The sequence below is a fragment of the Hyperolius riggenbachi genome, chromosome 1 (assembly GCF_040937935.1).
Source record: "Hyperolius riggenbachi isolate aHypRig1 chromosome 1, aHypRig1.pri, whole genome shotgun sequence".
In the NCBI taxonomy this organism is placed as follows: Eukaryota; Metazoa; Chordata; class Amphibia; order Anura; family Hyperoliidae; genus Hyperolius; species Hyperolius riggenbachi.
Genome location: NC_090646.1, coordinates 129,503,358 through 129,647,536, shown reverse-complemented (window position 1 = coordinate 129,647,536; position 144,179 = coordinate 129,503,358). Strand labels below are relative to the sequence as shown.

The window sequence follows — 144,179 nt, the reverse complement described above, 5'->3', positions numbered from 1 at the left end:
AAGAAGAACGGAAAAGTGAAAGGAAGGTTAATGCAAGTTGTGTTCTATTCATTCATTAAAATACTCAGAATGTAATATCTTGAGTAAGTATATATCTAATATATCTCATGGGATTGTAGTCTTTCCAATCTATTATATTGTCTGCTTTGCAGGACATTTAATGGGTGTAAACACCACATGAACTTCTCCGGAATGCTGTGAAATACTATGTAGCGTATAGCCCTTATTGATATTGCATCTATGTTGGCCCAAATTGGCAGGTCTGACTGTTGCCTCACCCCTTGTCAGGTTTGCCCTGAAGGTTAATATATCATGCAAGTAATCATAGCTGCCCATAGCACAGTGCTATTAAGAAGCAAAGCTTTATCCAGGATTGTAAGTTTCTGCTCCACTAGCATGATCTAAAGCTCAAGGTTATGGGGACATGCCTATCCGGTCAGTACCAGACTAAGGCCTCAATTCACTAAGATCATGCTGGAGATAATACGGTGTAGGGGTCATCGGGGCTGGGTATTAGATGGGAGGTACATTTACCCGGTATTTGGACTGTGGTCCCTTTAAAACCTTGAGTGGTCTTAGGAAAGGAGTCTGGATTTTGGCAGCAAGCAGTTGCTGCTTGGTTTTTTTTCTTTTCAGGGCCGGACTCCTGGGATGGAAGGGAAGGAAGGGCGGGCCTTCCCATCCCACCTAGGTACACACATGGTTGTCAGTGGGGCTGAGAGCCTCACTAATGTGGTGTTAATGAGATGCTAAGTTATGCATAAGGAGCAGCCTCACAGGCAGTCTGAGAAGAGGTGTTGGAGCAGTAGCATGTCTGCTACAGAATCTCCTGACAAGGAATATTGGAGATCACTTGATGGAAGCCAAACCATACGCTGGTCTGTTGTTAGTATGGCATTGGCCTGATGGAAAAATGAACTTTGTTTAAACATGCTGGACTGTATACTACAAAGCTGAAGTAAGCTGACTTATGACTTGTTTTCCACTGTTTACTGCTGAACTGAAGCTGTTTATCTTCTGCTGCACAATAAACGGACTTTATTTTATACATCTGTGTACTGCATGCTGGCTGCGACCCCTCTAAACTTCACAACGGCAAGAGAAAACTTACCTCCACACAGTGAGAGAGTTAACTTATCTCTTCATTCCTTAAGTTACCTCCTCTGTAGTTAAGTTACCTTCTCTGTAGTCTTCAACTTTAGAATTCTGGAGTATTTTAACCTATTTTGGTTCCTGGACGTAGTTTCTACGTCCAGGAACCATGCGCGCTACCGCGCGCTCCCGCGGCCGATCGTGCGCGTGCACGCGCACTCCCGGCCGCGGATTCGGTAGCCAAGGAATCAATGTATCAGGCTATGGAGCCCGATCACTGATTCCTCTCCCCCGCTGAAAAAGCGACAGCTTCTCTCGGAAGCTGTGCTTTTTCTGGCTGTCTCCTTCCCGATGTGTCACTCTAAGCGCGTGCAATGCTTAGAGTGACGTCATGTAAACAAACTCATGGCCGCCATCTTGTGGCCAAAAAGTAATACTACACCTGAAAAAAAAAAAAAAAAAAGAATTAACACACATTTACATTATAAATCTATTGTTTACCTCCCACCCTCCCAAAAGTACCCAAATAAAATGTTTACTATAAAAAAAAAACCATTACAAAAAAAAACAAAAACATGTAAATATTTACCTAAGGGTCTAAACTTTTTAAATATCAATGTAAAGATGAAATATTTCTATATTTTTTTTTATTTTAAACTTGTAAATAGTGATAGATGCAAAATGGAAAAAATGCACCTTTATTTCCAAATAAAATATTGTCGCCATACATTGTGATAGGGACATAATTTTAACGGTGTAATAACCGGGACATATGGGCAAATACAATACGTGAGTTTTAATTATGGAGGCATGTATTATTTTAAAACTATAATGGCTGAAAACTGAGAAATAATGAATTTTTCCATTTTTTTCTTATTCTTCCTGTTAAAATGCATTTACAGTAAAGTGGCTCTTAGCAAAATGTACCCCCCAAAGAAAGCCTAATTGGTGGCGGAAAAAAAAAGATATAGATCAGTGCATTGTGATAAGTAGTGATAAAGTTATAGGCTAATGAATGGGAGGTGAACATTTCTCACGTGAAAACGACGGAACCTGAATGGGTTAAGGATTGAAGAGTTAACCTAAAGACAGAAGCGTTAACTTTAGGTTTGCCTGAGGTAAAATGTTTCCTGAATACTACATGCCTCATCACCATGGTGATAACTCTAGAAACGTTATTAACTATTTGACATTCCTGGACGTGAAACTCACGTCCAGGAAGCCATGTGCGCTCCTGCGCGTCCACGCGGCCGATCGCGCGCGTGCATGCGCGCTCCCGGCCGGCGGTTTGTTAGCCAGTGAATCAGTGAATCGGGCAACGGTGCCCGATCACTGATTCCTCTCCCCCGCAGAAAAAGCGACAGCTTCTCTCGGAAGCTACGCTTTTTCTGCTTCCTATGTCGCTCTAAGCGTACGTGGTACGCTTAGAGTGACGTCACTGTAAACAACTCATGGCTGCCATCTTGTGGCCAAAAAGTAAACTACATCTAAATGTTAAATAAAAATAAAAATACACATATATTTACAAAAAAAATACAATTTCAATCCCACCCTCCCAAAAATACCCACATAAAATGTTTAATAAAAAAAAAAAAAAAACATTACAATTAAAAAAAAAAAAAAAACACAAATATTTACCTAAGGGTCTAAACTTTTTAAATATCTATGTAAAGATGAAATATTTCTTTTTTTTTATTATTATAAGCTTGTAAATAGTGATGAATGCAAAACGGAAAAAATGCACCTTTATTTCCAAATAAAATATTGTCGCCATACATTGTGATAGGGACATAATTTAAATGGTGTAATAAACGGGACAAATGGGCAATAACAATACGTGGGTTTTAATTATGGAGGCATGTATTATTTTAAAACTATAATTGCCGAAAAGTGAGAAATAATGATTTGTTTCCGTTTTCTTCTTATTCTTCCTTTTAAAATGCATTTACAGTAAAGTGGCTCTTAGTAAAATGTACCCCCCAAAGAAAGCCTAATTGGTGGCGGAAAAAACAAGATATAGATCAGTTCATTGTGATAAGTAGTAATAAAGTTATAGGCTAATGAATGGGAGGTGAACATTGTTCGGATGCATGAAGCGAAAAACGACTGAATGCGAACTGGTTAAAGACAGGAGATAAGCTTAGTGAATTGAGGCCTAAGTCTGGTTGTAGCCCAGAGGAGTGGTGAGATTTGGTGGCCATGATATACATCCACTTATTCTACAACTTGTAAATGTACTTTCCAGGACCAAAGCGACATCAAAGCAAGGCTAGATAGAGTCTGTGAAAGATGGCCCTGCGGTGTGAAGTTATATCTGTCCAGTTTATTTTTGGTCAGAGTTAACTAAACATTAACTAAACATTTAACTACATTAAAGAGAAACTCCGACCAAGAATTGAACTTTATCCCAATCAGTAGCTGATGCCCCTTTTACGTGAGAAATCTATTCCTTTTCACAAACAGACCATCAGGGGGCGCTGTATGACTGATATTGTGGTGAAACCCCTAACACAAGGAACTCTGAGGACCATGGTACTCCTGGCAGTTTCCTGTCTGTGAACCTTGTTGCATTGTGGGAAATAGGTGTTTACTGCTGTTTCCAACTGCCAAAAAAGCATGCAGCAGCTACATCACCAACAGTAAAAATGTCACCATGTAATAAATGTCAGAATATAAATCAGGGATTTAAAAGATTTTACAATGGGCAAACACTGACTAAATCATTTGTACATAATTATTGTAAAAATGAAGCACTTTTTTTATTACATTATTTTCACTGGAGTTCCTCTTTAAAGCTAGTGTAATTTCACTTTACACATCATTAAGGTGGCCATACACTCGTTAGATTAGCAGCAGATAGATCATCAGATAGATTTTCTGATCTATCTGATATGTGTAATGAAAAATCCGCAACGCCGGATGGATTGCGGAAATATGGTCGCATCCCGTCCGGCAAGCGGACCTTCCAACGCGGGATGCGGAAATTCGTCCGCATCTGCTGCGCAAACCCGTCCAAGCACTCTGCTCCAAACTCACCAGCATGCTGCTCACCAGGGCTCTGCCATCTTGCCTCTAGGGGGTGTGCCCGCACGCCAGACACGCCTTTATACTCCTAGAAAGCGTGTCAGCTGACCTGGAGGTCAGCTGACATTTTAGCCTGCTCTGATTGGTTGCTGCCTGGGGTGGAGACTTCTCTCCCAGGCAGTATATAAGGAAGTGCTTTTCAGTCACACTTCGTCTGTGTTTGCAATACCCTGTGTCAGCACTCAGACCTAGTCAGCCTTGTCTCTGGTATTGTGTTATATATTGGTTTATCGCCAATATATACACATATTATACTGTTTGATTTATCGTGTATGATTCTCTGCCTAGTCTTGACTACTCTCTTGCTTCCTGATTCTGTACTTCGCCAGCCCGTACCGTAATCGACTATTGGCTTGGTTCCGACTATTCTCTTGTCTCACGTTTCTGTACTGCTGCCGCCTGATCTGTTGCCAAACCTCATTTTGTCTGACCTTTCTCCCTTCAGTGGAACGTCTCCCACTGTAGGGTTCTATCAGAGGCTTGCCTCTTTGAGACGACCGCCAATAGCAAACCCTTGCTGCTAGAGGCCGAGAATCCTCCACTCCGTCCTTTGGAGGATCTCACACACTGGGTTCCCATTCAGAGGTAACCACACCTCTGAGGAATTAAGGTGTGGTGGATATTTCCACAGACTTGAATTTACGCTGTATAGTATTATTGTTGTCTGCTGTTCCAGCTTGCTGGAGGTTGTATCTCTGTGCCCTATAGAGATACTCTATTGTACCAAGCACCCTCTTGCATACGATTGTATCGTGTCACGCTATACTTGCATTATTGGCTATTCTGCAGATCACCATATAATCAGGTATAGCATCTGTATTATTAGTGATACTGCAGATCACCAATAATCAGAATATCTGTGCTTGCTGACACCAATCGTTACAATGTGTTTAGGAACATTTTTTTACTAGGAACAGTTTTACAAGATTCAGTATGAAATCTATTAAAAATCGATCTGATGGCATTTTTTTGCCATCAGATTTCCATTAGGTCCAATGAAAATTGATAAGCAATCTCATCAGATCGACCTAGATTTTCCAGCATGTCAGATTGATTGAAATCGATCGAAATCGGCTGCAAATCGATCGATCGGGCAATGGCTTGGCCGCTAATCGGCTGAGTGTATGGGCCCCTTAAGATAGGAGGTAGCTATACTGGGTGTAGCCATAGTGACTGAAATGAAGCACGGGGCAGAGGGGCCAAATTTTACTCTAATCATATTACTATCCTTTGTTTGTGCTTCCCAACCCTGTTAGATGCAGAGCCTACAGGAAAACTGTGCTAAGTACTGATGCATCTATCTTGACCACACTGGGTAGGGTGGAGTTCTTTTCATGCAGGATGTGACCTTGCAGGAGAAGCACAGGTATGCCTAGCAACACGATATCCTGCAAAACATAGCTTTCATGTCCACAGGCTATTGTATGTATTGTATGTTGCATGTGACTGTACCTTGTTGTGTCCATTTATATCCATGGGGTGAGTACTACTGCTTGAATGTGCTTAGGGCTGGAAAAAGTTAGCTAAGCCGTCCCATTCTGATAACTGCACCTCTGATAGCAGGACACGAGAAAGAATTGAAAGACATTTATGTGTGCCCTGTTATATGATCTGTATATTCCTATCTTTTCTTCAGCAGAATACCCACGCAGCTTGGCGTGACCCAAAACTACTAGGAAAGTATAAGAGACTAAAAGAAACCGAAACGCCTTCCTACTAAAAAGTAACACTCAGTGTAAATTGCCTTCTTAAAGGGAATCTGAAATGAAAATAAATGTATGATATAATGAATTGTATGTGTAGTACAGCTAAGAAATGGAACATTAGTAGCACAGAAATGCGTCTCACATTGTTTCCAGTACAGGAAGAGTTCAAAAACTTCAGTTATCAATACAAAAAAGCTTCTCTGCGCTCTCCAACCCAACCTGGTTGCTAAAGTGCTGTTTTCTGAAGCACTTATCTCAACCTGTCTCTCACTGTTTCCTGTTTATTAAAAAGGTTTTCCTGCAGGGGAATTCAAAGGGTCATTAGGTCTGCTATGTTTCATCATTTAAAATACAGAGTGTAATTTGTAAACTGCAAATATTAGAGAATGATGCAATGTTATATAAAAAAAAGCTATATAACTGAATATAAAAATATGAGACTCTTTTCTTTGCTACTAATGTTCTATTAATTATCCGTATTACACATACAATTCATTATCTCATAACTTTTTTCACCTCAGTGTCACTTTAAAACAGTGGTCCCCCACAATGCATCACTAGTACTGAATATGTATCTCCTTATGCCCCTGAAGCCAGGCTCACATCCTGAACCACTGTTGTATAGCAAGCCTGTCTATCTACCCGGCATGCATTTTCCCCAGTGTCATGTTAGCCTGTGGTGAGTGTGCATCAGGATGTATGCAAATAGACCAGAGCAGGGTTTCCTCCTAACTGATAATGGAGACCAGTAGCTCTTCCTACGCTCACTACACTTGAAGAGTATGCAGGGATGAGAGCACATTCTCCTTGCTAAATGATATGTAATAAAATAATAGAACTTAAGTCCGTAAAATAAAATTTGAAAAATATGATTGAAATATTTACAGATGTTTATGTTTCACAAATACATACTTCCTAAGATCACCATGGGAAAAATATTTCCATCTTGAATGCATATTTTAATTAGACGTTTGGAGGGGGGGGGGGGGGATATAGAGGCTAATATTCTTATTTCTCTTTAACCTCCCTGGCGTTCAATTGATGCGGACTTTCGTCCGCGGGAGAGCTGTTTTTTTAAAAAAAAATTTGTTTTAAATCATGTAACTAGCACTAGGCTAGCTACATGTGTCCCCCGATCGCTCTGGTGCTGTGTCCCGCCCCCGATTGCCAACTGCTATATTTAACGCTCCATAAACTTATGGGATAATGGGATATCCATTGAATCCATTGAATGTGTAGCACAATGTTGACCAGAGTCTCATATTTTTTTATTTTCAGTTTAGGATCTGAATTTTTAAGACAAAATTTTAAACAGCAGCCATAACAGTGTGATGTAAAATCTGCTCCATTCAGCTGCTAAACAAACTGAAGTATAATGCCTCTTTGAACTTTTTAGCACTTACCGTATTTTTCGGACCATAAGACGCACTTTTTTTCCCCCAAAAATGGGGAGAAAAAGTGAGTGCGTCTTATGGTCCGAATGCTAACTTTGCTTCCCCCCCTCCGCCAATCACAAATAACTGCCGCCGCCCCTGCTAATGCTGGACACCAGCCAGCCTACCTCAACTCATGTCCCAGAGATCATCTCCAGCCTCGAGCCCAGGCTTTCACAAGCGGTCCAATTTTTCTTGCGCATCCAGCTCTTGTCCTCTGGCTGCTGCTAGCGGCGATCGGGTTAATCCACGTGCAGCTCTGTTATGCCTGCATCGCCGTCCTCTGGCTGCTGCTGGCGGTGATCGGGTTAATCCTCGTGCAGCTCCATGTTATGCCTGCATTGCCGTCCTCTGGCTGTTGCTGGCGGCGATCGGGTTAATCCACGTGCTGGCTCAATGTTATTTTTGCATCGCCGTCCACTGGCTGCTGCTGCTGGCGGCGATCCGGTTATTCCACGTGCTGGCTCGCATCGGGCAATACCAGCAGTGTCGGATGTGCAGTAGCCGCGTTCTCTCCTGGCTGCTATTGTAACAGCGTGTGGCTGTTACACGCCGCTCATATACCGGGACTACTTCCGGTATGTGAGCGGCATGTAACAGCCACACGCTGTTACAATAGCGTACACCCCCTCTATTGCCGGCCATGCTCGCAAAGTACTTCGGGCTCCCAGGAGAGAATGCGGCTACTGCACATCCGACACTGCCGGTATTGCCCGATGCGAGCCAGCACGTGGAATAACCGGATCACCGCCGCCAGCAGCCAGTGGACGGCGATGCAAAAATAACATTGACCCAGCACGTGGATTAACCCGATCGCCGCCAGCAACAGCCAGAGGACGGCGATGCAGAAATAACATGGAGCTGCACGAGGATTAACCCGATCGCCGCCAGCAGCAGCCAGAGGACGGCGATGCAGGCATAACCTGGAGCCTGGAGCTTGTGAGTGAGTACATCTATGCCTGGCTACCTACACTGCAGGCATCTATGCATGGCTACCTACACTGCAGGCAACTATGCCTGGCTAACTACACTGCAGACAACTATGCCTGGCTAACTACACTGCAGGCAACTATGCCGGGCTAACTACACTGCAGGCAACTATGCCTGGCTAACTACACTGCAGGCAACTATGCCTGGCTAACTACACTGCAGGCAACTATGCCTGGCTAACTACACTGCAGGCAACTATGCCTGGCTACACTGCAGGCAACTATGCCTGGCTACACTGCAGGCAACTATGCCTGGCTACACTGCAGGCAACTATGCCTGTCTACACTGCAGGCAACTATGCCTGGCTACACTGCAGGCAACTATGCCTGGCTACACTGCAGGCAACTATGCCTGACTACACTGCAGGCAACTATGCCTGGCTACACTGCAGGCAACTATGCCTGGCTACACTGCAGGTAACTATGCCTGGCTACACTGCAGGCAACTATGCCTGGCTACACTGCAGGCAACTATGCCTGGCTACCTATACTGGAGGGGAACCTATGCCTGACTACACATACTGTGGAGACCTATGCCTGGCTTCCTTGTTGCCTCAGGCAGCAAAAAGTTGAGAACCAGTCCTCCAACTACTGCTCCAGAAGATGCCCCTGTATCAGACGCACCAGGGTTAGTATAATTTTTTTCCCCCTGGATTTTGTCCTCAAAACCCAGGTGCGTCTTATGGTCAGGTGCGTCTTATAGTCCGAAAAATACGGTAATCTGCATTGCTTCCCCACTCTGATAAGTGTTTTACCTTCTATTAACTTTTCAAGACATCCAGCTAAATTTGACTTTCTGTTTGACTGCCGAATTTGCATAAATAATAGCTCTAGTTTTTTAACACTCACTGTTAGGAACCGGCCCAACGGCAAGCCTGCAGCAACGGTTCCCGATTGGGGGTTTGACCAGGTCGCGAGGGGAAGCAGCCTTATTCAACACAAGGCTGTCACCCCTCAAAAACACTTCTCACTGCCACCACTAGCTGCTGCTAGACACTCCAACAATTCCCACTCTGCTGTCGGGTGGCCTGTGCTCAGTCCAGCGTTTTCGTATTTGGGTCAGCTTTGCGCTTTAGGCCAAATACGGGAAAGCTGCACACACAATACAATCACACAGTAGCAAGGCACAATCAGGCACTGAACTTGTAACGCAAATTACACTGCAGTCTCTTCCCAGACTATGAGTTTTTGGCTAGTACATAAGAAGTCAAGATTATTAAATAAATATTGAATATTTCAGAAAAAAAGTGGAACAGTGCAGAAAGTAATATATACAAAAGCTTTACAAAAACAAAGTAAAAATTACAAACACACACAACAAAACAGATTGCAAAAATAAAAACAAGAATCAAAACAGGAATTGAACTTTTACCAGCGCAAAGGTCCAACTTGGCCGTGGAAGGACACAAATTCTGATTGGATCAGGATCTTCTCTAGCTGTCGCTACCTTCAGGAGAAGATGAGTTGTGACTGTCCTAGGACGACTTATATAGTCCGATTTGTAGCCCAGGGGTACAAGTCCAGATATAATTTAATTTCCCAGATTGTGGCATCACCATTCGCTGAGACCTCTGTAAAATCTTTGCTTGCTGTGATGCAAATTTCGAGTTTTCCTGTTAGCCTTTGAAGTTTCCAGAAGCAGTCAGTCCTGATTGTATATTGGGACAATGGGGCTGTCTACATATACACAGAGTTCAAAGCCATACAGACACAGACTATTCTTCGCCAAATGGCTGCTAATTAGCAGCTCCCTGCTTCCAGAGGAAACTGAATGCAAATGTAATTTTCATTGACATACAGAAAATCACATTAGCAGCTTCCTCCATCTTTACAATTATAGCCCACAGCCTACATGCCAAACTGGCTTTTAGCAGACATACACATATGACATAGATAGAAAATTAAACATGGCTTCCAATGGATACAAGTTATACCAAATGGCCGCTACATTATGTGCAATATCACAAATGGCTGCTATGTTATGACACTCACCGTACAGGAAAATAGAAAGTGTGCCATTGGGGTGAGTGTCATTACTTACCTATGGGGTGGTGCTGCTCCTCTGGTTGCCCATCCATATGGGATCCATGTTCTCCTCCACCACATCTTCCTTATCACCACTGTTCTATGCATCTTTTTCCCCTGTGTTTCTTTATTGCTACCAGCTCTCTTCCCCTACCCTATCATTTTGACCAAACATTACAAGCATGTCCATATGTCTCCTGACATCACTGCCTGTCCTATAGCAATCCACTCAGGTAGATTTCTGTCTCCTGACTCTGTTACACTGAAATTCTGTTCAAAGAAAGATCCTGTAGCATGTTGCCACTTGCATGGCCAACCTCCCCCCTCTCCATAGAACAGTGTACACACTGCTCCACTCATTGTTCACACACTCTCTCTCTCTCTCTCTCTTTCTATCTCTCTTTGGTTCCTCCCCTCCTCTTTTTCTCTGCTCTTTCACCTACTATTTCTCACACACCTATGGCTCATCCTTTTCATTTTTCACCTGTGCCAAATGGACAGACATTAGTTTATAATACAATAATAAATATAAATGATACAAAAACAAACCTGAACATCTGTTCTAGTTATTTAAAATATTTTTTCCCAACATGTAACTCACTTATAGATCTATAAGACTGCGTTGGCACTGTTGTACTGTGTTGTATTGTTTTGTATTGTTCGACTTAAAAACTCAATAAAAACTATTGAAATTAAAATATTTTTTTTATATGTAAGTGTGAAACTTATAAATGGTCCATCCAAGGGGTATTTAGAAGGATGTGACTGACGCCAAGGAGTACACAGTAAACACTGAGACTTCATACATTTGAGAAACACGCCTGTAAGCAAACCAGTCATTGTTTTCCAATTTAAACTCCTAGAAAACCAGTGGCGGACATACGGCCGTGCAGGCCATGCCGCCGCACGAGGGCCCCTGAAGTTCCGTTTTCTTCAGGGGCCCATTAAGTATTTTTTTTTATATATTTTTTTTTATTATTTTATTCCCCCGGGGGGCCCCCCGACTCCTATCCTCCCTCCCTCCCTCCTTCACCTCGGGGGCCCCCCTCCCGATATGCGCGGCGGGAGAGCGAGCGAGCGAGCGGCAAATGCAGGAAGTCTCCAGTTGGAGACATATTGGAGACTAAGCGGCTGGGCCTCTAGCGGATGCCTGGAGAGCCCTGAAGACTTCCTGCATTTGCCGCTCGCTCTCCCGCCGCGCATATCGGGAGGGGGCCCCCCGAGGTGAGGAAGGGAGGGAGGGAGGGAGGATAGGAGTCGGGCCCCCCACCCGGATAGCTACCCACCCGGCTACCTAACCACCTACCCACCCGGCTACCTACCTACCCACCCACCAGGCTTCCTACCTACCCACCCGACTACCTAACCACCCACCAGGCTTCCTACCTACCTACCCACCCGGCTACCTACCCACCCACCAGGCTTCCTACCTAACCACCCACCCAACTACCTAACCACCCACCCGGCTACCTACCCACCTACCCACCCGGCTACCTACCCACCCGGCTACCTACCTACCTACCCACCCGGCTACCTACCTAACCACCCACCCGGCTACCTACCTAACCACCCACCCGGCTACCTACCTAACCACCCACCCGGCTACCTACCGGGCTAGTTACCAACCCACCCACCAGGCTACCTACCCACCCACCCGGCTACCCACCCACCCACCAGGCTACCTACCTACCTACCCACCCGGCTACCTACCTAACCACCCACCCGGCTACCTACCTAACCACCCACCCGGCTACCTACCGGGCTAGTTACCAACCCACCCACCAGGCTACCTACCCACCCACCAGGCTACCTACCTACCCACCCACCAGGCTACCTACCCACCCACCAGGCTTCCTACCTACCCACCCGGCTACCTACCTACCCACCCGGCTACCTACCCACCCACCAGGCTTCCTACCTACCCACCCGGCTACCTACCTAACCACCCACCCGGCTACCTACCTACCCACCCACCCGGGTACCCACCCACCAGGCTTCCTACCTACCTACCCACCCGGCTACCTACCTAACCACCCACCCGGCTACCTACCTAACCACCCACCCGGCTACCTACCGGGCTAGTTACCAACCCACCCACCAGGCTACCTACCTACCCACCCACCAGGCTACCTACCTAACCACCCACCCGGCTACCTACCGGGCTAGTTACCAACCCACCCATCAGGCTACCTACCTACCCACCCACCCACCAGGCTACCTACCTACCCACCCACCGGGCTACCTACCTACCTACCGGGCTAGTTACCCACCCACCAGGCTACCTACCCACCCACCCACCAGGCTACCTACCCACCAGGCTACCTACCCACCCACCCACCAGGCTACCAACCCACCCACCCACTCACCCACCCACTAGGCTACCTATCCACCCAACCACCCATGGGAGCTGCGCGCCGGATGGAGGCTGGGACAGGAGGTCTGCTGTTGCAGGTGAGTAAATGTTTTTGTTTTATTTATATTAGCAGGTGTATGTTCTGGGCAGGTCTGCCACATGATTGCATGTATTTTCTTCGCAAATCTGCCGACATGATTGCATGTATTTTCTGGGCATATCTGCCGACATGATTGCACGTATTTTGTGGGCATATCTGCCGACTTGTTTGCACGTATTTTCTGGGCATATCTGCCGACTTGATTGCATGTATTTTCTGGGCATATCTGCCGACTTGTTTGCACGTATTTTCTGGGCATATCTGCCGACTTGATTGCACGTATTTTCTGGGCATATCTGCCGACTTGATTGCACGTATTTTCTGGGCATATCTGCCGACATGATTGCACGTATTTTCTGGGCATATCTGCCGACATGATTGCACGTATTTTCTGGGCATATATGTGTATTTTCTTGAGAAAACCTGCACAATAATGTGAATTTTCTGGGGAAAGGGTCACCAAAACTTGGGCCCACTGTCTTTGCGTTGCACTTTTCAAGGGAACCTGAGGTGAGAATAATATTGAGGATGCCATATTTCTCTCCTTTTAAGCAATACTAGTTGCCTGGCTGCCGTGCTGGTCCTCTGCCTCTTATTCTTTCAACCATAGACCCTGAACAAGCATGCAGCAGGTCAGGGGTTTCTGACAATATTGTCAGAACTGAGAAGATTAGCTGCATGCTTGTTGCTGGTGTAATTCAGTTTATTACTGCAGCCAAATAGATCAGCAGGGCCGCCAGGCAACTAGTATTGTTTAAAAGGAAATAAACCCTCACCCCGGGTTCGCTTTAAGTTACAGTTAGCTCCGCCCTCATCCGGTCATTGCCACGCCCATTTTTTTGCCTATCCACTATTTTTTGCCGCGGCGCGTTGTAGCCACGCCCATATAAAACAATTGGCTTTCAGTAAAAGGGCTGCTGAGAAAGCAAAACTTCCGGAGCTGAACTTTTCACTGGTAAAAGATTTCACAGCATGCGGATCTTTGAAGTTATCTGTTGGACAATAAGGCAGAGAGACCTGGCAGGTGTTTCAACATTTTCCTTCACATCCGGCGCAGCAGTTACAAAGTACACATGCCAGATCAATGACTGTAAAACCCTGTTGAGAAATAATATGGTCATTAGACAGGGCGGCGGCAGTTATGGAACTTTGTTAGTAATGATGTCACAAGCTCAAAATTCAGTCATCTGATGAGTACCGACTTTCATGAAATTCTGTATATGTCATTGTGTAAGCAAGACCAGCTAATTTTTTCCCACTTTATTTCTGCATAAAATAGGTTGTTAGATGTTATTGATGAGCAATATAAAGAAAGTTGTTTGAAAGTTTGTTTAAGCTTATTTTTTTTGTACAGTGGCAGTCATTAACCTCCCTGGCGGTACGCAGTTTCATAGGCTGCGACCGCGGGAGGATTTTTTTTAATAAAATGTAATTTAAATGCTTTCGCTAGCACTTCGCTAGCTAACTATGCCTCCCAAGCCCCGCCGCACCTCTCTGATCCCCCGATATCTGCCGGCAATATTTACTCCTCCGCGATCCTGCAAGAGCCGCAGCTTCACCAATCAGCTTCACTCGTCGCTATGGCGACGATCGGACATGACGTCATGATGTCATGCACAGTCCCGATCCTCCCCATAGCGAAGCCTGGAGCTGATTGGGAGGCTGCACCATCGTGGGATCCCTGGGGGGGTACGTATAACGGCGGCAATCGGGCGTTTTCAGGGGAGAGTGGAGGGACTTGGAGGGCATGGTTAGCTAGCGAAGTGCTAGCTTAACCATATAATACACAATGGGCTTGATTCACAAAAGAGTGCTAATTGTAAGCACGGCCGTTTTTGCGTGAATTTTCGCGTTTGCATTTTCACGGTTTTGCACGCAAACACGAATTTTCTCGCAAAATCGTTATCGTTTTCGCGCGCAAACGCAATAACGATTTTGCACAAAAATTCTGTTTAATTGCGCATGAAAATTCGCGATCGTGCGCAAACGCGAAAATTCGCATGAAAACGGCCGTGCTAACAGTTAGCACTCTTTTGTGAATCAAGCCCATTTTATTTAAAAAAAGTCCTCCGGGGGCCATGTGATCCTCTCCGGCGGCTAGCCCGAACGTAGGTTGGGCTTACCGCCAGGGAGGTTAATAAAAGTGTTGTCTTGCTGCAGATTTGGATCAGACACATCCAGAGCTGGGACAAGGTCCTCCAGCACCCAAGGCTGAGACACCAAAGTGCGCCCCTCCATCCCTCCCTCTGCAGCCGTCACACACTGACTGCTATTAGGTTAAGAGGCGCCCCAGGGCCCCCAACACCTTGGGCTTGAATCACTAAAGCGTGCTAACAGTTAGCATGCTGGTGAAAAGCCCATTATCACCACGCCTAAACTCAGTTTAGGCGTGATAAAATAAACACGCGCGCAAAGTCCCCCGCGCAATGTTTTGCGCATGCAATCGCGCCCATTAAACCCTATGCAACTTTCAGCGCGCACTGGACTTTGCGCGCAAAACTTTGCGCGCGAGTTTATTCCTCAAAACGGTGCTAACCTACTTAGTGCAATGGTTATCACGCCCAAAAGTCTTTAGGCGTGCTAAGTAGGTTTGTGAATCAAGCCCCTTAAGTCTAGTCATCTGGCTTGCAGTCACTGCTTTGTTTCCCCATTACTTATTTCTCGTTGCTTCAAACAAAATAGGGGAATGATAGCGGAGTGAGTTGTGCACTCCCTCCTACACTGCACCCTGAGGCTGGGGCCTCTCTCGCCTCTGCCTCGACCTGGCCCTGGACACATCTGCCTTCCTGTGGGTTCAAAACCAGCACTCTCCCTTATGTCACTGGCCTCAATTCACAGAGCGTTATCAAACACTTTATCAAACGTTTAATAATTTTCCTCATGGATAAAATCTAATTTTGAATTCACTACGGTGTTATAGATTTATTGATCATTTCATCGATAAAACATTTGATAAATCTATAACACCTTAGTGAATTCAAAATTAGATTTTATCCATGAGGTAAATTATCAAACGTTTGATAAAGTGTTTGATAAAGCTCCGTGAATTGAGGCCACTGTTTACATGACCATCGGTCTTATCCTATTATTTAATCCGCCAGCTTTAAAGAGAATCTGTATTGTTAAAATCGCACAAAAGTAAACATACCAGTGCGTTAGGGGACATCTCCTATTACCCTCTGTCACAATTTCGCCGCTCCTGGCCGCATTAAAAGTGGTTAAAAACAGTTTTAAAAAGTTTGTTTATAAACAAACAAAATGGCCACCAAAACAGGAAGTAGGTTGATGTACAGTATGTCCACACATAGAAAATACATTCATACACAAGCAGGCTGTATACACCCTTCCTTTTGAATCTCAAGAGATCATTTGTGTGTTTCTTTCCCCCTGCAGCTATCTTCCACTGAAGTGTCAGGCTGTTTCTTCCTGCAGAGTGCAGACAGCTCTGCCTGTATGTAATTCCTCAGTATGTGAAAGCCCAGCCAGCTCAGAGGAGGATTTATCCAGCTTGTAAAAGATAAGAGAGAAGAGAGAAGCTGCCCTAATCTAAATAATACACAGGCAGTGTGCAGAGAGGGGCCTGAAGGGGGGAGATGCATCACAGAACCACAACACTGAAGAACTTGGCAGCCTTCCAGACACAGGCTGACAAGTCTGACAAGAGAGAGATAAGTTGATTTATTACAGAGATGGTGATAGTAGAACGTGCTGCAGTAAGCCAGAACATATTAGAATAGCTTTTGGAACTTGTAGGATGATAAAAAACAGGATGCAATTTTTGTTACGGAGTCTCTTTAAGCGCTAGCAAGTCTGAAAATCAGCCATTGATACTATTTCCCTTGGTACAGGGAAAGGTGTTAGAAAACTTGCTTGGTCTATTGTATCGTCCCAGAGTTCTTTACACCTTATCCTATTTTCCCTTTCATGCTGCTGGGAAGTGATGCATTCCATCAGACATGACCATTAGCTGAGACCTGATAAAGCCCCTTAAAGAGACACTGAAGCGAAAAAAAAAAATATGATATAGTGAATTGGTTGTGTACTATGAATAATTACTAGAAGATTAGCAGCAAAGAAAATATTCTCATACTTTTATTTTCAGGTATATAGTGTTTTTTCTAACATTGCATCATTCTATAATATGTGCAGATTACACAACACTCAGCATTCAAAATGAGTCTTTCAGAGAAGTCTGTGAAGTAATGACCTCTCCTCTAGCAGAGGAAAAGTAAATAGTCCAGGAACAGTTGAGATAATAAAAGTCAGATAACAGCCCTCTCCACGACTAAGGTTGGAGAGCTTAATGGCTTGTTTGCATAGAGATAGCAACTGGAGTTTCTCAACTCTTCCTGTACTGGAAACAATTACACTGATGTATCTGATCTTAATGTTTTATTTCTTAGCTGTGCTACACATACAAATCATAATATCATCTTTTTTTTTCACTTCAGTGTCTCTTTAAGGTGCGTACACACGCCATACTGCAGCCAACGACAGGTCCATCAGACCCTCCCACTGGGCGGGCTTTCTGCTGACAGTAGGACGCAAAGTGTACACGTTGTCGGCAGACTGATAAGACTGTTTCTGACAGATCCGCTCAGTGGATCTGTCAGAAACAGTCTTTATCAGTCAAGGCTACATACTCACCTGAAGATTTTGTCACCCACGGGATTGCATAATGATCCTTGCTGGGCAACAGAGCAGCCACAGCGTAGGGATGAGGAGCGCGTGAGGTGGAGCCATTTCCGGCGGGCGGGGGAGCTGTTAGAACAATGGTGTTGTGCACTGCTTGGGCATTGCTAAAGATCAGACATGACAGATCTTTAGCAATCATTGTGCAGTTGCAGCCACCTGCCGATATCAGTATGATCCGTCCTGTATTGTTTGTTACAGGTAATTTAATTGTTCCATGGGTATGGGCCTTAACACACGCCTTCCGCTGCAGTAACTAAGCATCTGGGAGCCTCCTTTACTCAGGAGAACCCCAGAGCTCCCCATCAGTCCCCACCTCTGAAGCCCCTGGAAGCTCAGTGGGGCATCCCTGGCCCCATTGCTACTCACCCTGCATAACCCGCCAAACATCTACCAGCCCATCACTCCTACTCCTTCATTCCATTAAGGGGAACCTTAACTGAGAGGAATATGGATGTTTCCTTTTAATCTCCTGAGCGTTACGCCGCTCAGGAGGTTTTGCTAGCCTGTTTCCCCATGCTTAATTTATTAGATCCAATGGCTGCAACAGCTTTAGCTAGCACTAAGATAGCCGGTATAGGTGGCCAGCACCACACGATCGTCCCCAATCCAGTCACTTATACATTACCCAGCCTGGTTCCATCGATCACTGCAGCCTCACCGCACAGCTCCGGTCTCTCCATCGGGAGGATCGCACATGACGTCATGACGTCACCGACGTCATGTGCAGTCACGATCCTCCCCATAGAGAAGACCGGAGCTGTGCGGGGAGGCTGCAGTGATCGATGGAACCAGGCTGGGTAATGAATAAGTGACTGGATCAGGGGATTGCGGGTGATCGGGGGGTGCCGGCTACCTAGTGCTAGCTAAAGCTTTTGCAGCCATTTGATCAAATAAATTATTAATGGAGGACTCCTGAGGCTAGTGAGCGGTATGCCCGGCACAGTATCGGGCATACCGCTCAGGAGGTTAAACCGTGACACAGCTGAGGGATCAAATTACAACTATTGCTTAGTCAGAGATGAGGGGGAATTAGACAGGCTAAACTCTCTAAATACACACAGGGTGCATTTCTTTATGTTTTCCTTCTGTCCTGTGCAAGAGTTCAGGTCCACTTTAAACATTACTAAAGATATTTTCTCACAGTAAAATTTGAAATTAATTCTTTATCAACAATGAAAACACACACAGTATGTTGCAATATTGATTTTGCTACAATAACTAGGTATGAGTAGAGATAGAGTGACGCTATTTACAATGTCATTTTATGCATACTTCCTGATTCACATCACTGGTATTTACATTGGTGACGTACTTGGATTGTCCATCTTTTACTGCCTAGACATTAGAAGAGGAAATGCTTCATTCTGCAAATACTATGTGACCACATCCTTTAGATAGATAAGTAAATAACAATAAAAATGGTCCATTCAGCTCTAATGTATATATTGCATTGCATTAAGGGCCGGTTCACACTGGCACTTATCTGGTAATCCGATTTCCATTTTAACAAATCCGTTTCTGTTTTCTGAAATTCGGACGCATGAGGCAAGTGGACAAAATGGGCGCCGCCATTGACTCTCATGTTAAATATTGTTTGATGGGCGTCCAACAGGAATTTTTGGGCACCCAGTGAATAATAACGTTTACAATGGGTTCCCAGTGAATAATAACATTTACAAACATACTTACTATTGTAACAACTAGTAGCTCAGCGGCTGCCGACACGCAAGGGGTGTCTGCAGTCTCTTTCTTCCCTGGCTCGCAAGCATTCTCCGATCCCTCGGCGTCTGGCACGCCGGGAACGGTCGGTTCTCTGACTCACAGGAGGTCTGTCTCGCGCGGGCGCGCGCGGAGACAGGACCTTTATGCCAGCAGAAGGCGCGTCAGCTGACCTGCCGGTCGGCTGACTTCAGGGATGACTCTCGCCGCTCGGATTGGCGGCAATCCGAGGTGGGAGTGGCTGAGAGTCTCCCTCTTCCTCATAAGCCTTCACTTGTCATTCAGTCTTCGTCTGCTGTCGTGAATACTTACGTGTTAGCGCTCAGACCTTAGACTAGATCCCAGGTGTTGAAACCAAGGACTTCACACCTAGACTAGGAATTGTTATATTCGGGGCGTGGCCGGAGCACAGTGTGGATGGCAGCAGTGTGAAGAGCTCCTGATCCCAGCCAGCTAAAGCGACATTTCACAGCATGCCAGACGGGGAAATTCAGTCCCAAACCCCAGCAGAGGAGGAGATGGAAGCCTCCAGCACCTCACAGCAGGATATCCAGCGCCCACAACGCATCCCCGACATGTTTAAGCGGAGAAGGCCTGGGCCGCATGGAGAGCAAGATGGCGCCGGCTCCTCCGGGACGCGTAAGTCCGCATTGCCAGTTCGCATGACGAACGCATCCCATAGCAATAAACAGGCGGCAAGCGTACAAAATTCCGCATCCAGCCGCAGAGGGGCCTCACAAATACCCGCAAAGCAGGCATCCAATGTGGCCCTGCCCCGCAGTCCATCAGCCTCAGAGTCCTCTGAACAGGGGATACCCTCCCCCACCTTTCTTAGCCCAGGTAAATCTAAGCCCAGGCTGTCAGGCCCGGCAGACTCACAGGCAGAAGCTCTCTCCCTGCTCACAGCAGTCACAGGCCACAGTAGTGCATTTGCAGAGATCCCTGACTCCAATCAGCCAGTGGACCGTGCTTTTCTTAAGGATATGATGATTGCTCTGGAAACCTCCATGTCAAACAAAATACTGACTATAGCAAATTCTATGCAACAGTTTCATGATGATCTGGGAGCTCGTGTGTCACTTACTGAAGACAGTGTCTCCATGTTAATTGAGGAACACAATAAGACTGTCACTGAGCTTGAACGCCATGACTCAGCTAATGAGGCTACGCAGCTGAAGACTGCTGACCTAGAGGACCGTAATCGCCGCTGTAATCTTAAATTCAGGGGTATCGTTGAATCGATAAACAGCGCACAATTGAAAGGCTATTTGATAGAAATGGTTAGGTCAGCAGTACCTCAATTTTCCAGCATTGAATACACAATCGAACGGGCTCACAGACTGCCTAAGCCCGCCTTTCTACCTGAGAGAATTCCTAGAGATACCATAGCATGCTTTCAGTTTTACCACGTTAAAGATGCCTTTTCTTCTTACATGCGCCAGAATAAACAACTTCTGGATCCATACAGCAACATCAAAGTCTTCACTGACTTGTCACAGTTCACGTTACAACGACGCAGGTCCCTGGCTCCTCTAACAGCCTTTCTCAGAGAGCAACAGATGCAGTATAAGTGGGGATTCCCCACTAAACTTCTACTTTCCCGTAACGGCAAAATCCACGTCATATCTACACTGGAGCAAGGAGTTTCTCTTTTGAACTCACTAGGCCTACAAGTCACTCTCGCTCAATTGGAGAAATATCGTAAACAACCATTGAACAACGCTCCCCGCTCATGGCGCTCTAACACTTAAAATGGCAGGGAAACGGTCCTTCACCGCTGCACCACTTTAACTGTTCTCTACCCAATTTGGGTTTAGTGATACGGGTATTACCCCCCCTCTCAGTGTGGTCCGGGTTAAGCCACTGAGAGTTTCTGGGCCTACTAGTCGTGGGACAGTTAGGAGTGATTGCCCAGAGATAATGATGATTTTATGTCTGTTTTATATGTTTGGTTTAAGTAGCTATGTTCCTGCAATCTCAGGATATTTGAGTCTCTCCTTTCATTTTACAGGAGTCCTGTCTATTCAAAAAGACAATGAGCCACTAAGTGTAAATGCTGTATTTTTCATCGTTACAGTTCTCTCATGCCTAGAATGTTCAATATGATAACACATAATGTCCAGGGGTTAAATGAGCCAGTCAAATGTAGAAAAGCATTTCAACATTATCAGAGCCTGAAAGCCTCAGTCTTGTTTTTACAAGAGACGCATTTTATTAACTCTAAACCACCCACTTTTTTGCACCGGGCATATAACAAGGCCTATTATGCCTCATTTACCAAAAAAGCTAGAGGAGTTGCAATAGTGTTCCATAATTCAGTCTCATTCACACATATTGATTCTTTTATGGACCCGGAAGGCAGAATTTTAATTCTCAAAGGTATTCTGGAGGGTAAAGCTGTTACACTGATTAATTGTTATGCTCCCAATGCCTCTAAAACTGCCTTCTTACAACTTTTATCATCCCAACTGGATAGACTATCCTCAACACACTTGATAGTTGCAGGAGACTTCAACGCGGTAGCTAATCCACTTCTGGATAGATCGGTTCAATCCCCTTTCGCACAAACTTTCCCGAGAAAACTCACTAGCTTCCTTTCTAGAACTAAAGTTATAGATATATGGAGAGCCCATAACATCGGCTGTAGGCAATATACCTTTTTTTCTCACCCTCGTCAATCCTATGCCCGCTTAGACTACATTTACTTGTCCCCAATAATTGCCTCTAACTCTACCTCCTCGGATATTATTACTTGTGGCTGGTCTGACCATCATATGGTTCAGTCCTCCTTGACTGGTTTCGGTATACCCTTCAATCCTGGCAACTGGAGACTCAACGACTCTCTTTTGGCTGAGGATTCAGATAGACAGGCTGTGATGGGAGAGTTGGAGGAATATTTTTTGTTTAACAATGAGGATAACACCTCCCCTATTCTAAGATGGGCAGCACATAAACCAGTTCTGAGAGGTATCTTTATGGCAAAAGCAGCACGGGCAAAGAAACTAAAATCACAAAGAATTCAGGCATTAACTGCCGAGCTAGACTTACTATATAAACGGCATTATGGCACAACAACTAGAGAAATTTTACATGAAATTAACCTGAAAAGAACCGAATTGAACTCTATACTAGATAACTCTCATGCTAAAGCGTTGAAGTTCTCCAAAGCAAAGTTCCTCCTACGAGGCAATAACCCTTCTACTCAGTTTGCACGTAAATTAAACCAGTACTATAAACCCCCACATGTCTATAAATTAAAAAGCCCTGGAGGCAGAGAGGAGGTATTACCTCCTAAAGTCTTAAAAATATTTGAGGACTATTATAAAAATTTGCTAGGAACCGAAATATCATCTAACATTACGGAACTTAAAGCATGGTTGGATACTTTGCAGTTGCCCTCCCTTTCACCAGATCAGCTGCATACTCTTAATGCTCCGATCACCCCCATAGAAGTATCAGCTTCAATTAAGTTACTTAAATCCTCCACTGCCCCGGGACCGGACGGGTTTTCACCCTTATATTATAAAAAATTTGCTGACACACTATTGCACCCTCTGACCTCTATGTTTAATGCTGTTCTCCAAGGTGAAAAACTCCCCTCAGACATGCTATTGGCCAATATGACCCTGCTTTCTAAACCGGATACTGACCCAGAGGCGGGACAAGGTCCTCCAGCACCCAAGGCTGAGACACCAAAGTGCGCCCCTCCATCCCTCCCACCCCAGCTGTCACACACTAATTGCTATTACACTAAGAGGGCCACAGGGCCCCCAACCTCCCCAACACCTTAATATCTAGTTATCTGGCTTGCAGTCACTGCCCCGTATCCCCTTTTCTTATTTCTCTCTGCTTCAAACACAATTAGGAATGACAGCTGAATGAATTCTGCGCCCTCTCCTATACTGCGCCCTGAGGTTGGAGCCTCTCCAGCCTATGCCTCGGCCCGGCCCTGTACTGACCACTCTACCCTGGCAGGATTCAGACCTATATCTATCCTTAACAATATCAAACTTTTTGCTAAAATCCTAGCTTCTAGATTAGGCTCCATGGTGCATGATCTTGTCGCTCCCACTCAAACTGGATTCATCCCAGGTAGGCAAGGCTCTGATAATGTTAGGTTAGCTGTTAACATATTACAGGATGCTGAACTTAAAAACTCTAGATTTATGATGTTGGGTTTAGACATTAGTAAGGCATTCGATTCAGTGGGTTGGCAGTATTTGACCACTGCTTTCAAAGGCTTTGGCCTAACTGGCCCTATAATTACAGCAGTTTCAGCATTGTATGACTCCCCATCTACAGTGATCCGCATCCCTGGTGCATCATCCGCTCCTATTCAGCTCAAACGTGGAACCCGTCAGGGTTGCCCTCTCTCCCCATTGCTATTCGCTCTTGCTTTAGAGCCTCTGGCAGTGGCGATTAGACGACATCCCGACATCCATGGTTATGGAATTGACAACATCAAATTAACTCTGTATGCTGACGATGCTCTCCTGTTCCTGACTAGACTTATAACAACCATGCCCAATTTAATCCAAATATTGGATACGTTCGCCAAATTTTCTGGCCTTAAGGTAAATCCCGCTAAATCCACAGCCCTCCCGATTAATCTCTATCCACATACAATTAAATGGTTAGACTCTACTTACGGGTTCAAATGGAGTAAAACTAAATTTAAATACTTGGGAGTCTTTCTTACACCCAGCTATGGGGATCTGTACGGAACTAACTTTTCACATGCAGTCAATAATATTACTCAACTCCTGAAAACATGGTCCTCATTTAAGGTTTCATGGCTAGGCAGATGTGTAGCATGTAAAATGATTATTCTACCCAAATTGTTATATTTGTTTCGCATGCTCCCAATAACTATAACTAAAAAATCGTTATCTAGCATACAGTCACAAATTAATAAGTTCATTTGGGATGGCAAACCAGCTAGAATTCGAGCACAAGTCCTGTACAGACCCCCTTTACAGGGTGGTATCGGTCTACCCAGCCTATGGCATTATTACTTAGCCTCTAAGCTCAGTCAAATCTTGGATTGGGGAATAAATTCTAACCCTCCCACCTGGTATCAATTTGAATCTACCACAATCTTCCCATTTTACCTATCTACATTGGTCACGGTTGTAACTAAAAGAGACACATCAACTCTTGCTAGCAGGAACAGGATTGTTTTGTCACTGACTAAGCTATGGATCTCGATTGCCTCATCATATAAGCTTATGACCTTTCCCTCCTCCAGGATCTCCATTTTTGGTAATCCTCGCTTTATTCCGGCTTTTAGGAACCCACAGTTGTTTTCCTGGTGGAGGGATAAAGGCCGTTCAACTGCCAATAAATTTTGGATTAGAGATGTTCCAATTACATTTAATATGCTCAGATTTAGTCAAGATGCCCCCCCAGAGGAGGTATTTCGCTTTGATCAGATAAAACATTACTTCTCCTCCATCTTTTCTTCACCCCCAGAGTTTGAACCCTCAATGTTTGAGTCACTCTATTTTGGATTTTCACGACAAAAAGGATTAATCTCATCTCTATATGCCCAGTTGATAGGTTGTGATAGTGAGAATAAACTGATATATATGAGAGCTTGGGAGCACGACTTAGGAACTCAATTTGAGCCAACAGATTGGTCTTATATCCGAACCGCTGTCTCTGGTGTAGTCAAATCTAATATGGTCAAGGACACGGCACTCAAGATCTTGTTTCGCTGGTATTACACCCCGGCTAAAATTTATCCCTCGGTTCCATCGACCTGCTTTAGAGTATGTGGAATGGAAGGAACGATACTGCATGTCTTTTGGGACTGCCCCAGAGCACAGCGGTTCTGGGACTCATGGAAAACCATGATCCGAGAGGGGTTTGGCTTTCTGGTTTCGTTATCCGCCTCCCAGGCTCTGTTATATACTTTTAATGATGAAGTGCCAGGTAGATTTAGGCCTTTATATAGATACATGCTACTAGCCGCTCAGTGGTCAATAGCCTTCAAATGGAAAACCACAGATCTAGAGCTATCACTAGTTACGCAACGTCTAGACCTAATGATGATAATGGATCGGGTTTATTTTTATAGCATTGAGAATATGACAAGATTTGATCTCATTTGGCAATCCTGAAAAACATATAGGAGTTCTTAACTTCCCTTGGACATATGTATTCATTCATTATAGTATGATGTACAGGATTGGAATTATTTAGGACTCTTGTAACCAGATACCTTATGCAGGAATGTATCTTGATAGCTCGTTCTTTCCTTTTTTTCCTGTCTCTTGTTTTTATGTATGTTGTTCTTTTTTTTTAGTTTTATGTATGTGTTAGAGAGAGCAATATAATCTTATATCAAGAACAGATAGGACGGACTGACCCCTGGGATCTCAGAAGGAGGTACCAGGAACCCCATTTCCCAGGCCGGACGGCCCAACTATCTATGCTATGTCCTTCAGATGCTCCCCCATATTTTCTTGATGTTCAGTTGGTATATTAATACCATTTGTTTTATTTGTTCTGCTTTCAAAAGCTTTGTATATTTGTTGATCTGCTCAATAAAGCTTTTTAATACAAAAAAAAGGAATTGTTATATTGTTATTGATTACCTGTGTATGACTCTGGCTATATCTCTGACCCTGCTTCCTGTTTAACATTTCTGTACTTCTGCCTATCTGACTAGTTGCTGAACCTCTACCTGTTACCCGTTATCCCTTTGCCTCACGATTCTGTACTGATACTTACCTCTCTGTTGCCGAACCTTGCCTGTCTGACCACTCTGCCCTCACCAGTGGGCTTAGCCTCTGGTGAGGGATTCTTAGTATCGAATCACCTGCTCCTCAGGTGATCCTTACTTGCAGTATTGTTTGTAACACCTGCTCCTCAGGTGTCCACTAGACTGCAGTATAGTCTTAATCACCTACTCTTCAGGTGATCAGTAGTTGCAGCATTGTTTGTAACACCTGCTCCTCAGGTGTCCACTAGACTGCAGTATAGTCTTAATCACCTGCTCCTCAGGTGATCATTAGTTGCAGAATTGTTTGTATCACCTGGTCCCCAGGTGATCACTAGGTTGCAGTATAGTCTGAATCACCCGCTCCTCGGGAGATTCCATCAGCATCACCAGTTGCTGGGGCTTGTTATCTGTTACACTGTCTGTGTACTGATAGTACCTCACCAGCCCCTCTGGTGAGGTCTCACCAAATTACTAAGTTACTGTCTGTGTATTATAGTACCTTACCAGCCCCTCTGGTAAGGTCTTGCAAAACTAATAAAGTTACGGTTGCACCAAGCACTACACTCTTAGCACCCTTTAAGCTATAATAGTATTATTGGTGATTCTGCAGATCACCACATAATCAGGTATAGCGTATGCATTATTGGTGATTCTGCAGATCACCATATAATCAGACATCTGAGTTGCTACACCCAACCGTTACAACTATATAATAACATTTACAAACATACTTACCATAGTTATCGTTTCTGTCTACGTAAAGTTTAACGACTAGAACAATATTTTCTGGAAAATACAAATACTCCTCAAATAACTAAATATATTGAATGAAAAAAATAATTTGATAAACGATTTGGGAATTTTAGGGTTAGGCACTACTAGTGGAGTTTTAAGGTTTAAAAGGTTTACAATTAAATTGTTATTTATCATATTATTGTCCTATTATTTCGGGGATTGGGGGGTCTTAAGGTTAGGCAACACCAGGGAGGTCTTAGGGTTAGGCACTACCAGGGGGGTCTTAGGGTTAGGCACCACCAGGGGGGTCTTAGGGTTAGGCACCACCAGGGAGGTTTTAGGGTTAGGCACCACCAGGGGGGTTTTAGGGTTAGGCACCACCAGGGGGGTTTAAGGGTTAGGGATAGGTAGAGGGCGGGTTCTGTGTGAGAGTAGGGCTAGGTTTAGTTGTAGTAAAATGATGTTAATATTTACTAATGGTTTACTATAGTTATAACGAATGTTTTTTTTCATTGTTATGATATTGTCTGATTTTATTACATGAAGAAACAATAAAGGTTATAGACAATATTATACCATTACGATTATGCATATATTATCGTTTTCAGTTAGAGATGAGCGTAATGACGTAACTACGATTCCGCGAAATTTCGCGTAATTAGTGTAATTACGATTATGGCCGTAAGTACATAATCGTAATGAAGAAGGATTTTGCGAAATTTCGCGTAAGCGTAATTTTTCGCGTAATTTTCGCATTACAGTGGGTATTACGAAATTAATGCGTATGGCCATGCTCCCAAGCGGAAAAGTTGACGCATGGATCAATGATAGGTAGCTGCCGACTTTAAGGGTTAATAGCAAAGCCCCCTTAAATGCTAAGAGCCTCAAATTTGGAGAATATATTAAGGAGATCAGGAGGAATAAGAGGAAAAAATTTTTTTTCAAAAAGACATTATAGTTTTTGAGAAAATCGATGTTAAAGTTTCAAAGTAAAAATTTATACATTTAAAAACCCGCCGACTTTAACGGTTAATAGCAAAGCCTGCTTAAAGTTTAGGAACACCAAATTCCTAGGGTATATTAAGGGGATCAGTGGGAATAAGAGGAAAAATTTTTTTTCAAAAAGACCTTATAGTTTTTGAGAAAATCGATTTTTAAGTTTCAAGGGCAAAAATGTCTTTTAAATGCGGAAAATGTCAGTTTTTTTGCACAGGTAACAATAGTGTATTATTTTCATAGATTCCCCCAAGTGGGAAGAGCTTTACTTACTTCGTTCTGAGTGTGGGAAATATAAAAAAAAAACGACGTGGGGTCCCCCCTCCCAGACCTCTTTAACCCCTTGTCCCCCATGCAGGCTGGGATAGCCAGAATGCGGAGCACCGGCCGCGTGGGGCTCCGCACCCTGACTATACCAGCCCGCATGCTCCATGGATTGGGGGGTCTTGGAAGGGGAGGGGCAGCCAAGCTTTCCCCTCCCCCTCCGAGCCCTTGTCCAATCCAAGGACAAGGGGCTCTTCTCCACCTCCGATGGGCGGTGGAGGTGGAGGCCGCGATTTCCTGGGGGGGGTTCATGGTGGAATCTGGGAGTCCCCTTTAAAAAGGGGTCCCCCAGATGCCCACCCCCCCTCCCAGGAGAAATGAGTATAGAGGTACTTGTACCCCTTACCCATTTGCTTTAAGAGTTAAAAGTAAATAAACACACAAACACTTAGAAAAAAGTATTTTAATTGAACAAAAAACATAACCACGAAAAAAGTCCTTTAATATTCTTAATTAACCATTAATACTTACCTGTCCCTTTAAATAAATGATCCCACGCAATATCCTCGGAAATGTTCTATCAGTTACAATGTAACAAAGTTATTACAATGTAACAACTTTGTTACATTGTAACTACGCCGCACCCGACGTCACTCGCCGCTCAGCCGCGCATACGCGTCCGTGCAGGACGCTAAGTCCCCGCAGCTCCCGCTGTCCCCCCCGCCCACATCTGTCACCCACATGTCACCCACATGTGGGTGACATGTGGGTGACATGTGGGAGAGGCGGGGAGGGCAGCGGAGCCGGCGGGGACTTAGCGTCCTGCACGGAGTCCGGACCCGACAGAGCTCTGAGCTATATAGCTCAGAGCTCTCTAAGCATCTTTGTATTTGGGCTCCAAGGAGCCCCATTGGTCCTTAGCAGACCAATGGGGTTTCTTCTAATCAGAAGGAACCCCATTGGTCTGCTAAGGACCAATGGGGCTCCTTGGAGCCCAAATACAAAGATGCTTAGAGAGCTCTGAGCTATATAGCTCAGAGCTCTGTCGGGTCCGTGCAGCGGCTGAGCGGCGAGTGACGTCGGGTGCGGCGTAGTTACAATGTAACAAAGTTGTTACATTGTAATAACTTTGTTACATTGTAACTGATAGAACATTTCCGAGGATATTGCGTGGGATCATTTATTTAAAGGGACAGGTAAGTATCAAGGGAGCAGTGCCAGGTGCCTTCTAAAAGAACGCCTTTATACAATCAGCTCCATCACAGGTACTACTAAACCTATACCCAGGTTGGATGACGTTGTTTCTCAAATTGTTAAGAGAACTCAAAAGTGCAAAGTTTCACGGGTAGTTCCCGTCCTGAAAGAGAACATGACATGGGACAAAGGGGAACAGGTTTTGATCCAAGACGACCACATTTTGTTACAAAGGTTAAACAAACAGTACACTAAGTTAGAGGTAAGATTTCACCATGATACAGGTGATCTTCACGAGGTAGAATACAAAAATGAGCAGGTGAGTTCCAGTCTGACCTGGTGGACAAAGGTTCCGGTGATGTTCCAGGGACACTCGGACTGGGCCTCTGCGGTTCCAAAGTTCTTTCTACACCCACTGGTCGTCTGGATGGGGATGACAACTTTAGGCATCATTATCCAGGTGAGGTTGCGTGTTAAAATTACGTAAAACAAATTAACCTGGTCCAGAGATTGGTGCCTCATAAACAATCTCCTGAACCGATATTTTCAAATTAAGGGATATACAGGGTTACGGGTATAGGTTTAGTAGTACCTGTGATGGAGCTGATTGTATAAAGGCGTTCTTTTAGAAGGCACCTGGCACTGCTCCCTTGAGTAACAACCAAACGAGTTTCACTTTTCTGTGGTCATGCAAGTTTGTGAGTGATACGTAAGTGACGCAAATGCTGAGCATGTGGTATAGAGGGACTTAGAAGTAGGGCCTCCCCAGAGAGCCTGGTTACAGGAAGACCAAGAGGTCTTGCTCTCTCTCTTCCAGGGGTAATCGCCTAGAGCAGAGAAGTTGTGTGAGCACGAACATCGAAAAGTGAAACATAAAAGAAAAGAAACCAGGTACTGGGAGGTTCAGACGCTGGGATCTGCGGGTCAAGCCGTTTTAGGGGGGATTGTTATAATTTAAGTAGGCCTCAGTTACTTGGCCTGAGTTTTATGTAAAAGGCTTGTCCGCAGTGTATGCCTTTAAAATAAATAGAGGTTTTGTGATGCAGGCAGAGGCATCTCAGGGTCTGCGTGTAGCAGAGGATACACGCAGATACTGAGAACATGTTCCTAAAAGAAGGCCATCGGACTACTCTGACCTTAACACTACACCACAGGAACAGAAAACATTGGCCATGTTTACTAAACATCCACGTTCCTGCATATGGGTCAAATGCCTCATTGATTATTAATCAAGTAGGTGTGTATGATGACACCACGAGTGGGTCCACCAATAATCTGGTCTAGGGGGGGCGAAGATGATGTCATATTTAACGCTTTCCTAGTCGGTATAAAAGGCTGAGGGAGCTACGAGAGCTCACTTCTGCTTCTGCTTCTTCCTTCTGCACTAGCTAGCAAGGCTGACTGGGACGACTTCTAAGCATGTTCTTCCTTTCTGTAATCTGATATAATGTATGCTGTACATAGGTAGTTTAGTGTAACGTAGTTAGGAAGAAGGTACCTGATAGACTCCAGCAGGGAGTCTAATCACGAGCTTGTAATGCAACATGAAGATTGGCATGGCTAGGATATGATGTATGTATCTATCTGTATTCCTGTTTCCTGAATAAATAACGTAAACATTGAAGAAGCCTGAGAAAGTCTATATCCTGTTTGCGGTGTGGAGAGTCAAGTGATCTCACAGTCTGTGAGACAATGGTGTCGAAGCAAGGTGATTAGAACAGTTTATAACAACACACACACACACACACACTACACACACAACCCTCCCTGACAGTCTGTGTGTCTCCCAATCTGCAGTGGCAGCGTGACAACTTCTCCCTGGCCTGGATTACGTCGCCCTTCAAGTATCCGTCCTGCATGCATCAGGGGACGGGGAGGGGGGCCGAGAAAGGATCCAAGCAAGACATTCAGGAGGAAGAAAAAAAGGATGCCTCCAGGTACTAGTGCCCGCTGCCGCACACTACAGCAACAGCCTAATAGTCTAATGCGTCCTCGCGCTCATTAATGCAAATGGGCAGGCGGTGGGCCCCAGAGCAGCGGGCCCCTTCTCAGGCTTCTCCCCTTTAGGCCACCCCCCTGCATATACATCCCTTGCAGGTGTGGTCGTTACGCCAGTGCCTACCTCCCAATTCTGTATTATGTATCAGTGTCTATATTTGTGTATACCACTGTCTGTATTTATTATGTATGTATGTTTGTTTCTTACTCTGTACAGCGCCATGGAATATGTTGGCACTTTATAAATCAATAATATTCTTGGATAACTGTAGTGTTGTCCAACTTACCTGGGGTACCAATGAATATCACATTGTCTTATATTACTAATATATGACTATACTGTATTTATTAATCCTACAGGTTTTATTTTAGCCTTGAACTTGTTTAATCCCAATTTTATGATAATATAATTCATTGTGATTATATAGAAACCATTACCCCCCACCCTTCCCTGGTTATTACATATATTGAGAGGAACTGTAAAGTCTTGCTGACAACCCCCTACACAGCGTCAGGAAAGGGCGGTGTCACGGAATAGCCGTGAGAAACGCAGGTGAATCTAGAGAATTCACAGTCGCTTTCCTGATCACTCCCTGTCGGATCTGTGCAGTCATGCAAGCGATCAGAAAGCGACAATTTTGTGTTTTTTAATCCAGAGACCTGTTCCCCTGTGAGCAAAGCATTCCCCTCAGGAATGTCGCACGTGGCTGGATTCCCTGCAGGGACCAGCTCCTTTTCCCCCACAGCCAGATGGCCCCATGAAAAGAAAAAGGAAACTGGCTCTCCAGGGGGCCATGACAAAGCAGCCAGAACGGCACCGACCAGGCAGATAGGAAAACCTGGGGGATAGGGTTTCTTACCTATTAAATGGAGACCGTATATCGCACAGCTATAAAATTCATATCGTCTTGTTCGGTAAAACCTGGCTATCGTGCTGATATGACATTCATGGTGATAGCCTGTCCGGGTATTGAGATATGAATCTTCTCAGGAGCCTGACCCGCTGGCTTAGCCATGTCTGATGTCATATTAATCTGTATTTTCCAACAAGTATGAATCTCTTACCCCCCTAAATATAACGTGTATGGTTCAGGAGTTACAGCATTTCATAAGTTTAGCCCTAAAATCTCTCAGAGGGAATGAACTTTCATTTGTTGGTAACTCAGAGGGGGCCGGCATTGCCACACCCCCAAACCAGCTTCATCAAAAGCACAGAGCCAGCAGGCGGGCTTCAGTCCTCCCAATTCCATCTCCCTGAGAGCACCTTGCCAGCCAGAGGACACAGGGCTGGCGGCCATCTTGTCTAAGCTGAAGCAAAGGACACATGGCTAGCGGCCATCTTGATTGGCCATCTTCTGTAACCTGGAACAAAGAATTCTGCTGAACTTGAAACAAAGGACTTGATGATTTTCCCACAAAAGGACATATTTCCACAAACCCTAAGTATTTTCTCCCTTTTATTTTTCATGCTGGCTATTACTGTTTTAATAATTGTTGATTTTAATAATTGTCTGTATATATTAATTATTTATATTGCTGTGAATAAAAGACTTCCTCCAAGTCATTCACTGTTCCGCTACCCTGCTTATCAGCCGCACAACTGAACCAGACTTCCGAAGAGACGCTACTCTTGTATTGTGGTTAACTAGTCAGAATAGAGTGTGTTTAACCGTTTTATTCGCAGGACTAGTCAGTCAACGGGCTCCTCTGTCCAGACCGCAAATGGCCTTCCAAACGGTGCCAGCGCACGGATCGTGCAAACTCTGGTCGCAGTCAATGCGTAGGAACCATTGGGAATGGGCCGCAGACAAACCAGAAGGGAGCCTGTGAGATATGGGTGATTACAACTTTAAACACTAGTTTTGGGTATCTGCCACCACCTCTGTTACCATGGGACAGAGGAGCCCGTTGACTGACTAGTCCTGCGAATAAAACGGTTAAACACACTCTATTCTGACTAGTTAACCACAATACAAGAGTAGCGTCTCTTCGGAAGTCTGGTTCAGTTGTGCTGCTGATAAGCAGGGTAGCGGAACAGTGAATGACTTGGAGGAAGTCTTTTATTCACAGCAATATAAATAATTAATATATACAGACAATTATTAAAATCAACAATTATTAAAACAGTAATAGCCAGCATGAAAAATAAAAGGGAGAAAATACTTAGGGTTTGTGGAAATATTTCCTTTTGTGGGAAAATCATCAAGTCCTTGGTTTCAAGTTCAGCAGAATTCTTTGTTCCAGGTTACAGAAGATGGCCAATCAAGATGGCCGCTAGCCATGTGTCCTTTGCTTCAGCTTAGACAAGATGGCCGCCAGCCCTGTGTCCTCTGGCTGGCAAGGTGCTCTCAGGGAGATGGAATTGGGAGGACTGAAGCCCGCCTGCTGGCTCTGTGCTTTTGATGAAGCTGGTTTGGGGGTGTGGCAATGCCGGCCCCCTCTGAGTTACCAACAAATGAAAGTTCATTCCCTCTGAGAGATTTTAGGGCTAAACTTATGAAATGCTGTAACTCCTGAACCATACACGTTATATTTAGGGGGGTAAGAGATTCATACTTGTTGGAAAATACAGATTAATATGACATCAGGCATGGCTAAGCCAGCGGGTCAGGCTCCTGAGAAGATTCATATATCAATACCCGGACAGGCTATCACCATGAATGTCATATCAGCACGATAGCCAGGTTTTACCGAACAAGACGATATGAATTTTATAGCTGTGCGATATACGGTCTCCATTTAATAGGTAAGAAACCCTATCCCCCAGGTTTTCCTATCTGCCTGGTCGGTGCCGTTCTGGCTGCTTTGTCATGGCCCCCTGGAGAGCCAGTTTCCTTTTTCTTTTCATGGGGCCATCTGGCTGTGGGGGAAAAGGAGCTGGTCCCTGCAGGGAATCCAGCCACGTGCGACATTTCTGAGGGGAATGCTTTGCTCACAGGGGAACAGGTCTCTGGATTAAAAAACACAAAATTGTCGCTTTCTGATCGCTTGCATGACTGCACAGATCCGACAGGGAGCGATCAGGAAAGCGACTGTGAATTCTCTAGATTCACCTGCGATTCTCACGGCTATTCTGTGACACCTTCTGTTCTCCATTGCTCTACCTGTGTGTCCCCTTCTGTCTCCAGTGTGTCCCACTGTGTCCCCTCCTGGTCTCCCTGTGTCTCCTCCTATGCCCCCCTGTGCCCCCCCTGTGTCTTTTTCCTGGTCCGCCGTGTCTCCTCCTATGTCCCCCTGTGTCTCCTCCTATGTCCCCTCTTGGTCCCCCTGTGCCTCCTCTTGTGTCCCCTCCTGGTACCCCTCTGTCTCCTGGTCCCACTTTGCCTTTTCCCAGTCCCCGTGTCCCTTCCCCCCTGTCCCCCCTCTTCTGCTAGTCTCCTCTGCTCCCCTGTTTAAATTAAAATAGCGACAGCGTGGCTTACCTTCCTAGCGCTGGGTGATCTCCTCCATCCCCGGCTGGTCTTCTCCGCTCCCTGTCGAAGATAGAAACAAGATCACATCATCAACAAAAGCTTGCACTAGAGGCAGCCACGTGACGCAGGAGATGTCTGCAGATTGCCAGCGCTGGAATCGCCGGCTGAGGAGAGCCGCTCTGCTGCTATTCTATCTTTGACAGGGAGCAGAGAGGACCAGCCAGGGGCGGAGAAGACCAGCTGGGGACAGAAGAGACCACCCAGCTCTGGAAGCTCTAGGAAGGTAAGCCACGCTGTCCCTATTTTATTTTAAAAAGGGGAGCGGATGAGATCAGCGGGGGACAAAGCAGGGAATCCCCGACATTGCGGCGGGTCGGTGGTTCATATCAGCGGGCGATCGTAAGTCAAGGATTCCCTGCCAGGGACTTTTTTTCTCCATTTTTGGGGAGAAAAAGTGTATCTTTTATTCCAGAAAATACGGTATAGATTATGTAGTCAGTGTTTGCTCATTGTAAAATTCTTCCTCTCCCTGATTTACATTCTGAAATGTAACATTGGTGGTGACATCTTTAGTTCTGACAGGTGATCGTTATGGAATGTTTGTCACTGAGAGTTCTATGCACAGAGAGAGATACTGCTTGCTTGGCAGTTGGAAACAGCCGTTATTTCCCACAATGGAACAAGGTTCACAGTTAGCAAACTGTCAGGACCATGGTCATAACATCACACCGTGGGAGGGGTTTCAACACAATATCAGCCATACAGATGTCCCTCATGATATAATTGAGAAAAGGGGATATCAGCTACTGATTGGGATGAAATTTAATCCTAGGTTAAAGTTTCTTATAAATTGGTTATATATGGAACACCAGTGTTCTTAATATATGCTTATTTATATGCACAATTTATGTCACTTTTTTTTTTTAAATATTCAGTTTTCAGATAAGCATGTTTGACAGGCAATCTTACTGATGTGTTTACAGACACCTTTTTCCTGAGCAGATATGTTGTCCTGAAAAACAGGTTGTATGCTGTTGCATGAATCTTTATTTGATTTTAGAGTCATACAGTATATTAGGAGGTGTTAGACATACACTGCTTTTTATATTTACATTTTTTTTTAATACCACCTAAATCATTTTTACGCTATCCATAATGTTACCAAACAGATCCAGGCTATGTCAACAGTTTAGTGTAAATATTTCATTGGTTAACATGTTGGCAAGTTACTAGAAAGCAGTTATTATCAATGGGTCAACTATTTAGTGGGAGGATAATAAAGTATTTTTTTTTCCATGAAGTTCCAACTTTTACCACAAGATGTCCTCCCGTGAAAGGAAACAGATAAGGAAGCCACTGAATGGATAACAGTGCTGTTATTCTGCCAATGCTGAAATTCTATGCCTACTAATCAGATGATTCCGACATAGCAAAATATGAGTTGCACCGTTGTATCTTTAAATACATAATCAGCACTCATTTGGGAACATCTTTCATTTCTGCTTAATAAATAACTTTCTAAAGGCAATACATTATTCATTCTATTCCATTATGCTTCTATTCCATTATTCCAAAGTGCCTGTACAGGAGTGATCAGATCGGGTTTGTTACATCATAGAAACATTTGTGCACATTTTGTTCCAGTTGTAGAAAGTTAAAGTGGGCTAAAACTCTGACATAACATTCAATAAAAACATGTTTTTCTACTTTGTATTACCCATACAGTTATATTTGCTTGTGTGCACAAGTAATGTTGTCTATCTACAAATTACACATTCCCAAAGTACAGTTTATCTGCTCTGAAAGCTGCCATTGCATTTTATTGCATAGCTGCTGTATTTATATATCAAACTCTATCTAGTGATCACTTCTTAGTTGCACACATACTAGAAGCAGAAAGAGCTTGTTTTTAGCAGTTGCTAATGTTTACTAAATGTATCTGGCAAAAGAATGTAAACAAAAGATAATGTTATCACCTCTTCAGATGCGGCCAGAAGTTGCCCACTAAAGCAAGGAGCTTTCCACTGAAGAACAAAGTGCTGTGTTTAACTGTTTGAATGCTGTTCTGCTACAAATGTTTAGTAGGTTTTATGCTGTAAATAATCTTTTAGCACGAAGAGGAAATGTTGAGTTTTATACCACTTTAAATATTGTTCATTATGGTATCAATCAAAATTTGCAAATAAATGTGATAATTAATATGAATAACGAACATTATAAAACAAGACACATCTTAGGCCTGAGACCTACTAGCAGTGCTCTTCTAAGCTCTTGTGATTTGAAAATATAATATAATGCTATGGGGATTTTTAAAAATCACATCCCCAACTGAGGTCACACACCTTGCATTACACGTCACAAGCATTTAGAAAAGGCTTAGAAAGACGCTAGGGGGTTCCAGGCCTTAGAATGGTTTAAGGGTGCGCCGTTAGGCATAACAGTCATAGGACCACAATGAAGTGTTGGAGCATTAGATCCTCAGTTTGTTCCTAACCCTCTGTTTTGTTTTTCGTTTTTTTGTTTCCCTAACCCTGTGACTACTAACTAGCCGTCATTTGTATTTAAAGGACAACTATTGTGTAAAATGTAAAATACATACATATAATATGTAGATTCCTCCCAGAGTTCCTATGTTGGTGTCACTTACAGAAGGTAGTGATCTAACAGATTGTGGACTAGTCCATCTCCTCAAGAAGGAGGACTCCACCCTCCCTTCTTCCTCTAATTGTCATACAAACAGCCTTAAAGGACCATTATCGCGAAAATCGTTAAATATAAAGTACACGTAAACATATACCAATGAGAAGTACATTTCTCCAAGAGTAAAATGAGACATAAATTACTTTTCTCCTATGTTGCTGTCACTTATAGTAGATAATAGTGATGTCGCGAACTTCCGATTTTTGGTTCGCGAATGGGGTTCGCGAACCGCAATAGACTTCAATGGGGAGGCGAACTTTGAAGAATAGAAAAAATTATGCTGGTCACAAAAGTGAGGGAGAACATGTTTCAAGGGGTCTAACACCTGGAGGGGGGCATGGCGGAGTGGGATACACGCCCAAAGTCCCAGGGAAAAATCTGGATTTGATGCAAAGCAGCGTTTTAAGGGCAGAAATCACATTGAATGCTAATTTGCGGGCCTAAAGTGCTTTCAAACATCTTGCTTATGTATACATCAATCAGGGAGTGTAATTAGAGTACTGCTTCACACTGACACACCAAACTCACTGTGTAACGCACCGCAAACAGCTGTTTGTGTAGTGACGGCCGTGCTGGACTGATGCGCAACATGGCCAGAGTGCAGGCCGTGGCAGTTTTCCAGCCCATATGGTCGCCGGGCTGTGGTAGCTCAATGATAGAACAACAGTGACTGTCCAGCTGATCAAATTTGGTCTGTCCACAATGAAGCAACGACCTTATTATCTTCTTGTATGTAGGTAGGCATAGGTAGGAGTCCCAGTATAGGTAGGTAGGCATAGGTAGGTGCCTCCGTAGTTAGCTAGGCATAGGTAGGAGACCCAGTATAGGTAGGTAGGCATAGGTAGGTGTCCCAGTAGTTAGCTAGGCATAGGTAGGAGACCCACTATAGGTAGGTAGGCATAGGTAGGTGTCCCAGTAGTTAGCTAGGCATAGGTAGGAGTCCCAGTATAGGTAGGTAGGCATAGGTAGGAGTCCCAGTATAGGTAGGTAGGCAAAGGTAGGTGCCTCAGTAGTTAGCTAGGCATAGGTAGGAGACCCAGTAAAGGTAGGTAGGCATAGGTAGGTGTCCCAGTAATTAGCTAGGCATAGGTAGGAGTCCCAGTATAGGTAGGTAGGCATAGGTAGGTCCCCTAGTATAGGTAGGTAGGTAGGTGTCCCCGTATAGGTAAGTAGGTGCCCCAGTAGTTAGGTAGGCATAGGTAGTATAGATAGTTAGGAAGGGCCTGGCTGGCACAGTAATAACAATTACCAAGGTCCAGCTGCAACAGATAGGGCTGTATAATGTCAGTGTCAGTGAGCAACACACCAAAAAAAAAAAAAAAAAAAACACATCAGGAAAACATTAGCTCTCAAAAGAGCTGTTGAGGGGTGCTATTTTAGCAATAACAATCAGCCAGGAGCAAGCCAAGAGCCTAACTAATCTTTCGCTAGGAGAAAAAATCTGCAGCAGCTCTCCCTAGTCAGTCTATTTGCAGCAGGCACACGAGTGAGTGTCATGGCCAGGGGGGCTCCAGGGCTTAGTGTAGCCTGAATGGCTACAATGTGCCTGCTGACTGTGATGCAGAAGGTCAAAGTTGACCCTCATAGTGCATTATGGGGCGAATCGAACTTCCGCAAAAGTTCGCCTGCTCCAGGCGAACGCAAACCACCAAAGTTCGCCTGGAACCGTTCGCCGGCGAACCGTTCGCTACATCTCTAGATAATAGAAATCTGACATTAGACTAGCTCATCTTCTAATGGGGGATTCTCAGTGTTTTCTTTATTTTCAAAAGCACTTCGTAAATGGCAGTTTACTCAATGCAACTGCCAAAAAAGTGTGCAGCGACCAGGGGGGCTGGCTAGCATATTTGTATAAATCCATTTCAGGGAGTGTCTTTATAAAAAATAAAGGCCATACTGAGAATCCCGCATGAGGAAATGAGCTGGTCCAAAACCTGTTGGTTCTGTCAAATTTCCACTGCCTACTGTAGGTGACAGGAGACAAAGTGGTATATGCGCTCCTCTGCAGAAAGACACAACTAGCAGAACTCCTTGTACATACAATTCAGGATTATATTACACTGGCTGGATGGATCGCTATATAATTGGGTGAGTATTTGGCACCCTATAGAAATATGGCTTATTGGATACAGCGCTGTAACACCAGCCAGATACAGTCCAAAATGTGGCTCAGTTCCTTTTCACACACTTCAAAGTCCACTTTAAAGTCCATAAACACAGGCCTCCATACCAATAGTAAGTATCACGCTCACCAAATACGATGGCTGATTGATTATGATCAGCATACACAGCATATAATAGATGTCATCTAACGCTCCTTTGGCCTTCTTCTTATATGTACCTCAGAACAAAAAACACTGCATAGCGTAATACTGTTTGACACAGGTAAAAAGCACGCGTTCACCCATAAGACTGGTCACCCGTGTAAAGTTAATGATCACCACACACCCAGTGTGTAAAATTAGTATAGTTGCGGGCTCACCAGATACAATTGCTGACCATATGAAGGACCAGCTAACATCACTCTGATAAATGACCTCCTTAGTCCAGCAGAGTCTTCTTCCTTAAAAGACTCAAAACGAAGTCGCCATAGTGTAATACCATCTATTTAAAACATTTAAAAGCAAGTAGTGCACTCACATATCATAGTACGAACATGCGCATGTAATAAAAACCTCCTGTGGACGTCCTCCCTGCTGCCAAACTCGCGTCTCCACACAGCGCTACGAGGCCACGCCCTACCGGTTTCGTCATATGACTCATCAGGGGCTGTCCATCGTAGCTACGTGGAGACGCTTTAACCTCACTGATATGCAAATCACTTCCTCCCTAACGGCAGCCAGTGCAGCAGCTCAGTCTGACGGGTGCAGCACAATCTGATAACAGATCGTACTCCGCACTCCTATGCACCTCCTCATTGCTGTGCAACTAAATCTGCTCCTTTAAAACTGTACATTAATAAAGCGTATTGACTAGATACTGTTTTGTAACATCATATCATACCCTAACAACTAAAAACTTAACAGCATATACCTTACATAACGGAAGCAAGATCTTAAAGGCACAAGCTATCATTACGCTGTATCACACCTATTAGCTGGATGTCACTATTAGCTACCCTAATCCAGCATCCCTATTAATACAAAAATTACTTAATTGCATACTATCTCTGACACTGACACCTTCATGTAACAAATGCCCACATAAATCCCCCAATTTTTGTCACAAATGGTGGTGCTATTACACACTATATCATATGTTGGCATAAATAAGCCAAATAGTTACTCCCCATACTAATGATAAAAAAGCATGTGTGACATTTTGGTGTCCATATTTTAAAACACATAATATACATGCAAATACTAATGGTGATAATATTAGTAATACTAAACATCCTTTCTAACCATATTCCTCTACCCGGTGTATATGTGGACCCCATAGGGGTTAATAGCTTCCCTCATCCCTCATCTATGCTACCTCAAACAGTGGAGTACCCAGGAATGCCGCATCTGGCCAATAGACCTTAACGCTATATATGTGTAAACCCCTAAAGGGTTTATTTTTTAATAAACTACCTTATTCCTTATTTATACCGCCACAAATTATGGATTACCCAGAAAAATAGCAGGATCCTGGTGTGCCTAAACCCCGCAACTACTGGGCCCAAGCAACACATCCGTACCTCCGGAAATGCTAGTATATAGAAGCCAGAAGTCCCCAACCTTTACATTAATCATCTGCAATAAAACAATTAAGGTCTAGGTACACATTCAATCCCCCTGGTCTCATTGTTTTCATCAAATAGATCCATTTGGTCTCCAGTCTTGAAATTTCTCGGATCTTATGACATCCCCTCCATTTTGTTGTGAGTTTCTGTAGTGCAGAAAACTGCATTAAGGAGGCATCGCGATTATGTTTCTCTGCAAAATGCCTCGACAAACTGTAGCTTTGAAAGCCTTTCTGGATATTATTGACATGCTCATTTATCCGAGACTTCAGCATTCTTTTATTCCGCCCAATGTATTGGAGTCCACACGGGCACTAAATTAAGTACACTACATGTGTGCTGGTGCATGTAATGAACTCCTTAATCGCGAACTCTTCTCCAGTGATATATGATGTGTTCTGTGTCATTTTTCTAGTGGTGGCAATGAGGCAAGGATTACACTTTTTACACGGATAAAACCCTTTTTGCCCCCACATATCCGTGCGGTTTCTTACCCTTGGTTCGTCTATACAGGTTTTAACCAACGCTCTTTGTAAGTTTTGGGCCTTCCTATATATAAATTTAGGCTATGAAGTTATTTTTTGTTTCAAAACTGGGTCATTAAGCAGCAACCCCCAGTATCTCTTTATGATGCGCTCAACCTCTTTGTGCTGCATATTATAATCCAAGCATATGGCATACTCAAAATTCCCATTTTCTTGTATTTCAGGTTTCTCCCTCAACATGAGTTTTCTATCATATTGTTTAATCATTTCAATCTCACTCCTGAGGGGGGTCTCTTGGTATCCTTTTTCCAAGAACCGATGCAATAACATTTCAGCTTGTTCCTCATAATCAGCAGTTTTCGTACAGTTTCTCCTTATTCTAGTGAACTAGCTCCTCGGAACACTGTTAAGCCAATTTCTATGATGACAACTTTTAATTGGTATATAAGCATTACGATCAGTTTTCTTAAAAAATGTTTTAGTACCCAATCCTTGGTCCTCTTTGTAAATGACTACATCTAGCAGGAATATAATTATAAAAGTGCCTATAAATGGCAGGTTGAACAGAAGAAAAGAAAGAAAGTAGAAGAAGAGGCCATAAAGAAACAAAATTAAAATCAAAAACTAACAGCAATGGCGGACAGGGAGCTCAAGGAAATAATATAGAAATGATCCCTGCCCAGCCAGTCCATACAGATGGCAATGGGTCCAGTAATCAAGAGGGAAGATTAGGGCAGGAAGGTAGGCCGTACGACAGGCCGTATGACAGAACAGCAAGGGCTAGCAATTATGGGCAACTAACCCCACGCGGGAGAATCCAGTTCAATAGAAAACCTCAGGAGGATACTTGGAAACAGCCAAGGTATGCCAAAGGGAGAGGTCTCCCTAGACAGAGGGATGAGGATTGATATGGCCCAACCTCAAATTTCAGACATGAATCTAGACAATACAATGGCCAAAACCCACAATACCCACCTAGAGAGGTGAGACAGAACCCCTTACCAACATTTAATCGGTTTGAACCATTGGATAGACAGTCTGCCGAAACTATTCACCACCATTTTGTTTTGGGGGGGGGGGGTTCACCCAGACTAGTTTGGGAAGATATGGAGTACAACCACAGGTATGTCAGTAAAAGAGGACTAGACGGGGAAGAAGAGGAGGTAGACACTTCAAAAAGAAGGAGATAAATAAAGGGGAGGGTATCTTTAACATTAGTGGGGTCCCATTAACCAACAAAGAGCTGAATATTTTGGATAAAGGCCTTAAGTATGCCCCCAAGCAAGGACTTAATAAGTTCGGAGTATACATTGATGTGAACAAATATGTCAGGAAACTGAATATCAAAAAATATTTCTTATCAAAAGAGGGGCCAAAAGAGGGGCGATATTCAAGAATATAGGCACACTAATTTGAAAAATAGGTCCACATTCAATCCCCCAGATATGTCTAAGGATGGTACCGTGCAGGTTTTTCAAAATATGGAGAAGTCAACTCAATGTTCAACAATGCAGGGCAGAAATGAGGACTATAGGGGAACTCAGTCGGAAAAATGAAATACTGGTGAGACCGGCTGACAAGGGGGGAGGAGTCGTCATGCATGCAGACCAGTACCGCAATGAAATGCAACGCATTTTAGGAGATGATAATACATATAAGAAGTTAAAGGGAGACCCTACAAGGAAATATACTGAGGTGTTACGAACACTGTTAAGAGAGGGTCTGAACAAGGGGGTGCTTAATGATGCTGAGTTTAAATATCTAATGCTGGATGCACCAAGAATTCCAGTTATCTATCTGAACCCCAAAATTCCTAAAAATTTGACCAGTCCCCCTGGTAGGCCTATTATCATTGGGATCGGTTCCCTCAATCAGAGGGTTGGAGAGTACATAGACTCATTTCTGCAACCTGTAGTCAGACAACTGACCCTACTTTTGAAGGATATGAAGCAATTATTACAAACACTGGATGGCATGACGGTGAGGCAGGATGATTTCTTGGTGACGGCTGATGATAATGCCCTATACACAATCATACCGCATGAGGAGGCAATGAGGACAGTAAAACAAGCCCTTGATGTCTATACAGAGTTAAAGGTAGAACAGATTGACTTCATTCTTAAATTGTTATACTTTTCTTTAACACACAATTTTTGGTATGGGGATCAGTTTTACTTGCAAATACTGGGATGTGCAATGGGGGCCAAATATGCACCCAGCGTAGCAAACATTTTTATGGATGACTGAGAAATGAGCATATTGGCACACCTGGAAAGCACCAATGTAATTTCTTGGGAAAGATATATTGACGACTTGGTATGGTTGTGGAGAGGCACAGAAGAACAATTAATTCAGTATGTGAAATGGATCAATCAAAATAACAAGGGCATAAAGCTTACAGCCAATTGAAGTAAGGAAAATATTGAATTTTTAGATGTAGTCATTTACAAAGAGGACCAAGGATTGGGTACTGAAACATTTTTTAACCAGTTCGCATTCAGTCGTTTTTCGCTTCATGCATCCGAACAATGTTCACCTCCCATTCATTAGCCTATAACTTTATTACTACTTATCACAATGAACTGATCTATATCTTGTTTTTTCCGCCACCAATTAGGCTTTCTTTGGGGGGTACATTTTACTAAGAGCCACTTTACTGTAAATGCATTTTAAAAGGAAGAATAAGAAGAAAACGGAAACAAATCATTATTTCTCACTTTTCGGCAATTATAGTTTTAAAATAATACATGCCTCCATAATTAAAACCCACGTATTGTTATTGCCCATTTGTCCCGTTTATTACACCATTTAAATTATGTCCCTATCACAATGTATGGCGACAATATTTTATTTGGAAATAAAGGTGCATTTTTTCCGTTTTGCATTCATCACTATTTACAAGCTTATACTAAAAAAAAAAAAAGAAATATTTCATCTTTACATAGATATTTAAAAAGTTTAGACCCTTAGGTAAATATTTGTGTTTTTTTTTTTTTTTAATTGTAATGTTTTTTTTTTTTTTTAATTAAACATTTTATGTGGGTATTTTTGGGAGGGTGGGATTGAAATTGTATTTTTTTTGTAAATATATGTGTATTTTTATTTTTATTTAACATTTAGATGTAGTTTACTTTTTGGCCACAAGATGGCAGCCATGAGTTGTTTACAGTGACGTCACTCTAAGCGTACCACGTACGCTTAGAGCGACATAGGAAGCAGAAAAAGCGTAGCTTCCGAGAGAAGCTGTCGCTTTTTCTGCGGGGGAGAGGAATCAGTGATCGGGCACCGTTGCCCGATTCACTGATTCACTGGCTAACAAACCGCCGGCCGGGAGCGCGCGTGCACGCGCGCGATCGGCCGCGTGGACGCGCAGGAGCGCACATGGCTTCCTGGACGTGAGTTTCACGTCCAGGAATGTCAAATAGTTAAGAAAACTGATCGTAATGCTTATATACCAATTAAAAGTTGTCATCATAGAAATTGGCTTAACAGTGTGCCGAGGAGCCAGTTCACTACAATAAGGAGAAACTGTACAAAAACTGCTGATTATGAGGAACAAGCTGAAATGTTATTGCATCGGTTCTTGGAAAAAGGATACCAAGAGACCCCCCTCAGGAGTGAGATTGAAATGATTAAACAATATGATAGAAAACTCATGTTGAGGAAGAAACCTGAAATACAAGAAAATGGGAATTTTGAGTATGCCATATGCTTGGATTATAATATGCAGCACAAAGAGGTTGAGCGCATCATAAAGAGATACTGGGGGTTGCTGCTTAATGACCCAGTTTTGAAACAAAAAATACCTTCACAGCCTAAACTTATATATAGGAAGGCCTAAAACTTACAAAGAGCGTTGGTTAAAACCTGTATAGATGAACTAAGGGTAAGAAACCGCATGGATATGTGGGGGCAAAAAGGGTTTTATCCGTGTAAAAAGTGTAATCCTTGCCTCATTGCCACCACTAGAAAAATGACACAGAACACATCATATTTTACTGGAGAAGAGTTCGCGATTAAGGAGTTCATTACGTGCACCAGCACACATGTAGTGTACTTGATTTGGTGCCCGTGTGGACTCCAATACATTGGGCGGACTAAAAGAATGCTGAAGTCTCGGATAAATGAGCATGTCAATAATATCCAGAAAGGCTTTCAAAGCCACAGTTTGTCGAGGCATTTTGCAGAGAAACATAATCGCGATGCCTCCTTAATGCAGTTTTCTGCACTACAGAAACTCACAACAAAATGGAGGGGATGTCATAAGATCCGAGAAATTTCAAGACTGGAGACCAAATGGATCTATTTGATGAAAACAATGAGACCAGGGGGATTGAATGTGTACCTAGACCTTAATTGTTTTATTGCAGATGATTAATGTAAAGGTTGGGGACTTCTGGCTTCTATATACTAGCATTTCCGGAGGTACGGATGTGTTGCTTGGGCCCAGTAGTTGCGGGGTTTAGGCACACGAGGATCCTGCTATTTTTCTGGGTAATCCATAATTTGTGGTGGTATAAATGAGGGATAAGGTAGTTTATTAAAAAATAAACCCTTTAGGGGTTTACACATATATAGAGTTAAGGTCTATTGGCCAGATGCGGCATTCCTGGGTACTCCACTGTTTGAGGTAGCATAGATGAGGGATGGGGGAAGCTATTAACCCCTATGGGGCCCACATATACACCGGGTAGAGGAATATGGTTCGATAGGATGTTTAGTATTACTAATATTATCACCATTAGTATTTGCATGTATATTATGTGTTTTAAAATATGGACACCAAAATGTCACACATGCTTTTTTATCATTAGTATGGGGAGTAACTATTTGGCTTATTTATGCCAACATATGATATAGTGTGTAATAGCACCACCATTTGTGACAAAAATTGGGGGATTAATGTGGGCATTTGTTACATGAAGGTGTCAGTGTCAGAGATAGTATGCAATTAAGTAATTTTTGTATTAATAGGGATGCTGGATTAGGGTAGCTAATAGTGACATCCAGCTAATAGGTGTGATACAGCGTAATGATAGCTTGTGCATTTAAGCGCTTGCTTCCGTTATGTAAGGTATATGCTGTTAAGTTTTTAGTTATTAGGGTATGATATGATGTTACAAAACAGTATCTAGTCAATATGCTTTATTAATGTACAGTTTTAAAAGAGCATATTTAGTTGCACAGCAATGAGGAGGTGCATAGGAGTGCGGAGTACGATTTGTTATCAGATCGTGCTGCACCCGTCAGACTGAGCTGCTGCACTGGCTGCCGTCAGGGAGGAAGTGATTTGCATATCAGTGAGGTTAAAGCGTCTCCACGTAGCTACGATGGCCAGCCCCTGATGAGTCATATGACGAAACCGGTAGGGCGTGGCCTCATAGCGCTGTGTGGAGACGCGAGTTTGGCAGCAGAGAGGACGTCCACAGGAGGTTTTTATTACATGCGCATGTTCGTACTATGAAATGTGAGTGCACTACTTGCTTTTAAATGTTTTAAATAAATGGTATTACTCTATGGCGACTTCGTTTTGAGTCTTTTAAGGAAGAAGACTCTGCTGGACTAAGGAGGTCATTTATCAGAGTGATGTTAGCTGGTCCTTCATATGGTCAGCAATTGTATCTGGTGAGCCCGCAACTATACTAATTTTGCACACTGGGTGTGTGGTGATCATTAACTTTACACGGGTGACCAGTCTTATGGGTGAAGGCGTGCTTTTTACCTGTGTCAAACAGTATTACGCTATGCAGTGTTTTTTGTTCTGAGGTACATATAAGAAGAAGGCCAAAGGAGCGTTAGATGACATCTATTATATGCTGTGTATGCTGATCATAATCAATCAGCCATCGTATTTGGTGAGCGTGATACTTACTATTGGTATGGAGGCCTGTGTTTATGGACTTTAAAGTGGACTTTGAAGTGTGTGAAAAGGAACTGAGCCACATTTTGGACTATATCTGGCTGGTGTTAGAGCGCTGTATCCAATAAGCCATACTGTAAGTGACAGCAACATAGGAGAAAAGTAATTTATGGCTAATTTTACTCTGGAAGAAGTGTACTTCTTATTTGTACATTTATTTATTTGTTTACATTTATTTTAAATGTTACAATTTTCGAGACAGTGGTCCTTTAAAGAGGAGCTGTTAGGTATAAGGTCTCAGAGAAAATAAACACATATATCAGTAGCTAAAGATTGGCTGTACTTACATTACATATGCATTTCACTGTCCATGTTTGTACTTCACATAATTTTTATATAGTATTTGCAGAGAATGATGCTCCTGACAGCTCATGGCAGGCTCCATGTTTGTCTGTCTCCTATGAAGCCAAATGTGTCGTCATGTCCTGCCTGCTTCCTGATGATTCACTCACACAAACGCTGGTAATGAATAAAACTACTGTGCAGTGAATATTAATGAGCCATGTGGCTAGGAACAATAGCGGACTCCTGCAGTGTACTCTGCCCGAGATTTATTAGTGCTGTGAGCTAGACTGTTGCATGCTGTTGAAACTTGAGCCTCACTAGCAGCCGGGGGAGGGCCCCAGAATGCTTTGCAGTATCTGTTATTCGGCTTGCGTCCTCCTTAGGAGCCTGGGAATACGGAGCCTTGCTGTCAGCAAACATCTAAAGTAAGAGAGATTTTTAACTGCAGTATTGCCTTTTTGGCTTCCTTCTAAACTGTTTAACACAGGAGAATAGAGGTTTAAATTAGCTTTTGCAGCCTGACAGTTACTCTTTAAAGAGAGTCTGAAGCGAGAATAAAACAAAAAAAATAAAAAAATCTATTAACCCTTCGCACACTCACATGCAAATGTTCAAACAATTGCATTCACAGATTCACTCATCCAGGCACAACTGTTATCCCTACAGCTAAATTAAAAGCCAGGGTTTTAGTTCACAGAAGAATGCATTCTTATGCTTAATCACATATACTGCGCAGAAGTACCCAGGTAAACATAGGTGTCCTAACTCTGGCCCTGTAACATGCATAGTGCAGACATGCAAACACATTCATTGCATCAAACCTATCAATGGATTAGGAGCACACATCCTAACTTCCTCTCCTGGGAAAGACAGTGCATCTTACCAATCGCACAAGGGAGCTAATGTTATGTGTCCATGTGCACCATGCGCATACACCAGCATAAGCTGTCTGCATGCTGACAAACATACAGGGGAAGGGGGGAGTGCCGATATCCCGCGGCTTAATGGGGGTCCCTGATCCCCCAAATCCCCTCTGTGCAGAGGGGGAGCGCTTCCGCATTGGGGCAGGGCTAACCGCCGCAGCCCTGCCTCCCGCGCGTCTATCAGACGCGTACCTCCGCCTCCCCCCCGCCCCTCTCAGTCTTCCTTCACTGAGAGGGGCGGGGGAGAGGCAGCAATGCGCGTCTGATAGACGCGCTAAGAGGCAGGGCTGCAGCCGTTAGCCCTGCCTCCAGGAAGAGCAAAATTTACGACCAAGCTTTCGTTGATTTTGCAGGGGGGGGGGGTTGGGGTGAAGGGACCCCCGTTCAGCCGCGGGATAGTGGCGTTTTAGCGGGGGCACACATGCCCCTGCTGAATATAAGCACTGAAGCGAGATTTATTCTCGCTTCAGTGTCTCTTTAAGAAAGGTAAAAACATATATATTTTCCATATGCAACATGTACCCCCCCCACCCCTCCCCCCAAAAAAAATCAGTATGTGCACCAATCAACATAACATGTTTAACAACATTAAATTGCAGCTCTAAAACATTTTTACTTCTATATATATATCTATGACAGCAAGGCAATGGTATTCATCTGAAATAAGAAGTACTGTTTTTTTTATTTTACAGTTCAGATAAAAAAAAAATCCAACGTTGCAGCTTTACCATTCTAGAAGCATTGCGGGAGAATTCACGCTACCAAAAATGCCCTAGTGGGTCTTCACCCTAATTGCGTACAGAGAATCGCTACGATAAACTCATGTTGCTGTCCCTACTAGTGAAATGCAATTCTTGCTGAATTGCAAACTCACTGCTGGCTGAATTTTTGGTGCAATTGCAATTCTGCCTCAATGAAATTTTGCAAACACATCAAAAATCCCTCATCAAATGCACAGGAAAAAAATGTCAACTTTGGACATTTCCTGTGCAGTTTGATTTTTTGTAGTAGAAACCAGCCCTTTCTCACATAAGAACACCCTTTATACAAAATCTTTCTCTAAGACTAGATTCTCAGTAGGATGATGAGACGTTCAGGTCGCAACGCAAAATTGCAACACACCAAAAAAGTCGCAATGCAACTTAACGCTGCATTACCGTTGCATACAGGAGATACAGAAGAGCATACAGGCAATGAAAAGTATGCTTCCCTGTACCTGTTAACATTTGCTTTTAGAGGTAACGCACTGTAGGAGTGTGCGTCACAATAAACGCAACATTTAGAATGCGACTTTAACACCGCACTGTGACCGCCGCATACGGTTAACATTGCAGTGCGATAACCTGCATTATGCGACTTTATTAACGCAGGAAAATAACCTCCCACTGTGAATCTAGCCTAAGGCTGGGAACACACATAGCAGAAACACTAGCGTTGCGGAAAATGCAGCGTTTTTGCCGCTAATGGAAATCAATGGGCTGCTTAAAAAAACGCATATAAAAAACGAATATGCGTTTTTGATGCATTCTTCAAACATGCGTTTTTAAAAACGCCGGTTTGTTGTATTATTTTCAAAAACGTGCATAATGAAATTCAATGGAAACGCAATGGTATGCATTTTCATGCGTTTTTATATGTGTTTTTTTAATTGTTTTCTGATGTATTTTTGCTTCCTGTTGTCTTCCTAGTGATTTGTATAAAATGCAATTGAAAAATGCATGGAAAACACGAAACGCATATGTTTTGCATATGCGAACCGCAAACCCATAAAAACTCCCACAAAACGCTAGTAAAACACATATGCGGGGGAAAAAATGCTAACGAAAACGCACAAAAAACGCACACAAAAAGACCCCGCACATCACAGAAAACTCGCCCTTTCACGCCCAGCCATGTGTGCACCCAGCCTTAATGTTTCTCATGTGAATGAATGTTGATTAGTATTGATATGTGTGCGTAAATAATTACTTTTCAGGTATTAAACCTCTAGTTCCTTCCCAGAGTTCAAAACTTGGTTATATTAGCAAAGTATACTGTTGGAAATATGCATACATTGTTAACTACAAATTGTGAACGTATAACATGTAGCCTGAAATTGCAATATACGGCCTTACAATGGTTAATTCCAGCAGACATGTGACAAGTAATGGTAAGCCTGAGAAGGAGTAAACTAATATTGTTAATATGAAACCTGAATGTAATGAACTGTTTCCACTATTCATGCTTTTATTTCTCATCCCGCAGTAGTCAATGTCATGATTATGAGAATATATAGAGATAGAGTGGCCTAATAGGATTCTGCAGTATTACAGGTAGCTGACCAAGCAAGATAAAGGAACAGATTACTGAACTGGTGTAAGCATAATCCAGTGTTTGTACATTTCCTGTCAGCCAAGGTTACAAGCTGGCAAAATGTTCAACAATTTCCTTTATCTGACAGATGAGTTGCATCTAGAAACAAAAGTCTATTTTCCCCCTTACTAAAGATTACCTCACAGTGCACAGTACTTATGCAAAATAAATATATATGTTAATAAAAAAATAAAAAAAACACTTCTTTCGATGACTTTGGATTACAAACAAACGTTCACTATGAATAAAGTTTAAACTAGTGTAGACACATCTCACACATCATGCGTAAAGTTTACTACCTATAAAGTTTTGAATAGTGTAGACGCACTTTACAAACACCACGTGGAAACTAAAAAGAAAGAAACTTGACGCACAGGGGTAATATCAAAGCCCAAATAAGAAACTTTTTCCTTTGCAAAAAAATTGAAATGTTTAAAAAAATAATTCTATAATTATATTGATGGTAATGGTATTTAATAATTTTAAATAATTTTAATTTTATAATATTTACATGTATTTCTGAAAAAAAAATAAAATGCAATTTTTGTTTTTAAATTAAACATGCACTAAAGCATCTGGGAAATATTCAGTATTTGGACAAAATGTAGTAAGCGGTTGTTCGCTTTCCTCACAGTAAACTTCTCTCATGGACAGCAGAACTCCTGATCATATATTCAGGCCCTCATGAATATTCATGGCTGAGGTAAGCCTCTTCTCCACTGGGAGGATAATGGTATCTCAGTCAGGGTGAGCTGCCTCAGTCTCCAAATCCTAAATTAAACCCACTGCTGTGTCAGGAAAAAAATTGTCCTATGCGTAGACAAGAGTGATTTCCCTATTGTGGGAATTGTACAAGTCTTTTATGAAGCTGGATCATTTTGTGACTTTTTGGCTATGGTGGGATTTTATTTAACATGCAACTTAACTGGATGGGACACGGATAAAGGTCACAGCTTTCACTAATTGGACTATAAGGCACTGAGGTGAGTACTGTGCAACTGCCGTACTAATACCCCCAAATAGTGGTATACCATTTTAGAAATAATAATATAATATTTACAGCTTTAATGTAGTATTAGAATAGTTAACATCATAACAGCATTGACAATATTTTACAATGCATAGATAGTATCAAAGGAAATTATACCAAGGCAAGTTGAATCAATCTCATTTATCTTATCGCTCACTGTATTTCCATTGCAATTTGTTTGGCACAGTTGATGTATAAAGTTGTTTGGCATTATTTACTCTTCTCAAATCTGAGGTACCGTATGTTACATGAACAATTCTAGAACTAATGCAGGGTAAATGCAGTGGCTTTTACCGTTTCTCTGTATTGTAGTAGAACAGGTTTTTTTGATGTTCTGGTATTGAAATGGCCAAATATCTTCATGGTTTTGTAAAGATCCACTTAAAAATGTTTAGTGAACTCATAACATTTTTTTTGGTTGATGGAAGATATTTGTTATCTACCTTAGGAATGGAGTAATTATTACCACAGCAGCCAAGACAAATGCTATAGGCTCAGAGGATAGGTGGAGCTAGTGCAGGGGTTAACCCCCCCCCTCCCCCCACCCTCCAGCCCCAAATCCTCTTTAGGTTGAGTTGAGATTGGGAGAAAGTACAGGTGGCACTGCTTGTTTGCAGTAAAAGAATAGAATTAGCCTCCATTTTGGATAGGCATGCAGTTTCTGCTATACAAATTACAGATCATTAAACACAGTGACTAAATCCACCAGCAGTTGTTGTTTTAAATGGTGTAGCCAGGGGTACATTATGGATTTTTTTTATTTGTTATTTCCAGGTTTACTACATATGTCCCACTAGGAAAAGGTTGGATTTACCATAAGGCACTGTAGGCACGTGTCTACAGACGCCTCATGATGTAAAGGCGGCTCACTCTCCTCCCTGAGCACCTCCCTCCTTCCCTAAGCAGAGTCCCGAGAAGAGTGTAGATGAAAGGTTGCTCACCTTGCTCTCGGCATTGCACTGATGAGATCTCCCTTCAGTCAGGGGCATCTCTAGCTACTTAATATTGAGGTTCCTCTAGTTACCTAATACTGGGGACACCTCTAGCTACTTAATATTGAGGGTACTTCTGGCTACCTAATACTAGGGGGCACCTGTAGCTACCTATGACGAGCAAGGGAAGTAAGTGAGAAGTGACAGCTGGGCCAGCCAGCACACTTGTGGTCAGGGGAGGACTGGCCCAGGGGGACAGGGGGCAATTGCCCCCCGGGCCGCCCAAATCTTAAGTAATTAGGGCCAGCCGCTGCTATACGCAGTGGCCGCAGACATACCACAGGTGACAGGTTCGCAGTGGGGATCGCAACCTCGCGCGATATTTCCCGGCAAGTTGAAGTATCCAATCAGAGCAGGGGCTGAGGCGGCCGGCCGAGGTGTGCCCTTGTGCGTGGCTGCGCCTGCGGTGGATGTGAGCGGCACAAGGACACAAATAGCTTAGGTCCTCTCCGACCCGGTGGGTTGACCCCGCTTGACTCCGCCCCCCGCCTGGAGCCATTGCCGCCCGCAACGTGCTGCTGTGCCTGCGGTGTCATCGGAGTGAGCTGTCTCACTCTTCAGCTTTCTGTGCTGGGGGGGCTGGGGGCCTGGAGCTGTGGCTACGAGTGGCTGGCTGGAGGAGTCGGACACAGTCCTCCCCAGTGCTGGTGTGCCTGCGGTGTCATCGGAGTGAGCTGTCTCACTCTTCAGCTTTCTGTGCTGGGGGGGCTGGGGGCCTGGAGCTGTGGCTATGAGTGGCTGGCTGGAGGAGTCGGACACAGTCCTCCCCTGTGCTGCTGTGCCTAAGGTGTCGTCGGAGTGAGCTGTCTCACTCTTCAGCTTTCTGTGCTGGGGGGGGGGGGCTGGGGGCCTGGAGCTGCGGCTACGAGTGGCTGGCTGGCTGTCCTGGCTGGAGGAGTCGGACACTCTGGGGGCTGGGAGTCGGAGATGCCACCTATAGCTGCTTGCTGCTGTGGAGGAGGAGGAGGTGTAGGACTGAGGAGACAGGAGGATAGAGGACGTCGGGTCCAGGTTGCCAGAGGAGAAGGTGGTTTTTATAAATTTTGTTTCTGTACTTCTTCTCCCTTCTTGTCACTGAGTTACTCACACTTTGCTGCCTGCCTGCTACTGCTGTCAAATTCAATTCTCTGCCCAGGCCAGTGCCCTCTGAGTTTTTTTTTTTGTGTGATAATCATCCCCATTCTGACCCTGGCCTGAGGGAGAACGTTTTTTCTTCTTGTGGTGTGATTGGCGACAGGGGAGGGGGGAGGCAGGCAGTTAGGCACTGTGTGTGTGTGTGGTGGGGGGGGGGGAGGGTTGTTTAAAGGAGTTATCAGGTTTAATGAAATAAGTGCTACTTACCCGGGGCTTCCTCCAGCCCCATACTCCCAGCATGTCCCTTGCCGCAGCTCTGCAGTCAGCCATTCGCTGCCACTGCCTCCCAGTCCCCGGCGATGGCACCAGTCCGACCTGGATGTCGGCCTGTACTGCGCCTGTGCGAGCAGCACTGTCAATCACCGCCACGTGGACCGGAGTGTACTGCGCAGGCGCAGTAGTTCTGCGTCTGCACAGTACGCTCTGGTCCATGTGGCGTTGATTGACAGCGCCGCTCGCACAGGCGCAGTCGGCCTGATGTCATCGCCGGGGGCTGGGAGGCAGCGGCAGCGAACAGCTGACTGCAGAGCTGCGGCAAGGGACATGCTGGAAGCTTGGGGCTGGACAAGCCCTGGGTAAGTAGCACTTACGGTATTTTCTACAAAAAAAAAAAAAAAAGCCTGATAACTCCTTTAAAGTTAGGCATCAGACACAGACAGGAAGATTGTGCGGAGAAATGGGGTTAGGCATCAGGTACAGTGTGTGTGTGTGTGTGTGTGTGTGTGTGTGTGTGTGTGTGTGTGTGTGTGTGTGTGTGTGTGTGTCTGGGGCTGTTAGTCATCACAATTTGAAGATTTGCACACAAGAAAGATATGGCTTTGGGCTGGGGATGTCGTGAAACGGGCCTCTAGTTTGTGTTGTCCCCCCAGGCCAAAAGGTCCCAGTCCTCCCCTGCTTGTGGTGCAGTTTGGTGGGGATTTGTAGGTACATGGAGGGTGAAGTATAAGGTGCCAGGACATCTGTGCCTATAGGCTACTGTGAGGTAAATCCGGGCCTGCACTAGGATATAATTGCAGTAGTATTTGTATAATTGTAGTATTTTTATAGCGCCTTTCTCCTGTCGGACTCAAATCGCTTGTGAGGCAGCCACTAGAGCGCACTCAGTAGCAGTGTTAGGGAGTCTCGCCCAAGAAACTCCTTACTGAATAGGTGCTGGCTTACGGAACAGGCAGAGCCAAGATTTGAACCCAGGTCTCCTGTGTCAGAGGCAGAGCCCTTAACCATTACACTATCCAGCCTATATAGGTCATAATACTGATTTAGGGAAGACATAAAAAAAAAAGACAGGACAAAGGCCCCAGCCTATATTGGGGTTTTATTTTAAGTATTTTTCCACTTATTTATTTTTCTCCTACCCTCTTGGTTTGGTCTACCTTGGATATAACACTAACAAACAAACACAGAACATTTATATCGTGCTTTTCTCCTGGCGGACTCAAAGCGCCAGAGCTGCAGCCACTAGGACGTGCTCTACAGGCAGTAGCAGTGTTAGGGAGACTTGCCCAAGGTCTCCTACTGAATAGGTGCTGGCTTACTGAACAGGCAGAGCTGAGATTCGAACCCTGGTCTCCTGCGTCAGAGCAGAGCCCTTAACCATTACACTAAACTGATGTATAATTATAGAAGTCAGTTACTGCATATGCTTCAGTTCTGTTACTTTGGACACAACACCAATTTGATCAAATTGTTGATTTATGACCATTGTGGTGTTCAAGTAAACATGAAATGAAAATAAACTTATGCGACAACTTATTGGATAGTACTAATCATAAATATAGCTTTCCTAAAGTACCATACTTCTATTTTCAATTTGAGACCTGAATGTATATAACTACATTTCAAACCACAGTCATGACAGTGATGTAAAATCTACTTTATTCAGCGGCAAAAAACCCCCCAAAAAACAAAAACAGTCTCAGAAAATAAGTACACCTCTCACATTTTTTGCAAATATTTCTTTTTATGGGTAATCATGGGTCATCAGTAGTCAGTGCACAGCTTGTTAACAATGTAATTTTTCTGTTCCATCAACATAATTCAACACACAGCCATGAATGTCTAAACTGCTGGCAACAAAATTTAGTACACCCCTACCAGAAGAATGTCAAGTTGGTTACTTGTTAAGTTACAACAAGGTCTCAGATGTGAATGACGAGCAGGTGTGTTAAATGTGGCGTTATCACTCTCAACCTCTCTTACCGATCACTAGAAGTTCAACATGGCCCCTCATGGAAGAGAAATCTCTGAGGATCTTAAAAAAAAAGAATAGTTGCTCTATATGAAGTTGGCCTAGGGCAGGGGTCTCAAACTCGCGGCCCGCGGGCCATTTGCGGCCCTCGATACAATATTTTGTGGCCCTCGCCAGCAAAAGCTTCCTTATAGTTCGCTTCAGTGCTCCCAAGTAATCCGCCGCATCCCCGCCGCTAAACGAGGGCGGCAGAGCCCCCAAATCGCTCGGGGGGAAATCCGCCGGCATTTCCTGGAAGGGGCAGAGCTTCCAGCTTCAGCTCTGCCCCTCCTGACGTCAATCGCCGCACGGATCGCCGCCTCTCCCCACCCCTCTCTGTGAAGGAAGCGTGAGAGGGGCGGGCAGAGGCGGCGATGCGCCGTGATTGTGAAATTCCTTATGCGGCCCAGCCTCATCCTGACTTTGCCTCCTGCGGCCCCCCAGGCAAATTGAGTTTGAGACCCCTGGCCTAGGGTATAAGAATATTGCCAACAACCTGAAAATGAGCTGCAGTATGGGGGCCAAGACAATACAGCGGTTTAACGGGACAGTTTCCATTCAGAACAGGCCTCATCATGGTCGACCAGGGGGATTGAGTGCACATGCTCAGCGTCACATCTAGAGGTTGTCTTTTCCAAATACACATGAGTGCTGGCAGCGTTGCTGCAGGGGTTGAGTGGTGGGAGAAGGTCTGTCATCGCTCAGACCATACACTGAACACCGCATAAAATTGGTCTGCATGGCTGTAATTCCAGAAGGAAGCCTCTTTTAAAGATGATGCACAAGAAAGCCTGCAAACAGTTAAAGCAAGCAGACTAAGGACATGGATTACTGTATCCATGTTCTGCGGTCAGATGGTGTGAGGCGTGTGTGGTGGCAACTAGATTAAAAGTACAAAGACAAGCATGTCTTGCTTATAGTCAAGCATGGTAGTGGGAGGGTCATAGTTTGGGTGGGGCTGCATGAGTTCTGCCGCCACTGGGCTACTACAGTTCATTGAGGGAACCATGAATGCCAACATGTACTCTGACATCCTGAAGCAAAGCATGATGCCCTCCTTTTGAAAATTGGCCACAGGGCAGTATTCCAGCATGATAACAACACCAAACACACCTCCAAGATGACCACTGCCTTTCTAATGAAACAGGGTAAAGGTGCAGGACTGGCAAAGCATGTCTCCAGAGCTAAACTTTATTTAGCATCTGTGAAACATCCTCAAACAGAAGGCGGAGGAATAATAATAATAATACAAACATTTGTATAGCGCTTTTCTCCTGTTGGGCTCAAAGTGCTCAAGAGCTGCAGCCACTGGGACGCGCTCAAGAGGCCACCCTGCAGTGTTAGGGAGTCTTTCCTTGAACTCCATACTGAATAAGTACTGACCCTAGCCAGGATTCAAACCCTGGTCTCCCATGTCAAAGGCGGTGCCCTTAACCAGTACACTATCCAGCCACTACTGGATGCAAGGTCTCTAACATCCTCCAGCTTCATTATAGCCTCAACCAGTGGCAACTTGTGAAGCTCTAGTGAAATCCATGCCCAAGTGAGTTAGGGCAATGCTGGAAAATAATGGGGGGCACACAAAATATTGACACTTTAGGGACAATTCTGGCATTCTTTATTTAGGGGTGATTTCACTTTTGTTGTCAGTGGTTTAGACATTAGTGGCTGTATGTCGAGTTATTTGATGGGGCAGCACATTTACATGTTATGCAAACTCTGCACTAACTATTTTACATTGGATTAAAGTGCCATATCTTTAGAGTTGTACCATGAAAAAATATAATACAAAATTTTCTAAGATGTGAGAGGCGTACTCACTTTTGTGAGATACTGTGGCAGCCTTTAAGCTTTAGAGCTTTATTTTGATATTGTTTCCTCAGTCAAACAGAAGTGTTTAATTTTTGTTTACTTTTAATGAGAGACATGACTAAATTCAATCTGTCTAAATTGCATTGATAAGAGCACTGTTTTTTTCTAACCCTTGCAATGAAAAAAAAAGGAACCTTAGACAAGTTATTAGTAGGACTAGTACACTGTGTACCCATCTGTCTTCTGAAAGCAGGAGAGAACAGGAAGAGGAAGTGGAAGAATACAGTGGTTCCAGCGTCTGTATTCATCTTTAAGCTATGTATTAAATACTTTCCCAATATAATTATTACAATATATAACAGCATGAGGATTGGGATTGGTCTTCTTTTTGAAAGGCACAGACACACATCTAGATTTCTAGAGTTGATGGGCACAGTTGTTGTGTTGCAATCTTTCCATTCATTAAATTGTATAGGCAGAAACCCTTCATTCGAGAAATAAACTTGGAGATAATTAGAGTATTTATTTATTTGAAATTTAAAATAGACTTTGCTCTTCCTCTTGGACAGAAGTCTTTCCAGTCTGCTACTTTCCCAGGAATCCCATGTTTTGTTTTAACTTGCAATAGAAGCAAAAGTAAGACATAATCACAAGATTGAGACTAGCCAGTCACACAACACAGGAGTGATTATGTCTATTAACTGATTATGTAGCGGTTAACAAATGGGTTTTGAATGCGAGGGTTAATTCACCTAAGCTGCCACCTCCCTTCTGATATCTCCATGCTGCCTTCCTTTCTTACACTTCTTCCTCTAGATTGCAAGTTCTGGTTTACAAAGCGGAAGTGTAAGAAGATGGAACATGGCAGGGAGTGCTTTAAAGAAAGGTGGCGACTTAAGTGCATTAACCCTCGTGTTTGCACGCTCCGGGACAATTTTGCTTTTCACAATAAAGTTCCACTCATCCCTATCCTGTGGGGCAGGCTTATTAAAACCTTGAGTCAGAGAGTATCTCACAGTGGCACACCATACAGGATATCTGGGTGCATAACAAAGGCAAGAAACAATGTCCCCTAATCTATACAGCAAAGTCCAAAGAAGGCACAACACATCCATTAATTTCTGTTAATGGAAGTTACATTAATGATCATTGAGGAGGAAAAAGAGCAATTAAAGGAAATCACTGAGATTTGTGAGTTTATTTATTTATTTATTTACTGTATTTATAAAGCTCCAACATATTACGCAGTTAGTGAGATTGCCAAGTAATGTGATGCCTTTAAAGACCACCTACTGTATTATGACCTCAATATGATCTTAAAAAGCAGATAGAATATATACAGAACAACATTAAAAAAAAGCAACAACAATTTCAGGATAAAATGGAATAAAGAAGTAGCTCTTGATCCAAGAAGTAGAATGGAGAATGGTTCGGTATTGAGCAAAAAAATCTGTGACCTTTAGATCTGATGTACAGGACAGGAATTCCTAAAAGACAGTTCAGAGACCGATGAAGAGGGGGTCGGGGGCAGAGGGCGGTAACCCCTGTAGCCATCAAAACATCAGTATGCGATCCCATAGCAAATAACAACATTATTAATCTACCTGACTGTGCTAAATCAACATCGTACTGAATTGCCTTGTTACAGAAAGGATTAAGTTTTTCTCCTACAATTGGCAGGGCCGGATTTCTGGAAAGGCCACAAAGGCCAAGGCCTAGGGCGATAAAATTCGTCAGGGCGCAGGACTTGGAGAGATAAGAGGTCACATGTCAAAGTAAATCACTTCTGCTTTGCTCTATTCTGCCTGAATTCCAGAGATCCCTGCATCTCTCTCACTGCAGAGTGTGTGTGATGACAGTCAGCATCTGTTGTCATCTGAAGATCTCGTGCAGTATAATGAGTGGGGACATACAAGCTGCTGTGAGAAAAAAAATATATGGGCTCAAGTAGTAGAACTTTTGAGTTCAGATTAGTTTCTTTATGCACGCATTCAAGGATAGGAATTATCAGCTCTCCTCTCCCCCAGACTGATGTTTTATTACTTGGTCAGAGCTGTTAAAGACCTGAGACCTGTTAGATTAATGGTTTGTTTTTATTTCCTAAGGAATGACAGCAACATTCTCACTGTGCTACTGTTTAACTCTTTCCCGACAAGTTTTAGAAGCAGCAAAGCATTGTACTGTAAGCAGGATGTTTTGAAACAGAATGACAACTGTATTACATTTATTTATATTTACAAAACAATGTATACATCTCCTGCTGACTGTATATATAACTGTATGTCCTAACATCTTGTATACAGGAACAAAGTCTGAAGATGGCTCATTAGCCAAAGGCTCACTATTTTCTTTTGGTTAGCCAATAAATATTATCATTCTATTACAAAACTTCCTGCTGACTGATTAAGATCTGTCTTAACTTGCCCTAAGTGCTAAACTGTCACTGTGAAAAGTACACCTGAGCTTATGCTAGGTATACATGATGCAATTTTCTGACAGATTTACTGTCAGATCGACTATTTCCACTATGTCCGATCTGCTATCCGATAGATTTTCTGAATGATTTTTTTCATAGAAATGAACGGAAAATCGATTGAAAAATTGATCGGAAATTTAGACATTGGAAATAATCGATTTGACAGTAAATCTGTCAGAATTGCATCGTGTGTACCTAGCATTACACTACATCTATGCCAAGTGTCGGATCCTTCTACTTACCTGTTCTCTGGTTTGGATGGGTTACTCTCCTTTGCGCTGCACCATCACCTGTTTGTGACTCTGACTGAAGCAAGTCGCACAAAGGACAAAGAAGCAGTGCATACTCTGTCCTCTCGGGCTTCTTGTTATTACGCACTCCTGTACTGATGTGCACAGCAGCCGAGGCTGGGAGTGTTATGAGTATGTGTACTTGACAAGTGCTGCTCATATATGAGCATCATTTCTGAATTATGCAAGTCCTGAACACTATCGGCTGCTGTGCATCCAGGCTGGAGTGCAAAATTACATGGAGTGGACAGAGCATGCACTGCTTCTTTGAACAGGGGGGGCAAAGCAGAAAAACAGACAGGAGCCCATGTAACCCAGTGATCACTAATAAGAGTTGGACAGAATGGGGGGGGGGGGGCGGTTGGTGACAGCCGGCCTAGGGCGCTGGAAAGTACAAATCTGGCCCTGACAATTGGGGGGACTCCTTTGAACTGCTTAAGGATCTAAATGTTTTTCTTAGAAATATCCAACGGAAGCTTACACATGGGGGTGGTTCAGAGCAATGGCGTGTTTGTGAATCCATGGGGAGAAGGAGGAGGGGGGGCTCCTTTCAGTGGTATTGTTTAACCTCTTGAGGACCGCAGTGTTAAACCCCCCTAAAGACCAGGCCATTTTTAATTAAATTGGCCACTGCAGCTTTACAGCCAAGCTGCAGGGCCACACAACACAGCACACAAGTGATCCCCCCCCCCTGTTGGTGGGGTATGATCGCCCCCCCAGATGTTGTTTGTTTGTTTATTTTTGTTTGACTGTTGTTTTTTTTATTGAAAAATGTTTTTTTTTTCCCACTGTTGTAAACACCCCTCCCTCCCCCTGCCAACCAAACCCCGTGATCAGCTGTCATAGGCTTCAGCCTACGACAGCCAATCACCTCTGTGCCTCAGGAGGAGACAGCCGTGTCACATGGCTGTCCCCAGTACAGCGCTGCTGCAGATCGCAGAGCTGTACGTGTAATTAGATGGCGGTTTTGCCGTCTAACAGTCTCCTGAGCGGCAATCACCACTCGGAGACTGAAAGCGGAGGGCCGCCCACCAAGCAGGAGATGCGCACGCAGCCTGCGCACGATCTCCTGCAAAACAGAGCCCCAGGACTTTACACCTATTGGCGTTAGGCGGGCCTGGGGCTGCGGCCGCGGCCACGCCCCTCGCCGTGACGCTGTCGACTACATGTTAAAAAGAAAATGAATATGGCAGCCTCCATATTCCTCTCACTTTAGGTGTCCTTTAAGCCCTGTACACATGCTCAATCCCTGAGATTGCACGGTTGCCTGGCAGAGGTGGTTGTTATCGCTGCCTTGGCTGAGTTTCATTTAGCGTGTGTATGGAGCTTTATACAAATCCCAGTTTCATGTAATGCAACTAGCTGTTAGACTCTTATTAAATATGCATAATGCCCATTTTATTATAATAAATCTTTGTTAAAGTATCAAGCTATATGCTTTATGTTTGATAATTTAAGGTAGTAAAATGAATTAGTCAAATAATCACATCAGACAACCGCTGAAGAATACACATGCCAAGAGACTATAATGGCAGCCAGTGATTACATCCTCTATAATAAAACCCAAGTGTCTCTGCGTCCCATGTCCCTGTGTGTGTTTTGTTGTACTGCGCATGTGCAGGGAGGGATGCAGAAACAATGAAGGGGAGGGCGTGTGTGCGGGTGCGCTAGACGGACGTGCGGGTGCGCGCGTGCGGCGGACGTGCGGGCACGATGGGCAGGCGCGTGGTGACAGACATAGCCTTTTTTTTTAAATGGGCTAAGGTGGTCACTAGTAATTCTAAAAAAAGCTATTTGCCCAGCTGCCCTCTACCTCTCATGTTTCTGAGTAGCTGACCTTCAGAAAGTATGTCCATCATCTGTTATTATTTCCTGTGACTCCACCAATGCAGGCCACACACTGACAGATCTCAAATTCAATACTCTTAAAGCGGATCCGAGATGAAAAACTAACTATAACAAGTAACTTATCTATATATCTTATCTAAAGTTTTAGCAAATCTAGCTGCAAACTGCAAACAGCTTTAATAGAAAATGATTATTTCTTCCTGTGATACAATGACAGCAGCCATGTTGTTTGTAAACATTACACAGAGGCAGGCTTATCTGTATCTTGTGCAAAAAAACCTAATCCCCCCTCCTCCCTCCTCCCCTCTGCCTCTGAAATCAATGGCTAGTAACACCTCCCCCTCCCCCTGCCCAGACTGAGCTTTCATGAGCCCTTGCTACTGCCGAGGCTCTCTGAAAACCTGTGGGCGTGGTTTATTTAGTTTATAGGGAATTAGAGTATTAAAACAAAAACAAAAAAGTTTTGGCTTGAGGAATGCCCTGTAAACAATAGGAAAGGAACACAATTACGCAATGAGTAAAAGTTCACTTCGGATCCACTTTAAACAGGGATGGTGAATAAAATGTTAATAATTTTAAGTTGATGTAAATTTTACAATAATATGGTCAAGACACTCCTACTTATCAAAATGATTGCATTTGACCTAAAATAATTGAAATAAACGGAAATTTATTTGCATAGAGGTAATCTTTTGATTAAAATGCCATTGAAGGATTGCAGCTGAAATGTTTGTAGCCAGCATAAGTGCATAATTGTTGCAGGGAAAATAAATATTATAGTGTATTTTCTATAGCACTGAACTCTTCTGTAGCACTTTTACATAGTGTAAAGTCCTGTGCCTCAGAGGAGCTCACAATCTACTCCCTACCATAGTCACTCATTGTCATATGTTAATATTGTATGCTAAGGCCAATGTTTGAGGGGGAGCAATGAACTACGCTGTGCTGCCAAAAACATGGGATAAATAAACAGTGTGGTAGTGGATAGCACACTCGCCTTGCAGTGTAATGGTCCCTGGTTCAAATCTGAGCCAGAAAACTAGCTGCATGGAGCTGGTATGTTCCCACCATTTGCATGTTTTTCCTGCAGGCAATCCGGTTTCCTCCCACATCCCAAAAACATACAGATAAGTTCATTGGTCCCCCTAAAAAAATGGCCTTAAAATGCAATAGGAACATCTACATGCATGGTCTCAGCAACTTAACTCATAAGGTTTTTAATACGATTTATATGCAGATGAGACACAATTGAACCTCTCTCATCCCCATACATTTAGTCCCTCCTACACGTGTTCCTGACTGCCTGTCTGCTATATTCTCTTTTATGACCTCTTGCTTCCTAAAATTTAATATGAGTAAAATGGAACTAATCATTTTTCCACTATCTCTGTCCACCTCTCTGCCTGATATAATAATAAATGTTAGTAACACCCCTATAACTTCAGTTCCCAAAGCATGTTGGGAGTATTGTTTGATTCCTCTTGCTCATTTATTCCTCACATTCACTCTCTGACCAGCTCCTGTCATTTCCAGCTCAAAAACATATATAACATCCAACCTTTTCTCACCCAGGACACTACCAAAATGTTAGTGCAAGCTTTTATAATATTTTCTTATTGTAATACTAGTCCTGAAGCCCGTTTAATAACAGGCGCTAGGGAACGCGCTGTCTACAGCCGCATGCCATGCTTTTTTACACCATACTAAGAAACCATTTAAGAAATGTAAAAGCTCCCTTATGAACACCTCATTCAGGTCACCCCATCCTCATAGCCTCATCCTAACATTCCTGGAGTGGATATCAGAACATAAATGTATCAATGAAATGAAGCTCTAACTACTGCTCTGCATTTAGATGAAAACAGTGCTCTCACACATGGATGCCGTGGCGTGAATTCCTAGAATCAGATGACTACAAAGCCCTGCTAGCAGCTCAGACACCTACGTGAATAGCCTATCCAAAACAGTCCTTGGCATCTAACTAAAACCCCATGGACACATGTGTTGCTAACATTAGGCTGGGGTTGGTGGTATGTGCCACAAGGTTTATAAGTCCAAATGCTGTATACTTACCTTATATAGCATTTTATGTACGAAGAAGGATTAGAGCTTTAAAATTAAATGTGCTACTGTAGATAAAACCCACATATTTTATTTGCACATTTGTCCTGTTATTACAACATTTAACTGTGTCTCTAGTACAATGTATGGTGACATATGGTGACAATAATTTATTTGCAAATAAAGGTTTAAGCCCTTATTTGCCAAAAAAATAACAGTAATACACCCTCATTCCATACATATTTAAAAAGCTAAGTCCCTAAGGTTATAATTACATATTTTATATTCTGTCAATTTGGCTTTTTTTGTGTTATATGGGGGTAGGGAGGGGAAGAATGGGTAAATGGGCTTGTGATCGGTATAGGAAATTTATTTAGTAATATTTTTTATTTTCATTTTTTTAGGGGGGGGGGGGGGGCACTATATGTCCCCACACAATCTCCTGTCTGGTTAGAACAAGTGTTCTAGCCAGCAGGAAGTGACAGGGTTTTTTTTTGTTCACAATAGAATGATCACTGTTTCTAATTGCAACAGTGATAATTCATATATTAGACACTTTGATTGGCTTTGATGTTCCCATTCACCAATCTGTGCACTACCATGTGACAGCGCAGGAAGGAACGAGTATCTTCAGTCCTGGGAGCTAAAGAGAAGTTTTCAGGGATGTAGGTACTCATCCCGCGGGAGGGCAAGTGGTTAAAAAGATCAAAGAAAAAATGTTTTTTTGAAGAAGGTAAAATGGCATTTTGCCGAAGTCCGTGCAAATATATATGTATACTATATATATATATATATATATATATATATATATATATATATATATATATATATATATATATATATAGTGGCTTGCAAAAGTATTCAGCCCCCTTGAAGATTTCCACATTTTGTCACATTACTGCCACAAACATGAATCAATTTTATTGGTATTCCACGTGAAAGACCAATACAAAGTGGTGTACACGTGAGAAGTGGAACTAAAATCATAAAATCATACATGATTCCAAACATTTTTTACAAATCAATAACTGCAAAGAGGGGTGTGCGTAATTATTCAGCCCCCCGAGTCAATAATTTGTAGAACCACCTTTTGCTGCAATTACAGCTGCCAGTCTTTTAGGGTATGTCTCTACCAGATTTGCACATCTAGAAACTGAAATCCTTGCCCATTCTTCTTTGCAAAACAGCTCCAGCTCAGTCAGATTAGATGGACAGCGTTTGTGAACAGCAGTTTTCAGATCTTGCCACAGATTCTCGATCGGATTTAGATCTGGACTTTGACTGGGCCATTCTAACACATGGATATGTTTTGTTTTAAACCATTCCATTGTTGCCCTGGCTTTATGTTTAGGGTTGTTGTCCTGCTGGAAGGTGAACCTCCGCCCCAGTCTCAAGTCTTTTGCAAACTCCAAGAGGTTTTCTTCCAAGATTGCCCTGTTTTTGGCTCCATCAATCTTCCCATCAACTCTGACCAGCTTCCCTGTCCCTGCTGAAGAAAAGCAACCCCAGAGCTTGATGCTGCCACCACCATATTTGACAGTTGGGATGGTGTGTTCTGAGTGATGTGCAGTGTAAGTTTTCTGCCACAAATAGCGTTTTGCATTTTGGCCAAAAAGTTCCATTTTGGTCTCATCCGACCAGAGCACCTTCTTACACATTTTTGCTGTGTCCCCCACATGGCTTGTGGCAAACTGCAAACGGGACTTCCTATGCTTTTCTGTTAACAATGGCTTTCTTCTTGTCACTCTTCCATAAGAGCCAACTTTGTGCAGTGCACGACTAATAGTTGTCCTATGGACAGATTCCCCCCACCTGAGCTGTAGATCTCTGCAGCTCGTCCAGAGTCAACATGGGCCTCTTGACTGCATTTCTGATTTGCGCTCTCCTTGCTCGGCCTGTGAGTTTAGGTGGACGGCCTTGTCTTGGTAGGTTTACAGTTGTGCCATACTCCTTCCATTTCTGAATGATCACTTGAACAGTGCTCCGTGGGATGTTCAAGGCTTTGGAAATGTTTTTGTAGCCTAAGCCTGCTTTAAATTTCTCAATAACTTTATCCCTGACCTGTCTGGTGTGTTCTTTGGACTTCATGGTGTTGTTGCTCCCAAGATTCTCTTAGACAACCTCTGAGGCCGTCACAGAGCAGCTGTATTTGTACTGGCATTAGATTACACACAGGTGCACTCTATTTAGTCATTAGGACTCATCAGGCAATGTCTATGGGCAACTGACTGCACTCAGACCAAAGAGGGCTGAAAAATTACGCACACCCCACTTTGCAGTTATTGATTTGTAAAAAATGTATGGAATCATGTATGAATTTCGTTCCACTTCTCACGTGTACACCACTTTGTATTGGTCTTTCACGTGGAATTCCAATAAAATTGCTTCATGTTTGTGGCAGTGATGTGACAAAATGTGGAAAACTTCAAGGGGGCCGAATACTTTTGCACGCCACTATATATATGTGTGTGTGTGTGTGTGTGTGTGTGTGTGTGTGTGTGTGTGTGTGTGTGTGTGTGTGTGTGTGTGTGTGTGTATATACGGAGGTAAAATATCCAATATATACCAAGTTTTTTATATACATTTCAAAAAAACCAGAATTCTAATTGGTCCACTAGGCGGCATATTTAAAGATGCTGTTGCTGGGGCTTGCTATGCATTAGTATTGCAGGTGCTGGCGGGGAGTGACGTGTGTGGTGAGTGTGCAGGGGTGTGGCGGGGATCTTTAAGGTTCATTAAATAAATGTAAGAATTGTATTGTTATTTAAGGACATTAACCATTTAAGATTCCTGGATGTAGCTTCTACATCCAGGAGGCCATGTGCCCTCCCGCGCGCTCCCGTGGCCGATCGCGCATGCGTGCACGCGCTCTCCCGGCTTCGGATTGTTAGCCCAGGAATCAATCAATCGGGAAATGGTGCAAGATGATTGATTCCACTACCCTGCAGAAAAAAGCAACCGCTTCTCTCGGAAGCCGCGCTTTTTCGGACTCTTGCGTCCCCATACGTCCCTCTAAGCGCACATGTTACGCTTAGAGTGGCGTCATGTAAACAAACTCATGGCTGCCATCTTGTGGCCAAAAAGTAAAACTACATCTAAATGTAAAAAAAAAAATACACATATATTTACATAAAAAAATAAATACTATTTATATCCCACCCTCCCAAAAATACCCACAAAATTTTTAATAAAAAGAAAAATTACAATAATAATGAAAAAAAATGTAAATATTTACCTAAGGGTCTAATCTTTTTAAATATCAATGTAAATATGAAATATTTTTTTTTTTTTTTATTATATGCTTGTAAATAGTGATGGATGCAAAACAAAAAAAATGCACTTTTATTTCCAAATACAATATTGTCGCCATACATTGTGGTAGGGACATAATTTAAACGGTGTAATAACCTGGTCAAATGGGCAAATACAATACGTGGGTTTTAATTATGGAGGCATGTATTATTTTAAAACTATAATGGCCGAAAACTGAGAAATAATGAAAATTTTCCGTTCTTATTCTTCCTGTTAAAATGCATTTACAGTAAAGTGGCTCTTATCAAAATGTACCCCCCCAAACAAAGCCGAATTGGTGGCGGAAAAACAAGATATAGATCAGTTCATTGTGATAAGTAGTGATAAAGTTATAGGCTAATGAATGGGAGGTGAACATTGCTCGGATGCATTAAGTGAAAACGACTGAGGGCTGAAGTAGTTAAAGGAGTTGTCAGGGGAAATATAGTAAAATGAATGGTACTTACCGGGGGCTTCCTCCAGCCCCAAGCTCCCAGGAGCCGCAGCTCTGCCTGCAGCCGTTTGCCGGAGCTCCGACCCGGTCCCCGGCGATGACGTCAGAGCAACCTGGAGGTCGCTCTGTACTGCGCCTGCGCGATCGGCGCTGTCAATCACCGCCACATGGGCCGGAGCAGAACTACTGCGCCTGCGCAGTCCGCTCCGGCCCACGTGGCGGTGATTGACAGCGCCGACAGCGCAGGCGCAGTACAGAGCGACCTCCAGGTCGCTCTGACGTCATCGCCGGAGACCGGGTCGGAGCTCCGGCAAACGGCTGTGGGCAGAGCTGCGGCGAGGGAGGTCCTGGGAGCTTGGGGCTAAAGGAAGCCCCCGGTAAGTACCATTTATTTTACTATATTTCCACTGACAAAGAACTTTTCTCATGGTTGCGTTTTTATTTATACTTAACTTTTTCTGCAAGTGGAAGGGTGAACAATAGTACCCTTACACTCATTTCACCTGGGGATCTGCTGGTTAAATGCAACCTAAACTGAGAAGGATATGGATTTTTCCTTTTAATATAACACCAGTTGCCTGACTACCCTGCTGATCCTGTCTCACTAATACTTTTAGCCATAGTCCCTCAACAAGCATGCAGATCAGGTGCTCTGACTGTAGTCAGACTGGATTAGCTGCATGCCTGTTTCAGGTGTGTGATTCAGCCACTACTGCAGCCAAAGACATCAGCAGGACTGCCAGGCAACTGGTATTGTTTAAAAGGAAACATCTATATCCCTCTCAGTTAAGGTTCCCTTTAAGTGTGAGCAATGCATAACAGTCTACTCCTACAATGCCAGATTGTTAGCACTTGAAGGCCCAGGGTGAGAAGTATCAATGAGAAGGTGTTATTACAGTGGAGCAGAACCTCAGTCATGTTTATATTGCTGAATCTTACTTCCTTGTCCAGTCATGCTCTGGGTCTAGATTATAGTCTTGGCATCTCTATAACACGAGGTGAGGCAGATTCTTGCATTGTGGCCACACAGTTACTTGTGAAAGAAGCGATCTTGAGGCAATCTAGTGAAAAGGTGTTTGGAACAAACACTGATGATCTCTAGAGATGGACCGAACCTCCGATTTTTGGTTCGCGAACTGCAAACGCGAACTTCCGCAAAAGCTTGGTTCGCGCGAACTTTCGCGAACCGCAATAGACCGCAAAAGTGATGGAAAAGATGTTTCAAGGAGTCTAACATCTGAGTTTTTGCATGGATGAGTGGGATAGATGCCAAAAGTCCAGGGGAAAAAAATCTGGATTTGATGCAAAGCAGCGTTTTAAGGGCAGAAATCACATTGCATGCTAAATTGGAGGCCTAAAGTGCTTTAAAACATCTTGCATGCGTATACATCAATCAGGGAGTGTAATTAGAGTACTGCTTTACACTGACACACCAAACTCACTGTGTAATGCACCGCAAACAGCTGTTTGTGTTGTGACAGCCATGCTGGACTGGTGCGCACCATGGCAAGAGTGCAGGCGATAGCGGTTTTCAAGCTCATATGGCTGCCAGGCTGAGGTAGCTCAATGACAGAACAACAGTGATTGTCAAGCTGATCGAATTTGGTCTGTTCACAATGAAGCAACGACCTTATTATCTTGGGTGTGCCACCCCCCGAGACACTCATATAGCCGGCGGTCATTGCTTCCAGGCCCGGCCCTAGACTTTTTGCCGCCTGAGGCAAAATTCAAAAAAATCGCCGCCCCTCCCCCCCCAAGCCGTGTGTGTGTGGGGGGCCGCCCGAGCTGGAGGGGATAGCGGGCAGGAAGGGGGTATTGGGCCTAGCGGCGGGGAGGGGGGTCGGCCCCCCCCTCCCTCGCCTGGGTCCCCCGTCCTCCGCTCCCCTCCAGCTTTAAAAGTGAGGTCGCTGGCTGCAGCTATATTGTAAGAGGCAACGGGCGGGGATCACTCACCTCTTCCTCGTTCCAGCCCGAGCCTGCGCTCCACTGACGTCACTTCCTGCGGCGTAGCAGGAAGTGACGTCAGTGGAGCGCAGGCTCGGGCTGGAACGAGGAAGAGGTGAGTCCTCCCCGCCCGTTGCCTCTTACAATATAGCTGCAGCCAGCGACCTCACTTTTAAAGCTGGAGGGGAGCGGAGGACGGGGGACCCAGGCGAGGGAGGGGGGGGTCCGACCCCCCTCCCCGCCGCTAGGCCCAATACCCCCTTCCTGCCCGCTATCCCCTCCAGCTCGGGCGGCACCCCACACACACAGACGGGCGGGTGCCGCCCCTCCAGAAGTGCCGCCTGAGGCAAAAGTTTCACCCCGCCTCATGGGCGGGCCGGCCCTGATTGCTTCATTGTGATACGCAAGCCCCTTCACCACGGCAAGGTAACGATCATGAAGGGGAATTGACACATGTACATGGGGACTGACTTAGTCTTCGGACAGGCCTGAGCGTTCTTTGCAGACCAGGCATCCGTGGTCAGATGGACCCTTGACCCAACGCTGTGTGCCAGAGATGTCACCACTTGCCTTTCAACATCACGGTACAGTTTAGGTATCGCCTTTTTTGAGAAAAAATTGCGGCCTGGTATCTTCCACTGCGGTGTGTGGCTTTGCTTTTGTGTGCTGCTTTTCCTCAGGTGGTCATCCCATTGCAGTTTGTGCTTTGTAATCATCTGCCTTCGTAAGGTAGTTGTCCCTACGTGGGTATTGGACTTTCCACGGCTCAATTTTCAGTGGCAGAGAGTACAGATGGCATTGTTCTCATCTGAGGCTGACACACAAAAAAAATTCCACACCGCTGAGCCCTGGGGTGATGGCACTTTGGTGGTGGCAGCCGACTGAGTGTTATGTGGGGTGCCAGAATCAGAGCAGGAGGAGGAAGACATGTCATGCTTCCGTGCGGAAGCTGAGAAAGATGAGGTGTTCTGTGTTAAATAGTCAACTACGTCCTGACAATATTGGGAGTTGATGCCACGTGCCTTCTTCTGAACACTGTACTTTGGTCGAGGGCCACACGAAATCACGACAGCACGTCCTCGAACAGACCTGCCAGGTGGCCTGCCTCTGGCTCTGCCTTTTGTTTTGTCCATATTGGGGGGGGGGATGAAGTGAAAGGTATGCACTGACTTGACTAATACAATGTGCAGTCACACAGGTGCAGTTAACAGGTATGCACAGAGTGGTATATCACACTGCGTGTGCTCACGTAGGTAGGTGGGTGCACTGAACACAACAGGTAGGTATATGCAGTGATGGGTATTCCAAATGTGCACCTGTCACACAAACGTACCGTGAACAGGTACAGTGACTGGTGGTGTTAAATATCACACTGTGTGCGCTCATGTAGGTAGGTGGGTGCACTGAACACTACAGGTAGGTATATGCAGTGATGGGTATTATAATGTGCACCTGTCACACACAGACAGGTACCGGACAGGCACAGTGATACTGCGTGCGCTCACGTAGGTAGGTGGGTGGGTGGGTGCACTGAAGTGAACAACAGGTAGGTATATGCAGTGATGGGTATTCCAAATGTGCACCTGTCACACAAACGTACCGTGAACAGGTACAGTGACTGGTGGTGTTAAATATCACACTGTGTGCGCTCATGTAGGTAGGTGGGTGCACTGAACACTACAGGTAGGTATATGCAGTGATGGGTATTATAATGTGCACCTGTCACACACAGACAGGTACCGGACAGGCACAGTGACACTGCGTGCGCTCACGTAGGTAGGTGCATGCACTGAGAACAACAGGTAGGTATCTGCAGTGATGGGTATTACAATGTGCACCTTTCACACACACAGGTAGTCACTGAATGTGCTGGGCCTGGCAGTGGCACACACAGTAGGAATTACCAAGGCTGTCTATGCAACACAAGTGTCTGTGGGACACACACACACAAAAAAAACAAGATCACAAGAACAAGATTAGCTCTCAAAAGAGCTGTTGAGGGGTGCTTTTTTTAGCAATAAGAATCAGCAAGGAGCAAGTTAACAAGCCTACAAGAGCCTAACTAAGCTTTCCCTATGAGACTATGCAGCAGCTCTCCCTTCTCTAATTACTGCAGGCACATGAGTGAGTCCAATACCTGACGCTGCCTGCCTTTTTAAGGGGGGAGTGGCTCCAGGAGGGAGTGTAGCCTGATTGGCTACAATGTGCCTGCTGACTGTGATGTAGAGGGTCAAAGTTGACCCTAATGATGCACTATGGGGGCGAATCGAACTTACGGAAAAGTTCCCGGTTCTCCGCGAACCACGGAAGTTCACCGGTGAACCGTTCGGGCTATCTCTAATGATCTCCAATGTAGCGTATGGCATTCTTTCTTTGTAAAGAGGAACTGTACTAAAAAAGGGGTTTTTTTTGTGTACACTATGGGCCTGATTCACAAAGCGGTGCAAACTTTTTCGCGGACTTTTGCGCGCGCAATTTGCCGCGATTCGCGCGATCGCGGACTAATTGCGCGCGAAAAAGTTCGCGATCGCGTGAATCGCGGCAAATTGCGCGCGCAAAAGTCCGCGAAAAAGTTTGCACCGCTTTGTGAATCAGGCCCTATGTACACTGTTTAATGATAAATTATTTATTCACTGTTTGGCTATTGTAAAATTTTTCCTCTCCCTGATGAACATTTTGAAATTTATCACAGGTGGCAAGATCTTTAGTTCTGCCAGGTGATCTCTGACGAATGTTCGTTTACAGAGAGCTCTATGCACAGAGGGAGACACTGCTTGCTTGGCAGTTTAAAACAGTTGTTATTTCATTATATTAATGACGTTCACAGGCAGAAAACTGTCAGGTCCATGGTCATGACATGACACTGTGGGTGGTGTTTCACCATATCAGCCACATAGACTAATCTATTTGATCTATTTGACAAAAAGGTAATGATTTCTCGTGGGAATGTGGGTATCGGTTAGGTGGGTAAACAATGGGGTGAAGTTCAATCCTGGGTTAAAGTTTCTCTTTAAAGAGGAGCTGTCAGCCATACTATCGCAGAAAAAAAAAACATATATAAGTAGATAAATACTTGATCTACTTATATAACATATGCATTGCACTGTCCACGGTTTGATTTTAGTGATTTTTCTACAGTAAAAAAAGAGAAAATCCTTCTTAGCATTTCTCATTTTAACTGTGGCTATTTTGAATCCAATCCTGATGTCATTTCCCCCCTTACTCTCCTCTGCCTGATTGTGTATGCATTGTCCGCCCTTCACTATAGAAAGTGTGAGAAATATTGACCAATCAGTGAGGAATAGAGGTGTGGGAGGGGAAAACAGGAGGAAAAGAGGTTTCAGCCAATCAGGCTGCATTAGTTAAGTCTGAGGGGAAGTAGAGAAGCAAAAAAGGACAACCCAGCGTGCCCTGCAACCTCCTTTTTGTGTACCAAATTTTGTGTGTACAAAATAGGAGTCAGGTAAACTGGGGAATGATCATTTATGAACAAGAAAAGTAATAGAGATTTTAACTTTTGGATTGCCTGGTTAGCATCCTTATTACTTGTTTACCAGATAAAAATAAAGAAATGATTTTTGATTTTATGCCCGACAGTTACACTTTAGGTGGTAATAGCTATTGGGCAATTTATAACTTGGTCATCAGGCTGATTGCCAGATCATAAATATGGTGAATGTCACCTTATTAACAGCAAAGTGTCGTTCATTGAAGAGTAGCAATCATTTAAGCGGACTGTCATGTTTATAAATTGAACTGAAAATTTTGAAGAATTAATGAAATGTATTTTTCTGGCAAACAGTCTGTTATCCAGTTTCATAAACAAACTCTGAAAAGCCTTTCTTCTTAGCTGCATGGACATGACAATATAATCTTTGTCTGCACAGTCATCCAGCCTCTTCCGATTCTGCTTTGTTCATATGTCATTATCTGAACACAGAGGATTCAGCTCATTCACAGAGACAAGAACTCTCAAGCAGCGTACTCACCGCTCAACGGGTCCAACATTGTCCCCTTGACGACAGTCGCTAGCAATGCCTCTTCCTGTCAGCGGGTTAAAGCGCAAGGTCCCGCAACGTGCACGGCGGCGCGACCGAGCGAGACTTCCATGATAGCAGGACTTTACGTGCTATCATCAGGGATCTCAATGATCCGATCCACCGTGTCGGTCCGTCGTCATCAGCATGACGCTAGGCGAAGTTCGCAATCGTGTGTCTGTACCCACCTCACGACATTGTTTAAAAATCGCCAGTCTTTGGGAAAATCGTTTCAAAAATTGCCAGGTGGGTACGCAGCTTTAGAAGTGAATCTAGAGCAGTGGTCCTCAAACTAAGGCCCGTGGGCCGAATGTGGCCCCCTGAGGCTTTTTTACCGGCCCCACACACACAAAATGTATTATAGATCCGGTCAGCTACATCTTTAAATATTGGTGGTCCACATATAGAATGAAGCAAGAAAGCAGTAATTTGCTGGTTTCCAATCAAATTCCACATCAGGTGACACTGTTGTCCAATTGGACTGCAGGTTGTCACCTGGGTATGCTTCACTGTCTGGCCCGCAAAGACTTTTACATCATTTTATGTATACTCCAACAGTCTGAAGTATGTTGACCCGGCCCTCGACCCAAAACGTTTGGGGATTTCTGATCTAGAGGGTGGTCCTCTGACTCGTTCTACTCTAAGTATGTCACAGGAGGCAAAATCAGAACCAGTGGTTTGCAAGCTATAATTGTTCATTCCAATGAAAGTTATTTGTGATATTAGTTTACTGTATATCAGACTAGTCGTGGAAGCTGTACTTTCTCTCAACTCAATGAGTAGGGGGGATGGTGGACCAATTGGAAACCAAGGGTGTTCAATTTGGCAGCCATAACATTGGCCATGTGCGCAGGTGTATTGTCCTGCAAAAACAAAGGATCCATTTGGTCATCTTTCTTCTGCATTTCATCTTAATTGCCTCCTTAGGAGGTTAGCATAACACTGTCCATGATACTAGAGCCCTGAGTTAGGTAGTCAACAAATAGAATACTGTCGTCCCAGAAAATGGGTGCCATTACTTCTATGGCTGATTTCTGGGCGTGGAACTTTTTTTATATTGACCTTTTCCAAAATTCTCTCAGTCAATTTGCCCAAACCTACTTTTCCTGTCTGTGGTCCAGCAAAGAGCTATTTTAAGAAGTGCTCCTCCTGGTTGCATCTACAGCTTAACCATTTCCACCATCTCTTTTTGATTACCAAGACCAAATTAGTGTAATTTCATTGTCTGAGATGCTGCCCACGTGTAGTTTGGCCAGAATATTCTCAAAATTATCTAGATTTACGTTTATTTTGGAAGATTTTTACCATGTATTTAATTTTCTTCCAGCCTTTAATGACAGCACCGCATGGATGTTGCCTTTATAAATCCTTATATCTTATATTTTATTTGTTTTAACTATATTCAGGTTACAAAGCACTCCCATAATTTAGGTAATCCTGCATGTGATGATAGTGAGGACAGACACAACTAAGACAGCAGAGTTCTCCCGAAAGGGAACCTTAAAGAGATACTGTAGGGGGGTCGGGGGAAAATGAGTTGAACTTACCCGGGGCTTTTAATGGTCCCCCACAGACATCCTGTGCCTGCGCAGCCACTCTCCGATGCTCTGGCCCCGCCTCCGGTTCACTTCTGGAATTTCAGACTTTAAAGTCTGAAAACCACTGCGCCTGCACAGCTGCATCCTCGCTTCTGCTGATGTCACCAGGAGTGTATTGCACAAGCTCAGTATGGTCTTTGGTCTGCGCAGTATGCTCCTGGTGACATCAGCGGGTGCGAGGACACAGCAATGCAGGCACAGAGGTTTTCTGACTTTAAAGTCAGAAATTCCAGAAGTGAACCGGAGGCGGGGCCGGAGCATCGGTGAGTGGCTGCACGGGCACAGGATGTCTGCGGGGGACCGTTAGAAGCCCCGGGTAACTTCAACTCATTTTCCTCCGACCCCCCTATACAGTATCCCTTTAAGTGACATGTGACATGATGAGATAGGCATGTGTAAGTATAGTGCATAGCACACGAACAAATGTGCTGTGATGCTTTTCTTCTTTCTTTGCCTTTTCTCCAATCGGGACCCAGTCAGACTTCTGATAAAAAATTACAGCCATAAAATACTTTGCTTTAGGAAGCCCAGGTCTCTGCCAGGAGAAAATTGTTTTTTGAAGGTTTTTAAACATAACATAAAACTGGGATATCTAAAAAGTCATTTTTAGGAGTAGGAGGGTAGATACAGTTGTTTAACTCTTCAGTTTGTCCTCAATTCCCTAAGAGAAGGGCAGTTTGGTAAAATAATGTAGGTCAGTAAAATACCGCATATGGTATTGTACACTTTTTTTCCACATTCACTAAGATTTCCCCCATGCAGTAGAAGTTCTGTAATTTACCGAACAAACATGCTTCAACTCACTAAACTTTGCTTTGTAAGTCTCACTTACCAGCTGTGGAGCAGGTCAGTCAGGAAGCTGTGTACATGAGTTGGGTTTTCAGTCCAGTGCATTCCTGGCATCCCTTTAGATGTGCTGCAGCCACCAGGGGGAGCTCTTCTGTTTAAGAGTTTACCAATATTCACATCTAAAGGGAGACTTAAAAAGTCTCCTTCTCTGCTCTGTCTTACTGAAGTCCTGCCTTCCAGGGTATCGGACCAAATCAGGTGAGAAGCAGGGCTGTGTGGCTCTCCCTATTGGCTGCCTGGTTCTCTCTATTGGCTTACCTCTCTAGTCGGTAATTTTGCTTTTCAGTGCAGTAATAGGTTTAGTGAATTGTATTTGGCAAGGTGATCGGTAAAATCAGCTGTTTGCTGCATTACAGAATGCAGTAATGCTTAGTGAATTGAGGCCTTTGTATTCAATTAAGTTTCACTTTAAGGACCACATCTAACTTAAAGAGGATCTGTAACATGAAAAGATCCCCTGGGGGGTACTCACCTCGGGTGGGGGAAGCCTCCGGATCCTAATGAGGCTTCCCACGCCGTCCTCCATCCGTCAGGGGTCTCGCTGCAGCCCTCCTTGGAGTCCGTGCAGCGGTGACGTCATTATTTACCTTCCCGGCTCCTGCGCAGGCGCTCTGACGGCTGTCGGCTCCGAACTACACGGAAATACCCGATCGCCGTCGGGTCCGCTCTACTGCGCAGGCGCAAGTGTCCTGCGCCTGCGCAGTAGAGCAGATCCGAATGAGATCGGGTATTTCCATGTAGTTCGGAACGGAAAGCCGCCACAGTGCCCCCGCTGGAGCCAGCAAAGGTAAATATTGAACTGACAGTCGGCACAGTCGCCGGCTGTTCGGAGGGCTGCGGCGAGACCCCCGTGGGACAGAGGACGGCGTGGGAAGCCTCATTAGGATCCGGAGGCTTCCCCCACCCGAGGTGAGTACCCCCCAGGGGATCTTTTTAATGTTACAGAGTCTCTTTAAAGCCAGAGTTCCCACTGTTCTTTGTTACATTGAATATCCCATAAATCCACATGGACTGACATGGGCTGATGAGACCATCAGGCTGTATGCATGTTGGACTGATGAGGCCCTGTACAATTTATAAGCTATAGGCTTGCTATACACCAGTGGTTTTAGATGTAAGCCTGGCTTCAGGGGCATAAAGAGGTGATTTGCATATTCAGGAGTGATGCATCATGGGAAACCACAGCTGCTCACTTAAAGAGAACCAGAATTGAAAATAAAAAGTCAAAATAACTATACACAGGTCATACTTACATCCTACATAGTCTACTTCTCAATCTCTTTCTTCTCTCCTGCATCCCATTTGACCACTGTGATCAATGGAAGTCTTCATCCTCCATATTGAAAATGACCATTACCTCATAACAGCTTCCTGGTCAGCACACTGTTAAACTGTAATATCACCCACTTGAGCCATAGGGATACATGGACATTACCTTGCACATTCAGTTGTAACTAACAGCTGCTGATATATAACTGACAGCAACTGGTATATTTCAGTTCTGACAAAATCTTGTCAGAACTGGAAGGGATCACTGTAGAAGAAAATGGTGAGCCTCTGAGAGGAACTGACGGGTATGTAAGTATGTAATATTCATTTGCATCTACGTCATGTGTTTATTTAAAATCATTTTACTCACTTCAGGTTCCCTTTAACCACTTGCCGACCGCGCACTCATACCGCGCGTCGGCAAAGTCGGCAAAGGACCAGCAACGCAGATCTGCGTCGCCAGCTGCAGGCTAATTAATCAGGAAGCAGCCGCTCGCGCGAGCGGCTGCTTCCTGTCAATTCACGGCGGGGGGCTCCGTGAATAGCCTGCGGGCCGCCGATCGCGGCTCGCAGGCTAAATGTAAACACAAGCGGAAATAATCCGCTTTGTTTACATTTGTACAACGCTGCTAACAGTAGCAGTGTTGTACTGGATCAGCGATCCCCGGCCAATCAGCGGCCGGGGATCGCTGTCACATGACAGGCAGGAGCCTGTTAGAGGCTGCACAGGACAGATCCGTTCCTGTGCAGCCTCCGATCTCCGGGGAAGGGAGGGAGGAGAGGGAGAGGGGGAATCCTGCGGTGGAGGGGGCTTTGAGGTGCCCCCCCCCCGCCAGCCACACGCAGGTAGGAGCGATCAGACCCCCCCAGCACATCATCCCCTAGTGGGGAAAAAAGGGGGGCGATCTGGTCGCTCTGCCTGGTGTTTGATCTGTGCTGGGGGCTGTAGAGCCCACCCAGCACAGATCAGCAAATACAGCGCTGGTCCTTGGGCTCTTTCACATCAGAGCTTGCGTTGGAGAATGCTCAAAGCATACGTTTTGTTGTATGTGTTTTAATGCGTTTTGATATGCGTTGCACTGCAGTGAATGTGCGTTTTTAATGCGTTTTCAATGCGTTACAGCACATAGGAAAACGCAGGTAATTTTAGTTTTCAACTTTCTACATTGTTCCTCTGTTGCATTCTGGGACTGATTGCCTGCGTTAATGGATTAAAAAACACGCATAGTGTGCGTTTTACATGAACATTGTAACGCATAAAGCTAGCGTCAGCCGAAAAACTGCACCTGGGTGCAGTGTAACGCAACGCACAAAAAGGCTGCGTTATATGTGAAAGCTAAAATGAAAGTCTATGGACTTTCATTTTACCTTGGGTAACGCAAACTTTACCCGTTGCGTTGAAACGCAGAAAATCTGCCCTAATGTGAAAGAGCCCTAAGGGGGGGTAAAGGCTGGGTCATCAAGTGGTTAAAGCTGACTTATCACAAATACCTTCTGTTTCAGAAAGCAAACTATACTCATTGTTACTTTTTAGTAGGAGGGCTTTTTGGTCTTTTTAGCCCCATATATTTTCCTAGTGGTTCTTGTTCACCATGAGCTGTCTGGGTATTATGTAAAAATAACAGAAGTCTTTGAACAGAATTCCTAGCCAGAAAACAAATCAAAACAAAACAAATCTAAACAGACCACAAAAGTAGTTCAAAAGGAAAGCTGGGAAGGCACTGACCACGTCTCTTTTTTTGCCAAGTCATTTCAAATGAAGACAATAGTTCTTTGTCTCCAAACATGGCAAAGCAGCCTGTGACTACAGAATACCCAGATAGCTCATGACCCAGAACCAATCTGACCTTAGCTTGAACTGTAAACTACTTAGTCATTCCGGTCTGAAAAGGTCACTCATTGTCATGATCACACAAGAAGCAGATTTCAGTGGCATATTTCATATATAAATATATGTTAAATAAATATTAAAACATAACAATTAGGAATTAGGAATTAGGATGGAGGCAGTACACCCAATGTGTGTTCTATTTTAGTATTTTAAAATATACATAAAAATAATAAAGAGAGGAAATTGCTTCGGTCTCTCTCTACTTCTCGCCTAGGTATTCTTGGTCCCTACAAGAACTACTGAAGAACCCTCCCCCCCCCCTCCCCATTATAACTATTAAAATATAGGCTAGCATTTAGAGTGTGTGTAACCTGAATCGTTGGCCCTGCCCTAGCCCCTCTCAGCCTGCTGGTACTGATTATTGTTCAGCTCTTTGAGGCCTGAGGTTATATCTGCCACTACAAATGTGCTGTACCACAACTGTGTACTAGAACAGGAGGAAGTAGTTGGTGCCTGCAAATAGAATGCCCCCAATTACATTTTGCCATGCCCCACCCCAAAAGTTACTGTGGAGAGTCAGACCGCTGCCATTATGTGGTACCCCTACGTCAGAGGATATCGGCATGGCAGCAGAAAGGCTCTAAATCAGGGGTCTCAAACTCAATTTACCTAGGGGGCCGCAGGAGGCAAAGTCAGGATGAGGCTGGGCCGCATAAGGAATTTCACAATCGCGGCGCATCGCCGCCTCTGCCCGCCCCTCTCACTCTTCCTTCACAGAGAGGGGCGGGGAGAGGCGGCGATCCGTGCGGCGATTGACGTCAGGAGGTGCAGAGCTGAAGCTTAAAGATCTGCCCCTTCCAGGAAATGCCGGCGGATTGCCCCCCGGGCAATTTGGGGGCTCTGCAGCCCTCGTTTAGCGGCAGGGATGCGTCGGATTACTTGGGAGCACTGAAGCGAACTATAAGGAAGCTTTTGCTGGCGAGGGCCACAAAATATTGTATCGAGGGCCTCAAATGGCCCGCGGGCCGCGAGTTTGAGACCCCTGCTCTAAACAATCTCAATGTTGTCTCTTTCGAGGAAAAGATTAAGCAAGGGTGGTTTGAGGGAAGTGGGACCCAGAAGAAATGACCAAGGATGACATTCTCATGGACATGAGCTTTAATTCCCAATTTGTTTTGCTGTTTAACTTACTATTTTTTTGAGCATCATTAGAGTATAAAAATAAAGCTGCATTAAAGAGGCACATATACAGTATGGTAGGACCAGTGCCCAGATGCCAGGTGTCCACTTAGGGAAAGGTAGCTGTGGATGATAGCACTTTGCACAACATCACTGCTGTTTGCTCTGCTCATGGGGATTTTCATGTATTTTTTTATTCACAAAAGCTTTTTTTCTGAATGGTAGTTGCTTAGTACAACTGCCCAAATAGTGTGCACATAAGTGTAGGGGATGGCCAGCATCTTTGTATAGAGCCTTTACAATGAGTAATTTTGCAAAGAATAAAGATAACATTGATGCATGAACTTATGAGATGCAGGCTAAGTGAATGCAGATAGCTGCTTTGTCCTTTTGCATGCTTCTCTCTGATTGGTGTGTTAATCCATAAAAGTCACTTCCTGAGTCTGCCCGCCCGACATTTTGTTAGTCTTTGGACTGCAAGTCCTGGGTCAGACTTTAGTTAGATCCTAGTGCATTGAACCCGGCAGGACCCCGGCCTATTTGCACATAGCTAGAGTTATATTTGAATATTATCGTGTATATTGTAATTGACCTTTTGCTTGTTCCTGACTATTCTCATTCACCAGTGGGCCCTTGCCACTGGTGAGGTTATTTCTTATTAGTATATTGTAAATACTTAGTGATAGCTCTCAGACCGTAGTCAGTTCCGTGTGTGGATGACCCGGGAGGAAACCGGGGAGTTCACACTTAGCTAGATTTGTTATTTTTATTGGTTTTGTGATATATATTGGTTCATTGCCAATATATATACACATATTGGCGCTTCTTTGTTATTTTCATTATTGTATTAGTGTGTTCAACTCCTGTTTGTTTGAATACTCTGCCAGCAGTGGGCTCCTCCCACTGGGGCTTACCGCCTTGGTGGCGTTCACCACTTTACTGTGCACTAAACACGTGTATTTCTCACAAGAAATAAAGTATACTGACTTGTTATATCCTGTACTTTTTGTATTGCTCATTGCTGCTTCCGCATTGGGCAATTTCTGTCTGGCATCTGCGGATGCTCTGTGAATGAATGTCTGTTTCCTCAAAGTCTGCTATCAGTTTGACAGACATTCATCTGATCTGTGGAAGATCTGTTCCTGTTCTGTTATTATATTGCTTATCGCTGCATTCGCTTTGTGCAATTTCTGTCTGTCATCTGTGGATGGTTCAGGAGATTTGTCTTGCTGTGCTCCACAGCTCCACCTGCTGGCTGGATTTGTTCCTCCCCAGGTGTATTCCATTACCGGGCTCCTCTGTCTGAGCGTTTGTGGGAGATCTCCTCTGTGTCAGCGTACACGTTGTGCGTTCCCGCAATCGTTACAGTTTCCGTCTCTTCCCTTTTCAGTTTAAGGAGAGTAGTGTGGCGAGTGTGCTGCTCATGAAAGCATAAAGGTGGCCACTAAAGGTCCAATTTCTAGCAAAAAATCATTCGAGTGATCAGGTAATTCTGATCGGAAGTGAAACCGTTCACTACACCATCAACAAACCAATGTTTGCTTCCTATCTATCACAACCAACAAGAAAATCTAAATTTGGTTTGTCGAATATCCAATCGGACAACTATTTTTATAATCATTTTTAATCGATTGTGCCCATCAATGGAGATTATTTACAACCAATCCAATCAGAATTTCTGATTGCTGTAAAGATTTTTCGCTAGAAATTGGACCGTTAGTGGCCATCTTAAAGGTGGCCACTAACGATCCAATTTCTAGCGAAAAATCATTCGAGCGATCAGATAATTCTGATTGGAAGAAAAATCGTTCACTACACCATCAACGAACCAATCTTTGCTTCCTATCTAACAATTTTGGTTTGATGAAAATCCAATCGGACTACTATTTTTATAATTGTTTGTAATCCAATCAGACTACTATTTTTATAATCGTTTGTAATCGATTGTGCCCATCAACTGAGATTATTTACAACCAATCTGATCAGAATTTCTGATGGCTCGAACGATTTTTCGCTAGAAATTGGACCATTAGTGGCCACCTTAACCTTTTTTGGGACCAACATAGGTTGAATCTACGTCCAGCAGGTGGTGCTGCCGCCCTGACTGGACGTTGATTCAACATTAGCGCTAACAAACCGTCCCGACGCCATCGTATGCACTGGAGACGGGAGATTAAGCTGTCATATGACAGGTGACATCTCCCCTCAGTGATCGCGTATGGCTGCTGATCACGTGATCACTATGATCGCCGGCAGATCATAGTGATCACTTTGAGAGTTGCGGCGGTAGGGGGAAAGAATAGTATCCACTCACCTCCATGCCGTTCCCACGACGATCGTGCTCCCCACCGCTCTTGCCGGCATCTCTGATCCTTCTGACGTCATCAAGCCGCGACCCAGAACTGAGCGGCAGTAGGAGCAGAGATGCCGGCCGGAGCAGAGGAGTCCGCTGCGGCTCGTCGCTGGAGCCTGGAAGGTGAGTGATGGGGTCTGCATGAATGGGGGACACCTAGTGGCCACCATGGGAGGACACTGCCCAGCAAGACCCTGCAGGGATCCGGCTGCCCTAACCCACAAACACCTCCCATTTTCAACTAAAACACCTGGTCCTTAAGGGGGGTTAGGCAGCCGGTCCCGAAAGGGTTAAGAATGATCCACCAAATGAAGAAAAACAATAATATTTACAAACAGTGATAAATTTCAAACACAGCATATTAAACCCCCTGAGAAATGAAATATTCTAAGAGTGACAATGACATTCCTTAAAGTGACCCAGAGATGACAGATTCAGTTTTTTTTTACTTACCCGGAGCTTCCTCCAGCATGGATGCGTCCCTCACTGTCCTCCTTTTAGCAGTAATCAACCCCGGTATCTGGCTCAGTCAGCCCCAGTCTGAGTCAGCCAGGGTCCACTGCGCATGCACGGACCTCCTGTGCATGCGCAGAAGACCCTTGCTGATGTCACTGAGCCAGATACCGGGGCTGATTGTCGGTAAATGGAGGACCGCGGGAGGATGGCGAGGGGCGCATCCATGCTTATGGGGCTGGAGGAAGCCCCCGGTTAAGTAAAAAACTGTTTGCTGTACCATTTCTGGTACACTTTAAATTGATTCTGTGATTGTGTGTATGTGTGTGTGTGTGCGTGCGTGCGTGCGTGTGTGTGCGCGCGCGCGCGTGCGTGCGTGTGTGCGTGTGTGTGTTTGGGACACTGCACTAAGGTGACCCTTGGGGACAAATGTCACTTCTACATACCCTGCAAAATGTTGTGCAATATGTTGGTGCTATATAAATAGAAGAAAAAACAACACTAATTCATTGATCAAGACATAACTGTAACGAATAAAATATTTTCAATCCCTACACTGTGTAAATTACATATATACAGTTTTAATCAACTATACTACGTCTGTAAATCCACTGCATATCATTCACGGTGAGTCTCCCAAGCCTCCACAACACGAAGGATAATCCTGTCAAGGTATAACAAGATCACTGTCAGACATGTCTGTAAGCAGATATCTTCTGGCCACAATATCAAGTACTCATGTTGTCACCTAACATAAGCTCAGCATAGTTCTGAATCTCCCATTGGCTACTTACACATGGTGCCAGAGTGAAAACAAATCACGTCAAATCACATCATAAGGTGGTCAGTCTGAAGCTTGTGTGAATACAATATTCAGAATAGCAAAAGAACAACAATACAATATATAAAAATTACAAATTTTAGAAATCCAAAGAAGACACAGATTGGAAAGTTCCAAAACTCTGATGTACCTTCTTTCTGTGTTAGCCTTTGCTCTCCTGAGAGCTTTGTTTAATCCGTAGTTTAGGTATCTTAAAGGACAACCATCAAAGTTAACTAACATTCTACCACATGTATTTCCAGTAATTACTAGCAAATAGCAATGCAAAGGCTTTTTTCATATTTTCATTTTTATTTGAAGAAAATATGACATTTACAGATAAGTTTTCGCTGCGGGCGTTACTATGGAGGACTGTGTCCAGCACATCCAGCACGCAGAGACAGTCTTCACTAGCAGTAAAGCCATGCCTGGAATCTTTTCAGAATGATAGAAAGCAGAAATATAGCTTCAAATGATGTGTGCATAACTCATCATCAGCTGTGTGTTCCTGTGTGTGTTTCTCTCTCTGCCTGGCAGTGTAAAATGTGTGTGTCTCTCTGCCTGGCAGAACTAGGAAGAGCTCATTTTGAAAGGGGGGGGGGGGGGGGAGGGAAGCATACAAGAACAGGAATAAAGTAAGCCTCCTTCTCTTCCGATCTTTCTCTGTATATAAAAACCCCTCAGCTGATCTGTCACAAAGCTGTGTGTGTGTGTGTGTAGTGTGTGTGTGTGTGTGTGTGTGTGTGTGTGTGTGTGTGTGTAAGAAGGGCAGAAACAAACAGTAAATCATTCCTCTGTGAATAGTGACACCTATCTACATAGTACAGCTCTCCCCCCCCCCCCCCCTCCTTTCTCCCGTCGCTGACACAAGTTGTTACACCAGTTTATAAACAAAGCATTTTTTTCACACAGGCTGTGCTTAGAGACCTCTGAAAAGCTTTCTAGTGTTGCTGGCTAATAGGTATATGGGGTTTACAGAAGGACAGTTATTTTGATAGTTGTTCTTTAAGGGGAAAAGCTGAAATATATGTGGTCACTTGCCCTGTCTTTCAAACCTTGTGTGTTACAATATGAATTCATATGAAGGAATTAATGGCTATGATTCATGGTGGGGAATCCCAGTTAGTCAGTGTTTGGGAAAGGTGGTACCACTTTATAACAATGGATGTGTATGAGAAGATCATGGGCAGGGGTTAAGCATGGCCATATGGCTGGGCATTCTGTGGCACTGTATGAATAACTGTATGAATGAGATCTTTCTTGTTTTTTGTATCTCCTCTACTTGGAGGTTTAGAAGGGACTGGGGGACGGGAGGGAGTGATGTGGAGGGACTGTGGTTTTCTTTTTTTCACCCTTCTCTTCTTTCTTTTTTTTCATGTTTTTTCTTTTTTTCTTATTTTTGTATAAGTAGACTTCAAAAGATAAGATTAAAAATGTTATCTTATCTGACACGAGAAACTAGCCAAGAGCAATAAAGAGTCAATTTATCCTGATGCATGATTCTGGCATTAAAGGGGACCTGAACTCTTGCACAGGACAGAAGGAAAACACATAAAAATACAGCCTGTATGTATTTAGAGAGTTTAACCTGTGTGATTCCCCCCTCATCTGTGACTAAGCACAAGGTGTAATTTAATCCCTCAGCTGTGTCAGCTGGCTGCCATGACAGAGAGATAATTGGTAATCATAGGATGTTAACCCTACGTAAGCTTCCATGAAAGCAGAAAGTAGACACACTGCACATTTATTGCAGTTTTTTTTCTTTAAATGTTATTATGCTATTGCTTATCTTTTAGAGCAGAGAGGAATTTCTGAATTCAGGACCGCTTTAAATAGACTGTAATTCTGGATGTAGGTAAAACAATTTTATATTTAAAGACAAAGGTAAACAACTGAGACAGACGCTTGCAGGTCGCATAAATAAAATGTTACTGTTGCCATCTTATGGCCAAATAGTAAAACTACACCCTAAAGCATTTTTCACATACAAATACACTACTTTTACACAAAAAAATTAACTCATTATCTCCCACACTCCCCAATTATTTTTTTTTTGTAATTAAAAAAAAATAAAAAAATTTACAATAAAAAAAAAATACATAAATAGTTACCTTAGGGACTGAACTTTTAAAATATTTATGTCAGGAGGGTACAAAACTGTTACTTTATAAACTATGGGCTTGTAATTAGGGATGGACGCAAAACTGAAAAAAATGCACCTTTATTTCCAAATAAAATATTGGCGCCAAACATTGTAATAAGGACATCATTTAAACGGTTTTATAAGCGGGACAAATGGGCAAACACATTTCATGGGTTTTAATTACAGTAGCATGCATTATTTAAAAACTATAATGGCTGAAAACTGAAAAATAATGATTTTTTTCCCACATTTTTCCTATTTTCCCATTAAAACATATTTAGAATTAAATAATTCTTGGCATAATGTCCCACCTAAAGAAAGCCTAATTGGTGGCAGAAAAAACAAGATATAGTTCATTTCATTGTGATAAGTAATGATAAAGTTATAGACGAATGAATGGAAGGAGCGCTAAAAGGTGAAAATTGCTCTGGTGCTCAAGGGGTAAAACCCCTCAGTGGTGAAGTGGTTAAGGCTGTATTCGCAGTGGGATGTTGTGGTTTAATGCGACCTTGAAGTCGCAACGTGTCTGCGTTAAGAGGAAACACACTGCAAGCAGTGAGTTACCACAACGCAACATTTTTAATGCAACTCTAACGTCGCACTGTGAATGGCCCATAGGATTAGCATTGCAGTGCGGTAAGCTGCGTTATAAGACTTTATAACGTGCGACCATAACGTCCCACTATGAATGCGACCTAATGTAAATGTTGGGACCTAATATAGGTCAAATATTTTGGGTGTTTGTGAAAAATAATGTAATTGTTATATTATTATTATTATTATTAATAATAAATTACAATGTATTGAAAATAAAGAACCTTTTAAAAGATATACATTTTATAATTTTATTTGAAATTAGGATACATTCCAAAACATTCCAGAAAAGTACTATTGGTTTCTATCTATAATATTTTGTTGTCCAAATACAATGGTGCCACAGCCTGGAAACACTTTTGGGGATGACGGAGGCTGTGAAGGCCAATCCTCTTTTGTTTATTCTGTATCCTTTTCCTTCTATCACAATTTAGCAGAGCCAGAATAGGGTTACTTTCAAAATCAAAAATTCAGAATTCTGCTTAAAATGATTACTAAAGCACCTCCAAATATCTCCAGGCATCTCCATCAAGTCTATCATAAGTGATCTAGCAAACACAGGTTTTTTTGTATTCTCTGCTGTTGAGTGATTAGGCACTAGTTATGTCTCATGACCCCCAGTGGGGATCCCTCAGGGAGGGGTCCAAGATTCTACAAACGTGTCACTAACCCCTGGTTAGCATCATGTGCAGTCTCTATGCGGGAGGGGTAGCGGCACAGGAGTGAAGTCATGTGGCGGGGAGAGTAAGTGGGGATGAGTTGCTGTAAGATCAGTAAATTAGCTCGGGTGGTTTTCCATTGAACTACAATTACAATAGGAACACATTTTTTTAAATAAACCTGGATTGTCTTGTTTTTTTGTTATTTACAAGGGGAAGAAAAACAAGCCAAGAATGCTGCATACAACTGCTATCAACCATTCACTAATTTACAGTTTCTTGGGAACCCGGATGATGATGTGATAACCATAGCTTGCCACTGATATGCAGGAGGTTTCCATCAATCAAGTCCAGGTTTGTGTATTATTTATAATAACCCAACTGAAGACTGGAGATCCTAGACATGACTAAGTCCATTAGGTCCAACTATGTGTAACTCACATTCAGATCATTTGACTGAAGAATCTAGGTGTTCCGACCTGAATTTGTTAAAATTTGTTTGTGGTTAAATGTCAAAAGTTGTCTATTATCCAGCTAAAGTGAGATTAGATAAAAGCTTGTATCTTTGAAAATTGCATGCATGTAAACCTTTTGTAATAAATGCTGCTTTCTCAGCTAGGCAGAGTTCCTTTAAGTTCCTTGAAGGAAAAATAATATAAATCTTAATAACCTCAGCAGTGGGAAGCCTCTACATAGTCTAGAGACTTACGATGCGAACCCACTGATCCAGAGCTGGGAACCTCCAAACATATTCAACAAGCTCTTGTTTCTCTCTATGGGGGTAAGTATGTAACTTTTTTCTTATTAGACTATTCAGATATTCAACACAACATTTTTATACATACTGTAGTTTTAATGAAAATGAAAGATGGTTCAGAAATATTTACAGAGAAAGACCTATAAGACAAACGCCACAGTGTCAAATAAAAATAAATTAAAACTGAAAAGGTAGTTAATTTAAATTTGAAATTTAGAAAACAATCACCTTAGTAACCACTGTTACCACTGTTATGGTCTTTTAATAATGATGAAGTCCTTGGTCTATACATGAAAAACAAAAGAAAAGGGCATCCTGGGGGAGGTGCGATGTCACACCGGGAGGGACGGTCAGCAGGCGGGAGCTCATCACGTGATTCCATCTGATGTCACTACGCGTTTTGGTGCTTAACCATGCTACAATATAGAATCTCTGATATTCCAGGCAATCAGGACATTGCAGGTTAGCCGGTGACCGGCCCAGATACCTCCAGCTGTGTGAAAGGGGCATCAGAACTGTGTTTAAAACAAGGGTGGAGGCACCCAATGCATAAAAGATAGGCTAATAAGCTATTAATCTTGTGAACAGAGAAGGAATCTTACCTCTCTTGGAGAATTTGGACCAGTTTATTGAAAAAAGGTCTTTTATTCAAGCACATAAAATTGACAATGCATTTCGCGGGCACTTGCCCGCTTCCTCAGGTCAGTGAAAAAAATAGGCGCCTTAACTGCTATGGCGGTTTTCAATAAACTGGTTCAAATTCTTAAAGAGAGGTAAGATTCCTGTTATAATTTAAGTAGGCCTCAGTTATTTGGACTGAGTTAGTCAAAAAGGCTTGATGAGCAGACCTGCCCTTTAAGGGGATTTTCTCTGAAGAGAGAAAATCTGCAGTTCTGTCAGCAGAACTAGAACATACCAAGAAGCTGTTCTGAACAAGGCCGCAGGTCTCCCTGACCTGGGCCTGGAACAATAAACATCAGTCATGTTTTGTAAATATTCACATTCCTGCATGTATGTCAAATGTCTCATTGATTATTAATCGAGTAGGTGTGTATGATGACACCACAAGTGGGTCCACCAATAGACTTATCTAGGGGGTGGCGAAGATGATGTCATATTTAACTCTTTCCTAGTCGGTATTAAATCTGGAGCAAGCGATGGAGAGGGCACTTCTGCTTCTTCCTTCCTCACTAGCTCGCAATACTGACTGGAACCCAATTATTTCTCTAAGCATGTTCTTCCTTTATGTAAGCTGATATAATGTATGCTATGTACATAGGTAGTTTAGTGTAACGTAGGTAGGAAGAAGGTACCTGATAGACTTCGGTAGGGAGTCTAATCAAGAGCTTGTAATGCAACATGAAGATCGGCATAGCTAGGATATGATGACTGTATCTATCTGTCTTTCTGTGACTTGAATAAATAACCGAAACATTGGAGAAGCCTGAGAAAGTCTATTTCCTGTTTGCTGTGTGGAGAGTCAAGTGATCTCACAGTCTGTGAGACGATGGTGTCGAAGCAAGGTGATAAGAACAGTTTATAACAATTGGTGCCTGAAATCCTTCCCTGCCTAGCAAGACAGGCAGACGGGCCGGGGGCCGAAGAAGTTTTCAAGATATTCCACAGCAAAACAAGCGGAATAGACGGACGCAGACGGTAAAGCTTATCAAGCTGATACTGATAAGTGGGAGTGTGCGGGAGCCAAGCACACGGCGGCAATTCGAGAATCAGCGGCGAAACTCTTGGACGTTAGACTGTGACTGCATTGTGCACTGTAGCCACTAGCCGAAATATGGGTCAGACGGGACACTCCGAGGCCAGCTTGCAACTCGCTGTGGGAGATGTAGATCCACTGAGCCAGTCCAGTGTGGGGACGGTGTTTAAACGCTCAGAAGGTTCCGGAGTCCATGGAAGTTTTGCAGGTGTAGTTGCGGGAATGCTGATGAAGTGCCAAGAATCTGCTGCTCAGGCAAGTTTGTTTACGTTGTTGTATGGCGTTATCTGTATTTGGTGTTATAACAAGGAGAGGTTAATGTGTTAATGTGTACATTCTGTGTTAATTGCAGCATGGTGGCTGCGGGTTTCTCTTCTCTCTCGCGCGTGGTGGGAGGGGGGAGGCTGCTTTCAGAGTTTAGGTGCTTGTTTTTTTTTTCTTCGGATTCAAGCATGTATATTTACGTAGTGGTTATCTCTGCATTTGTCTCAGGCATGTTTTTGCTGGAAAGAAGTTGATTGGGTTTTTTTTTTCTCTTCTCTTCTCTCCCCGTCTCTACAGAGGCTGGGAAAAAAAGAGGGGGTCCCCCGCAGCAGGAGATAAGCCAGCGGTGCTTCTGTTAGTACTGGATGGGAGGGAGAGGTGATAGAGAGGAGTGTAGTGAGAGGTGCAAGCTTATCTAGTTCCAGTCAGCGCCGCTAAAAGTTATATAGGTTTAATGTTGTAGTCATGTCAGACTGATAAATGTGCGTCTCAGAAGTACTAGCTGTTAATATGGTTTAGAGATACGCTGCACGCTTGAATAGTTCTGTGTTATGCTGCAGATGATTTGCGAGGGGAGAGAGGTCTACGTCCCTGGGTGATGCTACGATGTAAAATATTTAGCATTGCAGCTGTGACGCGGTTTGTCTCACTTTTGGCAAGCATCCCAGAGAGTATAGGTAGCGGAAGGCTGACTCTCGGTAAAATGTATAGATGCTGTGTGTAACTATGCATAACAAATGTATGTTCTGTGTGAGTTTTGGTTTCTCTCCTAGGTCTATAGGAACGAGAGGCTGCTATGGGAGCAGCCATCTTGGCTGGCAGTCCAGGACTCAAAATGGCGGCAGTGGAGAGAGCCCGCCCCCGTGAGTCATGGCCCCCACACGTCATGGCAGGGGGGAGGAGGGGCTGGGGGATCCACGTCACGTCAGGCTGTGCTCGCGGCTCCGGGCAGAGCAGCTGAAAGGGAGGGGGGTAGAAATACAGAGACATTCTCCTGTGTGTCTCGGTTCTCAAAGTATTTCCCCAGAGCTTTTCCCTGGGTCCATGGAAAGGAATGCCAGAATAGGAAGGGTTTCCCAGCTAGGTGCAGGGACACACGTAGCAGTACAGATCAGAAATGGGTCTGTACTGTGTTGCTTATGGGATTATTCCTGTAAGTGGGGCACCTTAATGGGTGGTGCAGCATGAGTTCCCAATAGAAGGAAAGGGGGACAGCGCATCAGGGGGGGGGTGCCGGAGTTGGAAGAAAAGGGAGTTGACCAACCCGGGTTTCCGGTTTTTGTCGTGGACAGGGCCAGAGCTGGACTGAGAGGTCTATGCTGGGCTGGGGCTGGTTTTTTTTGTGCGTTTTTTTTTTCGTCCACTGATTGGTCAAATATGTTTTTTTCCAGCTCTTATCAATTGTAGCACAAAGAACAAGGACTGACAGCAGTTCAAGGGGCAATTATACAGATGATAGAATTGCCGTTTACAGTGTGACAGTGTATCAGTACGGTGTTTGCCATGTGACTACCTACCAAGTGGGCATTCAGGGATCTGCATACAGGCATGTGACGCTGGTATGCTTAGCCCTGCACCCTGTGTAGTTTAAGTGCAAAGTGCTCCTTCCGACAGGGAGGCAGCAATTTTTTTGGTAGTTTAGGTGGTGGCACGGCAAACATTGATCAGAGGGTACAACACACAGAACTTCTAGCAGAGCTGGTATCGCAATGAAGTTCTAGATAAGTAAATGCGAAAATGAGTAAGTGCATTGCAGGCTCACCTGCAAAGCAGCAACAGGTGTGGCATCCGTAATCTGTGCATGCGACGGCCGCGCATGGACAGATAGGGGGGGATGTGGAGTGAGCTGCAATGGGGTGAGAGCTTCCAAAGGGGAAGCGAGCTTCCAAAGGTGAAGTCCGCGGGAGCATATGTTAAACAGGTAAGTACTGAGGATAGTACTGAGGTAGGGGGGTGAAGTTTAACTCCAATCTACCAATAAGAGTAAACAGAGTTCATGAGAACCATAAAGCAACGAGATCAATTACGATATATATTGATCAATTTAAAGTGTAAAGAGTACAAGCCGCAGGGCGAATCCCAAATCATTAATAAGAATTGATTTGTTTGTATTTCGATTTCAGGTGTTTGGCAATATGGATTTGAGACAGATGCCGTGCTGGCAGCAAAGCTGGAGATGTCAGTCGGATACGCGAAAGGTTCCAGATGCCAATCTAAGCTTGGAGAACAGCGAGATTCCTGAGATTGGAAAGAGACTAAAACACGAGATTCCTGAAATGGGAAAGAGACTAAAAACCGAGGTTCCTGAGATCGGAAAACGTCTAAAAAAACTGTCTGAGCAAAGCATAGTGCAAATTGCTAATGTTTTTCTTTCCCAAGGTGGTGCTTTTATAATGAGGAGTACCGTGCTGATGGTGATCCTAGGTTGCCATTTCGTCCTAGGAGAACGAAGAGAGGACATTCTCATGTATAATAAGGGGTTAATGAGAATGCAAGGCCCAAGCATGTTAATGTTTGGTGACAAAGGTACTAATCCTTTCACACCTCCCTCCGCTTGGCACAGACGGACCATGCAGGGACGGAGGAAAAGAGCACTTGTGCCAGGAGAAAGCAAATTTCATGGCACAAGGTGGGTGAAAGGTCTGAAGGGTCAAGTGTGCGGGCAGTGGGAATTTAATGGCAGTGTAAATCTGCTATTGAATGCCACACTCCCAGAATCGATGCACCGATCCAAAGGGTTGTTAAAAGGTACATTGCAGTACAATGGGTACATGCAAAAGGTGGAGTGTGTGATTCAGGGGTACCTTGTCTTGGTTATGCAGAGTGAGATGGGTCCAGATTGGAGAGGAACGAGCAGGAGGCGTCAATTCTCGTACCAGAGAGACGCAGGGGACCACATCACACTCTGGAGCTACCAACAGAGAGTGCCTCTGAAACAACTATACACACGTAAAGGCTGGAAAGCCAAGGGTGGGTGGTTCTCGAAACAAGAAGTAAAAATCGAGATCAAGCCACATTTCCAGGTGACAAAGAGGGTGGGGAGAGCGGTCCCGGGGTAGGGAAAGCCCACACAGGGAACCCCATTCACACCACACGGGTCACAACAGGGGACGATATTGCACAGTCCATATGCAGCAGCTTATCCTCATGATAGTTGGGTAAGTGATGAGGTACTCTTAATTGAAAGATTGCAGAGAGTACAGTCTTCCCGACCTCAGGTACATATTGTGCCTCAGGACGTAAGGGGGGAAGAGGTCCAATCAAGACAGCTGGGGACATATTTTGTCAGCGAGAGATTGGACAAGGGGAGGTATATTAATTTTTCTGGAGAAGGATCTTTTGCATGGCAGCTTCGAGATGTTTGGGTGAACAAATGGAAACGGTGCAACATTCCTTTAGGCACCGCTACTTCCTTAGTTCCCACCTCAACCCGTGTCTTACACCAGGACCTGAGAGGTCAACCTTTTTTGGTGCTAGACAGGGAGGTGAAACAAGTAGAGTTGTCCTCATGCGGGCAATTCTTGCAGAAGTACCTGCGTTGGCCGGGGCAAGTCAAATTTAGTGAAGAAGCCTGCAGGCTCAATAACGCAGAATGCGAGGCTACCATTCAAAAGATCCACCCTGAAGCCCAACCGATAGTTCCGGTGGCTGAAGGAAAGGTTTGGTTTTTTAACATAAGGTCTAATGATACATTCAAGGTATATTCTCATAATTGTTCCGATAAGGGGGATTTTCCAAGGGGAACATATTGTGTGAGTGGAGATCCCATATGGATCCTGTCATCCAGGTTTGATGACGTTGTTTCTCAAATTGTTAAGAGAACTCTAAAGGTCAAAGTTTCACGGGTAGTTCCCGTCCTGAAAGAGAACACGACATGGGACAAAGGGGAACAGGGTTTGATCCAAGACGACCACATTTTGTTACAAAGGTTAAACAAACAGTACACTAAGTTAGAGGTAAGATTTCACCATGATACAGGTGATCTTAACGAGGTAGAACACAAAAATGAGCAGGTGAGTTCCAGTCTGCCCTGGTGGACAAAGGTTCCGGTGATGTTCCAGGGACACTCGGACGGGGCATCTGCAGTTCCAAAGATCTTTCTACACCCACTGGTCGTCTGGATGGGCATGACAACTTTAGGCATCATTATCCAGGTGAGGTTGCGGGTTAAAATTACGTAAAATAAATTAACCTGGTCCAGAGATTGGTGCCTCATAAACAATCTACTGAACCAATAGTTTAAATTAAGGGATATATAGGGTTACGGGTATAGGTTTAGTAGTACCTGTGATGGAGCTGATTGTATAAAGGCGCTCTTTTAGAAGGCACCTGGCCCTGCTCCATCGAGTAACAAACAAACGAGTTTCACTTTTCTGTGGTCATGCAAGTTTGTGAGTGATACGCAAGTGACGCAAATGCTGAGCATGTGGTATTGAGGGACTTAGAAGTAGGGCCTCCCCAGAGAGCCTGGTTACAGGAAGACCAAGAGGTCTTGCTCTCTCTCTTCCAGGGGTAACCGCCTAGAGCAGAGAAGTTGTGTGAGCACGAACATCGAAAAGTGAAACATACAAGAAAGAAACCAGGTACTGGGAGGTTCAGACGCTGGGATCTGCGGGTCAAGCCGTTTTAGGGGGGATTGTTATAATTTAAGTAGGCCTCAGTTATTTGGACTGAGTTAGTCAAAAAGGCTTGATGAGCAGACCTGCCCTTTAAGGGGATTTTCTCTGAAGAGAGAAAATCTGCAGTTCTGTCAGCAGAACTAGAACATACCAAGAAGCTGTTCTGAACAAGGCCGCAGGTCTCTCTGACCTGGGCCTGGAACAATAAACATCAGTCATGTTTTGTAAATATTCACATTCCTGCATGTATGTCAAATGTCTCATTGATTATTAATCGAGTAGGTGTGTATGATGACACCACAAGTGGGTCCACCAATAGACTTATCTAGGGGGTGGCGAAGATGATGTCATATTTAACTCTTTCCTAGTCGGTATTAAATCTGGAGCGAGCGATGGGGAACTCACTTCTGTTTCTTCCTTCCTCACTAGCTCGCAATACTGACTGGAACCCAATTATTTCTCTAAGCATGTTCTTCCTTTATGTAAGCTGATATAATGTATGCTATGTACATAGGTAGTTTAGTGTAACGTAGGTAGGAAGAAGGTACCTGATAGACTTCGGTAGGGAGTCTAATCAAGAGCTTGTAATGCAACATGAAGATCGGCATAGCTAGGATATGATGACTGTATCTATCTGTCTTTCTGTGACTTGAATAAATAACAGAAACATTGGAGAAGCCTGAGAAAGTCTATTTCCTGTTTGCTGTGTGGAGAGTCAAGTGATCTCACAGTCTGTGAGACGATGGTGTCGAAGCAAGGTGATAAGAACAGTTTATAACAATTCCCTCTCTGTTTATAAGATTAATAGCTTATTAGCATATCTTTTATGCATTGGGCACCTCTACCCGTTTAAGTGTCTTGCCATACCTCTTTTAGAGGTGATCGTTTTTTAGTTGTCCTAAAGAACTTCTGGAGTGCGACCACCCAGTTCCTGTCAACAGACCTGGGAAACCGAGCGGGGACGGTTAATTTCCCGCCTGCTCTGACGGTGGTTGCAAGGATTTGCAACCTGCATTTGTGAGTATATACATCCTTAGCAATTTGCTTTCCTGAATCTTACACAATTCTGCACCATTGGGCTTCTGGTCTCCTTTTGTCTTTTAGATGAACCTGAGGTTGTTATAATCACAGGAATCATCGATATAAGCTATCAGAACTATGTGGTACTTTACCACGAGGAATGCTGTCTGCAGGAAACCTGGCAGCAAAGCAGTCCGTTGCCCATCATCCCTTGCGGGGTGCTCTGGTGAAGACTCATGGCCACTTAGACCCCACGCCTTCCCCCTGTGGCAAGGTCATTAGGCCAATAGGTTCTGCTCTTTTTGGCTCCATTATAATGTATGGGGGGGGGGATAAAATATGCCATATGCATGCGAACAGACGCAAACATGCATTGTTCGCCACCAAATATTCGCCAGGTGATCAGTCCGGGCCATCTCTACCTGCCAGCCCAGTAAGACCAGTACTACTGAGAATCAGTCTGTTCTAAAACATTAGCAGTAACAAACTCTGTGCATTACAAAATACTTTAACAGCTCTATAACACTGATACCTGAATCAAGTGACAACAATATGCTGACAGATGTGCACCCAGGATGTACTTTGCATTATATTTCTATCCAATTTTACGATGGTTTTAGCTAATAGCTTAAACTACTGGCTCTCAAGTATGGGGTCAGCGTCTCTTATGGACCAGATATTTCAGCTACAGTATAAGCTAGAAAATCAACCATAACTTTAATGTTAGTTTGAAATAGAAGTGGTTTATGTCCTATGACTTTTAAATGTTAAAAAAAAAGGAAATATATTGAAAAATATATATTTTTTCCTCCAGTTTTAATGAGCAATATTGTGAAATGACTAGTGTCCCTATAGATATAAAGTACATGTCCTAAAGCCACAACACCAAAATAATGTGGGTAGTGCATAACAAGTGTAATTACCTGGGAACTTTTTTCCTTAATGTTATTTTTGGTATTGTACTGATAATGTGGAACATATTCATTTAGAGATGACCGGTTAAGATACTGAGCAGAGGTGAGAAGTAGAAGAAAAGTGTAATTTAGATCCCTAATTAACACTCAATTAAGGATTAGCTGGGGATTAGCTAGCTAGAAAAGGAGGACATTGGCTATTTAGAGATGACTCAAAGGCTTATATGCAATTCACTTTTTCTATGAAGTGTTCTCCAAGTCAATATTTTCACACCTTGTCAATAAAATTCCTTTTAAACCTCCAGCAAGCGAGAAAATACAGAACATTATTTTGATAGTACTTTTTCTACTACTATGGGTATTTTTTTTAATTCTGAAGTTATTGTAAAGATAACGTGAAAATGTATCACCTAGGAGAAAAAGTGACTTGCATATGGGCCAAAGTGCTTTATTACAATCCTTTCTTCATTATTCTCTATTATTATTATTATTATATACAGTATGTATGTATATAGTGCTGATATCTTCAGTGTGTTGCTTAACCATAGTCATGTCACTGTCTCCTTAGAGCATACTGTACATGTCAGACTCCGGCCCGCAGGACAAATCTGGCCCTCAGAGCCATTACATTTTGCCTTCAATTGGTTTCCCTATGTTATAATTTAAGTAGGCCTCAGTTACTTGGCCTGAGTTTTATGTAAAAGGCTTGTCCGCAGTGTATGCCTTTAAAATAGATAGAGGGTTGGTGATGCAGGCAGAGGCATCTCAGGGTCTGCGTGTAGCAGAAGATACACGCAGATACTGAGAACATGTTCCTAACAGAAGGCCATCGGCCACTCTGACCTCAACAGGAACAGAAAACATTGGCCATGTTTACTAAACATCCACGGTCCTGCATATAGGCCAAGTGCCTCATTGATTATTAATCGAGTAGGCGGGTATGATGACACCACGAGTGGGTCCACCAATAGACTGATATAGGGGGTGGCGAAGATGATGTCATATTTAACTCTTTCCTAGTCGGTATTAAATCTGGAGCGAGCGATGGGGAACTCACTTCTGTTTCTTCCTTCCTCACTAGCTCGCAATACTGACTGGAACCCAATTATTTCTCTAAGCATGTTCTTCCTTTATGTAAGCTGATATAATGTATGCTATGTACATAGGTAGTTTAGTGTAACGTAGGTAGGAAGAAGGTACCTGATAGACTTCGGTAGGGAGTCTAATCAAGAGCTTGTAATGCAACATGAAGATTTGCATAGCTAGGATATGATGACTGTATCTATCTGTCTTTCTGTGACTTGAATAAATAACGGAAACATTGGAGAAGCCTGAGAAAGTCTATTTCCTGTTTGCTGTGTGGAGAGTCAAGTGATCTCACAGTCTGTGAGACGATGGTGTCGAAGCAAGGTGATAAGAACAGTTTATAACAGTGGTGCCTGAAATCCTTCCCTGCCTAACAATACAGGCAGACGGGGCCGGGGCCGAAGGAAAATGGTTTCAAGATATTCCACAGCAAAACAAGCGGAATAGACGGACACGGACTGTAAAGCTTATCAAGCTGAGACTGATAAGCTGGTGTGAGTAGTGTGTGGGAGCCGAGCACACACGGGCTGCAATTCGAGAGAACCAGCGGCGACACTCGTGGATGTTAAACTTAGACTGAAAGTGCACATCAGTCCTAGCCTAAACCGGATCGCAGGTGTCTGGAAGCTCCGAGGCCGGCTGGCAGCTGCCGCTGGAGATTGATCCGCTGAGCCAGTGTGGGTACACAGAGCTGACGCTCAGTAGTTCCAGAGATCCACTCAGTGTCGTGGGAAGTTGCCAAAAGCTGGTCGAATTCGCAGGCTTACAAAGTCTTCTGCTCAGGCAAGTATGTTTTACGTTGTTGTGTTGCATTATCTTTATTGTATGAGAGGAGGATAATGTGTTAATGTGTACATTCTGTGTTAATTGCAGCATGGTGGCTCCGGGCTTCTCTTCTCTCTCGCGTGTGGTGGGAGGGGGGAGGCTGCTTTCAGAGTTTAGGTGCTTGTTTTTTTTTTCTTCGGATTCAAGCATGTATATTTACGTAGTGGTTATCTCTGCATTTGTCTCAGGCATGTTTTTGCTGGAAAGAAGTCGATTGGGTTTTTTTTTTTTTTTCTCTTCTCTTCTCTCCCCGTCTCTACAGAGGCTGGGAAAAAAAGGGGGGGTCCCCCGCAGCAGGAGATAAGCCAGCGGTGCTTCTGTTAGTACTGGATGGGAGGGAGAGGTGATAGAGAGGAGTGTAGTGAGAGGTGCAAGCTTATCTATTTCCAGTCAGAGCTGCTAACATGCTTGTAAATATCTGCATCTGTTATGTTGTTCAGCCAGCTCATCTGTTGTTCTGTTGTTCTGATGTTTTGTGAGGGGGGAGAGGGTTCCACGTTCCTGGGTGATGCTAGGATGTAAAATATTTAGCATTGCAGCTGTGACGCGGTTGGTCTCAAGTTTGGCAAGCATCCCAGAGAGTATAGGTAGCGGAAACTCTCGGTAAAATGTATAGATGCTGTGTGTAACTATGCATAACAAATGTATGTTTTGTGTGAGTTTTGTTTTCTCTCCTGAGGTCTATAGGAACAAGAGGCTGCTATGGGAGCAGCCATCTTAGCTGGCAGTCCAGGACTCAAAATGGCGGCAGTGGAGAGAGCCCGCCCCCGAGAGTCATGGCCCCCACACGTCATGGCAGGGGGGGAGGAGGGGCTGGGGGATCCACGTCACGTCAGGCTGTGCTCGCGGCTCCGGGCAGAGCAGCTGAAAGGAAGGGGGGTAGAAATACAGAGACATTCTCCTGTGTGTCTCGGTTCTCAAAGTATTTCCCCAGAGCTTTTCCCTGGGTCCATGGAAAGGAATGCCAGAATAGGAAGTGTTTCCCAGCTAGGTGCGGGGACACACGTAGCAGTGCAGATCAGGAAAGGGTCTGTACTGAGTTGCTTATGGGATTATTCCTGTAAGTGGGGCACCTTAATGGGTGGTGCAGCATGAGTTCCCAATAGCGTATAGGGGGGGACAGTGCATCAGGGGGGTGCCGGAGTTGGAAAAAAGGGAGTTGACCAATTCGGGTTTCCGTCGCCGCTTCTGCAGAGCAGTAACGTTTTTTTCCGGTTTTTGTCGTGGACAGGGCCAGAGCTTGACTGAGTGGTCTATGCTGGGCTGGGGCTGTTTTTTTGTGCGTTTTTTTCGTCCACTGATTGGTCAAATATGTTTTTTTCCAGCTCCTATCAATTGTAACACAAAGAACAAAAACTGACCGCAGTTCTTGGGGCAATTATACAGATGATAGAATTGCCATGTACAGAGTGACAGTGTATCAGTACGCTGTTTGCCATGTGACTACCTACCATGTGGGTATTCAGGGATCTGCATACAGGCATGCGACGCTGGTATGCTTAGCCCTGCACCCTGTGTAGTTTAAGTGCAAAGTGCTCCTTCCTACAGGGAGGCAGCCGGTTTTTTGTGAAGTCTGGTGGTAGTGGCACGGCAAACATTGATCAGAGGGTACAATACACAGAACTTCTAGCAGAGGTGGTATCGCGATGAAGTTCTAGATAAGTAAATGCGATAATGAGTAAGAGCATTGCAGGTTCACCAGCAAAGCAGCAACAGGTGTGGCATCCGTAATCTGTGCATGCGACGGCCGCGCATGGACAGATGAGGGGGGATGTGGAGTGAGCTGCAATGGGGTGAGAGCTTCCAAAGGGGAAGCGAGCGTCCAAAGGTGAAGTCCGCGGGAGCATATGTTAAACAGGTAAGTACTGAGGATAGTACTGAGGTAGGGGGGTGAAGTTTAACTCCAATCTACCAATAAGAGTAAACAGAGTTCATGAGAACCATAAAGCAACGAGATCAATTACGATATATATTGATCAATTTAAAGTGTAAAGAGTACAAGCCGCAGGGCGAATCCCAAATCATTAATAAGAATTGATTTGTTTGTATTTCGATTTCAGGTGTTTGGCAATATGGATTTGAGACAGATGCCGTGCTGGCAGCAAAGCTGGAGATGTCAGTCGGATACGCGAAAGGTTCCAGATGCCAATCTAAGCTTGGAGAACAGCGAGATTCCTGAGATTGGAAAGAGACTAAAACACGAGATTCCTGAGATTGGAAAGAGACTAAAACACGAGATTCCTGAAATGGGAAAGAGACTAAAAACCGAGGTTCCTGAGATCGGAAAACGTCTAAAAAAACTGTCTGAGCAAAGCATAGTGCAAATTGCTAATGTTTTTCTTTCCCAAGGTGGTGCTTTTATAATGAGGAGTACCGTGCTGATGGTGATCCTAGGTTGCCATTTCGTCCTAGGAGAACGAAGAGAGGACATTCTCATGTATAATAAGGGGTTAATGAGAATGCAAGGCCCAAGCATGTTAATGTTGGGTGACAAAGGTACTAATCCTTTCACACCTCCCTCCGCTTGGCACAGACGGACCATGCAGGGACGGAGGAAAAGAGCACTTGTGCCAGGAGAAAGCAAATTTCATGGCACAAGGTGGGTGAAAGGTCTGAAGGGTCAAGTGTGCGGGCAGTGGGAATTTAATGGCAGTGTAAATCTGCTATTGAATGCCACACTCCCAGAATCGATGCACCGATCCAAAGGTTTGTTAAAAGGTACATTGCAGTACAATGGGTACATGCAAAAGGTGGAGTGTGTGATTCAGGGGTACCTTGTCTTGGTTATGCAGAGTGAGATGGTTCCAGATTGGAGAGGAACGAGCAGGAGGCGTCAATTCTCTTACCAGAGAGACGCAGGGGACAACATCACACTCTGGAGCTACCAACAGAGAGTGCCTCTGAAACAACTATACACACGTAAAGGCTGGAAAGCCAAGGGTGGGTGGTTCTCGAAACAAGAAGTAACAATCGAGATCAAGCCACATTTCCAGGTGACAAAGAGGGTGGGGAAAGCGGTCCCGGGGGAGGGAAAGCCCACACAGGGAACCCCATTCACACCACACGGGTCACAACAGGGGACGTTATTACACAGTCCATATGCAGCAGCTTATCCTCAGGATAGTTGGGTAAGTGAAGAGGTACTCTTAATCGAAAGATTGCAGAGAGTACAGTCTTCCCGACCTCAGGTACATATTGTGCCTCAGGATGTAAGGGGGGAAGAGGTCCAATCAGGACAGCTGGGGACATATTTTGTCAGCGAGAGATTGGACAAGGGGAGGTATATTAATTTTTCTGGAGAAGGATCTTTTGCATGGCAGCTTCGAGATGTTTGGGTGAACAAATAGAAACGGTGCAACATTCCTTTAGGCACCGCTACTTCCTTAGTTCCCACCTCAACCCGTGTCTTACACCAGGACCTGAGAGGTCAACCTTTTTTGGTGCTAGACGGGGAGGTGAAGCAAGTAGAGTTGTCCTCATGTGGGCAATTCTTGCAGAAGTTCCTGCGTTGGCCGGGGCAAGTCAAATTTAGTGAAGAAGCCTGCAGGCTCAATAACGCAGAAGGCGAGGCTACCATTTAAAAGATCCACCCTGAAGCCCAACCGATAGTTCCGGTGGCTGAAGGAAAGGTTTGGTTTTTTTAACATAAGGTCTAATGATACATTCAAGGTATATTCTCATAATTGTTCCGATAAGGGGGAGTTTCCAAGGGGAACATATTGTGGGAGTGGAGATCCCATATGGATCCTGTCATCCAGGTTTGATGACGGTGTTTCTCAAATTGTTAAGAGAACTCTAAAGGTCAAAGTTTCACGGGTAGTTCCCGTCCTGAAAGAGAACACGACATGGGACGAAGGGGAACAGGGTTTGATCCAAGACGACCACATTTGGTTACAAAGGTTAAACAAACAGTACACTAAGTTAAAGGTAAGATTTCACCATGATACAGGTGATCTTAACGAGGTAGAGCACAAAAATGAGCAGGTGAGTTCCAGTCTGCCCTGGTGGACAAAGGTTCCGGTGATGTTCCAGGGACACTCGGACGGGGCATCTGCAGTTCCAAAGTTCTTTCTACACCCACTGGTCGTCTGGATGGGGATGACAACTTTAGGCATCATTATCCAGGTGAGGTTGCGGGTTAAAATTACGTAAAATAAATTAACCTGGTCCAGAGATTGGTGCCTCATAAACAATCTCCTGAACCAATAGTTTAAATTAAGGGATCTACAGGGTTACGGGTATAGGTTTAGTAGTACCTAGGAGCTGATTGTATAAAGGCGCTCTTTTAGAAGGCACCTGGCACTGCTCTGTTTTGTAACAAACAAAACGAGTTTCACTTTTCTGTGGTCATGCAAGTTTGTGAGTGATACGCAAGTGACGCAAATGCTGAGCATGTGGTATTGAGGGACTTAGAAGTAGGGCATCCCCAGAGAGCCTGGTTACAGGAAGACCAAGAGGTCTTGCTCTCTCTCTTCCAGGGGTAATCGCCTAGAGCAGAGAAGTTGTGTGAGCACGAACATCGAAAAGTGAAACATACAAGAAAGAAACCAGGTACTGGGAGGTTCAGACGCTGGGATCTGCGGGTCAAGCCGTTTTAGGGGGGATTGTTATAATTTAAGTAGGCCTCAGTTACTTGGCCTGAGTTTTATGTAAAAGGCTTGTCCGCAGTGTATGCCTTTAAAATAGATAGAGGGTTGGTGATGCAGGCAGAGGCATCTCAGGGTCTGCGTGTAGCAGAAGATACACGCAGATACTGAGAACATGTTCCTAACAGAAGGCCATCGGCCACTCTGACCTCAACAGGAACAGAAAACATTGGCCATGTTTACTAAACATCCACGGTCCTGCATATAGGCCAAGTGCCTCATTGATTATTAATCGAGTAGGCGGGTATGATGACACCACGAGTGGGTCCACCAATAGACTGATATAGGGGGTGGCGAAGATGATGTCATATTTAACTCTTTCCTAGTCGGTATTAAATCTGGAGCGAGCGATGGGGAACTCACTTCTGTTTCTTCCTTCCTCACTAGCTCGCAATACTGACTGGAACCCAATTATTTCTCTAAGCATGTTCTTCCTTTATGTAAGCTGATATAATGTATGCTATGTACATAGGTAGTTTAGTGTAACGTAGGTAGGAAGAAGGTACCTGATAGACTTCGGTAGGGAGTCTAATCAAGAGCTTGTAATGCAACATGAAGATTTGCATAGCTAGGATATGATGACTGTATCTATCTGTCTTTCTGTGACTTGAATAAATAACGGAAACATTGGAGAAGCCTGAGAAAGTCTATTTCCTGTTTGCTGTGTGGAGAGTCAAGTGATCTCACAGTCTGTGAGACGATGGTGTCGAAGCAAGGTGATAAGAACAGTTTATAACACCCTACTTTGCATTATATTTGGCCGATGCTAGATCACCAGGGAAGCTATATTGGAGGTAAAACCCTTTAACACCAGGGAAGTCATATGGTTGAGGTAGGGGGAAAACATTAAACACTAGGGAACTGTATAGGGGAGTGTGGGGGCCTCTAGACACCAGGGAACTGTTAGGGGTTGAGGGGGGGCATAAGACACCTGGGAACTTTATAAGGGAGGAATGTGGCCAGTAGAAATTGAGGTTGGCCCGCAACTAGGTCCCAGTGTGCAATTTCGGGCCACTTTGTATTTGAGTTTGACACCCCTGCCTTAGTGGTTCTCACAGTCTAATCTTCACCACTCTCATTGTCTAATATTCTTGCCATGGCGTTAGGACAGTTTTTTTTTTTTTGGGGGGGGGGGGGGGGGTGAGTGCGTATGGGTGGTGGGGGTGGTGCAGCCACTCACCGATGCTCTGGTCCCTGCCTCCAGTTCACTTCTGGAATTTCCGACTTTAAAGTCGGAAAACCACTGCGCCTGCGCGGCAGTGCCCTTGTTACCGCTGACGTCACCAGGAGTGTATTGCTCAGGCCCAGTACAGTCTGCACCTGCGCAGTATGCTCCTGGTGACATCAGTGAGAGCAAGGACACGACTGCGTAGGCGCATTGGTTTTTCGACTTTAAAGTCGGAAATTCTAGAAGTGAACTGGAGGCGGGGACCGGAGTATTGCAGAGTGGCTGCACACGGGCACAGGATGTCTGCGGGGGACCATTAGAAACCCCGGGTAAGTTCAACTCTTTTTCCCCCTACCCCCTACAGTAGTCCTTTAAAATATGATTTTCTATAGAATAGTGTGTCATGTTATTCAAAAATAATACAACTATTTTATTCATTCTATGGTGTCTATTAGAAAGAAGAAGCCATGGCTAAATTAATCAACACACACCATACTTATGGAACAGTGCCCAAAGTATCAATACAGGATATGGATGAAGAAATTGTCAAAATGGAAAACGGCGAATGCAGGTACAGTGCATATTTACAGTTTGGCTGCCAAATTCAGAAATACCTAAGCTAGTTATGAGTGAGTTCCCCTTACAAAGATAATTCTATACATACATCTCATTTTAAAATTTGTTGAGAAGATAATGACCCCTTTGGAATCACCTACACACATTAAATTGTTTAAGCTGAGGGAAATCTAAAGTACTGGTAGGTTCCTTACTTAAATGGAAATTCTACCTAAAATATTAGTAGGGGGAAAAATAAATCAATACATTGAAAAGTGAGAAGTTCAAAATAGAAGAGAGATCAAGAAATGACTGATATTCGCCATGTAATTTGTTCATGATGTTTGATCCACAATCAGCCTGCAGGTCATCATCTTTACTACTGGCAGACAAGAAAAAAACTAGACAGCACCAACTACAATTATCCATAACCACACTCCCTAACAGTGTGCTAAAGGGTTGTTATCAGGGCCGGCGCTACCATAGAGGCAAAGGTGGCAATTTCCCCAGGGCCCCAGAGCTTGTAGGGGCCCCCAGTGGCTACAAGTGGAAAAAAATGTTTCAAATCGACCTTATAATTTTTGAGAAAATCGATTTTAAAGTTTCAAAGGAAAAAAAATACACATTTAAAAACCTGCCGACTTTAATGGTCAATAGCAAATCCACCTTAAATGCTAGAAACCCTAAATGCAGGATATGTTAAGGAGATTATTGGGAATAAGAGGAAAAAACAATTTCTCAAAAAGACCTTATAGTTTTTGAGAAAATCGATTTTAAAGTTTCGAAGGAAAAAAGTATATTTTTAAATGCGGTAAATGTCACTTTTAGTAGCAAACCTAACGGTAGTGTAATTTTACATGCATCAAAAGAAAGAGCAATACATTTCCTGACGGGGTTTCCAGGGGGTCCATACGCAGCCGCAGCGCTTTGGCCAGGGATCGCCATACAGCCGCAATATGGCTGCATGAAGATCCCTGGCATTTTTTCCTATTTTCCCAATTTTTTTTTATGTTTAGAGTGTGGGATTTTTTTTTTTTAAATTATGTGGGGTCGCCCCTCCTGAAACTTTTTAACCCCTTGTCCCCCATGCAGGCTGGGGTAGCCAGAATGTGGAGCTCCGACCGATTGGGGCTTCACACCCTGACTATACCAGCTGCAAAAAAGGTCCCTTAATGCCGATTTTTGTTCCGGGGTATCTGTTGGGGGGGCCTCCCAGGTTTATTTTGCCCTGGGGCCCCATTGTTGCTTAAACCGGCCCTGGTTGTTTTATATATATATATATATATATATATATATATATATATATATATATATATATATATATATATATATATATATACAGTGGCTTGCAAAAGTATTCAGCCCCCTTGACGGTTTCCACATTTTGTCACATTACTACCACAAACATGAATCAATTTTATTGGAATTCCACATGAAACACCAATACAAAGTGGTGTACACGTGAGAAGTGGAGCAAAAATCATACAGGATTCTAAACATTGTTTTTTTTACAAATAAATAACTGCAAAGTGGGGTGTGCATAATTATTCAGCCCCCTGAGTCAATACTTTGTAGAACCACCTTTTGCTGCAATTACAGCTGCCAGTCTTTTAGGGTATGTCTCTACCAGCTTTGCACATCTAGAGACTGAAATCCTTGCCCATTCTTCTTTGCAAAACAGCTCCAGCTCAGTCAGATTAGATGGACAGTGTTTGTGAACAGCAGTTTTCAGATTTTGCCACAGATTCTCGATTGGATTTAGATCTGGACTTTGACTGGGCCATTCTAACACATAGACATGTTTTGTTTTAAACCATTCCATTGTTGCCCTGGCTTTATGTTTAGGGTCGTTGTCCTGCTGGAAGGTGAACCTCCGCCCCAGTCTCAAGTCTTTTGCAGACTCCAAGAGGTTTTCTTCCAAGATTGCCCCTCCCAAAAGATAATAAGACAATGTACAAGAGGCATCATTGTGGGAAAAAACATTGTCCATTCCAAAATTATTCATACCCTTTTCAATAATCAATAGAGAAGCCTTTATTGGCTTTTACAGCTATCAAACGCTTCCTATAATTGCAGACCAGCTTTTTGCATGTCTCCACAGGTATTTTTGCCCATTCTTTAGCAAAGAGCTCCAAATCTTTTAGGTTGGACGGTCTTCTTGCCATCACCCTGATCTTTAGCACCTTCAACAGATTCTCAATTGGATTCAAATCAGGACTGGGCCACTCCAAAACGTTAATGTTGTCTGCTAATCATTTCTTCACCACTTTTGCTGTGTGTTTTGGGTCTTTGTCATGCTGAAATGTTCACTGGTGCTCAAGGCCAAGTTTCTCAGCAGACTGACCGATGTTGTCGTTGAGAATCCCCATGTATTGCTCTTTTTTCATGGTGCCGTTTTACTGTGATTAGGTTCCCTGGGCCATTGGCTGAAAAACACCCCCAAAGCATTCGTTTCCCACCACCATGTTTGACAGTGGGGATGGTGTTCTTTGGGTTGAAAGCTTCTCCTGGAACTTGAAAACATTTAAAAATGGCCTTGTAGCCCTTTCCTGACTTGTGAGCAGCCACAATGCACAGCCACAGGTTCTCACTGAGCTCGTTTGTCTTAGCTATGACTGTCCACGAACCAACTGCAGTGGGCTGCTGTTTTTCACCTGATGCGTTGATTTAAAAAGACTCAGTAAGAACATTTTCAGCCTTATTTCTTCTATCCTATAAGTTCCTATGCCTGTTCTAATGTGGTCTGGATTACTGCAGCCTTTCCTATTTGCACAGTGGCTGTATTATCTCTGTTATATAATCTAATCTTTCCTCTGACGGCTTTGTCGGGCTCAGGCACTCAGGCTGGAATGTGCTTTTCTGCTTGTTATAGGCAGAAGCTATTCACACCTTCTCCAGGCCCCCTGCAGGCTCTGTGTGAGTCACAGACTGAGCTCCTCTCAGCCTATCACATGCCATGTCTTATGTTTGTAAACACTGCCTAAAACTGGCAATTACAAGCCAGGATCGCAGCAGGGAGTGGCAAAAACAGCACAGAGGGGCCCAGGAGAACATAATGAATAGAATGGTATGCTTTTTATTATAAGAATTTTAGAGTACAGGTTCTCTTTAAGTAAAAATTTGCCAGGGGTATGAATAATTATGGGCAGCAAATAGACGTTGTTATTTCCTACAATGCAACAAAGGTCTCAGAAAGTAGAAAGCTACTGATTGGGATGAAGTTCAATCCTTGATTAACGTTCCTCTTTAAGACCTCTTCACAAATTAACCTATTTTAGTTCCTGGACGTAGAAACTACGTCCAGGAACCATGCGTGCTCCCGTGGCCGATCGCGCTCCCGGCCCGCGGTTCGTTAGCCAGGCAATCAGTGAATCGGGCTATGGTGCCCGATCACTGATTCCTCTCCCCCACTGAAAAAGCGACAGCTTCTCTCTGAAGCTTAGCTTTTCTGGCTGTTGCCTCCCCCATGCATCTCTCTAAGCGTATGTTACGCTTAGAGTGACGTCATGTAAACAAACTCATGGCCGCCATCTTGTGGCCAAAAAATAAAACTACAACTAAAAGTAAAAAAAATAAAACTCAAGACACATTTACATTATAAAACTATTCTTTACATACCACCCTCCCAAAAATACCCAAATAAAATTTTAATATAAAAAAAACAAAAAACATTACAATAAAAAAAAAACATGTAAATATTTACCTAAGGGTCTAAACTTTTTAAATATCAATGTAAAGATGAAATATTTCTATTTTTTTTTATTTTAAACTTGTAAATAGTGATAGATGCAAAACAGAAAAAATGCACCTTTATTTCCAAATAAAATATTGTCGCCATACATTGTGATAGGGACATAATTTTAATGGTGTAATACCCGGGACATATGGGCAAATACAATACGTGAGTTTTAATTATGGAGGCATGTATTATTTTAAAACTATAATGGCTGAAAACTGAGAAATAATGATTTTTTTCCCCTTTTTCTCTTATTCTTCCTGTTAAAATGCATTTACAGTAAAGTGGCTCTTAGCAAAATGTACCCCCCAAAGAAAGCCTAATTGGTGGCGGAAAAAACAAGATATAGATCAGTTCATTGTGATAAGTAGTGATAAAGTTATAGGCTAATCAATGGGAGGTGAACATTGCTGAAGTGAAAACGATGGAACGCGAATGGGTTAAAGGATACCCGAAGTGACATGTGACATGATGAGATAGACATGGGTATGTACAGTGCCTAGCACACAAATAACTAAAATAACTAGGCTGTGTTCCTTTTTTTCTTTCTCTGCCTGAAAGAGAATGTAAGTGGCTGACTCAGTCCTGACTCAGACAAGAAGTGACTACAGTGTGACCCTCACTGATAAGAAATTCCATCTATAAAACACTTTCCTAGCAAAAAATGGCTTCTCTGAGAGAAAGAAAGAGATACAAAGAGGAATTTCTTATCAGTGAGGGTCACATTGCAGTCACTTGATGACTGAGTCAACCACTTACATACCTGATATTTAACTCTTTCAGACAGAGGAAGAAAAAAAGGAACACAGCATAGTTATTTGTGTGCTTGGCACTGTACATACACATGTCTATCCCATCTTGTCACATGTCACTTCAGGTATCCTTTAATTAGCTAAACCAGGGGTCCCCAAACGTTTGGGGTCAAGGGCCAGGTCAACATACTTCAGACTGCTGGGGGGCCGGAGTATGCATAAAATGATGTAGAAGTCTTTGCGGGCCAGACAGTAAAGCATACCCAATTGGACAACAGTGTCACCTGATGTGGAATTTGATTGGAAACCAGCAAATTACTGCTTTCTGGCTCCATTTTATATGCGAACCACCAATATTTAAAGATGTAGCTGACCGCATCTATAATACATTTTGTGTGTGGGGGTCGGTAAATAAGCCGCAGGGGGCCACATTTGGCCCGCGGGCCTTAGTTTGACGACCACTGAGCTAAACAACTCAGGAGACAATGGAACATGCAGAGGATACCACCTCCCAGTCCCCAGGGCACCTGGATCAGAGGGGACCTCCTTTAACCACTGTATTAGTTCTTCATTGGTGCTACGCTAGTAATAATCACCTCTGTATATGGCTTGATTAGTGACAATCGTTGCTCTCTTTGAATCCTCTTCAATTCCTGCTGTGCTCCTGCATCAGATATTTTTCATCAATGTATCCTGTTCAGTGGCGTAGCTAAGGAGCTGTGGGCCCTGATGCAAGTTTTACAATGGGGCCCCCCAAGCACTCTATACATAACAATTGATACGGCGCACCAAAACCTGCCAATGGCAACTACAGTCTCAGAGGTGCAAGAAGGGGATGGGGAACAGTTTGTTAATGATTACCACTATTCAAAGTATCTATTGAAGTGATTATTATGAGTACAGGACCAATAGAGAGCGAATACTGCAGTTGAGGGAGGCCCTTCGGGGCCCCTCTGGCTCAAGGGCCCCGATGCGGTCGCTACCTCTGCACCCCCTATTGCTACGCCCCTGATCCTGTTCCTTCAGGATAAATGGATGGAAAATATCTAAAGCAGGAGCGCAGCAAGAATCAAAGAGGATTTATAGAGAACAATCTATTATTTGGAACTGTGGCGAACTTGTAAATAGGACATTACTCTGAGTGATTATTGCCTTGATTTAATAAAAAGTACCGCACTTAGCAGCATGGGTTAAACCACCAAGCACACGCTACCCCCAGTGCTGTTGCGTAGCGTGCGCTCTTTGAAGTTACGCACACTCCCTTGAACAGAGATGGATTATGACGTAATAGGGCCCTAGGCAAGGTAGAGGATTTTGAGGCCTCCTTTTGGTAAGTGAAGTGGACAGAGGTCAGAGAAGGTGTCAGGTGGGCCCCTTGCCACCCATTAGGCCCCAGGCACCTGCCTAGGTTGCCTGGTGGATGATCCTGCTCTGCCCTTGAAAAGCACAATAGGATGTAGCAATACTTTAACTAGCACTGCCACTACTACATTAATTAATGTAGTAGCGGCAGTGCTAGTTAAATGCTAGTTAAAGTGTTGCATTTGCGCTACATTCTATTGCAAGGTTTTCAAGGGAGTGCACGTAACTTCAAAGAGCGCACGCTAAGCAACCGTACCGGTGGTAGTGCGCACTTGGTGGTTTAACCTGCGCTGCTAAGTGCGGGATTCTTTAGTGAATCAAAGCCTATAAAAGATATCGCTAAGTAAAGTGTTTTTCAGGTAATAAGTGCAGCACACCTGGAGTGATTGGCCCAACTTACTTAGTAACAATCATTAACAATCTGTTCCCCTCCCCTGCTTATACCTCTCTAACACTGCAGCTGTCCTGGGCAGGTTTTGGTGTCCCATGTTATATCTGCAGTGCTTGAAGGGGCACCATGTAAAACTCCCAATGGGGCCCATAGTCCTTTAAATACTCCACTGTCAACAAACTCCTCAGAAACACAGGCAATGCGGTGCACAAAAGGCTTGTTGAGATAAAACTCACAGGTGAATATAACAGTAGGGCTGGTTCAGATGGGGTTCTGTAGGATGGCTGGCGGTGGCTCGTTTAACCCATGCTAAATGCTTTTTCTGCTAACAAGCATAAGAGCATTCTGCGTTACTGGCATTTTGTCATAGCATTGCGTTTAGGGGCCCTAGGGAGACACAGTAGTACTGGAACTCAGCCGTTTTGAACACTGCATGTTGATGACATGACAAAAAATGTACTGCAACGTTTACATGAACGATGCAAAAAAGCTGTCACCATTGTATAAAAACCACATTCATTCACTTGAATGGAGCGGCAGTTGATCATCTTCAAATTATGCTTTTGTGGCCTGCCAAAAACTACGTGTTTACCGCCCATCTGAACCAGCCCTTATAACAGTGCTTTGCTCTGACTTGTTCCATTGTGAGGCTGTACAAGCAGCAGTAATCCAGGTCAGGCAGGGAAGCAGAGGACACTTTCAGGAAATATACAAAACTTATGATAATAACAAGATATTCCTTACTGAAAACAGCGCTATTCAATGTCTGTGATTGAAGTTTCAATGAGGCAGTGCCATCTGGTGTCCACAGATGGCATTGCCAATACGTACGATACTTATCATTTGCATGACTTCAAAATGTAAAAAAGGACCCCCTGCAAGCCCTTCTCATTTATAGCACTAAGCACTGGACTGTTCTGTCTTTCCACAGGTCTTAATGACCCTTATCCAGTTAAAGTGGACCTAAATTAGAAATACAGGATTTCAGAAATAAAATCTATTTTCTAAATTATAATAATAAAGAGCAGGCTTTTTTTCAGCTGCATGATGACAAACATAAAATATTTTACATGTATTGAAATATGAAATATTCCTTTCATATTGCCGGGACAGAATCCGGCAGACTGGTAGAGGAGATAAAAAAACAAAACACAGGCTGCTACTGATGATGTCACAGGGGAGGGGATGAAGCCCCTGTGAGGGAGGGTAGCTGATGACAAACACACCCATGATCTAAAACCTCCTACCGTACTAAGCTCAGAAGTAATGGCTGCCACCTGTATAACCCTAGTTATGGAAAGAGAAGGGTGAAAGCATGCACTGAAATGCTCATAGGGTTGAAGGAGTGTTTATTTATCTTTGTATGTGTCAGAGTGGGGCAACTAAATATTTTGAATTAAAAAAATGTTTGGTTTGGATCCGTTTTAACTTTTTCTCCTGAACTTTCTCCCAGGAGATAAGTTTGCGTCTTATCTAAAAATAACTTTTCAGCACCTAGCAATTGAAAAAGTACTAAAAAGTAGGTAAATAAGTTATATCAGAATTATTTTGAATATTTTCTTCCAGTCCGTGAAAATAAAATGATGAGACATCCATGTACATGTTTATCTCATCATGGCACATATCGCTTTGGATACACTTTAAGGGCTCGTTTCCACCATAGCGAATCCGCATGCGGCGCCGACATGCGGATTCGCTTGGTACATTGAAGTGGCCGGGGCTGTTTCCATATGTGCGGCGTGCGGGAGCGATTTGGCGGCCGGCCAAATCTGCACGACGGGACCCACAGAATTCGCCTGCGTCGGGAATCCATGCGAATCGCCGCTAATGTATTTAATAGGAAAAACGCATGCGTTTTTTACATGCGTTTTTACCCGCGATTCGCGTGCGATTTCACACCTTTTTCAATGTTATTTTGCCCTGGCAGAGTCATGGTTAATTTCGCATGGCACCCTGCCATGCGAAATCGCGGGTAAAAACGCATGCGAAACGCATCCGCATGCGTTTTTACAAGCGTCGGGATGCCGGCGAAATTGCGTCGCAACAGTGGAAACGGGCCCTGAAGGTGTTTTATTGGTACGTTTTGAAAATATCTCCATAGATAAAATTCAGGATAAAAGTTAATAGGATATAGAACAATGTGCTTAAACTAAAGTTTGTTTTTATTTTAATACAGACTTCTCAGTAAGGAAGAAGAGAACAATGGTGACCTATACACAGAAGACCATGTGAAGTGCTATAGCATATATTCAAGTAGGAATCGGGTACACGCAATGACTGCAGCACTACACAAGTATGTATAACTCCAGCAAAGGCTGATAATAGTACTACCATACCATAATAATGCTATTAAACTATGGGTACTTTCTTCCTATATAATACTGTCAATGCATGAAGGCACCGGCTGTACAAAATGCATATGGAAAGAGTCTAGGGAAAGGGCCACATCAACGCTACAGCGACCAATCAGGGTCTACATGAAAAGGGCGCCGGTAAAAAAGGGCGCCTGGTGGAGCCCATATATATACCAACTTCGGCTACAAAAAAGGCGCCTGGTGTAGCCCATATAAAGTTCGGCTACAAAAAAGACGCTTGGTGTAGCCCATATAAAAACTTCGGCTACAAAAAAACCAAGGCGCCTGGTGTAGCCCATATAAAAACTTCGGCTACAAAAAAACTCCGGGATGTGTTAATTACTATTCCCCCTCCAGGCCGCCATGGATAGTGGGGAAATGAAATAATTCGGCTTCCAGCACTTGTAGCCCATATACAAACTTCGGCTAGAAAAAAAACTCCGGGATGTGTTAATTACTATTCCCCCTCCAGGCCGCCATGGATAGTGGGGGAATGAAATAATTCGGCTTACAGTGCTTGTAGCCCATATAAAAACTTCGGCTAGAAAAAAAAGTCAATAATATGGGCTACAGCGGGGCACCTTACTGTAGCCGAAAAAAATATGGGCTACAAAGGGGAGCCCGCTTGTAGCCGAAAACCTTGTAGCCGAAAAAATATGGGCTACAAAGGGGAGCCCACTTGTAGCCTATATCAAAACTCGGGCGCCCTTTTCTACACCTTCTAGCCCATATTTCCAGAAATAACATTGATGTCTATGGCGGCGCCCTTTTCATACAGGCAGCTCGGGCGCCCTTTTCAACCGATCCCGACCAATCATATTGAAATAATGAGCCATATGCAACACTTGTATTTACTGAAAATTAAGGGGGGGGGGGGCTGTGTGCACAGTCCTGCCAAAAGGTGATCATGGCCAGGCTGCCACAGCAGCTAGTAGTAGCCAGGCATGGCACGGCACAGCTCCAGACGTGCAATAGCTCACACATTTAGCTTTTCTCTATCATTTCTGCTTCAACAATTTTAACGGCAGCACTTAAATGATATAATACATATGGCAGTATAATATTGATCTCAGACTTATTATGCTATTCACAGGGAGCAGCATCTTCCTGGGACTTCTGCAATCTGCAATACCAACAACAGCAACAACAAAGATGAGTAAGTATTTTGAGTCGTGTGTTTTGATCAGATACTGCTGAGATTAGCTGTGTTATATGTGAGCATATTCATTATTTTGTAATTGCCAGTTGTGAGAAGAGTCTCAAGAACAAGGCTTACTTTGATGTAATCTTTTAATTGTTTATTGATGATGAAAGCAGAACAACTAAATCCTTGCTGCACTGTGAGTCTGATCCAGCCACTACATTCTTGCCAGTTCAGTTCAGAAATACTAAAAGTAGTTAATTAGTAACAGGTGTAACTATTTAAAGATTAACTACTTTAAGACCGCGTCACGCCAACGGGCGTGATCGCGGCAGCAGCCCTAGAACCGCCTAACATCAATTGGTGTAAAGTCCAGGGGATGGCTTTTGCATCTCCGTTGGTAGGCAGAGCAGAGCCACTTGGAGACTGTTAGACGGTGAAATCGCCGTCTAATTATCCCGTACATCGCTGCAATCCCGTCTAATTATCCCGTACAGCGCTGGCTCAGTCAGGAGCTGAAGCCTATGACAGTTGATCACAGTGATTGGCTGGTGGGGAGTGGCAGGGTGTGTTTGTTAAAAAAGAAGAAGAAATGTATTAGAAAAATAAACATATAAATATTTGTAAAAGATAAATAAACTCTGAAGGGGGGGGGGGGGGGGCAGGCCCCACCAACAGAAAGCTCTAAAAAAGAAAAGGGGGGGGGGGGAATCACTTGTGTGCCGAGTTGTGCAGCCCTGCAGCGAGGCCTTAAAGCTGCAGTGGCCTTTTTCAAGAAAAATGGCCTGGTCTTTAAGGGGGTTTAACACTGCGGTCCTCAAGTGGTTAAAGTGTACCTGAGATGAACTGGAGAAAATGATTTTTACTTAACTGGAGCTTCCTCCAGCCCCCTGTAGTCCACCAGATACCTCAACATCGTCCCAGTCCTTTCGGTTGTGCCGCTGTCGACCCTGTAACGTTCACGACTCGGCTCAGTTACAAAGTATTGCGCTTGTGAGGCCTGGCACAGAGCATGCACAGTGGCCCACAACCCAGCTGGATGGCGGACTTCACAGGGACACAGCATCAGGGGAGTAACAATAGCCCCTGCGACCCCTGCAACCGCAGGGGGCCCATGAGCTATGGGGGCCCGCTTCTTCTCCCTCTCCTTACCCACATGCAGAGTAGCATAGAGAGTAGAGTGATGTTTACCTGCCCAGAACTGTGTGTCTCCTCCATGCATCACAGCCACACACTTTCTGCTGCCATTCGCTGGCTCCCGATCACATGATCGATGTGAGTCATGTGATCAGGAGCTGGCAAATGGCAGCCAAGAGTGTGTGCCTGTGATACACAGAGAAGACCAGCAGCACTGGAGCAGGAAAATTAAAAAAAACTATGAATTTTTTGCAATCAAAAAAATTACTTTTTCATTCAATAGAAATACACGTCGTTATACCAATCATTTCTAATTAATTTATGCAGTTTATAAAATGGGTTGTGTAAAAAGCTGCATTAATAAATACTATCTACATGACGGTCAGTATGACCCTATATTCAAGGTGACTATTTGCAGCCTTATAGATCAAATAGGGTCAATACCCTATACTTTTTTTGAGCAGGTAAATATTACTCTGATTCCTGTGCTATTCTGCATACATGTCGGGACAAGAGGTGTGTGTGGAGTGGTGGTGGGGAGATCAGGTGTGGCAGGGAGACGCTTGGATCCCAGGGGGCCACATGACAGTTTTGCAGGGGTGCCTCATGGTCTTATGTTACACCCCTGTACAGTGTATCAGACCAGAAGGACATTGAGGCAGCTGACAGACTACAAGGGGATGCATTGCATCCCATTGCAACTGATATGTGAACTGTTCATCAACTTTGAAACACACCATCATTGCAGCACGCTTAAAGGACTCAAGAGGTGAAACAGAATAGCAATCGTTACTTACCTGGGGCTTCTTCTGACTTCTTCTGAGTCCCTCACCGCAGCTCCGGTGCTCCCTGCTGCCCCTCCTGTGGTTGGTTAAGGGACAGGTGTGAGACTGTTAAGCTTGGTGGTGTATTCTCCACAGTCAGCATGCAACGCATGAACTGGCGTGGAGGAGGTACACACACTAGCACCAGGAAACAGGCTATCCCTAGTATAGTGGAGGGGAGGACTGACTCCAATAGGAGATTGTGGCGCACAGAGCCAGTGCAGATCTGACAGCCACAAACAATGCTTTCGTTATAACGTCTCAGCGCAAAGTAGCGCTGAGCGCATAAACCAGAACTGAGGAGATCAGGACAGGTAGTCAGAATGAACGCTTGCTAGCTAGCGGCTACTTAGCGACAGCAAGCGTCCAAAACCAGACAGACTGGAATGAGGCAGTCAATGCGATGCGGCGATGGCGTGCCTCACAAAGACAGGACAGGATAGTCAGAAAATAGCAGGATCAAGATACATGAACGTAACACAGATAAACATACAATAAGTATGTTTTCCTAGCGTATTACAATTACAGCTATCAATGAAACTATTTGTAACGTCTGACTAACATATGTATATATCGGCAATGAACCGATATATGACATAAGCAGGAACGCTGACTAAGACTGGAGTAATACAGGGGACAGGACTCAGAAGGATTCGCTATCTCTTCGCAGAGATGAACGCAATCCACAAACGGTAACAGAACAGGATTCAGAAGGATTCGTTATCTCTTCGCAGAGATGAACGCAATCCACAACCAGTAACAGAACAGGATTCAGAAGGATTCGTTATCTCTTCGCAGAGATGAACGCAATCCACAAACGGTAACAGGACAGGATTCAGAAGGATTCGCTATCTCTTCGCAGAGATGAACGCAATCCACAAACAGAACCAGGAGCAGGGTAACTACCTCAGCACGGGTGGTCACGGTACGCGCAACCTACCAAAACGTGCTGGAAAGCTGACTAACTGCACACAGGATATAAACAGTTCGTGTACGTATACATCAGCGACACTGATGTATCACGTAACACAAATACAAGGAAAATAATAAACGTGCTGGTATGCATATATATTGGCAATGAACCAATATATGATGCAAAGACCAGCAAAGTATCTTTATAACAAGAAACACGATCGGGGGCTAAAGCGACAGCAAGACAGGCTTAAGCTGAAGCTATGAAAACCCAAGGAAACCCTGCAGGAAGCAGATCTTTATACTGAGGTCATCCAATGGGAGCAGACATGCAGATTCCCACACAGGTGAATGATAATCAGTCACAAGCTGACAGCAGGGAAAGACAGACAAAGCTATGCAACTTGCATGGAAATAGATCAGAACTGCCTGAGCTGCAGCACTAATACTTCCAGTAATAGCTGCTGCAGCAGCGATCATTACAGTACCCCCGCCTTTAAAAGTGGATTCCAGACGCTTTTCAAAACTGAAATTTCCAACAAAACAGTCTGACTGATAATTCATGATGACCGGGACAGCCCGGCAAGACCGAATTCCAGAATCAGTCCCCACAAGACTGGACCCATCAGAACCAGAACCTACAGAACCATGCCCATCAGTACTACAAGCCCCAGTGTGACACCCATCAGAACCATGATTTCCAGAAGAAAGCCCTCCGAAACTCCCTGAGCGATACCCACCGCCTTCCAGGAACAGTTCAGAAACGCCAAAGCCTTTGCAATGCCCACCGGTACTGTCTTTACCAACACAAAACCCACTGTTGAACCAGTCCAAGGCACCAGGACAAGTTTTCTCAGAGACCTCCCAGAACACCTTGAAGCTCCAAAGAGATCCCCATAGGTCAGAATGCCCCTTAGGCTCACATGGAGAACTATCAAGAACCCCTATGGAACCTAGGGCAATTCCCGAGTCAGGGCTACAAGGACAAACATCAATATCAGGGCTTTCAGGGACCAGAACCATCTCTGGGCATGCAGGCAGACTGGCAATATCAGAACGTGTTCCCACTAAGGAAGCATCAGAGCACGCTAACACCTTAGACACACTTGGGCATTCTGGCACACAAAGAACATCTGGGCACACCGGCACAAGAGAAACCTCTGGGCATGTCAAGGAACTGTGAGCCTCAGGGTCAGCCAAGACAGGACCAAAACCAGGACTGGCCAAAAAAAAATCATCATGACTAAACTTCGCAACTACTGGACTTTTACACGAGAATGCTGGATCAGACTTAGATGTCGCTGATTCCAGCAAAGTCAGTAACAAATCAGATTCAGGGGCACTAACAAGACAGGACAAATCTTCTGATGTATGCACTGAACCAGACAGGGACTCCACAACTACCTCTGAACTGGACAGAGACTCATTTAATACACTGGATTGGAGCTCATGAGGCGCTGCAGAACAAGTCAGTATTGCAGCAGCCCCCACTGGACTAGGCAAAACTGAGGAATTCCCTGGACAGGAAGGGAACTCTGGAACCTCTGCCACAGCGGCCAGAGAACCAGAATCTTTCAGGATACAGGGCTGGGTTTCAGGAACACTCATCAGACCGGACTGAAATTCTGAGATTTCTATTATTTTGACCAGAGAATCAGAATTATCCATGTTACAGGGCAAGACTTCTGAAACATTCAGAGGACAGGGCTGGAGTTCCTCGGCTGTTACAACACTGGAGAGGGACTCAACATTGGTTAAATCAGACTGTGTACAGGGCAAGGTATCTGACACACTTGCTGACGAGGACAATATTTCAATGGCTTCTGCTTTGCTGGGCAGAAATTCATCAAGTTTTATTAGAGCAGACTGTAACTCCAAAACAGCTGCTAGACAAGTGAATATTACTGCAACACCAACTGAGGTAAGCAGTGCTTCAGCCTCCTCTGCTAGAGGGTTTAAAGTATCCAAAGTACTGGGTGAAGCATAAGACTCTGCGACCACAGCTTCACTGGACAGGATCACTGAACAGTCCATATTGCAGGGCAAAACCATGGAAGCACCTGCTGGACAGCATAATGATTCTGTGACCTGAGTTTCATTGGAGAGATCTACTGCACAATTCATGGTACAGGGCAAATTTATTGGAAAATTTTCTGAACAAGGTAATAATTCTGCGATTTCAGGTTCACATAGCAGATGCTCTGAGCTATTCACGAAACTAGAGCGAGGTGTAGAAACAGGAAGATCAAGACACAATGTTTGCGCATCTGAATCACCATTCATTTGTAAAATTGGAAAATTCAGATGCTGGGGTTCTGAGTTTACTAGACAGGATTGCTGGGACTCGGAAACTGATGTAGTGCATCTATTGGCATCTGCTGGATCAGACAGGAGTTGAACTTTATTAACACAGGTAATTTCTGCAGAAGTGTTTGCAGAGACAGGCAAGATTTTTCTGGTGTCTGTTTCACTAAACAAAGAGTCATGAGTACTGGCTAGGCTGGACTCGGAAGTCAGCAGGACCTCTGGATTCTCTGCTGAGAAATTTGCGCAGGGCAAGGTTAAGAATGTATCAGTGGCTTCTGTTTTACTGGGAAGTAACACTGAGTTATCCATGGTACAGGGTGGAATTGCAGGAACTTCAATTTCACACAAAAAGAGCTCCGAATCACCTGCTGAATCAGCCAAAGGTGCTGAAGCAGGCGGGTCAGAACGCCAAATTTGCGAATTCGGAGTCACATAAAAATCATCCAAAATCAGTTCCCACACATCAATCAAGGGAGCCACACAGTCATACCTACACACACCAGCCTCCATTAGGTTATAGGCTGACTTAATGCATGCGTTCAATACCATTTCACTTTTTGCACTGTAAAATTGACAAAATGAACTTGAATCATTCTTCCATTCACAGACCAGGGCTTCCATCTCTCCCCTCTCGAATGGAGGATCCCATGCATACTTAACAGCGAAACATTTAGGCTGATCACAGTCTGCAGATATGATTGTGGCAGGCACATGTATAGGGTTAATTAGCAGGTGATTGGCAGATTCCTTATTCTTAAGAATTTCCAATACCTGTAGCAAGTGTTGAACTGTAGTGTATGCAAACTTCCCTTGGTTCACAAATAAGTTGATTTGTTCAATACTCTGTAATATCTCATCATAATCATACTCAGATAATTCTTTTAAACAAAAATCTTTATTTTCCCTAGCCAGGGAGGAAAGTTCATTAGTAGTTTCATAAGTCTATTTAACTCCCCTGAAAGACAATTGCATTTCATTATCTGTTAATGGCAGAATCTCATTATAGGTCTCAGTCGCTAAGGATAACGATTCTGCAGATTGGACACGTTTCTTAGAACGTTTGCGTTTTGCCTTTGACCTTGCGGTTTTTGGTGATTTATTCAAAGCTGCAGGAAAATTATCAGTAACACTTTCTGCTTGCTGCTCATTCTTGCAAGCAATTGAAGGAGCAGCTGATTGGCCTGCTGCCAGGAGTTCATTAAGAGGAAAAGGCAATGGATCTATGCGCAACCAGTTATGGATCACAAACGCTAGAAATTCCAGCGGTCTATCTTTCAAATCGGAATGATTGAGAACATCAAATGCCCACTGGAATAATTCCCCTTTAAACAAAATATAACTTAGTTGGAGTGCCCAGGTTGAAACAGGAGTCGCTTGGAGATCAGGATTGGTCAGGAACCTGGCACATTCAGAGAAAAACTCATTTTCTGTTTCAGAGCTAAGTTCTTCAAATTTCTTAAAGGAACAGGAACCATAATTAACAGTGTCATACTTTCTGGGAATCCCCCCCACAATGGGGATTGGTAATGGGGTTTTCATAATGTTAAGCTTGGTGGTGTATTCTCCACAGTCAGCATGCAACGCATGAACTGGCGTGGAGGAGGTACACACACTAGCACCAGGAAACAGGCTATCCCTAGTATAGTGGAGGGGAGGACTGACTCCAATAGGAGATTGTGGCGCACAGAGCCAGTGCAGATCTGACAGCCACAAACAATGCTTTCGTTATAACGTCTCAGCGCAAAGTAGCGCTGAGCGCATAAACCAGAACTGAGGAGATCAGGACAGGTAGTCAGAATGAACGCTTGCTAGCTAGCGGCTACTTAGCGACAGCAAGCGTCCAAAACCAGACAGACTGGAATGAGGCAGCCAATGCGATGCGGCGATGGCGTGCCTCACAAAGACAGGACAGGATAGTCAGAAAATAGCAGGATCAAGATACATGAACGTAACACAGATAAACATACAATAAGTATGTTTTCCTAGCGTATTACAATTACAGCTATCAATGAAACTATTTGTAACGTCTGACTAACATATGTATATATCGGCAATGAACCGATATATGACATAAGCAGGAACGCTGACTAAGACTGGAGTAATACAGGGGACAGGACTCAGAAGGATTCGCTATCTCTTCGCAGAGATGAACGCAATCCACAAACGGTAACAGAACAGGATTCAGAAGGATTCGTTATCTCTTCGCAGAGATGAACGCAATCCACAACCAGTAACAGAACAGGATTCAGAAGGATTCGTTATCTCTTCGCAGAGATGAACGCAATCCACAAACGGTAACAGGACAGGATTCAGAAGGATTCGCTATCTCTTCGCAGAGATGAACGCAATCCACAAACAGAACCAGGAGCAGGGTAACTACCTCAGCACGGGTGGTCACGGTACGCGCAACCTACCAAAACGTGCTGGAAAGCTGACTAACTGCACACAGGATATAAACAGTTTGTGTACGTATACATCAGCGACACTGATGTATCACGTAACACAAATACAAGGAAAATAATAAACGTGCTGGTATGCATATATATTGGCAATGAACCAATATATGATGCAAAGACCAGCAAAGTATCTTTATAACAAGAAACACGATCGGGGGCTAAAGCGACAGCAAGACAGGCTTAAGCTGAAGCTATGAAAACCCAAGGAAACCCTGCAGGAAGCAGATCTTTATACTGAGGTCATCCAATGGGAGCAGACATGCAGATTCCCACACAGGTGAATGATAATCAGTCACAAGCTGACAGCAGGGAAAGACAGACAAAGCTATGCAGCTTGCATGGAAATAGATCAGAACTGCCTGAGCTGCAGCACTACTACTTCCAGTAATAGCTGCTGCAGCAGCGATCATTACAGAGACAAGGGGGGATAAGGCTTAGGCATAGGTAGAGGGAGGGTTTTGTGTTAGGCATCGGTAGAGGGAGGGTTTCGTGTGAGAGCAGGGTTAGGTTTAGTCATAGAAAATATTTGTGAAGATTACTGATATTTTCCTATCAGAAACCAGTTGAAGAATAACGCTAAATTTAACAATATTCCACTACCAGCAATCCTCTGCTCCCTTTTTTCATGTACGCATCACAGAGGCACACAGAAGCAGGACTGTCACCCAAACTGTATGCTTATATTAAATGGGCTGATATTTTTTTAATTATTTGGCATTTATGTTTGAACAATGAGTATTGTCATCAGACCTTTGTTAATGTGAATTTGTGTGAATATGGATGCATGTGCTATTTTGTTGGTGTTATGTCAAACACAAACTGATTTTTACACTGTGAAATATTTTTTCAGAGAAGAAAAAAAGAAAAAGAAAAAAGAAAAAAAGAGGTATGTACATAAATATGTACAAAAAATGTTATCTCTTCATTTTACCTGTGTAATTACTGTATATGTCTTCCAAGCAATCATGTATGATCACTCGAAAATGGGCATACATCAAAAAAAGGGCACCCCAAAAAAACTGGGCCACCAGAGAGCCTATACTATGCTATTGGCCATAGGCCCCCATTCAAATTTGGGCACCCATAGCACTAGGGAAATATCAGGTGCTGGGGCCACCTGCAAAGTAAAATACAGGGCGGCGGCTGAAGCGCGTTAGTTATTTTGTCTGTCCTGTTTTGCTAACAAATAAAAGTGAGTTTTATTGGACCCATTAGTGTTGTGGATTTGTTTCTACTATAGTCTGCCTGGGTCCCAACTGGAGAGAAACTGTCACTTACATACCTGTGGGAGGGGTTTCACCACGATATCAGCCATACAGCGCCCCCTGATGATCTGTTTGTGAACAGAAAAAGATTTCTCATGGGAAAAGGGGTATCAGCTACTGATTGGGATAAAGTTCAATTCTTAGTTACGGTTTCTCTTTAAGGTTCTCTCCAGTCTCTCCGGTCTGTAACATATATTACCATAATTGTCCTGCATGGAGATCTCCACATCCCTTGAATTAGATCAATTCTATCTCCTGGTAGCCTTGCATAATCCTCGCCTGTATTCTTACAAATCCACGCTGGTGAATTATTATGCTGTTGGGTTTACAGATAAAGAAGGGCTGGTGGAGCACTGTCCAGGTATTCTGCATCCACTGTAGTGTAATATAACAACATCTGACCATTCTTTCCGGTCTGTTTTCATTAACTACCTTTATTTTTTTTCATATCAGTCTTTTCATTTTACAACACAGCACTGAAAAATTGAACACTGCGGTCACTAATCAGATTAGCTGTGCTAACTAATGTGTGTTGCTTCATTATGTCAGCTAGAGGCACAAAGAGTAAACCACTTTTTCTAAGTAGAATTTTTATCCATTGTATTTCATGTTTTAGCAAATCAGAACATAAAAAGGAAAAGAAAAAAGACAAAGAAAAGAAGAAAGGCAAAGAAAAAGGAGGAAAAGACGGAAAGGAGGATGGAAATAATAAAGACAATGGAAAGGAGAAGGAGAAAGAAAAGGAAAAGGAGAAAGCGAAGGAAAAGGAGAAAGAAAAGGAGAAGGAAAAGACTGATAAAGACAAAGATAAGGATAAAGACAAAGACAAGAAAGAAGCGTAAGCAATAAACAATGTCCAGCACACTGGAAAGTCTCTGGAACAAAGTCATTCAAGCAGATCTTGTGCTATCCTGCCCTGCTTTTTCCATCTCACTTGTTGCTAGCCTGGCACATCCTTTACCAATCTAATCTGTTGCCCTTGATAGACCTGGTACAGTTGCACATTCTGTATCTGTAGTGGCTTTATTGCTGGCCTGGTTCCTCTAGGGTGGGGCCTTATATATATATATATATATATATATATATATATATATATATATATATATATATATATATATACAGTGGAGGAAATAATTATTTGACCCCTCACTGATTTTGTAAGTTTGTCCAATGACAAAGAAATGAAAAGTCTCAGAACAGTATCATTTCAATGGTAGGTTTATTTTAACAGTGGCAGATAGCACATCAAAAGGAAAATCAAAAAAATAACCTTAAATAAAAGATAGCAACTGATTTGCATTTCATTGAGTGAAATAAGTTTTTGAACCCTCTAACAATAAAAGACTTAATACTTAGTGGAAAACCCCTTGTTTGCAAGCACAGAGGTCAAACGTTTCTTGTAATTGATGACCAAGTTTGCACACATTTTAGGAGGATTGTTGGTCCACTCATCTTTGCAGATCATCTCTAAATCCCTAAGGTTTCGAGGCTGTCTCTGTGCAACTCTGAGCTTGAGCTCCCTCCATAGGTTTTCTATTGGATTAAGGTCCGGAGACTGACTAGGCCACTCCATGACCTTAATGTGCTTCTTCTTGAGCCACTCCTTTGTTGTCTTTGCTGTATGTTTTGGGTCATTGTCGTGCTGGAACACCAATCCACGACCCATTTTCAGTTTCCTGGCAGAGGGAAGGAGGTTGTCGTTCAGGATTTCACGATACATGGCTCCGTCCATTTTCCTGTTAATGCGATTAAGTTGTCCTGTGCCTTAGTAGAAAAACACCCCCAAAGCAAAATGTGTCCACCCCCATGCTTGACGGTGGGGACGGTGTTTTAGGGGTCATAGGCAGCATTTTTCTTCCTCCAAACACAGCGAGTTGAGTTAATGCCAAAGAGCTCTATTTTGGTCTCATCAGACCACAGCAACTTCTCCCAGTCACTCACAGAATCATTTAGGTATTCATTGGCAACCTTCAGACGGGCCTGCACATGTGCCTTCTTGAGCAGGGGGACCTTGCGAGCCCTGCAGGATTTTAATCCATTGCCGCGTAATGTGTTTCCAATGGTTTTCTTGGTGACTTTGGTCCCTGCTAATTTGAGGTCATTCACTAACTCCTCCTGTGTAGTTCTAGGATGCTTTTTCGCCTTTCTCAGAACCATTGACACCCCACGAGGTGAGATCTTGCGTGGAGCCCCAGAGCGAGGTCGATTGATGGTCATTTTGTGCTCCTTCCATTTTCGAACAATCGCACCAACAGTTGTCACCTTCTCTCCCAGCTTCTTGCTAATGGTTTTGTAGCCCATTCCAGCCTTGTGCAGGTCTACAATTTTGTCTCTGACATCCTTGGACAGCTCTTTGGTCTTTCCCATGTTGGAGAGTTTGGAGTCTGCTTGATTGATTGATTCTGTGGACAGGTGTCTTTTATACAGGTGACTAGTTAAGACAGGTGTCCTTAATGAGGGTGACTAATTGAGTAGAAGTGTCTAACCACTCTGTGGGAGCCAGAACTCTTAATGGTTGGTAGGGGTTCAAAAACTTATTTCACTCAATGAAATGCAAATCAGTTGCTATCTTTTATTTAAGGTTATTTTTTCGATTTTCCTTTTGATGTGCTATCTGCCACTGTTAAAATAAACCTACCATTGAAATGATACTGTTCTGAGACTTTTCATTTCTTTGTCATTGGACAAACTTACAAAATCAGTGAGGGGTCAAATAATTATTTCCTCCACTGTATATATATATATATATACATATATATATACAGTATATGCATATATATATATGCCATCACTGACAGCAGCTCTTCTCCTAAGGAACTGGTGGTTTTCAACACCAAAAATGGCTTCTTCAACAAAAGAGAACCTAGAGCTACAGTATGTGTGAGCAACACCAAGTAACTTAGCTGCACGGTGGATCGTTAGGTTAAGACAGAAAATGGAGATCAATATAATTTCAACTAAGTAGCAAAAGCCCTGCTACCAAATTACACATTGTGACAAGAAAGTCACAAATCCTTTCCCAGCCAGGACCCTCCACAAATTAATAAACCAGTTTGGGCACAACAAGGTGTCATGGCAAACCAAGCTTCCTGCTTTGATTTGTGTGGTCTGTCTAAGGCCCAGGACCCACTGGGAGCGATTCTGCAGCTCTTGCCTATCGCTTGGGATCAGCAAAGCGCTACACTGGTGGTTGGTTCCCCACACAGCATTCTGATCGTGGGGTGATCACAAAATGCTGCATGTAGAACTTTAGGAGGGATCCCATTCCCAGAGCAATTGTATCAGTGGCTGCAGAGCCAAATCGTGATCGCTCTGAGAATTGTGGTAAAATCACAGCACTTCCACAATTTGGGAAATCATGGACGCTTTGCAATTTACCGCAAAGTACTCATAGTAGGTCCATAGCCACCAAACCTTACATAAGGGAGACCCAATATGCTTCCCTTGTAGAGGAGACAGTGGGTCAGAGTCTCTGGACTCCAGATGGTCAATGAGATGCTACAAAATCCAGCTTGCATGCAAATTAATACAATTGTATTTAGCTTGGACTTTACTAAATCAAATCAGCAGAGGGTGCATTAGTGTAATTCCAAGCTGCAGACAGTTTGCATTAAATGTGTGTACCAGAATTATTAGCATCCCATGGACCACATATACTGGAGGACACAACAGCACAACATGCTCCCAGCTAGTAGTGGCTCAGAGGCAGTGCCCTTAAAGGACAACTGAAGTGAGAGGAATAGGGAGGCTGCCATATGCATTTCCTCTTAAACTTTAAAGAGACACTGAAGCAAAAAAAAAAAAAAACTGATATAATGATTGGCATGTGTAGTATAGCCAAGAAATAAAACAGCAACAGATATGTGAGTCTAATACTATTTTAACTGAGTTAAGAAACTCCAGTTGTTATCTATGCAAAAAAGCCATTAAACTCCACGACTTTCAAAGTCGCAGAGAGTTCTGTCTTCTGAAGCCTGTTATCTCAACTGTCAGTAACTATATTGTTTTTTCTTCTGCACAGGGCAGGTCAATAGTTCACTGGGCTGCTCTGCAAAATCATTTAGAATGCTGAGTAGTGTGTAAACTGCTAATATTAGAGAATGATGCAATGTTATAAAAAACTCTATATAACTGAAAATAAAAATATGAGAATATTTCCTTTGCTTCTAATGTTCTAGTAAGTATGCGTACTACACAATCAATTAATTATATCAACATTTTTTTTCGCTTCAGTGTCGCTTGGCTATCTGCTGATCTTCTGCCTTTAATACCTTTACCCATAGCCCCTGGACAAGCATGCAGCAGGTCAGGTGTTTCTGATGTTGTCAGATCTGACAAGATTAGCTGCATGATTGTTTCTGGTGTGAATCAGTCACTACTACAGCCAAATAGATCAGCAGGGCTGCCATGCAACTGGTATTGTTTAAATAAATATGGCAGCCTCCATATACTTCTCACTTCAGTTGACCTTAACCATTTATGCCTCCAGGACGTAGTACCTACGTCCTGGAGGCCACGTGCGCGTCCGCACGCTCCCGCGGCCGATCGTGCACGTGCACGCGCACTCCCGGCCGCGGATTCGGTAGCCCAGGAATCAATGTATCGGGCTATGGTGCCCGATCACTGATTCCTCTCCCCCGCTGAAAAAGCGACAGCTTCTCTCGGAAGCTACGCTTTTTCTGAAGCTCTGTCCCTCTAAGCGTACATTGTACGCTTAGAGTGACGTCATCTAAACAAACTCAAGATTGCCATCTTGTGGCCAAAAAGTAAAACTACAAGTAAAAGTAAAAAAACATTACAATACACAAATATTTCCCCCAATAAAACACTATTTATATCCCACCCTCCCAAAAATGCCCACATAAAATGTTTAATAAAAAAAAACAAAAACATTACTATAAAAAAAAAAACACATAAATATTTACCTAAGGGTCTAAACTTTTTAAATATCTATGTAAAGATGAAATATTTCTCTCTATTTTTTTTTTTTATAAGCTTGTAAACAGTGATGGATGCAAAACGGAAAAAATGCTCTTTTATTTCCAAATAAAATATTGTCGCGATACATTGTGATAGGGACATAATTTAAACGGTGAAATAACCGTGAGATATGGGCAAATACAATATGTGGGTTTTAATTATGGAGGCATGTTTTATTTTAAAACTATAATGGCCGAAAACTGACAAATAATGAATTTTTTCATTTGTTTTCTTATTCTTACTGTTAAAATGCATTTACAGTAAGGTAGCTCTTAGCAAAATGTACCCCCCAAAGAAAGCCTAATTGGTGGCGGAAAAAACAAGATATAGATCAGTTCATTGTGATAAGTAGTGATAAAGTTATAGGCTAATGAATGGGAGGTGAACATTGCTCGGATGCATAAAGTGAAAACGACTGAAGGCTGAAGTGGTTAATGATGATGATCTCAAACAGCAGTAGTAGATAAATCATCAACTGCTGAGCTAAATATCATCCACATATGTCTAGTTTAACCTGAGCAAAGTGTTTGGAGTTGTATTATTTACACATAAGAATGAGTTGGGCATTTCTTCATTTTACATATCTATCTTCCAAGTTTGATGTTTATCGATTTATGAATTATCCTTTTTTTCTTGTCTACAGGCCAAAGAAAGACATTTATGTTATTGATCCAGCGGGGAATTTATATTACAATTGGCTGTTTTGCATTACAATGCCAGTAATGTACAACTGGACCATGATTATTGCAAGGTGACCTTTTACTGTTTTCTATTCTGCTCAATATTTAGTATGCCTTTTATTCAAACATAAACCAAAGCTTAACATTTCCTCACAAAGTAATTTTCTCTGATAATAGATTTTTTTTTTGGCTGTAAAGGAGAGTGTTTTTATGTAGGAAGCGCATGTGGCTGCGGGACTTTTGGAATGAATTAGGCTAGCTTCACAGTGGAGCGATGTGGTACGGTGTGATGGCTGCATTGTAACGTGGCTTACCACAGTGCAATGAAAGGTAGGGTCTATCGGCTTGCAGCATCCTAAAAAATGCACGCGTTAACAGTGACGGTGAAGCATACGTTGAATAGACTGTATGCTTCACTGTATGCCACGCAATGTTCGGATAACGTGTGGCGCAACTTTACCATTCCATTGTGTTCCTGATTTTACATCCACTGTGAACCTAGTCTAAATGTTAGAAACAGTAGGCAGCTATTTAACCTCTCTAGCGTTCAATTTCTGCAGGATTTCTGTGCAAAAAGTGGTTCAATTAATTTTCGTGAAATTTTTGCTTGCAACTTACTAAAATCCGTCAAACAAGGGTCTAGTATCCATTTTTAGTATAATACAAGCTTCAAAACAAAATCATGCCAAAATATTAAATTAAAATTTCAACTTTTTTATTACAAATAGAAAAATCCTCTTCAAATATGGATAAAGAAATAAATCTACAGATGCAGAAATAAATACCATATAGTGTTTACCTAAAACATCTCTCTTGTGTGGTATAACTAAGGGCCAGTTCACACGCACACTTGCACGTCATTTACCGCCGTTTATGCAAAAGCAGCATTTTGATCTTTATTTTTTCCACTGTCTGGAAGCAGCAGGGTCTGGTCGTTCTGGGTCCATTAGCGCCGCATTCCTGTGTCCCCCTGCGGGAGAAAAATGACGATCGCTGGGAATTGCAGCTGAAAGTCAACAAATGCTTTTCTGCACGCTTGCAGAAAAGCATTTGGATGAGACTCTGGGCAGGTGATTGAGACATCCGCCTGAAACAGCCCTAAAGGTTCATGCACACGCTGGTCTGAACTCTGAGTGGTGCACCATAACAATTGCCATGGCGGGGGTGGTCATTATGGTCAGACCAGCATGACTACATCAGGCGCACAATGTTTGCATGAAGATACGGCATGTTAGATTTTTAGCAATGCCCGAGCACAGCACAATAGCATTGTTCTCACTGCTCCCACCACCATAAACCTCTTCATTACACACGCTCATCATTTCTCCCCCAAGCATAGCAAAAGACGCATCGTGTGCAAAGGCTGATGACATGTCTGTACAGTGTTGTTAGTGCACTCTCACCTTTGACTGATGACGCCACTGTTGCAATGCACGGGGGGGGGGGGGGGGGGGCGAAGGGACGACAAGCGCATCTGACTTAGCGGCTTCCAGTGGGTGGGGAGGTGCCAAGAACAATGCTGTTGGCCATGCTCAGGGCCGGCCTTAGGTTTCACAGCGCCCTGAGCGAAACCTGATTTTTGTGCCCCCCTTCATCCTCTTCATGCATGCGCGCACACACACGCACTCACACACACGCACTCACACACACAGGCCCATATGCAATTCCCCTTTTCTCCTGAGTTACCTCCTAGGACAGTAGTTAGCACCCTTTTTGACGTCGTGACACATCACGCCAAATGCTCAGCTCTCTGTGACACGTCACATATGTATAATAGGAAAAATACTATTGATACTAATAATACTAATACTATGAATGGATGGAAAGAGTGCATTATCCTGAATATACTTAAAAAGAGTCTGAAGCGAGAATAAATCTTGCTTCAGACCTTATAGTTAGCAGAAGCATGTGTACCCCTGCTAAACCACCGCTATCCTGCGGCTTAACGGGGGTCCCTTCACCCCAAAATCCCCTCGGTGCAGCGGGGGAGCGCTTCCTGGTTGGGGCAGGGCTAACTGCCGCAGCCCTGCCCCACGCGCGTCTGTCAGCGCGTATCTCCGCCTCTCTCCCGCCCCTCTCAGTCTTCCCTCACTAAGAGGGGCGGGGGAGAGGCGCTGATGCGCCGCTGATAGACGCGACTGGAGGCAGGGCTGCAGCCGTTAGCCCTGCCTCCAGGAGCAACCAAGTCCACGACCAAGTGTTGCGGGGGTGGGTTTGGGGGTGAAGGGACCCCCGTTTAGCTGGGCAATAGCGGCGGTTTAGCAGGGGCACACATGCTCCTGCTAACTATGAGCTCTGAAGCGAGATTTATTCTCGCTTCAGAGTCTCTTTGAAAATGAAGGCTAGAACCTTTCAGGAATATTAATAAAAAACAATCAGTGGGACAGTTAGCCGCCTCCCCATTTAGAATGATAGCACAGCACAGACAATTTGCACCACGCGTTATAGCCGCAGTGTGCCCCTCCCAAAAAAACGCCCCCCGATCTCGTGTAGGTGCCCTCAATATAGGTTGCCAAGCATAGGTGCCCCCAGTATAGGAAGTCAGTTGAAGGTCTCCATCTCCCCCATAGGTAGCCAGGCGTAGGTGCCTCCAGTATAGCCAGGTATTGGTGCCCTCAGTAAAGGTAGCCAGCTATAGGTGCCCCCAGTATAGGTAGCCAGGTGTAGGTGCCCTCAGCATAGGTAACCAGCTATTAGGCGCCCCCTTGGAAGCCAGCGCCCTGAGTGACCGCTCCGGTCGCACAGGTCAAAGGCCGGCTATGGCCATGCTTAGGCATAACTAAAGGTCCAACATGCCAGATCTTTAGAGATCATCATTGGGCCACTGTACACATTCTGGTCTGCTGCACAACTCTTAGCCATGGTGGTCGTTATAGTCCATCACGGCCAAGTTCAGACCAGTGTGGCAATAAGTGTCATTCTCTGTACAATATACAGTATGGTATTAGTTTGAATTTTCTGTAATGTAGTAATATGTGTCTACTGCCAGTAGATGGTGTATATACACCTTTGTAACTCTTTCCAGGCTTGTTTTCAGTGTGGAGAAACCTAACTCGTCTATACCCATTGTAGCAAGTTTTTTAACAACGCGTCAGCCTCATCATTACCACCAGGGAGGCTACAGCACCATTGAACTGAGAGGGATATGTGAATGAGGCCTTAGCCATGGCCCCTGAACAAGCATGCAGATCAGATGTTTTTGACTGAAGTCTGACTGGATTAGCCACATGCTTATTTCAGGTGTGTGATTCAGACACTACTAGTACAAAAAAGATCAGCAGGATGCCAGGCAACCGGTATTGTTTAAAGGGAAATAAATATGGCAGCCTCCATGTGCCTCTCACTTCAGGTATTCATTTACTGCTTTAAGCAGAATGCAAGACTTACATCAAAATGCATTTGACTAGTTATTAGAAATGTTCAATGAGATTAATTTTAAGAGTAATGCTTGTTTCCTGGCAAACAGTTGAATTACTTACCCGTTCAATCGCTGATCCCATATTAGCGGACAATAAAGATTTACTATACGGTATAACTGACTGTAGGTACTGTACTCTACTCTATAATTGACTTTAGATCATTGCCAGGCACCTACTGTAGTTAAAATATATTTTTGGTCTTGCAGGGCTTGCTTTGATGAACTTCAACAAGACTATCTAGAAGCTTGGTTTGTTCTGGACTATTTGTCAGATGCCATCTATATAGCGGACATGTTTGTTAGAACAAGAACAGGTAAGTATATGTTTAGTGAAATGTATGTAGCTTATTTTCTTTATTAAAGTAACACCAGGGGCATTTCTAGTTTTCTGGGAGATCCGGGGCACCCCTGGGCACCAGGAGGGAATGACCGCAGCAAAAAATGGGTGTGGTCAGACCACAGAAAGTGGGCATGGTCATAGGTGGGGCCAAATGTACATGAACATAGCACTGGTATAACTTAAATATATTCAATAGGCAGTATTGCCTACACATAAATAAGCCCCTAACCTGGCTTCTGTCTTGTCTTCGGCTGGCTGGCGGTTATGCTGGGCTGCCTGGCTGGTGGTGATGCTATGCTGGCATTGCTGGTGGTGATGCTGTGGCCTGGCTGGTGGTGATGCTGAGCTGGCCTAGGGCTTTGCTGGGGGCTTTGCTGGGGTTAGGGCATTTTTGGGCGCTTTGCTGGGATAGGGCTTTACTATGCTTTGCTGAGCTGGGAGCTTTGCTTGGCTGTATGCTTTGCTGGGCTGTGGACCCAGGGCTTTGCTTTGCTGATCTGGGGGCTTTGCTTTCCTGGGGGCTCTGCTGGGCCTTGGGGCTCTGCTGTGCTAGGCTGGGGGCTTTGCTGGCCCAGGGGCTTTACTTTGCTGGGGGCTTTGCTAGGCTGGGGCCCCGGGGTCTTTGCTTTGCTGGGGGCTTTGCTTCAGTATAGGTAGCTAGGTATAGATGCCTTCAGGATAAGTAGCTAGGTATAGATGCGTTCAATATAGATAGCTAGGTATAGGGGTCTTCTGTGTAGGTAGGTATAGGGGCCTTCAGTATAAGTAGGTAGGTATAAGGGACTTTAGTTCATTATAGGTAGCTAGGTATAGGCAGGTTCATTATAGGTAGTAATTATAGGAGCCTTCAGTATAGGTAGGTAGGTATAGGGTGTCTTCAGTATAGGTAGGTAGGTATAGGGGTCTTTAGTATAGATAGTTAAGTATAGGGACCTTCACTATAGGTAGGTATAGGGGCCTTCCGTATAGGTAGGTAGGTATAGGGGCCTTCAGTATAGGTAGGTAGGTATAGGGGCTTTCAGCATAGGTAGGTAGGTATAGGGGCCTTCAGTATAGGTAGGTAGGTATAGGGGCTTTCAGTATAGGTAAGTAGGTATAAGGGTCTTCAGTATAGGTAGTAGGTACAGGGGGGACTTTCACTATAGGTAGGTATAAAGGCATTCAGTATAGTATAAGGCATGTTAGAGGCATGCTGAAACACACAGGTGGGAAGTGTGATGGGCAGGAGAGCAGAAGAAGCCAGCAGCAGCCAAAGCACTGTCATGTGCTGTGTACAGTACAGACTGCTGGTAAAGTGATTGTAAATCCTACTGGCAGCGTAAACTGCTAACTGACAGCTTGTCTAAAGTAAGTGGGAAGCAGCTGAGTAGGATGCTTCTTTCCATTTTATTCCACTGTACTCATTAAACTGTCAAACTGCAGTCAACTCTACAGGCCAATAAGTTGTTTTGCGCACATAGCCCAATTGGTAAATTATGCGGCACCTTAGACAACATAAATTGCTGCAGTGGCCAACTAATTAACATGCTATATAGCCAAACTCCAGCTAGCGGTGGAGGAAGTAAGCAGCCGCAGCTGCCGAGCAAAGAATTCAGCTACCATGTAGCCAAACTCTAGATAGCGGAAGAAAGTGGGGGCAGCACCTGGAACTCAGCTATCATATAGCCGAACTTGGAATAGTGGTGGAGGAATAGTGGTGGAGGAATAGTGGTGGAGGTCTGTAAGTGGTGCTCAGTGTTTGACTATCTTGTAGTCAAATCCCGGATATCAACAGAGGGAGTCGGTAAGCAGAGCACGGAGTTCAGCTATCGTGTAGCCGAACTCTGAATATTGGCGGAGGTAGTGGCGGGGATGAGTTATCAGGCACCCGGGGTTTGGCTAGTATGTAACTGAATCCAAAATCACCTACGGAATAGTGCTTGCTAACAGCTATTGTCAGCGTAGGGAAGGGAAGGTTAATGTAGGTAGGGGGTTAAAGTGGACCTGAACTCTTCCACATGACATAAGGAAAACATAGAGAAATGCACCCTGTATGTATTTAGAGAGTTTAGCCTAATTCCCCCTCATCTGTGACTAATCACAAGTGTAATCTGATCTATCAGCTGTGTCAGCTGGCTATCTAGGCAGAGCAGCTAATTTGTAAACACAGGATGTTAACCCTATGTCTGCTTTCATGAAGGTGCAGAGTTATTGCAGGTTTTCTATCAGCTGAAACAAGGAAATGTTTTTCTTTAAAGGTTATTATGCTGTTGCTTATCTTTTAGAGCAGAGAGGAAGTTCTGAGTTCAGGTCTACTTTAACCTCTTAAGGACCGCCTAACACCAATTGGCGTGAAGTCCTGGGGCGGGGTTTTGCAGGAGATCGCACACGCCAATGCGCGCACATCTTCACTTAAATGATGGAGCAGAGCTCTGTCATCAGTCTCCCAGCGGCCATCGCCGCTAGGAGACTGTTAGATAGCAAATCGCTGTATATTTACATTGTACAGCGCTGCGATCTATGGCAGCGCTGTACTGGGAACAGACGTGACACTCGGCTGTCCCCTGGGGTGGCACAGGAGAGATCAGCTCTCATAGGCTGATGCCTATGACAGCCGATTGCGGTGATTGGCTGGCAGGGGGAGGGAAGGAGGGAGAGGAAAGAAATATATATAAAAAAAGGTCAAATTTAATAAAAAAAAACAAAAAACAAATAAACATATAAATAAATAAAGAAACATCCCTGCAGCGACCAGAGCCCACCAACTAAAAGCTCTGTTGTTGGGCAGAAAAGGGGGGGGGGGGATCACTTGTGTACTGACTTGTATGGCTCTGCAGCGAGCACTTAAAGCTGCAGAGCCCTAATTAGTAAAAATAGCCTGGTCACTACGGGCGTATAAGTTTATGGTCCTGCAGTGGTTAATGTTAACCACTTGAGGACCGTGGGCTTTACCCCCCTTAAGGACCAGACCCTTTTTTTCCATTCAGACCACTGCAGCTTTCACGGTTTATTGCTCGCTCATACAACCTACCACCTAAATGAATTTTGGCTCCTTTTCTTGTCACTAATACAGCTTTCTTTTGGTGCTATTTGATTGCTGCTGCGATTTTTACTTTTTATTATATTCATCAAAAAAGACATGAATTTTGTCAAAAAAATGATTTTTTTTAACTTTCTGTGCTGACATTTTTCAAATCAAGTAAAATTTCTGTATACATGCAGCGCGAAAAATGTGGACAAACATGTTTTTGATAAAAAAAAAAAACCCCATTCAGCCTATATTTATTGGTTTGGGTAAAAGTTATAGCGTTTACAAACTATGGTGCAAAAAGTGAATTTTCCCATTTTCAAGCATCTCTGACTATTCTGACCACCTGTCATGTTTCATGAGGGGCTAATATTCCAGGATAGTATAAATACCCCCCAAATGACCCCATTTTGGAAAGAAGACATCCCAAAGTATTCACTGAGAGGCATAGTGAGTTCATAGAAGATATTATTTTTTGTCACAAGTTAGTGGAAAATGACACTTTGTGACAAAAAAAAAAAAGTTTTCATTTCTTCTAACTTGCGACAAAAAAAAAATGAAATCTGCCACGGACTCACCATGCCCCTCTCTGAATACCTTAAAGTGACTACTTTCCAAAATGGGGTGTGTTTACTGTCCTGACATTTTGGGGGGTGCTAAATTGTAAGCACCCCTGTAAAGCCTAAAGGTGCTCATTGGACTTTGGACCCCTTAGCGTAGTTAGGCTGCAAAAAAGTGCCATACATGTGGTATTGCCGTACTCAGTAGAAGTAGAAGAATGTGTTTTGGGGTGTATTTTTACACATACCGATGCTGGGTGGGAGAAATATCTCTGTAAATGACAATTTTTTTATTTTTTTTACACACAATTGTCCATTTACAGAGATCTTTCTCCCACTCAGCATGGTTATGTGTAAAAATACACCCCAAAACACATTATACTACTTCTCCTGAGTACGGCGATACCACATGTGTGGCACTTTTTTGCACCCTAACTGCGCATAGGGGCCCAAAGTCCAATGAGTACCTTTAGGATTTCACAGGTCATTTTGCGACATTTGGTTTCAAGACTACTCCTCACGGTTTAGGGCCCCTAAAATGCCAGGGCAGTATAGGAACCCCACAAATGACCCCATTTTAGAAAGAAGACACCCCAAGGTATTCCATTAGGAGTATGGTGAGTTCATAGAAGATTTTATTTTTGTCACAAGTTAGCGGAAATTGATTTGTATTGTTTTTTTTCACAACGTGTCATTTTCCGCTAACTTGTGACAAAAAATAAAATCTTCTATGAACTCACCATACTCCTAACGGAATACCTTTGGGTGTCTTCTTTCTAGAATGGGGTCATTTGTGGGGTTCCTATACTGCCCTGGCATTTTAGGGGCCCTAAACCGTGAGGAGTAGTCTTGAAACCAAATGTCGCAAAATGACCTGTGAAATCCTAAAGGTACTCATTGGACTTTGGGCCCCTTAGTGCACTTAGGGTGTAAAAAAGTGCCACACATGTGGTACCGCCATACTCAAGAGAAGTAGTATAATGTGTTTTGGGGTGTATTTTTACACATACCCATGCTGGGTGGGAGAAATATCTCTGTAAATGACAATTGTTTGATTTTTTTATACACACAATTGTCCATTTACAGAGAGATTTCTCCCACTCAGCATGGGTATGTGTAAAAATACACCCCAAAACACATTATACTACTTCTCCGGAGTACGACGATACCACATGTGTGGCACTTTTTTGCACCTTAACTGCGCTAAGGGGCCCAAAGTCCAATGAGTACCTTTAGGATTTCACAGGTCATTTTTGTTTCAAGACTACTCCTCACAGTTTAGGGCCCCTAAAATGCCAGGGCAGTATAGGAACCCCACTAATGACCCCATTTTAGAAAGAAGACACCCCAAGGTATTCCGTTAGGAGTATGGTGAGTTCATAGAAGATTTTATTTTTTTGTCACAAGTTAGCGGAAATTGATTTTATTTGTTTTTTTTTTCACAAAGTGTCATTTTCCGCTAACTTGTGACAAAAAATAAAATCTTCTTTGAACTCACCATACTCCCTAACGGAATACCTTTGGGTGTCTTCTTTCTAGAATGGGGTCATTTGTGGGGTTCCTATACTGCCCTGGCATTTAAGGGTCCCTAAACCGTGAGTAGTAGTCTTGAAACGAAATTTCTCAAAATGACCTGTGAAATCCTAAAGGTACTCATTGGACTTTGGGCCCCTTAGCGTACTTAGAGTGTAAAAAAGTGCCACACATGTGGTACCACCGTACTCAGGAGAAGTAGTATAATGTGTTTTGGGGTGTATTTTTACACATACCCATGCTGGGTGAGAGAATTATCTCTGTAAATTACAATTGTTTGATTTTTTTTTACACACAATTGTCCATTTACAGAGAGATTTCTCCCACCCAGCATGGGTATGTGTAAAAATACACCCCAAAACACATTATACTACTTTTCCTGAATACGGCGGTACCACATGTGTGACACTTTTTTGCAGCCTAGGTGCGCTAAGGGGCCCAACGTCCTATTCACAGGTCATTTTGAGGCATTTGTTTTCTAGACTACTCCTCACGGTTTAGGGCCCCTAAAATGCCAGGGCAGTATAGGAACCCCACAAGTGACCCCATTTTAGAAAGAAGACACCCCAAGGTATTTCGTTAGGTGTATGGCGAGTTCATAGAAGATTTTATTTTTTGTCACAAGTTAGTGAAAAATGACACTTTGTGAAAAAAAAACAATAAAAATCAATTTCCGCTAACTTTGGACAAAAAATAAAATCTTCTATGAACTCGTCATACACCTAACAGAATACCTTGGGGTGTATTTTTTCTAAAATGGGGTCACTTGTGGGGTTCCTATACCGCCCTGGCATTTTACGGGCCCAAAACCGTGAGTAGTCTAGAAACCAAATGTCTCAAAATGACTGTTCAGGGGTATGAGCATCTGCAAATTTTGATGACAGGTGGTCTATGAGGGGGCAAATTTTGTGGAACCGGTCATAAGCAGGGTGGCCTTTTAGATGACAGGTTGTATTGGGCCTGATCTGATGGATAGGAGTGCTAGGGGGGTGACAGGAGGTGATTGATGGGTGTCTCAGGGGGTGGTTAGAGGGGAAAACAGATGCAATCAATGCACTGGGGAGGTGATCGGAAGGGGGTCTGAGGGGGATCTGAGGGTTTGGCCGAGTGATCAGGAGCCCACACGGGGCAAATTAGGGCCTGATCTGATGGGTAGGTGTGCTAGGGGGTGACAGGAGGTGATTGATGGGTGTCTCAAGGTGTGATTAGAGGGGGAAATAGATGCAAGCAATGCACTGGCGAGGTGATCAGGGCTGGGGTCTGAGGGCGTTCTGAGGGTGTGGGTGGGTGATTGAGTGCCCTAGGGGCAGATAGGGGTCTAATCTGATAGGTAGCAGTGACAGGGGGTGATTGATGGGTAATTAGTGGGTGTTTAGGGTAGAGAACAGATGTAAACAATGCACTTGGGAGGTGATCTGACGTCGGATCTGCGGGCGATCTACTGGTGTGGGTGGGTGATTAGATTGCCCGCAAGGGGCAGGTTAGGGGCTGATTGATGGGTGGCAGTGACAGGGGGTGATTGATGGGTGATTGACAGGTGATTGACAGGTGATCTGGGGATAGATGCATACAGTACACAGGGGGGGGGGGTTCTGGGGGGGGGGTCTGGGGAGAATCTGAGGGGTGGGGGGTGATCAGGAGGGAGCAGGGGCAGTTTAGGGCATAAAAAAAATAGCGTTGACAGATAGTGACAGGGAGTGATTGATGGGTGATTAGGGGGGTGATTGGGTGCAAACAGTGGTCTGGGGGGTGGGCAGGGGGGGGGTCTGAGGGGTGCTGTGGGCGATCAGGGGGCAGGGGGGGAAAATCAGTGTTCTTGGGTGCAGACTAGGGTGGCTGCAGCCTGCCCTGGTGGTCCCTCGGACACTGGGACCACCAGGGCAGGAGGCAGCCTGTATAATACACTTTGTATACATTACAAAGTGTATTATACACTTTGTATGCGGCGATCTGGGTGCTAGTAACCCGCCGGCGCTTCCGAATGGCCGGCGGGTTGCAGCGCGAAGGGGGCAGAACCAGTCCCCGGCGGAGGATCGCGTCACGAGTGACGCGATCACGCCGCCCATGCCCGTACAAGGACCGCCGCCTCTTGTACATGCGGCAGTCCTTGCGGGATCCACTTTCCGGCCGCCCATGTACAGTGGGCGGTCGTTAAGTGGTTAAGCGTAGATGGGAGAGGGTTAGTGTGGGGTATAGGTTAGGGATATATATAGTCTGGCACCGAAATGACCAGATGCCTTTTTAAATGTATGCCCCTACAGGAGAGTTTGGTGCAGCATAGATGGACTATCTCAAATCCTGTTATGGTTGCAGCTAAAATCAAACAAGCCTGAGGGTTGTGAATGATATGAGCATCCAAAATAGCATGCAAATGTGACATAAATTCAACAGTAATAATGTACTGTGTATATATGCCTGTGTGTGTGTGTACATCATTTATTCATTTATAGTAATTATATTCAAACATTTTGTTTTATTTTAGGTTATCTGGAGCAAGGTCTTCTGGTAAAAGATAAAATGAAATTGATAGACAAATACAAAAAAACTTTTCAATTCAAAATGGATGTGTTGTCCATCATACCAACAGATATATTATATTTACAATGTGGATTGAACTACCCAGAGCTCAGGCTAAATAAATTATTCAGAGTTTCTCGCATGTTTGAGTTTTTCCAGCGAACTGAGACAAGGACCAACTATCCAAATATATTCAGAATTTCCAATCTCATCATGTACATCGTGATCATCATCCACTGGAATGCCTGTGTGTACTACTCCATTTCTAAAGCCATAGGGTTTGGAGAGGACACGTGGGTCTACCCCAATACCTCAGATCCAGATTATGGACGTCTGGCAAGGAAATATGTTTACAGTCTCTACTGGTCAACACTAACCCTAACAACCATCGGAGAAACACCACCACCTGTGCAAGATTCTGAGTTCTGGTTCGTGGTGGCCGACTTCTTAGTGGGAGTCTTGATTTTCGCTACCATCGTCGGTAATGTCGGCTCCATGATTTCCAACATGAATGCTGCCAGAGCCGAATTCCAGGGCAGAATCGATGCCATTAAACAATACATGCACTTCCGTAAAGTCAGCAAGGATTTGGAAAAAAGAGTTATCAAGTGGTTTGACTATCTATGGACAAATAAAAAGGCGGTTGACGAAAGAGACGTGCTGAAATACCTACCAGACAAGTTAAGGGCAGAGATTGCCATCAACGTTCATCTGGACACATTGAAGAAAGTCCGTATCTTTGCTGATTGTGAAGCTGGACTCTTGATTGAATTGGTGTTGAAGCTTCAGCCTCAAGTATACAGCCCCGGAGATTACATTTGTAGAAAGGGTGATATTGGGAGGGAGATGTACATCATCAAAGAAGGTAAACTTGCAGTTGTAGCTGATGATGGTATCACTCAGTTTGTGGTCTTGAGTGATGGTAGCTATTTTGGGGAAATCAGTATTCTTAACATTAAAGGCAGTAAAGCTGGAAACAGAAGAACAGCAAATATAAAAAGCATTGGCTATTCTGATCTCTTCTGCCTATCTAAAGATGACCTCATGGAAGCACTGACGGAATATCCTGATGCAAAAGCCATGTTAGAGGAAAAAGGAAGGCAGATTTTAATGAAAGATGGCCTTCTTGATTTAGACATTGCTAATTCTGGTGTTGACCCCAAAGACATTGAAGAGAAAGTAGCTCACATGGAAGGTTTGGTTGATAACTTGCAAACTAAATTTGCTAGACTGTTGGCAGAATATGACTCTGCTCAGCAAAAACTGAAACAGAGAGTGACCAAGATTGAAAAAATATTACAGCCCGAGCCTGAAGTTCCAGAGTTTGTAGATCCAGAAGCACCAATGGAGGAAACAGAGCCCCCGCCAAAAGAATAAAACACTTTGCTCATTAAATGACTGTACTGGTCTCTGACAGAGAATTGTGGCCAATCCTTGGTTTAGAACAACAAGAACACAAAAGACAAAACAAGCATTCAAGACACATAACATTTATTTTGCGGTTTTCTCCTGGTGGACTTTAATCGCTTCAGGGCTGCAGCCACTTAGGGCACTCACCACAGGCGTCCAGGATCATTAGGGAGCCTTGCCAAAGACTCCTTACCTTTTTACTGATTTGAACCCTGGTCAGAGGCTCAAATCGCACATCAAAGGCAACAGCCTAAACCAGTACGCTATCCAGCTGACCCATTCAAGATGGGAGAAGAGTGCTATATCATGAGTCCAGCTTGGGCTAAATGTGTGGGCATAGAAACATGATATAAAGTGGAACTGAAATATATGGCTGAGGATTTTATGTACAACTTATGTATACATTATTATTATTTGTATTACAGTAGAATGGATAGCAGAATTAATATCTAGCATCAAGAACCACAGGACATGTAGGTTTAACTAAACTACATACAGGTAACTATAAAGTGGTGCTTAAGCTACAGTTAGGATTCATAAATGTCCTTTTTTTCCTGAACCTTTCAGGAATTTTTCAAATATGAAAAAACTCCCACTGATACAAACATGAAGTGTGTCAGGAAGTGGACAACAGCAAGAGCATAGATCTTCAGCTGCCACTACATCGATCCCAGCTTATCTAGTCTGCTGCTGCTTAATCTAAAGCTGGCCACACACTATACATGATTTTTTTGCCCAATTAAACGTTAGATTTGCCAAAAATGTCTAATTAGGCAGAAATTGTGGTTAACCACGGCGCCACGGTTGTCCAGCGACCGACCTGTGGGCAACATCCCATGATCGGGATAGGCATTTTTTTATGATGGACCTGCGATTTCAGTCATAATGTTGATCCTGTGTATACTGCGGGATGGTCGGCACCACAGTCGTATAGTGTATGGCCGGGGTTACATTGTCTGGAGTTAGGGTGAGGGGTCATAGGTGGCAAAGACTAAAGGCTCATACACACATCAGACCATAGTCTTTTTAAAAAGATCACAGACCAATTTTACCCCCTTCCATGTAGTATGAGAGCCATACCTACACAGTCTATTCTATGGAGCTGAACTCCCCATCAGACAGAAATCTTTGATAGATGCTGCACACAAAAGATGCTGTAGACATTCAAAAGATCAGTATCTGCAAAAGATCTGTTCCTGCAAAAGATCCATTCCTGCAAAATGCATTCATAGTCTATGATATCTGCAGATCATCATACACACCTTGTTTA

The 144,179-nt window shown here is 43.8% G+C and overlaps 1 protein-coding gene across 2 annotated transcripts; it reads left to right on the top strand.

The window, feature by feature from the left end:
* Positions 1 to 51,651: 51,651 nt before the first annotated feature.
* CNGA1 (cyclic nucleotide gated channel subunit alpha 1) lies at positions 51,652 to 143,970 on the top strand. 2 transcript variants are annotated; one of them, XM_068278538.1, is made up of 10 exons: positions 51,652 to 51,898; positions 88,473 to 88,613; positions 105,728 to 105,843; positions 114,245 to 114,361; positions 115,516 to 115,578; positions 124,050 to 124,085; positions 125,081 to 125,302; positions 130,088 to 130,195; positions 133,750 to 133,856; positions 141,465 to 143,970. In XM_068278538.1, exons 2-10 carry the CDS (start codon positions 88,584 to 88,586, stop codon positions 142,874 to 142,876), a joined length of 2,211 nt encoding a protein of 736 aa, XP_068134639.1. In that variant the 5' UTR covers positions 51,652 to 51,898; positions 88,473 to 88,583; the 3' UTR covers positions 142,877 to 143,970. The 2 variants fall into 2 exon arrangements, with proteins under 2 accessions (XP_068134639.1, XP_068134640.1); XM_068278539.1 differs by lacking the exon at positions 88,473 to 88,613.
* Positions 143,971 to 144,179: the final 209 nt, after the last annotated feature.

Coding starts and splice junctions, on each gene's coding strand:
- CNGA1 (XM_068278538.1), top strand. CDS start 88,584: ATGCAGGAGGTTTCCATCAATCAAGTCCAG. Junction 88,614..105,727: donor TTTCCATCAATCAAGTCCAG/GTTTGTGTATTA, acceptor GGTGTCTATTAG/AAAGAAGAAGCCATGGCTAA. Junction 105,844..114,244: donor ATGGAAAACGGCGAATGCAG/GTACAGTGCATA, acceptor ATTTTAATACAG/ACTTCTCAGTAAGGAAGAAG.